Genomic DNA, 144,179 nt, shown 5'->3' with positions numbered 1-144,179 from the left:
ATAATAACAATAACAATAATAATAGAAAATCATAACTATTAATAGACAAAATAAAAATTTAAAATTTATAAATATACTATGAAATTCGCACACTCATAGTGGAGTTACACTCAATGTACCATATAACATGCTAATGCAGGGTCCCATAATATCAAGCGTCGTAGGTACATTGCTACCAATACGGTCTGGAATGGTTACTTATAATGGTCGTCCGATCCATTGGCCTCATAGGTAGCAGAGTTACAAGACAAAGCTATTCGTAAGCCGAATCAGATTGTTATCCCCACTAATACACACAGACATAACATAATAATAATAATAATAATAATAATACATGTATACATGAAAAATACACTTGATGCACCATACGATATACCAGTAGTGTCAGATAGTACCTGGCATCCCGAGCACTACTTGATGGGGAGGTTAAAGAGAGAAACTTACGACCGGTCACCTTGGCATCCTGCGGCGCCGATTGCTAATAATTTGTCATGGCTTAAACAATCATCCTTCAATCAAAGGGAGGGTGGTTGATGCTCATTGTGCACTATACTTTGCAATCCTTAAGCCCATAATTTCTACAGGATGGCCATACATACGTGTGCACTAATCCATAATAACCAATCATCCTGCAGCCAAAGGGGGATGGCTGGTGCTCATTCTGCATTATACTTACCTACCATTTCTCACTATAGCTCATAAAGGACGACCATGAATATAACTTGCATACTAATTTATAACATAATAACCAGATATCATGCGGCCAAAGAAGGGAGCCGTTGATGCTCACTGTACAAATATATTTGCCAACTCTCTACCCCATGACTCCTACAAGATGACCATAATATAATAACGAACCATCCTATGGCCAAGGAGGTGGCGGCTAATACTCACTGTGCAAATATACTTGTCAACCCTCAGATTCATGGCTCTCATAGGATGGCCATACATTTTACGCGCTAATCAACAATATGATACAGAACACCAAAACTGTATGGTGCATCTAAACACTATAAAACTTTACAATATCAAAAATACTGAAATTTGATAAAATACAACTAGGTTTGTACACTTTTACTAAATTCATAAATATCCATATTTCCTTTTAAACAATCTCATAAATCCAACAATTTTATCAAATTAATTATTACCAAAATAATTAAACTCCACAATTATCCAAATACACAAATATATTTTATACACTAAAAAAAATTATTATTCTTCTTAAATCCTTAAAATTTATTTATACAAAAATTATATTAAATCACAAGAATTTACATAAAACTTAATTTCACACAATACATTTTATTATGCAAATTAAATATAATAGTAAAATTTTACAATAATTTCAACAATAAATAATAACATAAATAATTTCTCCAAAACTATATAATAAATTTTATATAACAAATATATTTAAATCACATAAAATTGCACAATAAAATCAAATAACAACTTTCTTAAAATTCAAAACATATACAATATTTTTCAAAATTTTAAATAACGCAAGTATATTTATTCGTCTATCTACATAACAAAATCCTTTTAACAAGTATACAGAGTCCGTTTATAGTGAGGATGTCTGTACGTTTTTATCATGTGGATTTCAGTATTGATTATGGTTTTTGAAGAAAAAGTAGTTAATACTATCACATAGAGACGAGTGTTGACGATGGTTCTTCAAAAATTGTTATCAATATTGAGGTTCGCACCAAAACACGGTGCGGACTGTCTGCATCGTAAAATTTTCTTATATATATATATTCATATATACTCATATATATATATATAATTACATATGTTCACACACATAGGCATATTCATATACATACCATTCTTTTAACAAGCACATACATATATATATATATATATATATATATATGTTTATTCATGTACTTGATATACATACATACAGTCCGTCTATGGTGCGGACGGTCCTCATGCGGACCACAGTATTGGTGATGGTTTTTCATAGTATTGGTGACGATTTTCTAAGAAATCGTCGTTAATACTATGAAAAACTATCATTAATACTACGGTTCTCATGCGGACCGTCCTCATCCTAAAATTTCCGTATATACATATATATGTGCATTTATACACATGCCAAACAAGTACACACACACATATATATATATATATATATATATATCAAAAATATGCATTTGCAAACATACATGTACATATCTATACATTAACATATCCATATGCACAATTTACCACAATTATCACACCAAATACAGAATTTACTCAAAAATGGCAACTTTTCAAATATACCACAATAATTCACAAACAGGGCACTAATGGAAAGCTAGAGGTATGAGGAACACGGTACCAACCTCCATTGAGCTGGATATCAACAATGGAAACTGTTGCCAACTCACCCCCTTTGTACACCATAAACGAGCTCAAATTAGAGCAAATGAAGGCCACTATCAGCTTTGGGAGGCTCGAATTATGATGGGGGGACTAGGAAGATGGCCCAGATGGCCAGAATCTGATGGTCGGATGATGTGCCTGCCGCCTGTTTCCATGGCCATTTTCTGGCGTGTTGACGGCTTCCCCGGCAATTGGTGCAAATGCGACGAAGCTGACATGATGGGCTATCAGATGGTGGAGGCGCTATAGCTTGGGCATGCTTCCACTGTCATATCTGGGTGCATTGTCGGTTGAATTTGGCAGCTGAGCTTGTCGGCGGCCCACGCTTGTCACTTGTGGGTGGCTGGAGATTCATCAATTTTAGCCAACCTGAGGGGGGAGGGAGAGGGAGGAGAGAGAAAGTGTTTTAGGCATGGGGAGAGAGAAAGGGAAAAGGAAGAAGAAGAGGAGGGGAGAGTCCATGTGGCACCCATAGATTGGTGACACATGGCACTTTTTGGGGCATTTTTTAAAATTCCTCCACATGCTTATAATAACTGTATGGTAATGTTAGTCTTAACTTTATAGACTTATATCTTTTCAACCATAAATCAAAATTAAGCGTGCTACCAGTCTACGAACTCATATGATGAGCACTTCGCCATGGTAACTTTGTCAATACAAAATTTCTCTCGCAGTAAAAAGTCAACCGTAAAACCCACTTAGTCAACCCTAATCAACCTCGGTCAAACTTGTTCAAAAATTCAAATTCAAGACATTTTCTCGGATCAGAGTGTTATAGGTTAGATCATTAAAAACCTTGATATTTTTCTATCTTTCATCTATCAAGATCCTCAACATTAACCATATTGCATGTGGGTGAAACTTTGAAAATTACATATAATGGTGAAGCCCAACTTATCCTACACAACATATATATATATACTTCCAGTTCCAACTATTCTAACTGTACCACTTTTAGTAGTTAAAAAACAAAAACATCACATAGAAACAAATCACATAAAAGCCTAACCACAATGATTTCATTTTGTGCTATGATGATCAAATCTATTCTATACTTTCTTCAGAAAAACATCAGTAAGAATAAAAAATATCAGTTAGAACAGTCTTTGTTGTTAAAAATGCCTTCAACAATCTAAAGCCCTGTATACTAAGAAGAAAAAAAAAAAAAAAAAAAGCACTTCGCACAACAAAAGTGGTAGGGGTAGAATTGGAAAATGCAACAAGAAAAGAAATTATGTTTTTAAATAAAAATAAATTTCCATATATATATAAATATTGTATGTGTTGGAACACATATAATTGAAGAGAGAATTTCTATAGGTGCAGAGACCTCATCTTGAATAGGAAACTAATAATTTACATTATCCATTACATATGCAACAAATCCTAAATGAAGTTTATTTGATTTGCTTTAATTTAATAATAATCTACTCTTAACTAAAGAACTATAAATATTCTTTAGCTAGTGTCAAGCACCTTCATGCGCCTCATAAATCAAATCTTTAAGCCTTTCATTGGTCAGTTTGTGCTAATGCATTTTGATGATATCCTCATTTACAACCGCATGGATCAAGATCAGTTGCTTAAACTACGGAAAGTTTTCCAAACATTGTGAGGCAACAAGCTATTTCTTAGTATACAAACATGTGAATTCTATTTTTAGGTTTCATTGTAAGTAAAGAAGGCATACACACCGATTTAAAGAAGCTCCAAGCCATTCTTGATTGGCTGCAACCTCAAAATGTCATCGAACTTTGTAGTTTCCATGGCCTTGCCACTTTATATAGATACTGTATATGAAATTTTAGTGAAATACCAGCCCCTTTAAGGGTTAGTCTCAAGAAGAATGAGTTTAGATGGGAATAGCCCCAGCAAGACAGCTTCAACTTACTGAAAATGAAGCTCACCAATATTTTCTATTTTGGCACTCCTGAACTTTAATAAGTTTTTAAGGTTGAGATGAAACTTCTTAAGTGGGCATTGGAGTTGTTTTAAACTCAAGAGGGTGTCTAATTGAATTCTTTAGTGAGAAGCTCTGTCCTACCAAGCAAAAATGGTCCACTTATAAGCAAGAATTGTATGCTGTCACTAGAGCTTTTGATCATTTGGAACATACCTGATTCAAAAAGACTTTATTTTATATAGTGATCATAGTCCTCTAAAGTATCTCAACTTTCAAAAGAAACTCAATGATTTACATGCTTGTTGGCTTGAGTTTCATTAAAAATTCCATTATGCTTTCCACCATAAAGCAAGCCATCGAAACATAGTCGTTGATGCTCTCAGTTGCAAGTGCAAATTACTCACTGTCCTCAAGTTCAACTTGGAAGATTTTTCACATCATAAAGACTTGTATGCAGAAGATGAAGACTTCTCTTTCATTTGGGAACAGTGTAAAAAAAAAAATTGCAATGGAGGATTACCACATTACCGAGGGGTTTCTCTTTAAGGGAGACCAGCTTTGCATTCCCAAAACTACTCTTCATGAATTCAACATACACAACCTTCATTCTGGTGGTTTAGCTGCCCATGCCAGCTGTTACAAAACAACTTTAGCTGTCATTCAACATTTTTTTTAACCTAAGATGAAAGCTAAAATTGATTCCTTTGTTGCATAATGCCCTGTGTGTCAAAATGCCAAAGGATGATCTCAAAATGTAGGTCTATACACTATTTTGCCAGCTCCTGCCACCATCTAGGAAGACCTCTCCAAGGATTTTATCCTTGGCCATCCCATAATTGTCCTCTATGTTGATTCCATCTTTTCTGTGGACGACCATTTCTCCAAAATGGCTCACTTTCTTCCTTATAACAAAGCATCTAATGCAAGTTACATCACCCACTTCTTCTTTTGTGAAGTAGTCTAGCTTCATGGCATTCCAAAAACAATCACCTTTGACCGTAATGTTAAATTTGTCAGCCATTTTTTGATGGTTCTATGGAAGAAATTTGACACCAAGCTTCAATATGGTAGTTCCTATCACCCCAAACTAATGCCCAAAGTGAGGTTATTAACCGCACTCTAGGCAATATGCTTCACAGTTTGGCATTGGAAAAACTAAAACAATGGGATTCCATGTTACCGTAAGTAGAATTTTCTAGTAACAGTATGGTCAACTGTTCCACTAGCCTTTAATATTTTGCCATTGTCTACATAGAGGTGCCCAATAACATCATTGATCTTATCTCTCTACCATTTCCCCAACATTAAAGAGCTGCTACTTTTGTAGAAAACTGTACTGAATTTCAGAAAGATGTTCAAAACCGAATTGAACAAGCCAACCTTAAGTACAAAGCTGCTACAGATTCCCATTGTTGACATAAAACTTATAAAGAGGGCGATCTTGTTATGGTTTACTTGAGAAAATAATGTTTCCTAGTTGGTATTGTAGCAAGTTACAACCTTGTAAGCTAGGTCCTTTTGCTATTACCAAAAGTGTGGGAAAAAATGCCTACCATGTTGAATTGCCAGATGACTTTCACATCTCTCCCGTGTTCAATGTTTCTAACCTTAGTCCGTAACTTCCACCAGATAATTCACCAACTCTCTCTTTACATCTCAAAGGTGAGTTTCCTGACACCGGGGAGGAGTTGATGGAGGAACAGAATAGCAACTGCAATAGAAACAACAGCAACAACAACAAAAACAGCAATAGCAATAGATCAGCAGCAACAGCAACAGAAGCAGAAGTAGCAGCACCAAAAACAGAGTGAAACAAAGTGTTATAGTAATAAAGAATTGAACCCAATTCAAATTATTGTGACCGTTGGAGAAGCACGTCCAAGGAGTCACATGTACCAACTTTAAACTAGTTTCAAACTAGATCATTTTAGTTCTTCAATGATTAGTTTCAAATGTAACATTTTGGTAGAAATACATGTATTAAATTGCCAACTTGTTTACTGTAGATTCACCACCTTTTCTTTCCTTTTGTAAACCATATAAGCTTGAGCAACAAGTTTTGGGAATTCTAGTCTTTTTTTAACTGAATGGCTTGTTAGATAGAGCATTATCATCGTTTATTTACAGGTTCTATGTCACTTTACAATGTTACCATACTTCCTTTTGACTCTCAGTGAAATATTATGAGTAATAAATGGATTTTCAAGACCAAGTATAAACCCGATGGTTGGGTGCTTCCTCTCAAAGCTCGCTTAATGGGTAAAGTTTTGAACCAACATCTGGGTATTGACTATTTCAAAACCATTAGCCTGGTTCTTAAACCAACCACAATCTAAACGCTTCACTCTATTATAGTGGCCAAATGATGGCCTATCCAATGGCTGGATATGAACAATGCCTTCGTAATTGGTTTTTTTCATGAAACTGTATTCATGTCTTAGCCCGAAGGCTTAATTGATCTGTCCAAACCCACCCATGTTTGTTGGTTACATAAGGCCATCTATGGTCTTAAACAAAAACATTGGGCATGGTATGATCGACTCGATCCACTTTACTTGCCAAGGGCTTCACCAATGACAAATCTGATGCATCTCTATTTATGCGGATGATATTTTGTTAAATAGGAATGATCCCACATTTATTCAATAGCAAATTAGTGAACGAACTTCCTTTTTTCCCTGAAAAACCTTGCATTGATGGGGATATTTTATCCCGGTCAAAATACATTCTTGATCTGCTAGCTAGAACTAACATCTCTAATTGTAAAATGTTTGATACTCCGGGATGTACTAGCAGCTGTTTGTCTACAACATCTAGGGAACTTTTCTCAAATCCTTCTCTCTCTAGAAGCACCATTGTGCCATTTAATACCTTAGTCTTCGTTAGCCATAGATAGCTTTTATAGTCAATCAATTCAGTCAATTTTTGAAAAAGCCACGTCTTCCTCGTTAGTAGATGCTAGCATGTTCTTAGACACTTGAAAGCACCCTCAATTTGGTCTTCACATTGGACCAGCTCTTCATCTTGTGTTAATTGCATATACAGATTTTCGTCTTCACAAAACCTTTATCTCTTTTCCGTTTTACTCAACTTCGATCTAAGCTCACCATTGCACGTCACCTGGTTTCAATTGTGGGGGGATGATAAGGATAAAGCTCTAAAGACCTTGTCTTGTATCACTCACATGTCAAATATTAAGTCTTGCATAGGTGTGTTATGTAATATAAAGTCTTATATAGGTGTCCAATGTAAATGTTTTGCTTTAAAGAATATTCCCTTGTAATATCCATAGATGGGTCTAGAATAGTTGCTAAAGTTTCATGGTTTACCCTTGGGTCCATATGGTGGAACCCTTTTTACTAATGTATATTAATAAATATATCTTGCTATGAAAAACATTGGGATGCATGCAACTACTAATCAAAAGCCTATTACTACTGAATATTATTTATGAACGTGTTTCTTATCTAGCTTGTGAGAATCGGCAACAAAGTGGGATATGGATTCCTCCAATACCTAGTAAATTGAAGATTAATGTGGATGGAGGTATCTTGAAAAGTTGCGACAATGCTAGTGTCCGAATAGTGATACAAAATGAGCAAGGGCGGTTGATGGCAACAACAACTTTTCCTTTTTTGAAATGCAGTGAACTGATTCTAGAATTACTGGCTCTATGAAAGGGTTTGAAATTTATTGTTCAATTTGGTTTTTGTGATGCTGAATTGGTAAGTGATTCCAAAGCTACCATTCAAGCTATCACATCTACATATTGTTATATGGGTATTGATTGTTTTCTTGTTGTAGACACTAAAGTATAGTTGATTTTGCATGGGAACTTTTCTTGTCCTTTTTCGCATCGAGAGTCAAATAATGTAGCTCATGTTCTGGCTCAAGATGTTGTGAAAGCGAGCCATTTTGAACCTTAGAATGGAAATTGGTATTGATTGGTTGGATCAAGCGGTCCAAATTGACATGTGTATCTCTAAAAGTTCTCTTTGTAAAATATTTATTTTCGAAAAAAACAAATTCACATAGTGGTAAGGAATTTCACCATTTGCAGAGTAAGTACTATTCATGCGTTCTTCCCTAAACGCTGCTATATATATTCACACATTAATTGCTATAATTTTATTTTAGGTTTTTGAAAATTCTAAAATCAAACACTAGTTTTTTTTTTAATTTTACTTTTTTTTTTGGTAAAAAAAATCAAACACTAGTTGTACCTACTATTTTCAAGAAAAAAAATAAGAAAAGTATTTTTCCCTCCCAAAAAAGAAAAAAGAAAAATAAGCTATATTTTTTTAAAAAAAAAACAAAAGGACAATACTTTAGTAATATTTTGAATTGTCACTATAATTTTTAGTTACACAATTCATGATATTTATAATGATTGTCACTAATTAATTAAATGACAGTAAAACTTTAATAACATTTTAAAATATCATAAATTTATCTTTTCGTCAGTGTGATATAGCATTTTGGAATATTATAAAATTTATTTAAAATAGCACTTTCAAATGCTATAAAATATATTTAATATAGCTTATCAAATGCTATGATATGACATTTATAATTATTTTGAAACATATAATAACATAAGAAAAATACTATTAAATGGTTATTTATACCATTTAACATCATATTTAAAAAATACTATAAAAAATAGGATTTTTTATAGCATAAGCTTTCATGGCATCTATAAAAATGCAATCATATATGTTTTATAGTATTTTGGACATGCTATAAAAAATAATTTATGTTGTTGTGTTTCTTAAATGGTAATTACTTTTAGAATTCGTGGAGAAAACAACTTGAGTCGATCATATATATATATATATATATATATTTTTTTTTTCCACATTGAAACTAATTATATATTTTAACATATATATATATATATATATATATTTCTCCATAACTGAGTCTGTTACTTAAATTTAAACTACTCACATAAAATTCATTGATTCTGATGAGAAAATAAAAACTCTTTAAAATCCATATATATAGCATTGCAAAAGGTAAAAACTAATAAATCAACTAACGAAATTTTTATGGTTTATCAAAACGAAGGCATTTTCAATAAAACATCTTGATCAAATTTTACATTCTTCCCCGCTCAAGTAGTAACAATCAAATATTTGCAGAATCAAGAATTATAGCTTATAAAACTTTTCTTTAATATCCACCACCTGGAATGGAATAAATAATACTAATACATGGAAGCATTGAGTAATCGATATCAAATAAATCTTGGTAGTTGCTTAATTCGCCAGGAACACATCGGTGAGAACAGTTTTTGACTGCAAAGTTGTTTTCAATAATTTCAACCTCTATATACCAATAACAACATAGTCTTCGTAGAGGCTTCCATTTTTGTTCCGCGGCGCTGTATCAATATGGTAATTTTGTGATTTTTGTGCATGTATGAGTCAAGTAGCTAGATATAGGGATATTTTGAAAGCGAACTGTAATTATATAATTTAGGGGATGGAGTTAACTTTCAACTAAGATACCATTTGGATTTTGAGGGAAAGCGGTCAAAGAAGAAACGATAAAAGTTCTAAAAGGCAAAGAGAGGACAACCTGGAAAGATTGGATGGTACATAAAGATCAAATATAAAAGGAAGTGAAACGTTAAAATTTAGCCACTTTTTGCGTTTTTCGTACAATAATTGAAGGAAACGTTAAAATTTAGCCATTTTTTACTTTTTTCGTACAATAATTGAAGTGAGAGGGAGGAAAGTAAAAAAGGTTTTGGTTCTTTATTTCTATGGCTATATAATTGCCCACTATCATGATGCATCCATGTGATGCTGCTTCCAGGTTAAGTAGTTTTAGGATCCATTTTGGAGTGATTTCCAAAGCTTCAAAAGTACTACAAAGAAGTTAAAATCTACTCCTTTGTGGTGTTTTTTTAAAAAAAAAAATCTTAAAATATTTTTAGTAATTTTATTTCAGAGAAATCATCTTTTTAGTCCCAAACATGCCCTTAGTTTCCCGTTAAGGGTGGGCTCGGTATAGAATGATTCGGTTTTTGAACCCTTTTTGTAAAGTGGAAACGTCGGCCTCAAAGCCCAAAGAAGAACTCAATTAGATGATTGAAAGATAAATATAAATATAATAATATTGTGCTACAAATATACATTTGTTGGCATTGATAGTTTTTGCGTCGATTACTAGATAAGCTATATATGCCATATGTCAAGGTTATAGTTGGTAATCATGTGAAGGTTAACTGATTACTTATTGGTATAATAAATTAATAATGCTGCCTCCAAGTGCCTGGCCATAATACAAATTGCATTTTTATTTTTTTCTTTTTTTTTACAAATTCCAGATTGAATAATTTTTTTATTATTATTCTTTTTTTTTTTTTTTACAATTCTTCGTATTTTATCTCTTGTTTCTTTTCTTTTCTTGTATATGTTCATCTTACATATCAAACTTAGTTTTTTATTTATTTATTTTTTGTTTTGGTTTTTTACTGTTTATTAAATATTTTAAATTCAGGATCACAATATGGATGTTGTGGCTTGCAAAGGAAGGAAATGATCCAAATTATGCAGCATGTTTTGTTGGATAAAAATTGGTGGGCCGAAAGGGAAAATACATATATTTTCCTATAATGAATAATATAATGGTTTTAGTTACCGTGTCTTTACCTCTTTCACAAAGGGTGTTTGTTGTTGAGTTCTTCCTTCTCTTTTTATTTTTCTTTTTTCTTTTTATTTTTTTTTTCTGGACAAAAGTCAGTCCTTTTTTCGTTTCCCTTTAATTTATAAATCTTCACTGTATATAAGTATATATATACATGTATACATTATATCATAGTGCATTTCAATCTTATATCATAAGAAACATATCACTAATCTCTTATCAACAACAGATTTCAATATCTAATTTTTATTAATGAAACACTAGTGACACATATTTTATATGGATTTTTTTAAAAAATTATATATATATATATATACACACTAATAGGGTGCGTTTGGTACGCAGGGTATGTTCGGATCGGACAGGATCGGATAGGATCAGACAGGACAGGTTCGGATCGGACATGATAGAATAGTGTAGTCCTGTGTTTAGTATAGTTTCGGACTGAACGATGGACTAGCTGTTCCATGTTTGGTACAGGATTAGACTGGATTGGACTATTTTAAAATTTTTTAATTTTTTTAAAAGAAAAATTATAAAATTCTATTTATAATTACAATAAAAAATAATGTACTTAATTAATATTGGAAATTGATATAAAGTTTATTTACATATTTCATTTACCATTTTTATTACATCCACAAACTATATTAATTTGAAATTTTAAAATTAAATGAAAATTAAATTATAACATAATATTTTATAAATAAAAATTAATGAGAAATAAAGTTAAGTAATGAAATTTTGTAATTGTAATTTTTTTTTACATTGTAATTAAATTGTAATTTTTTTTACACCCACAAATTATGTTAATATATGGTTTTCAAAACAAATTAAAATGATATTATAATATGTCAAATCATATGTACAAATAAATAAAGTTAACATCATATTTGATTAAAAACTTGTTGATAAGTACGATTTCACATACTTGTCTCCATACAAATGTATATATTTGATTTTACACCAATAATCTACTTATATGCCAAATAAGTAAATACACCCATTGATAGTAATCCAAACAAACAGCCGATTATAAAACCATTATGCCACTCATTATTCAAGTTGGCACGTGTATGTGCGGTGATATGTTGTATTGGATTTGTCTCATTTAGATTCCTCATCATTCGTTCTACATACTCAGCATATGCTATTTCAGCTTCTTCAGTTGTATTATAGGCTTGATATAAATTATCCTTAAATCCTTGCACCTGTTGATGATATTCAGGCCAATAATTATATATTCCTGGTTGTCTACCTTCAAACACAACATAAACTCTTCTCCTTGCCATTTAATGTTCCTGCATATTATAATAAATTATAACATAATATGATAAGATAATAATAAAATTAGACAAAATAACAATTAACTAAATCAATCAGGTGCATATTAATACACTAAAACATAACACATGCTTCATATAAGTGTCTTTACATACATAATTAAATACTAACATCCATTACCATACCACATGTCCATAAACGACCATACAACATATGTCCATAAAGTTCACATCCAAGTGTTCATAGTTATTATCCCCTCATACATAGTCTTAAATATATGATACACAGCAACACTTAGTAATTTAAAATTTTTCTAGCAAATTTAATCTTGCCCGTATCCGTTCTAATAATCTTAAAAACCTCAACGTTCGATGGATCCAATTTCATTGCCTTAGAGATTTCAAGATTGTCATCAACAGAGAAGCCTAACCTGTCTAGCTCCATAGCTAAGTATTGTGGATAATTGGCTTCAGATTTATCTAACTTTGCAGCCAATTTATCAAACAATTTCTTTGCTACATTGCCAAACCCGCTCACAATGTCATCATCCTTCAATCCAGATTTTCTCTTACCTCTTGATTTAGGTTGGGTAGACGGTTCTATCAGGACCCGTCCAAAATTTCTCACCGGAACTCTAGACAAGCCCTGATCCCAGGGAAACCCTACCGGACCCTGCAATGGAAAATCCGACAGAACCTCCCCTAAGGGATGGACTTACCATAATTTCATGCACTGAAAACACACTTCTATATTCATCTCCTTATTCCTCCCACAATACTACAAGTTGATTCCACAAATTTACAGCACTCCAAAAGAATAACAGTAACACAGTGCATAAATAGTACATAAATGTCCGAGACAGTATACAGAGCTTCATGAAGTACTACTAAATATAGAATACAACGTGGATGAAAGAAATATTATAATTTCAATAAATGAAGAACAGGGTACTTCTCAAACTAAGACAGTGATGAAGATCAAGTCCGCTCCAGATGAATACCGACAAACCTGGTACCTAAAGGAACGGAATTTAAAAATATGAGATGCTAATCATCTCAGTGAGTGACCCTATCTACTGTACAATTATAATACCACGATAATTAGGTAGATAAATAATAATTAATTGGAAATAATATTTTCTCTCAAAACCCTTACGATTCTCTCGGTTGGAAAAGTTCCCCTTTTAAAACATTTTCACAAAACCCTTTATTCATAATCCCCGAAAACCAAAACATCAATTTATCCAACTAAATATCAAATAAAATATAATAAGTCAAGCATCCAAAATTTATAATTGAAAGAAATTAATTTATTGAATAATTAAGTAAAGGGAAAATTAAACCAATTTAAAATCCCCATTCAAATAAATACCAAAAACAGTATTAATTATATTCTTAATTCTAATACAATTTCAAAATATTTATTTTAAAATCCCAGTTCTGAAAATCACTTGATGCACCTACTATATACCAGTGGCGTCAACAGGACCCAACGTCCCAAGGTACCGCCAGACAGGAGATTATAGAGAGAAACCGGCATACGGTCGCGTGGTGTCCCACCGCGCCGCTGCAAATAGGTGTCCCGGCCATGGAGGGGCGGCCTACCCTCATCCGATGGCAAACACAGGACAACCCCACAAAATCACCTGCGCGCTACTCACACCCACCTGCGCGCTAATCACATCCGTGTGCACACTAACCATATCACATATAAACAGAACACCAGTAAGTGTATGGTGCATCTAAAAATCATAAAATCCACATATTTATTTTATATCTCAAAATCTCAAATTTTCCATAACATACCGGGTTTATTCCATCCAATTAAACCCATAAATTTCCCACAATTCCATTTTAATCATCGTCATAAATTCATCGCATAAATACTATAATTTTCAAATCCACCAGCTCTCAATTCCACCAATTTAAATATTCAAATTTTTCCAATGGCATAAATATTTCTGAAATATAATAAATTAAATCACATAATATTCCACGGGCATAATTATAAAAATTGAAGCCACCAACTTAAACAAATATTTTCCTTGAAATATTTAAAATCAAATCATGCCCAAAAATAATATTAAAACGACAAGAATTTCATATATAATTGAATTCCACAATCCTCAATACCATAGAATAATTTCCCCATTGCATAAATTTATATAATGCATATTTTCTTTAATCAAAATAAATCCACCAATAATTTCCACAATAAATCAATTAATATCAAAATCACAATGCCTATATATATCAAATTTCCATAAAAATCCAAATTTCCATAATTTGTCAAAAATCAAAATATGATTTAATTTACACAAATATGGGCATCAAAATTTCCACATATAAATCCACTAAATATTTGACACATAGAATATAAATTTCAAATATTCAATTCACACAAAATATTCACAAATTTAAAACCCGAAATTAATTTGAAGGTGGGTCACTCACCTCGAGCACGCAATTAAACCACGATTCACCATAGGATCGATTCCACAATTCACACGTGCTCCTAAATTAACAATTTTACACAGTCAAATAAAATAATATTTTATTCGGGTAAATAATACCCGGTACCCCGGGGGAGGTTAAACACAAACGTTAACCAAAGTTGACGAGTAATATACCGAATCGAAGCTTGAGCGACGAGGATTACAAATCCGGTCTTACTTCCCGGAGATCGGACCGGTGGTGGCCGGAATCTCGCCGGAAAGCTTTCGGGATTCAACCCTTCAATCCTCTCAATCCATCGTGAATTGGCGAAAAAGGACCCCGGATTTGGATTCGGGGGTCGGAATCAGTGGAGAGGGACCGGCGGTGCAACTGGGTACTCGCCGGAACAGTGATTTCCGGCGAGCCGCCGCGGTCACCGGCAACCGTGGCCGGCGGTGGCGCGTGCGATGGCCGATGGCTGAGATTTTTGGGGGTTTTGTAGATCGAGGGGAGAGGATTCGAATGAGACCGGCGGTGAGGTAAACGGAGGCCAGACGGTGAAGAGATCGGGGTTTGAAGGTTTTCGGCGCCTGGCGCATCGAAGGTCCAGTGGCCGTGAAATTTGGTGGGCTGGCCGGAAATGAGGTAGTGGTGAGGGGTGGCTGGCGCGTGTGGCCTGAAAATGGCCAGAAAGGGGTCAAACGGCGGTGGCCAGTGGTGGAGGGGAAAAATCGCCGTCGAGCTTCGCCGGCTCGATCTGGGCGCGTCGGGCGACCGCGGTCGTGAGATTTTGGGGTTTGGCCGGAAATGGGGAGGCGCTCCCGTCTGGCTGGTGCGTGTAGCAAGGGTCGGTCGGAAAATTTGTCGATTCCGGTGGCCCGTCGTTTTTGCCAAATAAAAGCCATCGTGGGTGACACTGTTCACCCACGTAGACCAATCAGGTGACGACATGTGGCATTACTGTGCACTTAAGCGAGATATAATAAAATATTACGGTATCCGGCAAACTTCTCACGTCTATAACTTTTTAACCAGATGTCTAATTTAAGCATGCCGCTAGTCTATGAACTCGTATCGACAAGTACTTTACAACCATACAAAAGTCAAACCAAAATTATACAACGATAAAAAGTCAACTCTCGGTACCTTTTGGACAGTTTGCACCACGACTTGTTTTGCCCATAACTTTCAAACCGTAGCTCCGTTTCCAACGTGCTACTAGTCTACGAACTAGTGCCAACGTGTACTTCGTAACGGTACCTCACTCAACCTAGAACACACATCGGTCAACATCAAAGTCAATGGTCAACCTCGGTCAACATGCAAAAATTCCAACATGGTTCGGGACGGGGTGTTACAGTTCACTATGGATTTCATTCACAGACATTGGAGAACACACATCAGTAAATTGTTCATTTCCACTCTCCAAATTCAAATCATTAACCATATCAATTGGAGTTTGTGCTCCATGTCCCATTGCCCGATCCTTTCCAAAAATACTAGCAAGCCTCCATATAGCAGAAACGGTTTACTTCTCCATGCCTTTGCACTTGGGTTACTCTAAAAAAAAAAAAAAAAACAAACTTTTAATTGTAAACAATAGAAAAACATAACTTCATATATCAAGTGAAAAAATTCAATGAAAACTCATGTCCAAAGTTTTAAAACCTGCACATATGCTTTCCAAACTTCGTCACTATCAACTTCCACACATTTAAGAGAGTCATTCCATCCGAAGCCACTTTTGTTTAGCATATCATATATTATACCGTATTGTTTCTTCCACTTTTTCAGCTTTGACTCAATGTGTGGATTTGCTCTCAAGCCCGAATTAGGACATATCTCAGCCAATCGCCTCTCAATCATAGTAATTGTGCCAGGCTTGAATGATCCGGTGTCACACCGCTACCCACTAGCTACAACCTCATCTAAAATAAGCAGCAAAGCATCTTTCTCCCCTTTACTCCATGTACGTCTAGATTCAATCCCTTGGATATCGTGACTGCTACCTCCAACTTCCATTTCTATTAAAATACAAATTTTTATGATTTCAACAATACAATAACAGCAAGCAAATAACAGCAAGAAAATAAGAAAAAATCATTCACATATGACAACAATGGCATATAATATAAATTGATTTTCATACAAATGATCCAAGATGTTTAACAAACAGTATAAAATAAAACAATTACAAGAGCATTAAGACACTCGACCACTAATGTCCATGACATCTCCTCTCAGTAAACATTTGCTTAGCTAAATCATCTCTCTAGTTAGTCCATTGGTCCGAGGAAGAAATCGATCCTATAATGTCATCATCGGTACTAATGGCAACATCTTCACTCCTATCAAACTCAACTTCCCCAGGATCAATTATCATTTCTCTTCTAATAAGATTATGTATAAGGCAACATGCGGTAATGATCTTGATTTGTGTTGCAATAGGATAGAAAGATGGACTTCTTAAAATTGTCCACCGCTTTTTAAGAACCCCAAAGCATCTTTCTATGACATTCCTAGCAGATGCATGCTTCATGTTGAAATACTCTTCGTGATTTATGGGTGCACAACCATCTCTCCACTCAGAAAGATGATATCTTGTTCCTCTATATGGTGCAAGAAATCCTTCACCATTAGTATAACCAGCATCCACTAAGTAATAACAACCTAAAAAGCAAAAACATATCTCCTATTAGTGTATGCAATGTTGGTTACTACAATTTAAATTTTGAGAATTAGCCTTACCGGTTGGTACTCTTAACCCATTTGGCCTGCTTAATGCATCACGGAGTACTCTTGAATCTGAAGCGGAACCTTCCCAACCAGGTAATACAAATATAAATTCCATATTTGGATTACATACACCTAAAACATTTGTGGCTATCTCACCCTTTCTTGTGCGATATCTTGGCTTATCGATTTCTGGTACATTCACCTTAATGTAAGTTCCATCTAAAGCTCCCAAACAATTCTACGCCATTAACAAAGTTACTAACATCAGATAATGTTCCAACTAATTGAACTATAATATTAATAACAAAGCTATTCCACAAACGTACCTTAAATACTTTCCATCTATCATCCAAACAATTATCTGATACAGGTTTTGGTGGGCGCAACAGAATATTATGTAAGCGCAGTACTCCATGCAACACAGAATTGAAATATCGACTTATTGTCTCTCCCGATCTAAAAAATCTAGTGATAATTGTACGGTTCTTGGTATGGTGAGCAATTATGTGCAGAAATATACACACTTGCTCTTGCAATGTAACAATGCCATCACTTTTAACATATCCATCATCATCTAATAACTGACATAAAGTATCAAATGTTCTCCTATCCATCCTAAGCTGACTAATACAATTAACATCATTGTCTAGCAGACTATTTAGAAAAGACATACGCAATTCTGCATTCCTAGGTAATTGATTTCTATAACCTCTAACATTTCGCCTTATATATGCCCAGTACATATACATAAGCAAAAGTAACATAAAAGCCGTACAAAAAGACTCTAATTGTGAATCATTTGGAAGTAAAAGGAATGCAGTGACTTTTCTTCGATCCATATGTACTACAAAAAAATAAAAAAATAAAATAAAAAACAAAAAAATGCTTCAAGAAAAATAAATAAATAAATAAATAGCATATTAAAATTGAGATACATAAACTACTTTGGACTAAACAATGCAAATCAATTCCAAGATACATCTATTTGTATGAAACAACGCAAATCAATTCCTTCCGTTTGCCATAAGATGAGTATGACTAACCAAAATTTAATTCCACTTGTCATATATCAACTATGTAGCAAACCAGGATTTTCATTTACCATTTTTCAAGTATGAGCAAGCATATTCTTAATAACATATGTCGTTTAACAAGCTGACTAATCCAATAAATCATGTTCGTGTCAAGCATTTTTCAACTTACAAAGCATTTCTTATTCCATTTGTCATCAACCAAAGCCCATACCGTGTTTAAGAAATTGTAACTTAATATATTTTATGTCTAAAACACTAAAACAAATGTAGGGTTAACACACATATTTTATAACTAGGATATCACATGTAATAATGCTCCAAAATTGATCCAATATTTATGGTCGAAAGACCAAAATGCTTATAATTTTTTAAAACCCAAATCATCTAATAGAAAATAACCTGATTGCCCTTAAAACCTGTGTCTTAAATGTTTCCATCTCACAAGGTAAAAAAAAAAAAAAAATTATAAAAACAACAAATTATCTATTTTTGATTTAGTTTGGAGGCCATGTAAATTTAGTTGATTAGTCAGGTTGCACTAATTTGTAATGACATTCACAAATAATCCTTATAAATTAAATCTGTTAATTTTTCAATCTTAAGGAAAAACTTATATTCAATAATGTAATTTAAAAGCCTTTATTGTTAAAAAAACAAAATTAGCTGAATAAATCTCAACATAAAGTTTGAAAGCTTGTTCACATATATTAAGTGCGTACTTAATATAATATAAAGTTGATTTTCTTTTTGGTTTTTGAACAGATGGTTATTGGCATGCCAATGGAAAACACCAAATGAGCAAACATGATAGATTTTCCAAACATCATTCCCAAATTTCAACTGTTGCCACACATCATCAATAAAATGCTTCAAGATGGATTTTAAGATTTTCTTCAATGAAATACAAAGATAAATACTTAGCAGGGAAACCAACAAACAATATCTAAAACATTTTATCAACACCACTATTAAGAAGCACTGTTCATCTAACCAAGCTTTTTTGGCTGTCAGGGATCGAAGTTTCTCAATCACAAATTGCACTGCCTCTTTGTCTGACCGATCCAAATCACAAGATAATCTCTGAACTGCACAATAAGAAAGACATTATGAATAAAAGATAAGATACAAACTACACAAAAAGAAAGATAATTCCATAACAGATAAGCATATGCAGAATAGATGTTCCAATAGCACACGTTAATATTGAAATTGAACAGTTTAAGTACATGAATATAATGCATTTTCAGGAGCTGCTCCTCCTGTTTCAAACTTCGCACTGCATTATTTTTCCAATCTTTGGTCATTCCCAGATTAGCTGAGGCAATAAATATACCAGTTTAATGGGAGAACTGTTAAAATGACTTATATTGTCCTATTCATCACAACTAAGGATATAGAATGAATGTTCTTTAACAAGTGACTATAGCACATTAAGAACCTGCCCTAGATGCAAGTTGTGGTATCTAGTTGAGGAGTAATGACCTGATATTATCTTATCACAGGAATCAAGACACTACAAGAGCATTTCAGTTTGATGTCTTTCTCATAAAAGTTGGGGATGGTTCAATGAGATCAGACAGTTTTTGTCTTGTTTTTTTTATTGCATGTGTGCGCGCACGTTTTATTTTTTTAATTTTTAATTTTTTACTTAAACCAATAAATAGGCATGGCTTACTAGAGAACTTGTAACAAAAGGAGTTTCGAAAAGTCCAGTTTCTTTGGGATGTTGGATTGTACTAAGATAACGTAAACTGGACTTTTGAAAATGTTTTTTGGACCAAATTGAATATAGTTCGGTCCAAGCCAGTAAATCTACCTCTGCGGGTTTCCATGGGCCTCACTAGATAAATTCAAATTATTTAGTTTCTCCAACCATATGGCTTTTATTCATATCACATAGCTTATATACTGGTTCTCGAAACAAGCAGACATGGTAAACAATTGTTTCCAAAATCTGTAATATATTATTATTTTTCTTTGCTAAGAAAATTCATTTATAAAAAAGCCTTTCCCCTAACATAAAAAATTACAGCCCATTTACAAAGATTATGAGATACCTTGTTATAACTTTTACTTATCCAATCAGAACATTTAGAGAGAGACTTTATCAAGAGATGAAAAGACATAACATTATAAGCCTTTCAAGTAGAAACATTAATATCTTAATACTGCCAATAACCAATCCAAACCTGAAAAACTCATATCCAAATTTGGAAGAAAAAGCAAGCAATAACGCAACCCTACGACCCAAATGCAAAATAAAAGAAACAATAATCATGATCATATCCAGAGACATTAACAAAACCACACATTGTTTTACGTTAGAAGTAATAATCATGATCATATCCAGAGACATCAACAAAACCACACATTGTTTTACACTATATCAGATCTAGGAGTGAGAGTAATAAAAGCCTAGACCGTCAAAATCGAAATACGTGTCTAAAACCAAGATCTGAAAAGCTTTACAACAGATTTATCATGCTAGAAATAAAAGAAAACGAAAGTGTAGCTTACAATCTTAGTCTGCAGATCTAGCAATTTGTGCCAACCATTAGTCAATAAGCTTTACACCAGCAAGCATTCCAGTGCCAGTGATTTAACCATCATCTGTGACAAAGAAGGCTAGAGAAAGGATGCAAGAGGATTAAAGAGTTTGGGAACAAGAGAGGCAATTAGTCTATCGCATCACCAGAAAGAAGAAAGGAAAAACTAAATTTTTTGGTTTTAAAAAATGAACCAAAAAATGCAAGTATTTTTTAGAACAAAAATGGAAATGGTTAGAAAACTTGGTTATGTTTTTAGTTTTCAAAACATCTGCATGGAGATATCTCGGTGAGAGATCAAAAGTGGGTTTCAAATCCACACCGACGACAACATAAAACAGAGAGGAGATGGAAGCCCTTTCCCAACCCTAAAGAAAACACAAATTGAGGGAAAAAAAATTTCCCAAACGCAGAGAAAAAACTAACGATTTTTTTGTAAAATTTTTAAGGAAATTTTTATTTTTTTTAAAGATATATCGACGAGATCCCACGACAACAAAATAGAGAGGAGAGAAAGATGACACTTGCCTGGGTTCTTTGGAGTTTGGGGTTTTGCTTGCAAATGGAAGCCCTTTCCAGATAGAGTATAAGATGGCCTATACGAAGAAATGTCACAATACAGGAAGAAGAAAACAGATAGAGATGCAGAGAAGAAAATAGATAGAGATGCAGATAGAGATACTCACCAACCGAGCTGTGATTTTTCCTTCGATCTTCCACACGAGGCAACGATACGCGAGAGAACAAGGGCTTTTTTGAGTTTGGGACAAAAATGACCTAGGGGGAGAGACGAGTCAGCTGTGTCCCGATCATTTGGGATTAATTTACTGTTTAGGTTAAACCTGTCCCGAGCTCAAAATGATCAACCAAACAGCAGACTGGGACTGTGTCCCATCCAATCCTGGCCAATCCAACAAACCAAACACACCCATAATTTACGAATAATTTTCTAATAAAAGATTCTTTGATAGAATCGTTAATGTATTGTCCTGCATACTCAGCAAATGATATATAAAAGATTGTAAACTTGGGCTTTTTAGATACACATAATCAAAAGGGGAATTTGGCCCAATACCCTTGTTTTAAAGGCTTTAATGAAAATTACCCACACGTTTCCAACCCTTTTTGTTTTACCCTTCTATTTTCAAATATCCCCACATTACCTTTTTCAAATGTGAAAAGGAAGAATGAAGATGTAAGGTTACACCATTTTTCCCCTAAACAGAGCACGGAAAAGAAGAGGAAGAGAAAGTGAGAGAGAATGGCGAAGCGTTTTGGGACAATTGGAGTTCTTCAGGAGGAGGAGCGAGTGGAGGAAGCATCCAAGGCTTAGCAATCAGCTCTGCCATGCCCTTCTTGGTCTTGGCCTCGAAGTCGGCGAGTAGGTCTACAACAAACTCCTCCTTTCTCTTCTTCTTCTGCTTCTTCTTCTTCTCACCACTCTTCCCATTCCTCTGCTTCTCACTAACTCACTGAGACAACTAAAACAATAACCTCATCAGGTGACGATGATCATTCAACCCCCTTAAATCTTCTTTTACTTTTTGTTCCATTCAGTTTTTTGGGTCTGCTTTTATTTTTGTTTTTATTAGTTGTTCTAGAAATTTTGTTGATTATTACAATTGAAAATATTAAGTTAATGGATCTTATAGATGGGATATAGTAATTATTAATTACTGAACTTGTTTTTAGAATGCTATTATTTTTGGGTTTTATTATTTGGGGCCAAAATCATATGCATTTTAACTGTTTATTGATATGTTTTATTGGGTTACGTGTGTGTGGTGGAAATTATATAATGCTTTTGCTTATACAAATGAAGAGAAAATTTTAGTAGTGAAGATATTCCATAACCTGTTCTGTTAAAGTCTTGGATGTGTCTATATGCTCAGATCTTCCTAAGATCTTATTATTGGCTATTTCCTATACGTCAATTATGAATTTCAATCTTCAGTTTCTCTAATCTAAGAAAATTTTATCATATATAGATACATGATATGTTGATATACTTTTAATTGGTATTTTAGGATGATGGATCTGTTGTATGTATATTTTCTCTTTCTGGAAGTAATGCCCAAGATGGACATTTAGCTGCTGGTCGTAATGGTGTAAAGCGCCTCAGAACAATAAGTTCTCATCTGTTTTACTCTTTGTTGTGGTTAGTATTTTTCTTGAGAAAGTTCTTATTCTCTTTGGTTTCTTGGATTGGTTTAAATATTCTTCTCTTTGCAATTTTCAATATTTTGGTTGCTACTTTTTTGAATTTAGATATTAGCGGATTGATGCATTATGGATTTTCTTGTCACATACACCTATCAAAATCAAAGAGGAAATTGATATGAAAGATTCTCACATCCCTGAAATTTGAAATCCAATAATCTGATAAAATTTAAGTGTAATATTTTTGTAACAAAATGTTTAAATTTTTAGTTTTATCAAGCATTAACTCAACATGGTTGTTTTTTAAGAGTCCATCGATTTTTTTTGATAGTATGCCTATTTTTCTAAGCTTTAATACATGTTTTGTTTCCCTGTCTAGCTACTTTATCCTTCTGTTACTAGCCTTCTGTAAAGGAATTTTTCTACGATACCTACTAGTATAAAAAAGTCACGTTTGTTCTTTTTAGGTCAAACATCCAAATATTTTATCATTCCTTTATAGTATGGAGACTAAAACTTTTTGTGGTAATACGACAAGGTTGCTATCTATATTGTCATGGAGCCTGTTGTTCCACTATTAGAAAATATCAAGGAACTAAATTTGGAAGGTACATAAAGGTATAAACAATCTGGTCTTCCTGGTTGATATTGGTTGCTTAATTGGATTAATCTGACTGCATGATACATGTAATTCTTCTTATGCTAAAAAATGTTTAAGGTACTTGCATTAAGGGTGATAGCATATGAAGAATCTTGGAGAATTTAAAACTACTCTTTGACTTTTTCTTTTGAAAATGGGAAATCTAAATCAATATTAGCCACCCATTTAGTAGGTTATTGGAAACTCTTCCTGGCCAACTTGGTTTCTTTGATTCATTTAGTGAATATGTTCTATCAGTGTGATGTTAACTTTTGTTTTAGTGCTTCTCTTTATTTAAAAATTGAAATTTCCATCTAAATGTAAACAGTAACACGTAATATCTTTTGGTTTCTTTGTTTGATTGTGCATACATAGGACGTGTGCCAATCCTGTTTATCACCGTCTTGAACAATTTTGTAATGATCCTATTCAAAATGGTTTTCAATGGTTTGGCTAGGAATATAGATTGAAGAAAATGGAGAGGAAAGTGAAGAAAATGAAAAGATTTGTCACTGCTACAACACAACTATTACAAGAGCAGGAAGTGCTGATGAAGCTTGAGCAAAATCTGAGAAGAATGCAAATCAATGCTCAGTTAGATCGTGTGAACTTGCTTGAGTTCTAGCAGATGGTGATGTGCCAACATCAAGAAATGAGAAATTTAAAAGATTTGTGTCCATGGAATAGAACTTTCATGCGGATGAGTCATGTTGCACCTTTTAAAGGATGCATGGTGGGTGGAATTGATTCTTCCATTGAAGAGATATGCAAGCCAACCATTGGTGGTTCAATGCAGTTGAGAAATGTTAGTATTGAATTGGTTGTGAGTCAAGTCTTCCACAAGGCTATTTATTGTTCACAAAAGAGAATTAAAGCCATAAATTTCCACTTCATTCCATGAAAGCTGTTTTGAGCATCTAGTTTGACATTTTTTTTTCTTTTTTTCAAAGGCAAAGCTTCCAATGGTATTGAGTTACTTTCATGGATTTTGAAAAATTCTTTTATTTGTTGATATGGTGGATGAATTCAGGTTCAATAGCCGTTTTCTTATGAAGCATATACTTTGTCTTGTACCATGCAATTATTTTTTAGTCCATATATATATGGATATATATATATATATCCATATTTCCATATACATACACAAACATATACATATTCCTCATCCATTATGCATCAATGGACCCCAAGATTATCATAGTTACATGGTTACATTATATAAAAAAATTTAACATCCTTCATGCATTAATATTATGTTCAATAGTTACATGAAAAAAAATTAACATAAAAAATCACCAACAGAATTATTGAAAATGCAGAAGTATACTGTAGGTATTTTTCAGCAACTATGTTAATCTTTGAAAAAATTACCGACATGGGCCATATGGATTGCACACATGCAATGATCAAATAGATGTATGCATTTTTAGGGAAAGGCAGTTGGCCTAGTTCCAAATGATTTAAAACCAGGGGATATGCAAGAAGGGAACAAGGATTTTGTTGGAGAGTTATCAGTAACAATTGTGGACGCTCGAAAGCTTTGTTATTTCTTCTATGGTAACAACTATATGCTTTTTTCTAGATGTATTCCACAAGATAATTCCATATGTTTATGTATTAGTGAAATTTAGCTGCTTTTAGTCATTGATATGCTTTGTTAATTCCATTATGCTTTATGTATTAGTCAATGGCATGAAGAAATTGCTTAAATATTTGCTAGGATATGAAAATTGACATAATTTTTTGTAACATTTTCTCTTTTTTATTGTGTTATTTTGTTCTTCTAATAATGCTCTGAATTGTCAGACCACTTGAATATTTTATATTTTATGTTTTACATTTTAATTTAAAGCATTTTTTTTTTTTTATGAAATTTATGATTTTCAATAGAATACTTCATACATGAAACAGGTAAAACTGAGTCTTTAGATCCAAAAACAACTATTCTTGTACCTGAAGACAGATATGGACTTCATGCATTTGATACATTGGACCCTGACATGGTAAGGCCTAAATTATTCTTCTTTAAGTTTATTAAAGTTCTTATATTATGAAGCTAATTTTTGCTTCTATTTTGCTACTTGTATGAATATTTGTTAAGGAGAAACTTCTAGATTTCCTTTGCAGATATTTCTTACAGTCCTAGTTTTGGAAGATTACCTGCATCCTTCTAGAATCCCAAACCTATTGTTGATATCCTCAACAATTCCTTGCTTCTATCGTGCCAGTTTTGGTATTTTTGTTGTTCAAAGTGTAATCTGAAATATTTATTCCAGTTCAAACAAAGCTCAAATAACCAATTCTAATGGCATCTTATGGAGTATATATAGGCAACACCAGGATTTTTTATATTACAATGAGCGGCCATCCTATTAAGTGGCATCTTTAACAATGTATTTATTTGCATGCTTTTACTAGTTGGTTTATGCAAACAAGTTTCACTTTGAACTATATGTCTCTCACAATAACTTCATGTAAGATTCTCTAATAAAAATTTTCAATCTTTCACACTTAACATGTTAATGTTGCCAACCTGTTAACCTCACTAGTATATGTAGGAAATTGATAATAAAACTCTGCCTCCTAGAGTTGATTACTTTACATTTTGAAAGGCAGAGGATGTGGTTAGCTCTTAGCAGCATGCTAGAAAAGGGTTTTGTCTTAGGCAAAATTGCAATCAACAAAGCAAACAACTTTGATGACAGACACCTATTATCTTCAACATGTTGCCTTCTTTTGATTAAAATAGGGGGAAAAAAAGTTCACTGACAAAATAAGTGATCGTGATTGGAGTGGATCAGAAATTTCAGGTTTTCAGAGAAGAAAAAGAAATTGAAAAATTGAACAGCCTTTGCAACTGCAGAGCATAAAAGTTACTAGCGCAAGTTTTGCCTTAATGAAGAATGTTTTATTTTCTAAAGCTTCTTGCGTTGTAGGTGCTTAAATAAAATTATGAAACCAGCCAAACAATTTAGGAGAAAGTAGGAAAGTGATTGAATAGGAACAAAAAGAAGAAAAATGGCATAAAATTGTGCTTAAGTTTATCCATCCGAATCTACACCAAGCAAGGATCATCCATCTAAGGATGAACCTACTCAAAGTTTGATGCTGAGATATGGTCTGGCAAAATAAATACTTTTTAGCATTTGTATTCAGTTCTATTTAGATGTGGCCCTTTTCTAGGCCATTGGGTGATTGATGAGAGTTCATCTATGGCTTTGAATGTGACAATTTCCTATAATTTACTGATGTTTATTTCTCATCTAGCAGAAACTAGTCGAGCTCCATTTGATCTCCTAGAAGTGGAAGCTGAATCAACTGCAATTTTTCCTAAGTCTTTCATATGCTTATAAGAGGAGAGGTGAGAGATGCTTTTTCATAGAGGAAAGGAAAGCAGAGGTGGAGCAGGGATTTTTTTTTTTTTTTTCAATGGAGTTGTAGCAATGTAATTAGTAGCCCAATTGTTGGATGTGTGATTTGGTAAAAAAGTCAATAGTATTGTGGTATTGTTTTGTTAAAAAAGTCATTTGTGGTATTATTTTGGTAAAATGGTATTGTGTTTTAAGTATTTTGTATGTTATTTAGAGATGACATTTGATAATCATGATAATACGATATTAATATGTTTATGAAATTGTGGTGGGAAGTTTATTTTTGTTGCAAATACACATTATTAATGATAACTGTTGACAAAGTAAGAGAAAAAATGACATTAACAAGTGAAAACATTCAATTTCTAGTTGCTGGAAAAATTACCGTAGGTTTCATCGATAATTACCAAAACTCCTATGGTAATCATATTTTACGAATTTTTTGGCCTTTACAAGTCCCCTAATGTGTGTTAAATGCAACAACATACAAAATATATATTCTTCAATGATCCTAAAGAGAAAAAACTCCAAAAGTTATGAAAAAGTTCTCAAATTAGCACAAAAATTTGATTACCGTAAGGTCTACGATAATTACCGATGAAACCTACAGTAATCAATTTGTCTTTGCTTGAAAAATTACCGTAGGTATCATCGGTAATTATTGAAACCCCTATGGCTATCACATTTTACCAATTTTTTTGCCCCCATAAGTTCCCTAATGTGTGTTAAATACATCAACATGCAAAATATACATTTTTCAATGATCCTAAGGAGAAAAAACCCTAAAAGTTCTGAAAAAATTCTCAAATTGGCACAAAAATTTGATCACCGTAGGGCCTTCGGGAATTACCTTGGAAACCTATGGTAATCAATTTGTAGTTGCTGGGAAAATTAGCGTAGGTTTCATCGGTAATTACCGAAATTCCTATGGTTATCACATTTTACCAATTTTTTGGCCCCCACAAGTCCCCTAATATGTGTTAAATGCAAAAATATGCCAAATATATATTCTTCAATAATCCTAAAGAGAAAAAACCCCAAAAGTTCTGAAAAAGTTCTCAAATTGGCACAAAAATTTGATTACCGTAGGGCCTTCGGTAATTACCGATGAAACCTAAGGTAATCAATTTGTCCTTGCTTGAAAAATTACGTAGGTTGCATCGGTAATTACCGAAACTCCTATGGTAATCATATTTTACCAATTTTTTAGCCCCCACAAGTTCCCTAATATGTGTTAAATGCAACAATATGAAAAATATACATTCTTCAATGATCTTAAAGAAAAAAAGCCCCAAAAGTTCTGAAAAAGTTCTTAAATTGGCACAAAATTTGATTGTCGTAGGGCCTTCGGTAATTACCGATGAAACCTATGGTAATCAATTTGTAGTTGTTGGAAAAATTACCGTAGGTTTCATCGGTAATTACCAAAACCTCTATGGTTATCATATTTTACCAATTTTTTGGCCCCCACAATCCCCTAATGTGTGTTAAATGCAACAACATGCAAAATATACATTCTTCAATAATTCTAAGGAGAAAAAACCCCAAAATTTTTGCAAAAGTTCTCAAATTGGCACAAAAATTTGATTACCATAGGGCCTTTGTTAATTACAGATGAAACCTACGGTAATCAATTTGTAGTTGTTGGAAAAATTACCGTAGGTTTCATCGGTAATTACCAAAACCTCTATGGTTATCATATTTTACCAATTGTTTGGCCCCCACAATCCCCTAATGTGTGTTAAATGCAACGACATGCAAAATATACATTCTTCAATAATTCTAAGGAGAAAAAACCCCAAAATTTTTGCAAAAGTTCTCAAATTGGCACAAAACTTTGATTACCATAGGGCCTTTGTTAATTACAGATGAAACCTACGGTAATCAATTTGTAGTTGTTGGAAAAATTACCGTAGGTTTCATTGGTAATTACCAAAACCTCTATGGTTATCATATTTTACCAATTTTTTGGCCCCCACAATCCCCTAATGTGTGTTAAATGCAACAACATGCAAAATATACATTCTTCAATAATTCTAAGGAGAAAAAACCCCAAAATTTTTTGCAAAAGTTCTCAAATTGGCACAAAAATTTGATTACCATAGGGCCTTCGTTAATTACAGATGAAACCTACGGTAATCAATTTGTAGTTGTTGGAAAAATTACCGTAGCTTTCATCGGTAATTACCGAAACCCCTATGGTTATCAAAACTGGGGGTTCAAGAAACTGCAAAACTATGAGACATAAGAAATGATTGTGAAGGAAAACTTTTGCCCTGCTAAATTCCAAATTAGGGACTTTGCTAGCATGCAACCTCTGGTACCAAGACAAAAGAGCTTTATTCCAGTACATTTGCAAGTTCGGTCGCAAAGCAACAAGTTACAAGAAACCCAAAAGCAATAAGCACCAAATCCTAAATTTAGCAAAATTGGAAGGCAAAATTCCTACACTTCCAAGCAATCTCTCTAAATGTCCAACTTTGTTGACCAAATGTGTTAAAGTGTGGCAATTTTGCCATTTGATGGTGCATGTCACCGACTAGCATGCACACCTTGGTATCAAATCCTTTCCTTTTATGACTTTATATTTTTTTTGTATGTTTTAATTTATGCAAGGTATATTTTGATAATGTTTTGTGCCTAAGTTATGTATGCAAAAGTATAGGCAAAATTATGCACAAAAGAGTAGGAATGTTATGCTTGAAATGCCTATGGTGCTGGATTCATAATTTCCAGCAACATAGTTCTACTATTCATCTTATATCTCAGGTTGCAAATGGATTTTTGGGCTGAAATTTTGAGGGATGTCTACAGACATATATAGAAGACTATGGTTCAAATTTCAGGTCCAAATGACATGGGAAAGTCCATTTTCTATTCCAAACAGATTGCTGTATCTGATGGGCCCAGTATGCAGAGTATGGGTCAGTTTTGGAGCTGTTTGGCCCATGATCCGGTTCCAGAACATTCCTAGCTCTTGGAACAATATTTATTGATGACCAAGGATGCTTCAAACCAAGTTTCATAGGCAGATACAAAGGGAAACTAAGTAGGTGAAGCTAGTTTGGTTGTTTACCCAAACTAGTTAAACAATAGGAACTTAGTTCAAACCATGTGCCACTTTTTACTATATTTGGAATAGACATGTTGCAGCTGGTTTTTGACTCTTTTGTGTATGAAAAGTTAGGTGTTGACCATTTTACTTTTTAAATTTCAAATACTTTACTCATTTTGTAAGCTCACATGCTTGGCATGTGTGAACTAGTTGTAATTTCAAGCTTATATTGTAAAATGAATGAAATGGCTACACATCTAAGCCTTATTTTCAAAAGCCAACATGTTCCTCTTCTTCTTATCTCTTCTTCAACACCTTAGAACACTTTAGGAACCCTAAAAACCAGAAAACACCATAACCAAAACCTAAAAACACAACTCACACACAACCATTCCCAAGAGCATCACCAAAAGCTTGCTTGTTGCTAACACTTCAAGCTAGCTTGCTCTTGGTCATAACCTTCTCACCCCAACAAAGTTGTATCAGAGCAAGGCACATTTTTGTGAGATTTGTGAGGTTTTTGGGCTGGTTCGTTCCTTGAGAGTGAAGAGATACTTGAAAGCACAAATATATTTTCATATTCCTTCATACTAGAAAGCAACATTCACATGGCTTCTTCAAGTTTTTCAACTCCTTCTCCTCCTATCTTCAATGGGGAGAACTACAACATTTGGAGTATCAAGATGCAAGCCTACTTGAAGGCTTATGGTCTTTGGGAGGTCACCATAAATCCCCAAGAACCCGAGCCTTTGAGACAAGGGGCAATGGTCAACCAAATCAAGCACCATAAGGAGGAATTGGCTAAAGGTTTCAAGGCTCTCACCGCCATTCATTCTTGTATTAGTGATACCATTTTCACAAGGATAATGGCATGTGAGAGTGCCAAAGAAGCTTGGGACAAACTTCAAGATGAGTTCCAAGGGAGTGCAAGGACAAGGCAAATGCAAATCCTTAACCTAAGGAGGGAGTTTGAGACTATCAAGATGAAAGACAAAGAAACGGTTAAGGAGTTCACCACAAGGCTTCTTAATGTGGTGAATCAAATTAGGGTGCTAGGTGAAAGATTAAGTGACCAAAGGATTGTGGAGAAGGTGTTGGTCTCCTTGCCCGAGAGGTTTGAAGCTAAGATATCTTCATTGGAGGAGTCAAGGAACCTAAATGAAATTTCCTTGACCGAGTTGGTGAATGCCTTGCAAGCTACGGAGCAAAGGAGGAGGATTAGACATGAAGAATCAATGGAGGCTGCATTTGTGTCTAAACAACATCAAAAGACACAAAATCAAAAGAAGAACAAGCTTAAGGTCATAAAGGAGAAAGGTGAAACTAGCAAACCCGAGAGGAAGTCCTATGAACCTTGTCACCATTGCAAGAAGAAAGGTCATCATCCAAGAAGGTGTTGGTGGAGGCCGGATGCATTTTGCCATAAATGCCAACAAAAAGGTCATGTGGAGAGAGTATGCAAGGCAAACAAGAAAGATAAGCAACAAGCAAATGTTGCTAAAGATAATGCAAGTGATAGTGAATCCGAAGAGTTGTTTGTTGCTACTTGTTTTAGTAGCATCAAGAATGATGAAGGATGGATCATTGATAGTGGAGCAACACACCATATGTCTCACAAGCATGAGTGGTTCACAAACTTGGATAGGAGCAGCCACAACAAAGTCAAAATTGGAAATGGAGCCTTGATGGAAGTGAAAGGCAAAGGAGATGTGGTGATACACACCACCAAAGGTATCAAAACTATCCATGATGTTCTCTATGTACCTTCTTTATGTGAGAACTTACTTAGTGTAGGTCAAATGCTTGAGAACAAATATGCATTACACTTCTCAAACATGACATGCACTATAGTTGATCCACATGGAAATGAATTAATGTGTGTTGGAATGAAGAACAAGAATTTTAGGTTGAATATGGATGAAAATGGTGCATCAGTTGCATTGAACACCAAAGTTGAGAACACCTCTCAACTTTGGCATAAACGACTAGGCCATGCTAGCTTTAAGTCATTGGTAGGCACACATGAACTTGTTAGAGACATGCCATTGGTGGAGAAGCAAGAACATGTGTGTGAAGTGTGTCAAAAAGGAAAGCATACTAGGCTAGCATTTCAATCTTGTTCTTGGAGATCAAAGGAGAAGTTAGGACTTATACATTCGGATATTTGTGGTCCTATGAGTATTCCATCCTTAAATGGCAGCAAGTATTTCATAACTTTCATTGATGATTACTCAAGAATGTGTTGGGTGTATTTCCTTGAAAGAAAATCACAAGCTTTGGAGAAGTTTGTAGAATTTATGAAGTTAGTGCAAAATCAATCCGGTTGCACTATAAAGGTGTTAAGGACGGACAATGGTGGGGAATACACAAGTGAGGCTTTCAAACAACTTTGTAAGGATCATGGTATAGTTCATCAATTCACTACACCATACACACCACAACAAAATGGTGTATGTGAAAGGAAGAACCGTACCATCATGGAGATGGCTAGATGTTTGTTGTTTGAAAGTGGCTTGCCAAAGAAGTTTTGGGCCGAAGGAGTTAATACATCCATCTACATCCAAAATAGGCTTTACTCCAAGTCTTTGAGGAGTAAAACCCCATTTGAGCTTTGGTTTGGATATAAGCCTTCTCTTGATCATCTAAGGGTATTTGGAAGCATTTGTTACATCCTAGTACCACAAGAGAATAGAGGAAAGCTTGATGAAAGGTCACAAGTTGGTGTCTTGATTGGCTATAGTGATGTGACCAAGGGATATAGAGTGTATAACTTGGAAACCAAGAAACTTGTGATAAGTAGAGATGTGAAAGTTGATGAGGAAGCTAAATGGGTTTGTGGTAAGGAGGAGTTGGCTAGTATGGATGAAGACAATTGGCTTGAAGCTCATGATAACGATGAGGAACAAGGAAATGATGAAGGTGCTGCCCATGATGATGAATATAATGAGAATGAGCTAGAAATCTCCATAGGGGCTGATTTGGAGATTGGTGATGGTGTGAGAGGCACAAGACCTCTTAATGAGATTTATGAAAGGTGTAATGTGGCATTGAGTGATCCAATCAATGTCTATGAGGCTATGGCAAGAAAAGAGTGGAGACAAGCCATGCAAGATGAAATCGATGTGATAAACAAGAATGACACTTGGAGCTTGGTAACAAAACCGAAGGGAAAGAATGCTATTGGGGTGAAGTGGATCTTTAGGACCAAGTACAATCCGAATGGGTCCATAAATAAGCACAAGGCAAGGCTTGTTGTCAAAGGATATGCACAACAATCCGGTGTGGATTATGGAGAGACTTTTGCACCGGTTGCAAGGATGGAAACCATAAGACTTCTTCTTGCAATTTCGGCACAAAAGTCTTGGAAAGTATATCACCTTGATGTGAAGTCAGCCTTCTTGAATGGAATATTGAAGGAGGAGGTCTATGTTGTGCAACCCGAAGGTTTTGTGAAGAAAGGAAGTGAAGAGAAGGTATACAAGCTACACAAGGCCTTGTATGGCCTTAAACAAGCTCCTAGGGCATGGTATGCCAAGATAGATGGTTTTTTGACAAAGCATGGATTTAGGAGGAGTCCTAATGAGCCTACATTATATATTAGGACTCATGGTTGCATGGTGTTGGTGTCTCTTTATGTTGATGACCTCCTAGTGACCGGTGGTAATGAGAAAGAAGTGAGCAACTTCAAAGGTGAGCTAGAATTGAACTTTGAGATGTCTAGCCTTGGAGAGATGAAATACTTTCTTGGAATTGAAGTTGTCCAATCATCCAAGGGCATCTTCATATCTCAAGAAAGCTATGTGAAGGAGCTGCTCAAGAAGTTTGACATGGAAGATTGTAATAGCGTTGCCACACCTATGAATGAAGGCACCAAATTGGTGAAGGATGATGATTCTCCAAAGGTAAATCCTTCCATCTATAGAAGTTTAATTGGTAGCTTTTTATATGTATGCTCTACTAGACCGGATATCATGTTTAGTGTGGTTGTTTTGTCAAGATTTATGCATAGTCCATCACAAAATCATCTTAGTTGTGCAAAAAGAATCCTAAGGTATTTGAAAGGTACTAGTGATTTTGGTATATGGTACAAGGATGGCATGAATGAAGCTTTGCTTGGTTATAGTGATAGTGATTGGGCTGGTTCTTTGGATGATAGCAAGAGCACATCGGGCTACATTTACACTCTTGGAAATGGTCCTTTCTCATGGAATTCCAAGAAGCAACAAACCGTTGCACAAAGCACTGCGGAAGCCGAGTATATTGCTTGCTCAAGTTGTGCTAATCAAGGTGTTTGGCTTAGGAAATTATTGGAGGACTTGAGCTTGAAGCAAGAGGAATCCACGGTAATATTGTGTGACAATACTTCAGCAATAGCAATTGCACAAAATCCAGTCCAACATGGGAGGACCAAGCATATACCGGTCAAGTATCATTCCTTAAGGGAATTTGAAGCACGTGGTGAAGTGAAGTTGGAGTATGTGACTTCCGAGGAGAACTTGGCGGATATCTTCACCAAGCCATTGGGAAAGAAAAGATTTGAGATGTTGAGAGGACTTCTCAATGTCTCATACAAAATTGCCAAGGAGGAGTGTTAAAGTGTGGCAATTTTGCCATTTGATGGTGCATGTCACCGACTAGCATGCACACCTTGGTATCAAATCCTTTCCTTTTATCAGTTTATATTTTTTTTTGTATGTTTTAATTTATGCAAGGTATATTTTGATAATGTTTTGTGCCTAAGTTATGTGTGCAAAAGTATAGGCAAAATTATGCACAAAAGAGTAGGAATGTTATGCTTGAAATGCCTATGGTGCTGGATTCATAATTTCCAGCAACATAGTTCTACTATTCATCTTATATCTCAGGTTTCAAATGGATTTTTGGGCTGAAATTTTGAGGGATGTCTACAGACATATATAGAAGACTATGGTTCAAATTTCAGGTCCAAATGACATGGGAAAGTCCATTTTCTATTCCAAACAGATTGCTGTATCTGATGGGCCCAGTATGCAGAGTATGGGTCAGTTTTGGAGCTGTTTGGCCCATGATCCGGTTCCAGAACATTCCTAGCTCTTGGAACAATATTTATTGATGACCAAGGATGCTTCAAACCAAGTTTCATAGGCAGATACAAAGGGAAACTAAGTAGGTGAAGCTAGTTTGGTTGTTTACCCAAACTAGTTAAACAATAGGAACTTAGTTCAAACCATGTGCCACTTTTTACTATATTTGGAATAGACATGTTGCAGCTGGTTTTTGACTCTTTTGTGTATGAAAAGTTAGGTGTTGACCATTTTACTTTTTAAATTTCAAATACTTTACTCATTTTGTAAGCTCACATGCTTGGCATGTGTGAACTAGTTGTAATTTCAAGCTTATATTGTAAAATGAATGAAATGGCTACACATCTAAGCCTTATTTTCAAAAGCCAACGTGTTCCTCTTCTTCTTATCTCTTCTTCAACACCTTAGAACACTTTAGGAACCCTAAAAACCAGAAAACACCATAACCAAAACCTAAAAACACAACTCACACACAACCATTCCCAAGAGCATCACCAAAAGCTTGCTTGTTGCTAACACTTCAAGCTAGCTTGCTCTTGGTCATAACCTTCTCACCCCAACAAAATGCACATCTTTACCATCACCAATGTTCTTGTTGACCAACATTTCTGATAAAGGTTTAATCCATAGAATTGATGTGAATAGAATCACCAAATAATTTAGAATTAGTCTAGCAAACCATCCGCATGAAATCATTGCCAAATTAGACCTGGACTGATCAATTCCAAGCCAAAACGCTCTGGCACTCTTCGTTGCAGGCATAAATAGAAAACCAACTACGAAACCCATTAAAACAGTAATTGAAGATCTACAAAAACCATCAACTGGACCAAAATTGAAATCCAGAACCGAAGGACTAATTAGGAAGCAAACCATATTTCTAGCTATGGCTCCCAAAGCCCCAAAGAGAACACTCTATGCTTCTCCGACCTCCTCGACGCAAATTTTTCAAAAGCAACCTTGGCGAGCAACGTTAAAAACTTAAAAACACTCGCAAATCCTAGTAGAACCAGAACAAAACCGCCATTTGCTAAAGACCCAGATTCTTCCGATCCACCATTCAAGTATTTCTGAAACACCAAAGAAGAAATAAGCATAAGTGAGAAGGTAAAAACATTCCGATACTTGTAGAAATAAAGGCGGGATTGAATATGGGCATCGTCAAGCATTAGCCAGAAGATCTGAGCATTGCTTTTATTGAACTCAAACTTATTGTCCTTGAATTTGATCCTCTTTCTAATCTCAGCATTGGTTTTGAATGAGAATTCAGAAGTTTAATCGGAGGAGCCACAAAATGTTTCCTTATATTAAATCTAAAATAAAGAACATCTAGATCTTTTAAAATTTTTTTAAAGATGTAATGAATATTAAAAGATAAAACAAAAATGATTCAATCAAGGTAGGTATATTTTGTTAACACCATTCAAATAAGGGCATTGGATCAAATTTCCCTGGTCAAAATTATTCTTCATGACATAGACGTGGACCAGGCAACATTTCCTTCCTCAAGCCCAAAGACTTGTTTTTCTTGCCATTTAATCATTTTCTGCACTTTATTTTAATTGACTTGCATTTTTCATTTTTGTTAGAGTCTGTGTCGTTGTAATGACGACGTAACGTATCAATTTCGTTTGATATTGAGAAGTACGGACAAAAGAGTTCTTCCAAACTCTCTCTGAATTTTCTGACCTTAAAATGGGGAACTATGTGTTGAAGCTGATTATTTTTATTTGTTTTCATTCGGACAGGGAGGAAGAGGATTAAAAATGCCTAAGTAGGATAGGTGACTGTGAAAGTCAATGGTCATGGAAGCTAGGGGCCGGCTGTTCTAACTCTACCACTTTTAGTAGTTAAAAAACAAAAACATCACATAGAAACAAATAAAGAGATCACATAAAAGCCTAACCACAATGATTTCATTTTGTGCTATGATGATCAAATCTACTGTATACTTTCTTTAGAGAAACACCAGTAAGAACAAAAAACATCAGTTAGAGCAGTCCTTGTCGTCAAAAATGCCTTTAGCAATCTGAAGCCCTATATATTAAGAAAAAAAAAAAAAAAAATACACTTCACACAACAAAGTGGCAGTGGTAGAATCGGAAAATGCAATAAGAAAATAAATTGGGTATTTTAATAAAAATAAATTTCCATATATATATATATATATATGTATGTGTTGGAACATATATAATAGAAGAGAGAATTTCTATAGATGCAGAGACCTCACCTCGAGTAGGAAACTAGTAATTTACATTATCAATTACATATGCAACAGATCCTAAATGAAGTTTATTTGATTTGCTCTAATTTATACGAATATACTCTTAATTAAAGGACTATAATTATTCTTTAGCCAATGCATCTTGCCAACTTGAATTTGGTGAGCAAAATATTGAAAAGTCCTAATGAATATTGGATTTCAGTAAATATGTCTTAACAAGTTGATCTGAAGACCCAACTGGAAGAAGTTCTAAGGTTCTCTTTATGCAAGTCATGGTGTCCAAAATGATAGTCAATCTCAATTGAGTTTGCTAATGAAAAAATATGCTTGCGATTAACTTGGATATTGAATGGCACAGCGGTTGATTGGTTATTTTTTGCTAGCAATGGTAGATTTTTTTTGAATAGAGGAAGGCACATGGATAGGAATGCGATACAAGATAAGTGGAATATAAATGGCAGTGAAATGTTCTATAGAACCAAAAACAGAAGTGGAATTGTAGAATGCATAGCAATAGGAAAAAGAAACTGAGATTGAAAATGAAAATACTAATGTCTGTAAAGAATATTTATACTTCTTTAATTAAGAGCTCACTAGACAGAGGACAAGAAGTAGCACCTTTCACATACCCTTCCTCACCAGAGGCAGAGGACAAGGCAAAGGAGGACAAACCTTTGTCCGTAGCAAAAAAAGTAAGCTCACTAGACATTTTGTTTTTGCTCCTAGGACACCAAGCTTTTGGGTGAATAGCCACATACTTATGGGAATCAGGTATTTCATGGCTTCCATAATCCAATCTCAGACAAAGATACAGTTTTTGAGCTGTGGGTTTTGATGGGAAATTGGAACAAAACAGAGGGATAGTTGAGGATATGCCCTTTAGCAAATACTTGGGGTTCAAGAAGGTTTCTTTGTTGATATTGGATTGAAGGTAATTGGAATTGAACTTTCCAATGCTTTGGTAAAGATTACCTAGAGAACCCACCATGTCATTGCTTAGGAGAAGCTTGATTACGGTGGCTATTGGCAATGAGATAAGTGTGAATAAGAAATCAACGAAGTCCTTGTTGGCTACCACGAATAGAAGACTCTATTGCTTTGTGTATCTATTAGAAACTTCAATCGCCAACCATCCTCCTTGTTGTCTTTAGGGTTAGGGTTAGAGGCTGCCATTGGCATCACTCTGAAACTATGGAAGATTTCGTAGTGGAGAATTTGGCCCAATACCCCTGTTTGAAAGGCCTTAATGTAAACTACCCCTCCCGTCTCAATCTTTTTGTTTTATCCTCCTATTTTCAAATATTCCCAAATTACCTTTTTTCAAAAATCAAAAAGAAAAATCAAGACGAAAATCTATTCCATTTTTCCCCTGAATGGAGCACGAAGAAGAAGAGGAAGAGAAACTGAGGGAGAATGGCGAAGTGGCTTGGGACAACTGGAGAGTTCTTCAGGAGGATGGACGAGTGGAGGAAGCATCCGAAACTTAGTAATCAGCTCCGCCATGCCTTCCCTATCTTGGCCTCGAAGTCGCCACCTTCGGTGTCTACTTAGTCGGTAAACAGGCCTACAAAAAAACTCCTTGCTCCTTCCTCCTCCTCCTCCTCCTCTTCTTCTTCGTCTCACCACTCTTCCCATTCTCTGCTTCTCATTGACTCACTAAGACAACTAAAACAACAACCTCATCAGGTGACGATGATCATTCAGCCTCTCAAATCTTCTTTTACTTTTTGTTCTATTCGGTCTTCTAGGTCTGCTTTTATTTTTGTTTTTATTAGCTGTATGAGAAATTTTATTGATTAGTACATTGAAAATATTAAGTTAATGGATCTTACAGATGGGATATAGTAATTATTGATTACTGATCGAATTTTTAGAACCCTATTATTTTTCTGGTTTTATTATTTGGGGCCAAAATCATATGCATTTGAACTGTTTGTTGACATGTTTTATTGGGTTGCATGTGTGTGGTGGAAATTATATAATGGTTTTGCTTATACAAATGAAGAGAAAATTACTTGACTTTCACCCATGGCAGTATGAGTGGATTGGTTCTTTGTCGTCCCTTCGACAAGATAACTTACAGTTTTTGGAAATGAAACGAAAATGGTCTTTTACTACACCGTTACTTTGGAAATCATGCTTAAAGGTTTCAAATAATACCATGAGCGAGAAACTATCATACTATGATATTCAATCATTTCAAAAACGTCACAATGTTTTAACTCTTTTAAAGAAATATCAGAGAAATATAAAATTATTTTTGCTCTGTTTGCTTTGGGTAATTTTTTTCTTGTATTTTTTAAACTAATCCAAATTAATTATCTACAAAAATGATTAAGCCTTTTTAATCTGCAAATAAATGATTAATTGACACAAATATAGAGTTCATAGAGCTGGTTGCTGCAATTGAAATCTTAAGGTCAATTGATACTACGCAAAAGTATGATGCTAATCCATAAACCATGAACTACATAAAGATCTAAAACAATCAGACTATGATCTTGGATTTTTAACTGATGCTTTTATGTTACTTGTGCTATTTGCATCTATAAGTATCAATCTGAATTGGCTTAATTCTTTGAATACACCAAGACTACATTTAGGTATCAAGCTTTCTGCCAAAAGTGAAGCACGACAAACAAATCATTGCAAACTATGATTTAACTCTCTATCATATGGTTCTTTCGTCAAACCATATTTGACATAAAATTAGGTTCTGCAATTGCTCATATACATATTAACATTCATATATTCTATTTGTAATATTGCTCCACATTAGTGCAATTGTTAGATCTACGTAAGGTTTAGGTAAAACTGTGGTTTGCTGTTTACCATTGACCATTAACATTTAAAGCATGTGGTGTTTGAGGTTCTCTAATTGCTGCCAGTTCTCTAATATGATGATGGGAGAAAGAGATTGCAACAATGTAGAGAATGCATGAATCAGATCCTTAAGGCTACCATGGCGATCAATAGTAGCGTTCTGGCTGAGATGGAAATCCCAAATGCTTACTTACAGAGCTTGCCTAAGGTATGTGAACCAACTTTATTATATATTCTATGTATGACTAGAGAATCAAATCAAATTGCTATTGCAACTTTTTATTCTCTTCAATTTTCTGGTCATTCTACTCTTCATTATCCTAATATATGTTGGCATTGCCTGCCAATCTTTCTCAGAGTGGAAAAGATTGTTTAGGTGAGATCATATATCGTTACATGACAGCAGATATGTTCTCCCCAGAGTGTTTTCTTGATTATTTAGACTTCTTATCAGAATACACCACCCTAGAAATACTAAACAGGATTGAGGCTTCTGTGCACATTTGAAGGCAAAAGAACCTGAAACGGCGTTTCAGTTGATGAAAAGTCTCGAAACTCATCCTGAATTGGAAAGGTCAAAGGTTTTGCCGGTAACATGCATAGAAATAAGCTTCTTGCATATCGGCTGGAGACCCTCTTACAAAATTTAAAGATGTGGTTCCCTGGCCTCCCACGAACTACTCTGGATATGAGCAAGATTCAGTATAACAAGGTATATTTATGCCTTTGAAAATTTTCAGTCATTTATACATAATGGGAAAATATTCAAGCATTAGTTTTCCTAAACCCCTCTTCATTCAACAATATTTATTCTCATTGCATTTCAACTTTCAAGAAACATGGAAGCTGGAACTATGAATAATTTGATGATATTAACAAAGGGTAAAACTGGAAAGCAAAACTAAAATTCACTAATTTCCTTTTTGCTGTAGGATGTGGGACAGTCAATCTTTGAAAGCTATTCTAACGTGATGGAAAGCTTAGCCTTCAATATAATGGCAAGGATTGATGATCTCCTGTATATAGATGATGCCACAAAACAACACTCTGCTTCAGAATCTATATCTTTATATGACCAGGGAAGATTTGGCGGTACTCTTCCTAGACGAAAGCAGAGATCACCAAGCCCTTTCTCAATTCAACACACTTCTTGTGCCTCTCCAATTACATTACCAGCATCCTATCCTCGCAACTAAATAGTTAAAAGCCGTGGTGAAAGATTGAAACGTTCCATAAGGAAGCGCAACATAGCAGATACACTGGATGAGGAGTTTGGAAAACTAACTTTCTAATTATGGGGAAATAATTGGGTTCATTTCCAGAATAATTAGTACCTCAAGATTTGGGTAAAATTCAGAATTAATGGTGGCCAATTTCTCAGTCTGTATGTAGCAAAAAGATGATATTGTTTGCCTGTTGAAAAGTAATTAAGGTTCCGATTTAAGATTTTTTTTTTTTTTTTCCCTGCTCTATAATAACATTCAGTAGGTTCCGATTATGTTGGTTATTGTGCCCATTCGAACAAAATCTACTGACTGTTGAGACTTCCAAGACGACACGAAAAGCCAAGCTGTTGTTCAAAGAAATGCAGGTGTCAACTGCTTTTGTATGTATAGAGGGAATAAATAGGAGTTAGGTCTAAGGTTTTTGCCTTGTCTTCATCCCGACCCCGACTTATGTATAAGGTTTTTGCCCTGTTCCCACCCCGATACCCCGATTCCCCATTTAATTAGAGATTCATTACAAGGATGTGGAATGCAAGGAAAATTGCCATTTTTATTGGGATTATAGACAGGTCATTGGTAATTTTGATTACATAATATTTTTTGGTTAATGGGTTAATTTGTTTTTTTTTTCTTATGATTTTTATCATAATTTAAGTTGCATTAAATAATGTACTAGTACAATATCTATGGTATCATACATAATATAAAAATAATTGTAATAATATATGAAGTATTAACATAAAAAAATTACCGAAAAGCTTATTGGGAATACCAATGGCCATCAACAATTTTTCCGGCAAGCATATTAATCTCTGAAAAAATTACCGACATGTGCCATCGGTATGACCGACGAGTCATTGGTAATTTTGGTAACACAAATTTGTTTTGTTTGTTAATGGGTTAGTTTGTTTTCTTTTTCTCTTATGCTTTTTTTTATTACTTAAGTTGCATTCAATGGTGTATTAGTACAATTTATATGGTATCATACATAATATAAAAAATAATTGTAATAAAATATGGATTGTTATATATATATATATAAATAAAAAACTAACATAAAAATTTACCAAAAGGACTGTCAGTAATACCGATGGGTGCTGTCGGTAAGTTTTCCAGCAAGCATGTTAATCTCTGGAAAAATTACTTATAGGTGCCATAGGTATTACTGATGAGCCATTGGTAGTTTTGGTAGTACAATTTTTTTTTTTTTGTTTATTAATGGATTAATTTGTTTTTTTTTTTTAATCATTACTTAAGCTGCATTCAATAATATATTAGCATAATTTTATATGGTGTCATGCATAATATAAAAATAATTGTAATAAAATATGAAGTGTTATATTAAAAAACTTAACATAAAAAATTACCAAAGAGATTGTCGGTAATACCAATGGGTATCGTCAGTAATTTTTCCAACAAGCATATTAATCTCTAAAAAAATTACCGACAGACGCCATCAGTATTATCAATGGGCCATTCGTAATTTTGAAAATACAAATTTTCTTTTTTGTTTGTTAATGGGTTAATTTGTTTTTTCTTTCTTATGTTTTTTATCATTCGTTAAGTTGATTTGAATAAATATATAATCACAAATTCTATGATTTCATTCATAATATAATCTTTATGTAACTCTTTGGAAAAATTGCCAATGGAATCTATCTTGATTACTGATTGATCGTTGGTAATTTTGGTTGTACATTTTTTTGGTTAATGACTTAATTTTTGTTTCTTTTGTTTTTTAATCAATCCTTAAATTGCATTGAGCAAATGGATAAGTATAATTCTATGGTGTCATACATGATGTGTAAAATAACATAAAATACCACAAATTGATTATAAAATTAAAAAAAATAGAGTGCCATAATGTATTTGGATGCCAAAGTCAAAACCATCATATCTAAATTGAAAATCTATTAAAATACAACTCCACAGCATATATTTTTTTTAAACCATATATTTCTTTCTAAACCAATTAGTATCATTCTTCTTGAATAAATGATCTTCATCGCTACTTCTATATTTAATATACTTCAAAGCAAAGATCCCACAATCACTGTAGTAGTTTTTAAAACACATATAGGGTCAAGAAAGTTGAAAATTTTGTGTATAAAAAATGCAAAATGAATGCAATATATAAGAGGACCAACAACATATAGTATTATATTATATTATTATAAAATTTTATAAAAACCATTATTTTAATAATACTATAAAATTTAGCGTTTTTCTTGATACACCATACAAGTACCGGTGTTCTGTATATATGGATACGATAAGCGCGCATGAGAATATGATTGGCGTGCAAGTGGGTGTGATTAGCATGCAGGTGATTTATGAGTTTGTCCTATGATTGCTATCAGACCAAGGGTAGGCCAGTTGATATCGGCCATAGCCACCCCCCTCCATGGCCAGGACGCCTATTAGCAGCGGCGTGGTGAGATGCCACACGACCGTATGCTGCTTTCTCTCTTTAACTTCCTTGTCTAGTGGTACTTGGGACACTGGGTACTGTCGGCGCCACTGGTATATAGTATGTGCATCAAATATCTTTATATATATAGATATATGTATTACACCGTATGGGGTGACGATTCGATATGGTCCGTGAAGAGCTAACCTCATAACTATTTTGCTTACGAGTCTAGGGAATCGGACGGCCAATTTAGGCAACCATCCCGGACTGTATTGGTAGCAAAGTACCTGTGACAGCTAGAATCATGGATCACGCAGCATACTAGAGTATCTTTCGTACCTCCGATGCCGGTGTATATTTTATAATCTGATTTTAGTTTTAAAATATTATTTTACCTTGTATTATCTTATTTATTCATATCCTGATTTTCTAATATTATGCTTAATTGCTTTTAATAACATTATTATTTCTATTATGATGATTAATATTATTATTTTTTTATTGTTATTAATATTTCTATTATTATTGTTGTTACTATAATAATTATTATTATTTATTATGATTATTTTTAGTATTAATATCATTATTTATTATTATTATTATTGCCATTAATTATCATGGTTGCTACTATTTTATTATTGGTATTTTGTGATAATTATTGTTATTAATATTGTTATTATGATTATTAATTCTTTATTCCTTATTATTATTATTTTTATTATCATTATTATTATTATTATTATTATTTTTATTTTTATTGGTATTGTTATCATTTATTGTTATTATTATTATTATTATTACTATTATTATTATTGGTATTATACAGAAACTTTCCGGCAATTATGTAAGCCTTCGGACAAGTGGATAAGCTTATGAGCAAGTGTGGAAGGCTACGGGCAAGTTATGGTGTTATTGTGATTAATATTACAATTATAAATATTGTCCTATTTTCCCCTGTTTACATTATGTATTGGAATGCTGTAAAACGATAGTAACATGTAGTATGGTATTAAGTGGTTGTTGTGGCCGAACATGAACCTTTAAAGGCATATTTTTGTTCTTATTAGTTCACTTCTGTCGTGTATATGTTTTTATACAGTTTGATATCGAAATGCTGCAACTTATGGATATTTTCATGTAGGTAAATTTTGTGATAAGCTCTACCCTTAAGGGAGATGCTGCCGGATTTTCCATTGGAAGATCTGGTGGTGTTTTCCTAGGATCAGGATTTGTCTATGGTTCCGGTGAGGGATCTTAGACGGATTCTGATAGGTTGGTATTAGAGCTCTAGGTTCTGTTATCCCTTGGAGCTCTTGGGAAGTGTGGGGTGGTGTATCTCAAAAGGTTAGTCATCACCATATGGTTATAGCCAATCAAGGGATAATGTGACCAAATAGTGCAAATCGGGGGTATAAGCCCTTGTTAACTCTGCTCTTGGCTATATCCTTTTAATTTCGAGGATGAAATTTTTTTTGAGGGGGGTAGATTGTGATACCCCATTCCACACACCGAAAATTTTTACGTTGATCGAGTTTGAGCCTCATTGACCAAGCGGGGTTAAATTTTGACTTTTTGCTCTGGATAGGATTTTGTGTTGACCGAGTTACCATGAAAATGTACTCGTTGACACGAGTTCATAAACTAGTAATACGCTAAAATAGGAGTTGAAATTAGAAAGTTATTGTCAAAAGAATTTTAAGGGCATTTTGATTATTTAACGATTGGATCCACATATTTAAGTGTTGTACAATTTGGGTTATTAAAATATTATTTCTTTGGGGTTAATTAAAACCCACAAACCCATTAACTACCTTTATATTTATATATATATATACACATTATATTATTTTTACTATATTATATTATGTTATTATTTTATTATTTTTTCTTAATTTTTATTAGGGTATATTATACTGCACACCTTCGAGGTTTTCTTTTATTACAACCGGATACCCTCGTGCTTATATTTTTATAACTTCATGAAGGTATCTAGTTGTAATTAAGAAAAACTTCGAGGGTGTCCAGTGTAATATACCCATTATTATTATTTCTTTTACTGGAGATATTTTGACTTTTCCCCTCTTCTATTCATCATCTCCTCCTGATTACTAAAAAAATACAAGGAAAACAAAAAGAACCCAACCCACCCCTCGTTCGTTCAAGACAACCATTTCTATCACCAATTTCGTTTGAATTTTCGACACCCACTAAGAAATGTTTATACCAACTTGAAACCCATCCTCCCAGGAAACCATAACCAAGTTTATCACGCCACGAAATAGTCTAGACTCGTTGGAAAGCCATGAAAACTGGTGAGGGGTGCATTTTCTGATCACCATCTTCAAATGAGCATGGCATAGAATGGGTGGTCATTTCCCACAAATTCGGACCCTCTAAGTCCATTTACAAGCTTGGATTGGCTTAAAACTCGCTTGTTTAGGAGGTATGACAAAACCCAATTCGACAATAAGGCCCGGTGGGATTCCGACCACCTCCGGCGTTGGTTGAACCAATTGAAGGTATATTCTTGATGCTCTCTTCATAAGCTTCAAATTGGTAGCTAGAATGTGAATTATAGTCAAGTATTTAGGAAGTTGCCATTGTTGAAGCTAAGTTATGTTTATGTTGAAATTGGACAGAAATTAAACAAGTCTTTAGTCAATTGTCATTACACCTAAGTTTCTAATGATTGTTAGAGGCCAAAGAAATGATTAAATTAAATTAATCCTCAAGATATTGAAAAACCCCAACTTTTAAGTTAAAGCCAATTGGGTTTTGTGTATATATGTTTATGTATACATATGTAGGTGTATGTTTGTAAATATATATGTGTTTCATTCATGTATACATATGCGGGTGTTTAAGTGTTGGTGCATCCCATGGTATGTGCTAGTTGATATATATATATATATATATATATCTCTATATGCACATATATTTTGTGGGTATATGAGCAAGTGCTTACATTTATTTAATTGCTGAAAGAATGTGTATGTGTATATGAACAAGTATGAATGAATATATATCTATATATACATTGAAGATATTTATATGTGCATGTACATATATGCTTTTGTATACATATGTATGTGTATATATATATATTGTGTTATGGGAATTCATGTGCTTAATTCGTAAATAAAATTGTTATTTAACATTATGGTGCCAAAGTTATGTATAGCATTTAATTTATATCTTCGAAATTAAGAAAATTGTAGTTTTCAATTGTTGTTAAATTACTGTTAATGTTACTGTTGAGGTTATGACGTATAACAAAAGTATTTTCATTTGTTTACTTATATATAACATTTTATGTGGTTCTAATGATATTTGGTATGAATTGATTTGAAAGTTCGAGAAATTAATTTTATTAAATTACTGTGATAAAGAAAATATGTTTATGTGCTTATTTATTTATGGAACTGAATTATTGTGTAAGAGATTAATTTTATGAAATTATGGTTTAATATTTATTAAATTTATTGTTGATTTAAATGTTGAAATTTTGATGCATAAATAATGCAATTATGTGATTTTAGTTATGTATGAATTTTTATGAATTTTTTTTATATTGTTTGGAGAAAAATATTTATTTAAAATTTAGTATTTCGAAAAGGATATATTTATGCATTAATTAATTAATTTATTCATAAATTTGATTTCTGGTGGGGAGATGGATTATGTAAATTGATGAATTTGTGATGATGGATTAAAGAGAGAATATGAAATTTTATGCATTTGATAAAAGTTCATAAATTTAAATGTATTTTATTAAAATTCAAATTTTATAGTATTATATTATATTATTATAAAATTTTATCAAAACCATTATTAATAATGCTATAAAATTTAGTGCTTTTCTTGAGGCACCATACACGTACCGGTGTTCTGTATATATGGATATGATAAGCGTGCATGTGGATATGATTAGCGCGCAGGTGGGTATGATTAGCACGCATGTGATTTATAGGTTTGTCTTATGGTTGCTATCGAAACGAGGGTAGGCAAGTTGATATTGGCTGCAGCCACCCCTCTCCATGGCCAGGACGCTTGTTAGCAGTGGCACGGTGGGATGCTATGCGACCGTATGCAGGTTTCTCTCTTTAACCTCCATTTCTGGCAGTGCTTGTTTTTATATTGGTTCACTTCTGTTGTGTATATGTTTTTATATAGTTCGATATCGAAGTGCTGCAACTTGTGGAAATTATTGTAGTAAGGTTCACTTCTGTCGTGTATATGTTTTTATATAGTTCGATATCGAAGTGCTGCAACTTGTGGAAATTATTGTAGTAAGGTGGGAGGAATAAGGTGGTGCATATAGAAATGCATTTTGATGCAGGTAAATTTTGTGATAGGCTCCACCTTTAGGGGAGATGCTGTCGAATTTTCCATTGGAAGATCCGGTGGTGTTTCCTTGGGATCAGGACTTATCTATGGTTCTGGTGAGGGATCTTCGACTGGTCCTGACAGATTGGTATCAGAGCTCTTGGTTCCATTATCCCTGGGAGCTCTTAGGAAGTGTGGGGTGGTGTATCTCAAAAGGTTAGTCATCACCATATGGTTATAGTCGATCAAGGGATAATGTGACCAAATAGTGCAAATCGGGGGGTATAAGCCCTTGTTAACTCTGCTCTTGGCTGTACCTTTTTAATTTCGAGGACGAAATTTTTTTTTTGAGGGGGGTAGATTGTGATACCCCATTCCGCACACCGAAAATTTTTACATTGACCGAATTTGACCCTCATTGACCAAGCGGGATTAAATTTTGACTTTTTGCTCTAGATAGGATTTTGTGTTGATTGAGTTACCAAAAAAATATACTCGTTGACACGAGTTCATAAACTAGTAGTACGCTAAAATCGGAGTTGAAATTAGAAAGTTATTGTCAAAAGAATTTTAAGGGCATTTTGATCATTTAACCATTGGATCTACATATTTAATGATGCCTTTTTGAATAATCATCGGTTATTTATTTACATTTAGCGACATTTTTTTTTTTAAAAAAGCATCGGTTATTCTTGTACATTTAGTGACATTTTTTCAAAAAAGCGTACGTTATTTCAAAACATTTAACGATGCTTTTTTATAATAAAAGTGTCGACTTTTCTTAAAAAATGTTTCGGCTTTTCTTTAAAAAAAGTCATTAGATATCAAAGTAGGCAACACTTTTTAAAGCGTCGGGCTTTTTGTTGGTTATTTTAGCGATACCATATCAAGTGATACTTTATGAAGCATTGGCTTTTATTTTACCCGACGCATTAATTGTGTCTCCTGTCATTGCTTTTCTTGTAATGATAGAATAAAACTACTTATACATTTATTAATCGTGTCTGATTCCCTTTATCGAAAAATGACCTGTTTAATAGATATGTAATATGATATGATCCATATAACTTGTTTATTGAGCACATTATTAAAATGGTCCATTTATGTTAAGATAAGAAATTAATTCGGTTATATAAATTGACTTATTTAAACTAGTTATTTCAAATATGTTAAAACAATTTAATTATTAATTAATAATACGTCAAAATATATATTAAAACCATATAATTATAATTACAATAATATATGATTGCATTACATTCTCATATGATAATTAAATAAAAATAATAACTACTTACACATAAAATAAAATAGAATAAAACTAATAATCATGTTTTATATTTTCCACATTTCCATACGCTTAAATATATTAATTTTTTTAGTTCTATTGTAAAGATAAGTGTTCCTTACAAACCCGTGGGAATCATCTTCGGCTAGATTAGTTTATATTATTAGGGTATACATTATCTTTTGCTTCTTGATGTTTCACTTAACTTTTAACAAATCTGATGTAATCTTCTATGTACGACCATTTATTTATTTAACGTCAAGTGTAAATACAATTCACTGAGCTTTGCACAATTATTATATTATAATATCAAATCTTTACATGGTATTGAGCTATATCTGATAAAAGTTATTGATATGAACTTAAGCCAACTCGCTCATAAACCTGTATCAAATAAAGTATATACCGTTCTAAAACAGGTTTTAATTGAAACCTCAACCCTTAATCAATCTGTGACTAAGAATTTTGGTATAGTAATGATGGCACAATAGGGGATGGGAAACCTATTGATAAGTCTAGAGTTTGAAAACTACAAGCAAAGTTTGATAAGTTCAATAGTTCTTAGAGAACCAAGAGAATAACTCTCATAATTATGCTGAAAATTCTTGAACTGTTTTATTCAACTAAAAGGAGTGCCTATTTATAGGCAAAGTATAAATAAAAGTAAAGAAAAATAAAGCCTAATTTTTTGCCACTAAGCATAAATTATGGCTGGCTGAATTTTCTAGTTTTCTAAAATAAGAATTGACATTAAACCCAGTTTCCTAATCTTAATTTGACTTATCAACCTTCCTCTAATTGAAATTAGGAAATGTGATTTAATTACATGATTAAGGCAAATTAGGAAACTGATTTGACACTTTTCTCATTATAGAATAAACACAAAAATAATTAAGATTCCTAATTACAACCTATAAACTAATTAATAACTTGGACACCAAGAAAAGTCAATTTGGTCTTGAAGTTTATCATATCTGCATAAATGTCACGTAAGATGCCGTATGACATTGCCACATCATCCTATGGTTGCCACATTACTATGCCACTTATACAAGATACCACATCATTGTGCCAAGTCAACAAAGGCTTTTTTTCATGGATTTGACTGTGTAATCCTATACATTGGACCATCCTTGATTCACCTTCAGCAGTGAATTTCCCCTGAGAGCTAAACACCTTCTAGATTAAACCATTTAGTGCTTCTCTGAATCTTTTAGCTTAAGCTCGCACTATTGGTCCTGTCTTGAATTGCATAGGATATTGGCTATAGCTTATTATACTCCTAGGCATGTCCTCATCATTCCCTTCCCCTTGCAAAGGATTTGTCCTCAAATCAAAGTCAAAAACATTAAAGGTAACATTAAAATTATACTCTCCTGACAGATCGAAACGATATGCATTATCATTTAGTCTCTTCAACACTTAGAAAGGTTCATATTCTCTTAGCATAAGCTTAGACTTCCGTTGGACTAGAAATCTTTCTTTCCTTATATGCAGCCAAACCCAATCTCCAAGTTCAAACACCATAGGCGTTCGGCCTTTATTAGCTACATGTGCATATGTTCCATTTTTCTTACAATGTTTGCACATGCCTTCTCATATATCTGCTTCACAAATTTTGCCTGTTTCTTTCCATCAAGATTAGTATGTTCACTCATAGGCAAAGGTGTTGTGTCTAATGGAGTTAAAGGATTCGTACCATATACAATTTCAAAAGGAGAATATTTTGTAGCAGAATGCATAGTCTTATTATATGCAAATTCTACATGAGGCAAAAAATCTTCCCAAATTTTAATATTTCTACCAATTAAAGCATGCAACAATATAGACAAAGTCCTATTCACTACTTCAGTTTGACCATTTGTTTGTGGATGACAAGTAGTAGAGAATAATAATTTAGTACATAACTTTGCCCACAATATTTTCCAAAAATAACATAGGAACTTAGCATCTCTATTGGATACAATTGTTTTAGGCATACCATGCAATCTAACAACTTCTTTAAAGAACAAATCAGCAGCATAAGATGCATCATCAGTTTTGTTACATACAATGAAGTGTGTGATTTTAGAAAATCTATCCACGACAACAAAAATAGAGTCCTTTTTACATTTTGTCCTAGGAAAACCTAATACAAAGTCCATAGAAATATCTATCCATAGATAAGATGGAATAGGCAAAGGCATATACAACCGATGGGGTTGTAAACGTGATTTTGGCTTCTTAAACTTAATGCATCTCTCACAAACCTTCTCAACATCTCTTTTTATGTGTGGCCAATAAAAATGCTTTTATAGAATAGCCAAAATTTTAGCTGCTATAATGTGTCCCTAAGACCACCCCCATGTGATTCCTTCACTAACAGCTCAAATGAACTATATGATGGAATACAAAGTTTATTCTCCCTAAATAAGTATCCCTCAAATCTATAAAATTTTCCATCACAATGCTTTTCACAAAATTTGTAAATTTCACCAAAATCATTATCACATGCATACAAACTTTTAATTTGTTCAAACCTAAGCAACTAGCACTTAAAGTGGAAAGTAATACATACATGTGGGATAATGCATCAGCCATAATATTTTCCTTACCTTGCTTGTGGCGAATGATATAGGGAAAAGTTTCAATGAATTCTATCCATTTACTATGTCTTCTATTAGGCTTACCTTGTTCTTTTATGTACTTCAAAGATTCATGATCAATATGGATCACAAATTCGTTTGGCCATAAATAGTGCTACCATGTTTCCAAAGCTCAAATCAACACATATAACTCTTCATCAAAAGTATGATAGTTTAAGATTGTCCCACTTAGCTTCTCACTAAAATATGCGATGACTCTTCGTTCTTGCATCAAAATAGCACCTATACCTATTCCTGAGGCATCACATTCAATCTCAAAGTTTTTGAATAGTTAGGTAAAACTAATAAAGGAGCATTAGTAAGTTTTTCCTTCAACAAATTAAAGGACTTTTCTTATTTTTCTTCCCAGTGGAAACCTACACTCTTCTTGATAACTTCTATCAAAGGTGCAGTACTGGTACTAAAATATTTAATAAACCTTCTATAAAAGCTAGTTAACTCGTGAAAGCTCCTAACATTTGTGATTGAAGTTGGCATGGGCCACTCTTGAATGGCCTTAACCTTCTCTTAACCAACTTTAGTACCTACAACACTTATTATAAAAGCTAAAAAGACAACCACAGATTGACAAAAATTATACTTTTTAAGATTAACAAGCAACCGTTTTTTCCTAAGAACTTTTAAAACTAGTCTAGAATGTTCTACATGTTCTTCTAAACTCCTACCATATACAAGAATGTCATCAAAATACACAACCACAAACTTACTAATAAAAGCACACAAAACATGGTTCACTGATATCATAAAAATGCTACGACATTAGTTAATCCAAATGACATAACCAACCACTTATATAATCCGTGTTTTGTTTTAAAGGTAGTTTTCCACTCACCATCTTTTTTCATGTGTATTGATTATAACCACTCAATCTTAGAAAGCATGTATATATCATATAACTCATCAAACATATCATTTAACCTAGGGATAGAATGCCTAAACTTAACAATTATATTGTTAATAGCCCTATAATCAATACACATTCTCCATGTTCTATCTTTTTTAGGGGCTGATAATACTGGAACAACACATGGACTCATGCTTTCTCTAATATAACCTTTTTTTTAACAATTCACTTACCTAACATTGAAGCTCCTTCTTTCCTCAGGATTACTTCTATATGCTAGTCAATTAGGAATTGTTACACCTCGAAAAAAGTTAATTTGATGCTCGATCCTCTAATTGATGGAAGTCCACTTGGTATGTCTTCAGGAAAGATATCATAAAACTTTTACAAAAGAGAAGCTACAGAACTAAGAAGTACAAGATCATCAAGGCAAGCTAAATGATTCAAATAAGCTTCCTTATACATCATTAAAAACATAGACTTTTTATATAAGAAAGCTCTCTTGATCTCACTTGTTTTTGCAAAAAACCTTTTTTTTCTTTTTTCTTTCTTTTTCTTTTCTTTTTCTATCATCTTTATGGACTTACCTAACTTACCCTTGAAATGTCATTCGGCCACATGGTGAAAATTATCTATAGGGTCTGTGTGATCTCTCTTGGCCATGGGAATGGTGGATTCGACCTTTTATTGTTGCTCAACCTCTCTCCTTCGTTGCATTTCAGCTGGTTTTCAAAAACCTCTTTAAGAGTTAATGGTATCAGCACAATCTTATCACCTTTGTAAGAAAACACAATTTTATTTGCTCAACCATGGTGTTTAGTATCCTTATCAAATTGCCAAGGTCTACCCAACAATATGTGTCTCGCATGCATAGGTACAACATCACAAAGCACTTTATCCTCATAATCATCAATGCTAAATTTTACGTTTACTTGTTTATTAACTCTTAACTTTCCTATTATCATTTAATCATTGTAATTTTATAAGGATCAGCATACTTAATAGTTGTTAAACCTAATTTTTCAACCATAACAGTGCAAGCTACATTAGCACAAATTCCTCTATCAATTATCATACTAAATATTTTATCTTTGATTATACATTTTATATGGAAGATGTTCGTTCGTTGTACTTGATTTTCATCTTTATAAATTGTTGGGCTTTTCTCGTAACTAAACCTAAATCTCCCTTCATCGGGTACTTGCATTGTGATTCCTCTTCATTTTCATCAATGTTGTCCTCCAGTGCTGGCATTAACTCATCATCTAACTTATCCTCTTTATCCTAAGTCTCAATATCCCAATTATCTTTAAGTACCATGATTCTTCTATTTGGATATTGGCTTATAATGTACCCTCTACCTTGACATTTAAAGCATAAAATATCTCGATTTCTAGATAAGATAGGTTTTACTAACTTATTTGGCTAAAGTAGGAGTTTCGGTTTTCAGACCAGAATTAGGCTTATTTAGTGCTTTTTCCTCTTGTTTCGACTTAGATGCTTTCTCATAGGTGGGATTTGATCTTCAACTTGCTGGACTAGACCTAGCCATGTGGTGATAGTACCCCTTCTCTTTAACTGTTGCTCAATTTTGATTGCGATATGCAATATATCATTCATCTCTACATAATGTTGCAATTCAAATTGGTTGGCAATCTCTTGTTCAAGCTAGCTAAAAATCTTGCCATGGTAGTCGTCAGAATCATCCACAATGTCAGCCTTCATCATGATAACCTCCATCTCTTTATAATAATCTTCCGCACTTTTACTACCCTATAACAATGATTGAAGCTTTTGATAGAGCATTCTATAGTAGTGACTAAGGACAAACAGTTTTCCTTATGACTTGTTTTATCTCCTTCCAAGTTTCCACTTGACGTTAACATGCTCTTCTTCAGGCTATAGACTCTATTAGGACACGCAGGATCCCTTCCCGGAACCCTAGGCAAGTTCTAGTCCCAAGGAAAATACTACCATACCGTTCTAAGGAAAATCCGACAGCATCTACCCTAAGGGTAGAGCATGTCCCAAAAATTACCTGCACGAAAATGCACTCCTATATCATACCAATTTATCCCTCCCACCTTACTATAATAAATTCCACAATTGGCAGCATTTCGATAACAAAAATAAATATCAATGCATATATTAAAAATAATTTAATAAACATGAAATACAACAATTCGTGAATTCATTGAATATCACTAAGAGGTCATGGAATCAAGCCAAGGAAGAATCAAAGGCAACCAAAATGGGCTCGTGTGCATAGGAGGAGTTTTGGCCGAAAATTGCTGGATTTGTTGCTGGCTTTATTGTATTTTCCTGAGTTGGCATTTTTTCTTTGTTCCAATCAAGGGCAACATGTGGGACTCAATAATAATCTTATTTGGCATCCTAAATGGCATAGAGAAGTTGATTTAGCGCTTAAATTGGCCAAAGATTGGTAAAGATAGCTTAGTTAGAAAAATAGTCAATTAGTTTCCTAATTTGATTTTGACTTTTTATTTTAGGAAATTAGTCTCTTATTTGGTTTCTATTTATTTATTTGCTGGACAAATCAACTTAGGAAATTTATTATTGTATTATTTTCATTGTAAATTAATTAATTCCTAATTCAAAATAAAAGAATTAATTAATCTAAATTAGTTTAGGAAAGTATCAATTTCGGCCACACAATACTTCTTTCCTTATGGCCGAATTTTACATGTCTGTTTTAGGGTTTTTGTTTTGTGCTCTTAGCCTATTTAAGGGTTTATTTTCAATAAGAAATCAACTATCAGGACTCATCCAAAATTCCTCCCCGGAATCCTAGATAAGCCCTGATCCCAGGGAAATACCACCGAACCTTCCAACGGAAAATCCAGCAGCACCTCCCCTAAGGGTAGGACTAACCAAAAATTTCCTGCACTGAAAACACACTTCTATAATCATCCCCTTATTCCTCCCACAATACTACAAATTGATTCCACAAATTTACAGCACTTCAAAGAATAACAGTAACTCAGTGCATAAATAATAACTACTTGTCCAATACAGTATACAGAGCATTATACAATTACATGTGGAATTAATAAAATGACAGATAAGGAAACAATACAAGATGGAGAGGAAAAAGGGAAGAAATACTTCTTGGACTTTCGGCAATGAACTGAGACGTTGGGCTCGCCCCGGACAATCAACGTCTCCCAACCTGGACCTAGGGGAACAGAATTTAAAAACGTGAGATGCTAATCATCTCAGTGAGTGACCCTATCTACTATACAATTATAATACCACGGTAATAAAGTAGATAAATAATAATTAATTGGAAATAATAATTTCTCTCAAAACCCTTACAATTCTCTCGGTTGGAAAACTTCCCCTTTTAAAACATTTTCACAAAACCCTTTATTCATATTTCCCGGAAACCATGACATCAATTTATTCAACTAAATATCAAATAAAATATAATAAGTCAAGCATCCAAAATTTATAATTAAAAGAAATTAATTTATTGAATAATTAAGTAAAGGGAAAAAATTAAACCAATTTAAAATCCCCACTCAAATAAATACCAAAAACAGTATTAATTATATTCTTAATTCCAATACAGTTTCAAAATATTTATTTTAAAATCTCAGTTCTGAAAATCACTTGATGCACCCACTATATACCAGTGGCGCCAACAGTACCCAGCGTCCCAAGGTACCGCCAGACAGGAGGTTATAGAGAGAAACCGGCATACGGTCGCGTGGCGTCCCACCGCGCCGCTGCAAACAGGTGTCCCGGCCATGGAGGGGCGGCCTACCCTCATCCGATGGCAACCACAGGACAACCCCATGAAATCACCTGCGCGCTACTCACACCCACCCGCGCGCTAATCACATCCGTGTGCACACTAACCATATCACATATAAACAGAACACCAATACGTGTATGGTGCATCTAAAAATCATAAATCAATACATCTCAAAATTTCAAATTTTCCATAAACATACCGGGTTTATTCCATCCAATTAAACCCAGAAATTCTCCACAATTTCTTTATAATCAACGTCATAAATTCCATTAATTTCAAATCCACCAACTCCCAAATCCACCAATTTAAATATTCCAATTTTTCCAATAGCATAAAATATTTTTTTGAAATATAATAAATTGAATCACATAATATTCCATGGCATACTTATAAAAATTGAAGTCACCAATATAAACAAATATTTTCCTTGAAATATTTGAAAATCAAATCATGCCCAGAATAATGTATAAACCACAAAAATTTCACAATCCTCAATACCATAAAATAATTTTCACATTTGCATAAATTTATATAATGCATATTTTCTTTAATCAAAATAAATCCACCAATAATTTCCACAATAATCAATTAAATATTTGACACATAGAATATAATTTTCAAATATTCAAATCATACCAAATATTCACAAATTTAATTCCCGAAATTAATTTGAAGGTGGGCCACTCACCTTAAGCACGTATCTCAATCAAGATCCTCCGCAGGATCGACTCCACTACTCGCACGTGCACCTAAAACATCCACAATACACAAAACCAAAAATATTAATATTTTAATCGGGTAACTCCCAAATGGGTACCCGGAGAGCAAACACAAACGACAACCAAAGTTGACGAGTAATATACCGAATCGAAGCTTGAGCGACGAGGATTACAAATCCGGTCTTACTTTTCGGAGATCGAACCGGTGGTGGCCGGAATCTCGTCGGAAAGCTTTCAGGATTCAACTCTTCGATCCTCTCAATCCATCGCGAATTGGCTGAAAAGGACCCCCGATTTGGGTTCAGGGGGTCGGAATCAGTGGACAGGGACCGGCGGTGCAACTGGGTACTCGCTGGAACAGTGACTTCCGGCGAGCCGCCGTGGTCACCGGCAACCGTCGCCGGCGGCTGCGTATGCGGTGGCCGTTGGTTGAGATTTTTGGGGGTTTTGTAGATCAAAGGGAGAGGATTCCAACTGGACCGGCAGTGAGGCAAACGGAGGCCGGACGGCGAAGAAATCGGGGTTTGAAGGTTTTCGGCACCTCACCGGAAAACGCTCCGATCCCGCCGCGCCGGAGGTCCCGTGGCCGTGAAATTTGGTGGGCTGGCTGGAAATGAGGAGGTGGTGAGGGGTGGCTGGCGCGTGTAGCCTGAAAATGGCCGGAAAGGGGTCAAACGGCGGTGGCCGGCGGGTGGAGGGGAAAATTACCGCCCAGCTTCACCGGCTCGATCTGGGCGCGTCCGGCGGCCGGCGGTCGTGAAATTTTGGGGTTTGGCCCGAAATAGGGAGCCGCTTCCGTCTGGCCGATGCGTGTAGCAAGGGTCGGCCGGAAAATTTATCGATTCCAGTGGCCGGTCGTTTCTCTCTCTCCTCTCTCTCTTTCTCTCTCCTCCCCGAGATTTTTGCCAAATAAAAGCCACAGTGGTGACACTGTTCATCCACGTGGACCATTCAGGTGACGACATGTGGCGTTACTGTGCACTTAAGCCAAATATAATAAAATATTACGGTATCCGGCAAACTTCACACGTCTATAACTTTTTAACCAGATGTCCGATTTAAGCGTGCCGCTAGTCTATGGACTCGTATCGACGAGTACTTTACAACCATACAAAAGTCAAATAAAAATTATACAACGATAAAAAGTCAACTTCCGACACCTTTTGGACAGTTTGCAGGTTGACTTGTTTTGCCCATAACTTTCAAACCGTAGCTCCGTTTTCGACGTGCTACTAGTCTACGAACTCGGGGCATCATGCACTTCGCTACGGTACCCTGGTCAACTCAAAATTTCAACTGGAACAAAAAGTCAACTTTTGACTCACTCGGTCAACGGTCAACCTCGGTCAACGTGCACGAATTCCGATGTGGTTTGGGACGGGGTGTTACAACCTTCCCCCCTTATAAGAATTTCATCCTCGAAATTCCGCACGTCACTGGAACAAATAAGGGTACTGATAACGCATCTACGCTTCGAGCTCCCACGTTGCTTCCTCGATTAAATGGTTCCGCCATAAAACTTTAACTAGAGGAATAGTCTTGTTGCGTAGCACCCGTTCCTCGCGATCCAAAACCTGCACTGGTTGCTCCACATACGAAAGATCTTCCTTTAATTCTATGTCCAGACTCTCGAGTACGTGTGAGGGGTCTGCAATGTATTTCCGTAGCATCGAAACATCAAACACATTGTGCACTCAGGCTAGCTCTTCCGGTAATGCCAATCTATAAGCCACAGGGCCAATCCTCTCCGTAATTTCGTAAGGCCCAATATAACAAGGACCCAACTTACCTCGTCGACCAAAGCGTACTACTCCTTTCCATGGAGTTAACTTTAGGAATACCCAATCTCCTACTTCGAATTCCAAATCCCCTCTACGGACATCGGCCTAACTCTTCTGTCGATCTTGGGCAACCTTCAACCGATCCCTAATGATCTTCACCTTGTCCAAGGTCATCCGTAAATACTCAGATCCGACCGCATTATTCGTTGCAAGGAGTCTCTCTTCTCCTACCTCACTCCAGCACAAAGGTGTCCGACACTGCCTCCCATATAAAGCTTCATACGGGGACATCCCAATACTCGCTTGATAACTGTTATTGTAGACAAATTCTATCAATGGCAATTGTTCATCCCAACTACCGCGAAATTGCATAACACAAGACCTTAGCATGTCTTCTAATGTCTGAATTGTGCGCTCAGCTTGTCCATCAGATTGCGAGTGAAAGGCGGTGCTGTAGTTAAGTCTTGCTCCTAATGCATCAACCAACTTTCGCCATAGTCGCGAAGTAAAACGTGGATCTCGATCGGATACGATGGCTAGTGGTACTCCATGAAGACTTACAATACGTTGCATGAACAATTGGGCCAATTTCTCGGGTGAGAAGCGCTCTCTTACAGGTAGAAAGTGTGCTGACTTGGTAAGATGATCGATGATCACCCAAATGCCGTCGTACCTTCTAGGTGTGGGAGGAAGCTTGAATACGAAGTCCATGTTGAGTTCTTCCCACTTCCACACGGGAATAGGTAAGGGTTGGAGTAGCCCTGAAGGCTTCTGTCTTTCTGCCTTCACCTGTTGACAAATCAAACACTTTGATACGAAATCTGTCACTTCTCTCTTCATGCCAATCCACCAATAATACATTGAATTTATTGTATATTTATTTTGTAAAATAAAATGCATTTATTTGGAATTTTAAAAAATATTATGTGCTTAATATTTAATAACATTGCTATTTAAATTTATGATGTCAATTTATATTGATTTAAATATATGTGTTGCATCAAATTTATATCTTTTGTTTTAAAGAAATTATGGTTTTAAATTATTTTTAAATTATTATTAAATTTTATTGTTGAATTTATTGTGCATAATAAAAAGGTATTTATGCAAATTTAAGTATATGTAAATTTTTATGTGATTTTAATGTAATTTTTGTATAAATTAATTTTAAGGATTTAAGAAAAATATTTGTATTAAATTATTGTGCTCAAAATTTGTATTTATGATTTTAAATATTTATGGATTTAGTTTTATTGTGTTAAAATTGGTGTATTTAATCTAAACAATTTATGACGATGGTTTAAAAGGAAATGAGAAATTTTATGGGTCTAAAATGATATACTAAACCCATTGCATTTTATGAGATTTATAATTTTATAGTTTTCGATGCACCATACCGTACTGATGTTCTATGCTGTATCTGTTGATTAGCACACAAGTATATATGGTTTTCCTATAGGAGTCATGGATCTGAGGGTTGGCAAGTATAATATACAGTGAGCATCAGTCATCCCTCTCTATGGCCAGGAGGATTGTTATTAGCATCGATGCCAATGGGATGCCAAGGTGACTGTTTGTAAGTTTTTCTTTTTAACCTTCATGTCAGAATGGTACTTAGGATACTAGGTACTGTCTGGCACTAATTATTATATAGTGGCGAATTGTTTTCTCAACATGATTTAAAAAAAAAATGTTTTAAAATTTATTTAATCATGTTTTTATCATTTATTTAAAATTGATATTTTAAAATGTATTTTATCATATTTTTATCATTTATATTAAATTGATGTTTTAAAATGTATTTTATCATGTTTTTATTATTTAATTTAATTTGATGTTTTAAAATAAATTTTATTATATTTTTACCATTTATTTCAAATGAATGTTTTAAATTAATTAAAATATTTCTTTTATTATTTAATTGATTTATTTAATCAAAATTTTATAAATTATTGAGGTTAATTTTGCTTTTACACTAATTTTTTTAATACAAATTTTATTTATTTATGATTTTATTTTATCTTATGATAACTTATTCTAAATTTAATTATTTGTTATTAAATTATTTCCAATGTCAATTTTAATTTTAAATTGTTTGTATTTTATTTATTTATTATTTCATTGATTTTTGGGGTATAAAAGTAATGAATTTTCTGAAAATAATTTTCAAAAAGGAAACTTTTCCAATTGAGCGAAATTGTGATGGTTTTGAGAGAAAATCTCCTATTTTCATTTATTCGTTATTTTTAACCACTTAGTGATTTATTTATTTATTTATTATAAATTGTCTTTATTTATATATATATATATATATATATATATATATATTATTTTTATTATTATAGTATATGTAGTAGTTGGGTTATTCGCTTGGATGATTAGCATTTCATTATTTTTCCGTTTTTAAATCCGTTCCCCCAAGCCTAGGTTAGTAGGTGTTGACCATTCAGAGTGAGCTCTATGTCTTTGTTCGTTGCTGAATTCCAAGAAGCCTTTTTCCTTTTTTCTTTCAATCTTGTAATATTCATTCCCATCTTTGTATTGTATTAAAATTTATACTTAATAGTAAACTTTATGATACTCTGTATACTATATTAGACTATTATTTATTCAATATTCTGCATGTTCTTTATTTTGTTTTATTATGAAGTGCTGCAAATTATGGAATCTCTTCTAGTAAGATGGGAGGACTAAGATAGTGTCTTTTAGAAGTGTGGTTTCTAGGTAAAGAATTTTGTAATATGTCCAACCTTTAGGAAAAATGCTGTCGGATTTTTCGTAAAAAGGTTCAGTAAGGTTTTCCTAGGATTAGGATTTATCTAGGTTCCGATAAAGGATCCAGATTAGGTCCTGACACTACCATTTTTGCACTATGCGGATGATTTAGTGATTATCATATATATATGCATTTAGAAGCAAACTGTATATATACATATATATATATATATATACTAAGAGTAGATAGAGTTACTTCTGAACTTGGATACCCATTTGAATTTTGAAGGAAAAGGATGAGAAAAGAAATTATAAAAGTGTTGAATGGGAAAGAGAAGATAACCTGGAAAGAATTGGAGGGTACATAATTAAAGGTACAAATATAAAAAGAAGTGAAATGTTAAAATTTAGCCACTTTTGGCTTTTTTCGAACAATTATTGAGGTGAAGGTGGAGGAAAAGTAAAAAGATTTTGGTCCTCTGTTTCAATTGCTTTAACATGAAGCACTAGCATGTGGTGCTCTACTTTGAGGGTGGTAAGATTAGTCACTAGCTGAACGAAACAGTGGCTTACTGATATTACGAACGTCCCTGCTCGATATGCCTAAATTAAAATTAGAAAAAACTCAAGATCTCATAAAATACCAACCTGGCTACACTATAATATGGCGGTGAACTTTCTACAGGAATACTGTTATGCAAAAAATTGAGAAAAATGGTCAAACAAGGAGTTTATTGAAGTTCAGCTAAATACAAACTTACAGACACAAAAGGATACCCAAGAGTACTTTTCTTTTAAAGGCTAGAGCCATTATCATTATGGAACACATGTACTATTCATACTAATATAGAAAGATTAAATGCTGCTTCAGAGTCACATGCCATGTGTAAGAGTCGCACTCACCTCTGCATTTTGATTGTAAATACCAAGCCAAGTTCATCTAGGGTCATTAGTCAAGCTCATGGTCACTTGCTTGGATTTCTAGCTTTTGTTATTTGAAATAGTGCCGTTATGATTCCTCGCATATTTTGATATGTATTCCTGTCGGAATGAAAATAGCCCGATAAGCTCTTTGGAGGGGGGTGGCTAGTTGGCGAGTTGTTGGGCTAGACCACTAGTATAGGTGAGAACTTTTAATAGCGTGCTTGTAAACCTCTCTGCTGTTCTCTCCATCGAGAACGAATAAAACGAACGCATTTCCAATTCATCGTATTGTTGCCTTATTTACTGACCCTTTTCTAACGATTGTGTGATTACATGCTTTATTTTATTGCTTGCTTGGTGCATGCACAATACTAATATCGTGTGGGTTATTTGCTTGCGAGGGACATTAATGGTTGGCTTACTACCAGCAAGGGGCAAGTAAGCACCGCACGGCCCCGTTGTACGCTTAGAACGGTGGGACCGTGACACCATGCTACTTGGTCGCTATTTAATATAATCATATATGTGATTCAAACATCATTTTGTTTTCCCTTTTTTGTAAGTAAAAAGCATCGTATAGTTGATAATCATGTGAAGGTTAACTAATTTCTTATTAGTTTCCTCTTCATTGTGGTTATTCTGATTTTGATATAGATATGTTAGCCATTGGTTTTTTTTTTTTTCCTTTTTTGTTTATTAAATATTTTTTTAAGGATCACAACTGGGTGGTGAGTAGCAAATGAGGAATTGGCCAAAATTATGCAGTTTGTTGTGTCGGATAAAAATTGGTGCGGTTATGGAAGATTTTCGGATTCTGTGTAGGAGGGAGTTGGCTGTCTTGCTCCTAGAGACATGAATGTATAATACATTTGGATGTGGACTTTGGGCCCCTTTCTCGCAAAAAGACGAGAAGGTTGAGGTTTTCCGGGAATCTAATAATTTTTATTTTATTTTTAATTTCTGAAAATTTTGTCCCAAAAAAGAAGTCCACCGCCAAAAAAAGACAAAAAATAATAATATCACTTTTGTCTGCACTTTGTTTATCAAATTATAGGATTTTTTTTGCTAATAAAAAGATTATAGGATTAATTTCCCTAATAGAGAAATTGTTGGAAAAAAAATCCAGCATTGGGCGTCTCTGATTGTAGGATCGTGTCACTTTCTAATTGAAAAAAAAATAATAATAGTAATTGCAAAAATAAAATCAGACCATTGTATTTAATTGCATAGAACAAACAATTAAGAAAATTCTAATGCCTTAATGATTCAAGGATTTTAATCAACTAAGAAAAAAAAAATAAAAACAATGCCAATAATAATAATAATAAAGCCAATAAAATAGACAGTTTAAGGATTAGCACAAAATTAGATAGCTAAAACTAAATAATAGGTAATGTAATGTCCAACACGAAATAAAAACTAAATAATAAACGGCCAGAAAATCTACTCTATGTTGAAAACTAGAATTAAAAATGAAAGAAAAGTTTAGTGTAAAGAGGTATAGTAGAAATTGAGGTTTGTCCTTCAATGAGCAAATAATGCTTCAATATATAATAAAAAATATCATCCACAAATCTCTTACTTTTTCGATGTGGGATAATTGAAAAACTTATAGTTTTAAAACCCAATTGGTTTTCTTTCTCCTAATCCATGTGGGATATTTTTCTTTATGCTTCCTTATTATCTTAGACCAAAAAGATTAGTACAAACATTGCCCTCCCATGTTTCATTAAATTAGAATAATTTGATGAAACATGTAATACTTTAATTTTTCAGTCTCAGCTCTTTGTATTAGTGTCCTACGATAGCCATCGGTAAAATCATGTTGGTGTTCAATTGTCTTTGTCTACGACATTTGGTCTTCTGTCCGAACCAAAATCTTTTTGGATCATGCTTCATCGTTGCATCACTAGTCATCTTTAAAATGAATTTTTCAGCAGCTCCTAGATCCATGTTGAAGCCTATATTCATATTGTTCTTGATCTTTGGCTGTCCAAAATCTCGGTTGGTTTCAAGGTTATAATGCCCATTCCTCCACCTAAAATTGTTGGGACTGGCCTGATATGGTTGAGGGATTCCATATCAACAATACTTCTGGTTACAGTCTTGGTGTATAAACGGTTGCTCCCCAAGCTGAATTCCATTTTTGGCCAATGTAAAAACATATGGCTGAATCTTTTGTCCCATGCCTTCAAACTATTTCATCATTATTGGTGCGACCATAAAGGCCTGCACTCTAGTAGATGTTGTCCATGGAATCACTATCATTTTGGATATAGTCCGAGGGACTAGCATTGTGGTAGATGCACCTGAAGGTGCTACTGGGATGGATGTGGCCCTAAAGGCCAGCATTCCAATAGGTGTTAATAAGACTTAAATGGCCTGGATCGAAATGGACCTAGCCTAGGGAGCCAGCATCAAGGCAGAGGTGGCCTTGGAGGCTAGCATTCCTGCAAGTGTCAGTGCGGTTTGAGGTTCTTGCAACTCGATGTGTGCAACCTGGGGGCTAGCATCGGGGCTGATACGGCCTGTGGTGCCAATGTCGAGGTAGAGGCGGCCTGGGAAGCCAACACTTAATGCTCATTCTAATCATAAATTGGTAACATGCCTTTCAGTGCGGCTTGAAAAGCCTGCAACTGTTGGTACATGAATTCGAATGATGCTGCCATCTTTCTGTTGTGCTTTTTTACATCGTTACTTATCGAACATAAAATATCTCTAATGACTTTATCATCATTTGAAATTATCTCAGCTTCTTAGTTGATGGGTCCCATTTAGCATGCAAAAAAATCTAACACCTGGCGTCTCTGATTGTACAAGCATGCCACCTTGTAGATTGAAGGAAATAAAGAAAATAATAATAATAATAATTGCAAAAATAAAATCAGAAGATTGTATTTAATTCAGAGAACAAATAATTAAGAATGTTCTAATGCTTTAATGATTAAAAGAGTTTAATCAACTAAGAAAAAATAAATAAGAATAATGCCAATAATAATAATAACAATAAAGCCAATAAAATAGGCGGCCTAAGGATCAGCACAAAATTAAATAGCTAAAACTAAATAATAGGTGATGTAAGGGCCAATACTAAATAAAAACTAAATAATAAGCTGCTAGAAAGCCTGCTTTATATTGAAAACTAGAATTAAAATTGAGAGAAAAGTTTCAATGTAAAAAGATGTAGTAGAAGTTGAGGTTTGTCCTTCAATAAGCAAATGATGCTTCAACATATAATAAGAAAAACCACCCACAAATTTCTTATTTTTTTTTATGTGCGATAATTAAAAAATTTATGGCTCTAAAATACAATTGATTTTCTTTCTGCTAATCCGTATGGGATATTTTTCCTTATGCTTCCTTGTTATCTTAGACTAAAAATATTGTTACAAACAGAAATAAATATAAAAAGGTCAATACAAGTGACCATCACGTGTGAGATATAGCATGTCATACGCAATTCAGTTTTAATTATGAGAAATTCTTTTTAAAAGTCTAAAAAAATTTATATAGTCTTGTTCTTATACATTACCTTTAAATATATAAAAATATAAAATATAAAATATTTTTATATAATATTTTTACTATCTAAAATTTCCATAATTCATATGATCCCCAAATAAAAGCTAAATCACGTCTTTTTCACAAATCAAATATTAGAATCAGAGACAAAATCTAATTAAATAAAAGCTCGACTCTGACTACAATTTCGGTAACTCATTCCATCAAGTTGGGACCTCTACTCCGGCATCCTGGTAGTCTTTCTATCCCATCTCATATGCTTTTTCCCATATATTTGTCCTCGCATATTCTTGGTCCTTGTAAATCTTCTCACATGATGGTTAGTAAGTCTTTTGGGTGAACGAAACCGATAGTCAAATATCATTCTAAGAGTTGCCGTTAGAGGATCCTGTTCCAAAAATGGAGAAGAGTGGATGCCAAACAAGCTTTCTCCTCGTGGCGGCAACTTTTTTGCATAAATGTGAACAAATAAACTCTAGGTAATTTTATCATTTTGTTTTTGTTAAAATGTTTTGTATTGAAATCATAAGTATATTCACCTGATTGGTCAAACATACAAAACATATTGAGTGCCCAATCAAACATCAATGAGGCATTCATCAGAGCATTTGATCTCAAACTTATAAATATCTTTGAAAAATTTTGATTGTATATTTTTAAACATATTTAAATGATTAAATTGTATATTTTTGAACACAAAAAAGTTTGATTATTAAATGTTTTTAGTAGCAATTTTAAATGAGTGTAAAAATATAAATTTATAATAGAATTGTATATAGTTCGTTTGCTAGTACAATTAAAGTTCTCTGCAATTATTCACATTCTCATATTAGATTCTTAGTTTAAAAAATAAAAATAAAATTAAATACATTGCAAATTAACAATTATCATGTCAGCAATCAATTTGACTGATAACTATCACAAGAGCAAATTGCTTTTATTTTGGATCATCACATTATGGATAATGTCATGGGGCTTTCAAAACCATGCATGATTTAAACAGTTGAAAGAATGGATCTAATCATTTACTTGCTTTGAAATTTGACATGGGCAAAGCATATGATCGGGTGAAATACAATTTTATTAGATAAATTATTTTTGCAATGGGTTTTGCTTAGAGCTGGTTTGATACTTTTATGAAATGTATTTCATCATTTACTTATTCTATACTCATTAATGGTAAAGTCTATGGTTTAATTCATTCGAATTGTGGTTTGAGATAAGGAGATCCATTTGTGCTAAAAGTCTTTCATCATTATTAAAAGAGGCTAAGTTGGAGAGGAAGTTGTGTGGGATTAAGGTTGCAAGAAATAGTCCATGTGTTTCCTATTTGTTTTTTGTGAATGGTATCATTTTTGGAAAAGCTATGATGGAAGAGTGCAAAAATATTTTGCAGCTATTGAGGACATATGAGCAAGCATTGGTTCAATCTATCAATATGCAGAAGACGATTGCATCTTTCAATCCTAGTAGGTTTTGGAAATAAGAAATATGGTTAAATCTGTTTTTCATATTCAAAAACTGATATTGGATATGGAAAATATTTGGGGCTTCCAATTTGATTTGGAGAAATTAAATAAAACATTTCTAAATATTGAAGGAATGGGTTTGGGAAAAGTTAACGGGGTATAGGGAAAAGCTTTTGTTGAAAGCACACAAGGAAATTCTAATAAAATCTATTGTTTAGTCGATTCTTGGTTATACTATAGGATGTTTTAGACTTCCAAAATGAGGCTAAGGAGGTTGATATTTTAAACAGTTTTGGTGGGGACATGTAGGTGATAACAGAGGTATTTATTGGAAAAATTGGGAAACATTGTTTCAGCCTAAAGCTATGGGTGGTATGAGTGTTTGGATCACTTGGGGATTTTAATCGTGCTTTACTAGCCAAACAATAGTGGCGTTTGCTTTTGAAACCCAATTAATTTGTCTAGTCGCATTTTAAAGGTTTATGCTGCCCAATTAGCTTGTGTAGCTTATCAACTTGCAGATATTTTCACAAAGCCTTTATCTCTTATTTGTTTTACTCAACTTCGATCCAAGCTCACCGTTGCAGATCATTGGGTTTTACTTGTGGAGGGATGATAAGGATAAAAGCCCTTTGGAGACCTATTTTGTATCGCTCACGTGTCAAACATTAAGTCTAGCATAGGTGTCTTATGTAATATGAAGTCTCGTGTAGGTGTCCAATGTAAATGTCTTTTTTTTTTTTTTTTTTTGGTGAATGTCCAATGTAAATGTTTCGTTTTAGAGAATATTCCCTTGGAATATCCATAGATGAGTCTGGAATAGTTACTAAAGTTTCGGGATTTACCTTGGGTTTCCACACCATCACTATTCAAAAAGCCTATTGCTATTGAATATTATCTTGGTATCCGAGCTTGAAAAGATAAACATCTATTATGTCTCTTTCAATTGCTCCTGGGGATTCACCTTGTGTTCCTTCGACCACCCAAGCATTTGTTCCCCATCTGCTACACCTTTTTCCTAATATTTTTAGCTACAATCTTTCTATAAAACTTGATCAAAAGAACTTCTTCTTGTGGAACAGGTGCTGCTAAATCTTCGTTAAAATAAGTTAGAAGTCTTCATCAATGGCGTTAAGTTGTGCCCTTCGGAGTATGTTTCCCTCACTAATGGTTAAACTAATAATAGTGGCTCTACTTCAGTTACACCGTCAACTCAGATTTCACACATTTGGTCTAGCTTAACCAATATGGATGCATTTGTCCTGAGTCAAGTTCTCAATTATACTGCCACTTTTTATCCTTGGCGAGCTCTTGAGCTCCTTTGCACTTCTCAATCTAGAGCTCACATCCTCATATTTAAAATACAACTGCAATTCATAAAGAAGGGGTTATCTAGCACCAATGACTACATAGTGCGCATTAAGAATGCTGAAAATACTCTAGCAACTGCTAGGGACCTATTTGATGAACAAGACCTTATTCTTTATATACTAATAGGTTTTGGGTTTGAATATGACCCAAACGGTGCAAGCTTTACTTCTTAACCATGTGACAAGGTTAGAATAGCTCAACTCAGTTGTGGCTCCTGTTAACTTTGCTGCTGCAAATTTGATTGTGCACAGCAATGGTCAAAATAGCGGAAACAACAACAACAACAATTATTTAGAAAGAGGCAACCACTCTTTCAATGGTAGAGGTGGAACTCATGGAGGTGCACCACAAAGGGGTCATGGTTGTAGAAGGGGTGACGCTAGAAGGAATACTGGACCTATATGTCAAATATGCTGAAAGCCAAGACACATTGTCACTTCATGTTATCTCTATTTTGATCATTCCATTCATGGTCCTGGAGTAAACCAAATGACCACTTACGCTACTCCTGAAATTGTAGCAGTTACTTCCTAGTTTGTTGACAGTGGCGCCACTCATCACATGGCATGAATCTAGCCAATCTTGAACAACACAGCTCCTATCGTGGCCATGAGAGACTGACCACTGGTAATGGTAAAGGTTTGTATATCAAACACCAATGTATCTCTTCCCTGCCTTTTGAACTTAAGCCCATTTCATTACGAAAAGTTCATATCCCAAATATTACCAAGAATTTGTTTAGTGTTTCTCAGCTAACGACTGATAACAATGTTGTTATTGAATTTCATTCCAATTTTTGTGTTGAGAAAGACAAGATTGTTAGGAAGAGTACTTTTAAGAGGGAAGCTTAGTAACAGGCGCTATTAATTGCTGGCCCCTGAATCTGCAAAGTCACCCACTACTACACCTACTATGTTTTTGTTGTCTGCTTTTAATGTTTTCCCTAAACTCTTAATGAGTAGTGCTATGTGTTTGGAAATGTTAATCCAGATGTTTGGCACTAATGTTTGGCCCATCAATCAAGGAAAGTTTTGTCTACAGCATTATAAACACAATTTAAATGAAAATGAACAAGTTTCATTTTGTTAATCCTACCAGTATGGCAAAATGCATTGACTTCCTTTTAAACTTTCTGATACCAAAAATAAAGCCCCTTCGAACTTATTCATTCTAATATTTGGGGATCGTCTCCAAAAAATTCAACTGAGGGTTTTCAATATTATGTCATTTCATTGATGATTTTTCTCGTTTTATGTGGGTTTATCCTTTAAAAAAACAAATATGAGGTTTGCTCTGTGTTTATAAAATTCAAATAGATGGTTTGAAATCAACTAGAAAGAAACATAAAATGTATTCAAACTTGCTGAGAAGGTGAGCATAAAACAATAGTTCTTTTTCTTCAACAAAATGGCATTCTTTTCGGACATCCCTGTCCTCATGGAAACCAACAAAATGGTAGAGGTGAGAAAAAACATTGCCATATAATAGAGATTGGTCTAACTCTTCTTGCTCAAGCTACTATGCCTTTTATATTTTGGTGAAAGCATTTTCATCAGCAGTGTTCCTCATAAATCAACTTCTAACCTCCGTTATTAGCAATGTTTCCCCTTTTAAATGCTTATGTGAAAGAGACCTTGTCTATTCCTTTTTAAAGATTTTTTGGGCGTGAATGCTTCCTCTGCCTTAGACCCTGTAACTCACATAAATTGATTTTCATTCATCTCAATGTGTCTTTATAGGCTATAGCATAGAACACAAGGTTATCATGGCTTACTTTCTAGTGGACCAGTCTACATCTCCCGGTATGTTAATTTAATGAAACTTCCTTTCCTTTTAAATCTACTTTTAAAGTTCTTTTTCTCCACTCACACTCTGATATATTTTTGTTTGATGGGTCTATAGTTGTCTCACCTACCACTGCGGGTGTTACACTAAGCACCTCTGGAACGAATCCCTTAATAGATAACTATTTACTAAGCTTTCCTCACTCAGTCTCAACCTGTGATTCCTTTACACAATAGTCCACTCAAAATGATAGCACCACCAAATACAAATTCTGCTCCCACTATTGCCTGTGAGCCTCATTGACCTCTTTCCCACAACCTAGCCTTTCAGACTAAGCAACTTGATAATCCTACACCTATTCTTTCTCATGGGCATATTTCTCCATTGATTATGTCCCCCTCTACTATCACACATGCATTTATACCCTTATCAAACCTTCACTTTCTCATACAGTCTCTCATAATTCTATACCTTTTGCTATTTACTTGACTTTTCCCTCTCAATCTTCTTTGCCTTTGCACCCTATGCTCACCTGATAAAAAATGGGGTCACTTAAACCAAGACTCTTTCTCTCCAATCAAACTTCCTTTGCTCATGAATCCTATACTGTCTCTGAAGCCTTTAAATGTTTCTTACAAGGAAACAAGCTATGCAATCTAAGTTCCAAGCTTTACAATTTTACCATACTTGGACATTAGTTCCCTTTGACTATCGGTACAGTATTATGGGTAATAAATGGGTTTTCAATACCAAGAATAATTCTGATGGTTCGGTGTTTTGTCTTAAAGCTTGCTTGGTGGCTAAAGGTTTGCACCAACATCTGAGTATGGACTATCTGGAAACCTTTAGCCCGATTGTTAAACCAACTACAATCTAAACCATTCACTCTATTGCAGTGACCAAATGATGATCTATCCAATGGCTAGACGTGAACAATGCCTTCTTAAATGGTTTTCTTCATGATACTGTGTTCATGTCTCAGCTTGAAGGCTTCATTGATCCCTCCAAACCCACCCATGTTCGTTGATTACATAAGGCCATCTATGGTTTTAAGCAAGCACCGCGAGCATGGTTTGATAGACTTTGATCCACTTTAGTTGCCATAGGCTTCACCAATGCCAAATCTGATGCATCTCTGTTTATGTATAATTTTTGTCCACGGTTGATCCGTTTTCTTGCCTATGTGGATGATATTTTGGTAACTAGGAATGATACCACCTTTATTCAACAGCTAATTAGTGAGTGAACTCTCTTTCAAGGCTCCCTTTCAAGGCTCCCTTTTTGCCTTGAAAGACTTTGCATTGATGGCCTTATTTTGTCTCAGTCAAAATACATTCTTGATCTGCTAAATAGAACTAACATGTGTGATTGTAAACTTTCTGATACTCCGACATGTACTAGCAGCTGTTTGTCTACAACATTTGGGGAACTTTTCTCAAATCCTTCTCTCTTTAGAAGCACCATTGGGGCCCTTCAATAACTTACTTTTACTTGGCCATAGATAGCTTTTATAGTCAATCAACTAAGTCAATTTTTGAAAGAGCCTCATCTTCCTCGTTAGTAGATGCAAGCATGTTCTCAGACACTTGAAAAGGATATCTCAATTTGGTCTTCACATCGGACCAGCTTTTCATCATGTGTTAATTGCATATGCAACTTTTCATCTTCACAAAAACTTTATCTCTTTTTTGTTTTACTAAACTTTGATCTGAGCTCACCATTGCATGTCACCAGGTTTCACTTGCGGGGGGATGATAAGGATAAAGCTCTATAGAGACCTTGTCTTGTATCACTCACGTGTCAAATATTAAGTCTTGTGTAGGTGTGTTATGTAATATAAAGTCTTGTATAAGTGGCCAATGTAAATGTTTTGCTTTAGAGAATATTCTCTCGGAATATCCATATATAAGTCTATGGAATAGTTGCTAAAGTTTCATAGTGTTCCCTTGGGTCCCAGTATAACATATATATATATATATATATACATCTTGCCATGGAAACATTGGGATACATGCAAACAACTATTTAAAAAGCCTATTACTACTGAATATTATTTATGAAGCTATTTCTTATCTAGCTTGTGAGAATCGGCAACAAAGTGGAATTTGATTCCTCCAAAACCTGGTAAATTGAAGATTAATGTGGATGGAGGTATCTTGAAAAGTTGCAATAATGCTGGTGTCGGAACAGTGATACAAAATGAGCATGGTCAGTTGATGGCAACAGCAACTATTTCTTTTTTGAAATGCATTGCACTTATTCTAGAATTATTGGCTCTACGAAAGGCTCCGAAATTTATTGTTCAATGTGGTTTTTGTGATGCTGAATTCATAAGTGATTTAAAAGCTACCATTCAAGCTATCACATCTACATATTGTTATATGGGTTTTGATTGCTTTCTTGTTGAAGACATTAAGGTATGGTTGATTTTGCATGGGAATCTTTCTTGCTCTTTTGAGCATCGAGAGTCAAATAATGTAGCTCGTGTTTTGGCTCAAGATGTTGTGAAATTGAGCTATTTTGAATCTTAGGATGGAAATTGGTACCGATTGGTTGGATCAAGCTATCCAAGTTGATATGTGTATCTCTGGAAGTTCCTTTTGTAAAATATTTCTTTTCGAAGTAGAAAAAGAAAAATCTATCACATAGTTGTAAGAATTTTGCCATTTGTGGAGTAAGTACTAGTCATGCGTTGTTCCCTTCATGAAGCTAACACTACAAGAAAATTATCAATTACCGAGGAATGCAAATTGTCGGCGAAGCTGAAAAATTCATCGGTAAAGGATTTACCGAGGAAACTACATTTGTTGGCACTGTCGTTGCGTATGTGTCCTCGAGGATTGTATTAATCGATGAATATCTTACGTTTCTTGGTGAATCACTTTATCGACGAATACTAAACTTTCTCACCAAATAATATTTCCATCGACCCAAGAATTGTCGGTAAAGGGTTTTGCAGACAAAAAAAGAAGCACTTGACAATACAATGCTGACAATTTTTAAAACTATTAGCGATGACAAGATGTTGTCCGGCAAGGCACCTTTAGCGACGAATTGATTGTTTGTCGGCAACGAGTTCTCTAGCGACGACACTATAATTTGTTGGCATAGGCTCCATTAAAGATGAAGTTATAGTTGTCAGAAAATGTGTCATTGCCGACGAAATTTATATTTGTCGCCAAATAGCTATTTAGTGAGGAAACTGGTCTTCGACAATGGTTTTTTTGGACAAATATACCATTGTCGATAAAATATTTTAGCGGCAAAACTTTTTCTATTGGTAAATATTCAATCATTTGCCGATGAAAGTGAGTTTTTCGGCAAAAGAATTTCCAATTTTTATAAAATTTTTTTGCAAAATATGATGGACGAAAGTTTTTATTAACCTGAATATGTTTTATCAACACAAATATGATACAAATTTTCATATTGTACAAAAGTAAGTGAACAAAAGCTACCACAATAAAATCCAAAAGTGAATAAAAATCCAAAAGCTACCACAATAAAATGAAAATATTCATCTTTATCAACAAGCAGCTGATGGAGGGGGTGGAGGGGGTGGAGGAAAACAAACAGATGTACCATCACCAGAGCAAGAGTGTTGTACCATAATTTGTCGTATAAACTCTTTATTTGGCTCATATCTTCTTCATATTTTGACATTCGTTCTTCATTTTGTTGCCTATATGAGTCATATTTTTCTTTTAAAATTGTCATCCGTTCTTCACTTTGTTGCCTGTATGAGTCATATTCATCTTTCAAACTTGACAATCACTCATGCAAAGCAATTGTACCTGGTGATGGTTGTCTTTTACGAGAATATGAGGCTGGTTTCGGACCATATCCCATGCCGGGTATATATCCTGCTCTAGTTCCCAATACTTCATCAGCAATCACATTCTCATCCACCAATTCAAATCCTTCCTCACATAGTTGTGAACGTCTTTGATGCATGTCCTCCTACAAAAAACAAAAATTCATATGAATGTATTATTCACTTAGAAAAGTGAGAATTACAAGGTGTTTCTTAGTTTGGGAGGAGAAATGTAGAAAACTATTTACATACATATCTTTGTCGAGCTATCTTATTGATCCAACCTTTTTTATGATGATAATGCATATTATGAAAAAAGTCCACCCTTCCTAGTGTTTGTCCTGCAAGAAAATTCTGCTTGTTCATAAAAATGTTATCTATAGAAAATTAACAAACAAGTAAATTGCCAATTTTAAATGTTATACAGAGAATTTTGGACAAAAATATACATGTATATATATACCTTTGATTTTTCCTGAAGATCATATACAAAGGGTTTCGATCCTCCATAATGACTATAAGGCACATTTTCATGATTTTTTTTGTTTACTTGTGAACGATGTTGCACATGGTACCTTTAATCAATTTGAAAGTATAATGTAATAACCATAAATATAATAAAAATTAATCACGTATACCAGATATTTTGCATTGGTGCCAAAAAAATCACATAGTCGATGCCAATCCACTTACTTTAAGCCTAAGGGAGGAGTAGATTGTTTAGCTTCTTCGATAGTCTCAAACTCCAAAAGCGAATATGAAGTCTATGACAAAAATCACTATATGCTTTGCCCATTAAAGTATTGACATAGTTAACATATCTCTCATCTTCTAGGTCAATATCAAACTTAAACTGCAAAAAGAATAATAGAAGTATAGATGCTTAGAAATTTCCAATAACACTTAGCACCAGCAACAACCTTAGATGCTTAGAAAATCTAATAGCACTTAGAACCACCAACAATCTTGGAAAATCCAATAGCACTTAGAACCATTAGCACTTATCTATATGTAGACATTTTAGTGTATATATATATATAATATATATACACATACACTTCCAACAGAACCAATATAAATTAGTTAGCATTTAATATTGGCATAAAGATGAAGTATATTTGAGAAGATTTGCAAGCTAGTAATGCAAGAAGAGAAGATTTGAAAATGCATACAGAAGAATAATTAATGAAATAGGCATTAGCAGCACTAGCATAGGACCTCATAGATGAGCAGCCTTAATAGTTAGAAAACATAGAGGAAAATCCAGAATGGTTATGAACCTGTAAAAGATCTCTGATTCATTTTCTTTCATTCTCATTGATCTTCATCCATGCTTCAACGTGTAGAGGAGCATGCTTTCTTGTCAGGACCCGTCCAGAATTTCTCCCTGGAACCCTAGACAAGCCCTGATCCCAGGGAAATACCACCGAACCTTCCAACGGAAAATCCGACAGCACCTCTCCTAAAGGTAGGACTAACCAAAATTTACCTGCACTGAAAACACACTTCTAAAAACATCCCCTTATTCCTCCCACAATACTACAAATTGATTCCACAAATTTCAGCACTTCAAATAATAACAGCAGCAACCCAGTGCATAAGAACAACTACACGTCCAATATAGTATACAGAGCATTATACAGATACATGTGAAATTTATACAATGATAGATAAGAAGTAATACAGGATGGAGAGGAAAAAGGGAAGAAATACTTCTTGAACCTTCGGCAACGAATTGAGACGTTGGGCTCGTCTCGGACAATCAACGTCTCCAACCTGGACCTAGAGGAACGGAATTTAAGAGTGTGAGATGCTAATCATCTCAGTGAGTGACCCTATCTACTATACAATATAATATCACGGTAATAGCGTAGGTAAATAATAATTACTTGGAAATAATAATTTCTCTTAAAACCCTTACAATTCTCTCGGTTGGAAAAGTTCCCCTTTTAAAACCTTTTCACAAAACCCTTTGTTCGTACTTCCCGAAAACCAAGGGACCAAATAATTTAATAAACAACAAATAAATAAATAAACACCCCAAATATAAATAAACTGCAATAAATTATAATAAATAATTTTGTACTCTTTGGGGTTTGAAATTTCTATCCGAAAAATTTGTACTTGTGCACCACACCATATACCAATGATGCCCTCCGATACCCAGCGTCCTGAGCACCGACTGGTGGGGGGGATTAAAGAGAGAAACTTGCAAACGGCACTTCGGCGTCCTGACAATACCGCTGCTGAACCATCATCCCGGCCAAGGAGGGGGGTGGTTGTGGCCAATAACATACTTGCCTGCCCATGGTCCAATGGCAACTACGGGAGAAATAATACTTGCGCGTTAAACCACATAATTCTTGCGCGCTAAACCACGTGTCCATACACCAGAACACCAATACTGTATGAGTGCGTCTAAAATAATTATTACACCAACCGTACCGTTTTTCCAAAATTACCGTGGAAAATATACCAAAATTTCTCAATTACCATCCCACATATTTTTATTCAACAAACCGGTACGAAAACATCGATAACAAACAAAACCATAATTTTCTCGTAGTACGAGGTTCAACGATTAAAATACAGCGGGCATAATTTATAAAATTAAACCACCAATTTGAACAAATAATTTTCTTAAATATTCAAACCAATTATGCCTAAAAAGTAATACTTAAAACCACGTACGATTATTACCGAAATATACTTTGCTCATGCATAATAAATACCATTTAATCACCATAAAATAAGAATCGAGAATTTCTTAATGACCCCAAAATTCCATTTAGCACCAATGGGTAATTATATATAAAACAATATTTTTTTTCCTACTATATTTAAATTCCACCACATGAGCATAATTTCAGATACCAATTTAACAGCAATTAAATATAATTAATTATCCCAAAATATTTATTAAAGGTGGGTCACTCACCTGGAGCACACAATTAAACCATGATCCACCATGGGATCAATTCCATGACTCACCGGTGCTCCTAGAACACAATTCACACACAGTCAAATAAATTAATATTTTATTCGGATAAATAATACCCGGTACCCGGGGGGTCAAACACAAACGTTATCCAAAATAGTCGAATAATATACCGAATCGAAGCTTGAGCGACGAGGATTACAAACCCGGTCTCCATCAACCCCAACTCCGTCGGAGGTGGCCGGAATTTGGCCGAAAAGCTTCGGCCGGTTTTCAATTCCTCGTATCTCGCAAACCGCTTCGAATTTTTGAGATTGGAGGCCATTTTTGAACTCAGAGGACCCAAAATAGGGGGAGAGGAGGTTGAATTTGGACTGGGTTGGCCGGAAAACACAAGAAAAGAGGAGAGATAAATTTTTCCGGCCGGCGGCTTCTCCGGCCCGATCGGGGCGCGTCCGGCCGCCGGTGACCGTGAAAATTGGCGGCCGAGCTCGCCTCCTCCCTCCGCTCATCACTGGCCAACGCGTGTGGACTATGGGTGGCCGAAATTTAAAAACACGGTGAGGCCGAGAGGGAGAAAGGAAAGGAAAGGAAGAAGAAAAGAAGAAGAAGGAAGAAGAAGAAGAAGAAGAAGAAGAACGGGGCTGGGTCCCCTTTTTTCCCACGTGGGGGAAAAGAAAAGAAAAATAAAATAAAATAAAAATAATTAATTAATTAAATAATAATATTATTATTTTAAATAATAATATAAAAAATATGATATTACACATGGTTGACATGTGGCTTCTCAACATGGTGACACATAGTCACCTTCGTTAAGTCACACGTGGCACATCGTTACGCGTTTAAAAATAATATTAAAATAATACGATGTTTGAAAAACTCTGCAGGTCCATAACTTTCAAACCACATGTCCAAATCGGACGTGCCGCTAGTCTACGGACTCGTATCGACGAGCACTTCACAACTATGCATGAGCCAAAGCTCAATCTTGCATGAATAAAAAGTCAACTCCGGCACCCCTTGGACAGTTTGGACCTCAACTTGTTTTGCTCATAACTTTTCAAACCGTAGCTCCGTTTTCAACGTGCTACTAGTCAACGAACTCGTGCCAACGTGTACATCGTAACGGTACCTCAGTCAACCTAGAATTCCAATTGGATCAAAAAGTCAACTTTTGACCCCTTGGTCAACGGTCAACAGTCAACCTCGGTCAACGTGCAAAAATTCTAACATGGTTCGGGACGGGGTGTTACATTTCTTACTAGATAACTGCACTCACTTGTTAATTTACTTGAAATCTCGTTGTTCGTGGGTCTCCCAATGTCATAATCAAGTTCCACCGTTAACCTCGTCATAGTTGCAACCATAGCTGCAGTTCCTTTACCAATAGTCCTTCCTCTAACATTTTTGCTTTGCAAATGGGATGTTGAAAATATGCAACAAAAAAACAAGGCATTTATGTACATAATATAGACTTATTAATACTAGTTTAAGCAAGTATTTATAGTCACTAATATTGAACTACTACTGTAGGAAACGGTAAGGCTTGATCCTTCCTGTCTAAGTTAGTAACTCTGGAACTTCTAAGGTGGCGGCAGGGGTGGTGGGGGAAGAGGTGGCAGAGGAGATGGTAAGGCTTGGTCATTCCTGTCTAAGTTAGTAACTCTAGAACTTTTAAAGCCATACTTTCTGCTTATAACTATGTATATATATATATATCTATATATTTCTTTATTTATTTTGTGCTTTGGAATAAAATATATCTATATATATATATATATATATATATATATATATATTTTAGTTTGCATCTATCTATGTGGGTATTGCAATGGGAGTTGTGCATCAGTTGTATTTTGCAAGTATAATTATAAGATGCCTCCTTTTCACGATAATATGGCCATGAAAGAGCACCTCAAGTCCTGGCTTATGCAATGGCATGCACTGTTAGATAAACAACTAATTAATTAGGCTCTGCTTCAAGAAGATGCAGAAACCAGCTAGCTAGGCTCTCTAACTTCTTAATTACGAACTCAACCTTGCAGAAATTGTCTCAAACTAGCTCAATTAAGCTAGCTGGCTGCTTATTTCTATCTTTATCTCTCTATGTTTGTCTGATCTGGGAATTTACTGACAGTTATTAGTTTTATATAAATTTGACAAGGTGTCAGAGACCAAATGGTATAATTAAATTCAAAGCTTGTTTGAGTAAAGTAAAAAATTAAAAAAAAAATGCGTATATGGAAGTTTCCTGTTAATTTCAATCATATGACTCTATAAATAATTACTATCAATTTTATGTTTGACAAAGTTGTTGCATGAACAGTATCCTGGAAAATTGATAATGCTTCTGAACAATTCTAACAAGCTTACAATTCTAGTTGTGTTCTGCTAGTTTACAATTCTCTCAAGTCCATTTATGTAGATTCTATCAAAGAATAAGAAAAACGAATTTAATCGTCCAAACTCCGGTAGATTCACATGAAGCAAAATAAAATAAAACCCGTAGCTTCTGGTCTATATCTACTTACTGGTTGCTACAATACATAGTAATTATCATTCAAGTAGAAAGACCAATGGTTATACTGGTCCCACAATGCTAGATGCCAAACACTCGGTCTATTTATCAGAGAAGCATCATTGGGGAAACTTCATCCAACACTTTTAAGGAAAAGTTGAACAAAGTTATCAATTTTTGCTGGTTCTAGATTCAGTTAGCATGCTAGCATACCAAATGAAAAATACCAAAACCACTTGACATGCGTGTTATGTTCAATGAAAAACACAGACTCGAAGTTTTTTGGTTTTCTATATCATGAAACTGTATGTAGTGACTATTCATGACTGGCAGCTTGGCAGCAAAAAGATGACACATTTTCATTTATATATATATGTATATAGTCTCAATTCAGAACATGGTGATGATATAGAAGATAAACTTACTTGCTTGCTAAGTAAACATGAAAGATAACTTGCATGCTTGCTAAGTAAACATGAAAGATGCACATATACTAAATTTTAGGTGTACCTGTGCTACTATGAAGACTAGGACATGTGCCGGATGAAACAGATGGAGCGAATGGAGCAGCTAAAGCAGGAGGAGTAGATGGAGGGGATGGAATTGATGAGCTCGGTTCTGGTATGCTAGGTGTCGGAATGATCAGAGTCAAAGGAACTGCATTAATATCCCCTGATTCGCCACGATCACATCCACGGCCACGGCCATGCTCATGGGCACCAACTTGAGAATGACCACGCCGTAACTTATGCATCTAATTTAATATATGATGTTCTGCTTACACATAAGGGATACATGTTAAGGAAGCAAGGTATAACACATAAAAGTAAAGTAAAAGTATGTACTCAACTGTTAAATACTTTTTTTTTTATTAGCAAAATCCACTTAGTTTGTGGTTGGAAGCAACAAACATACTGATCGGTCAAACACAGGACATTTAATGTGCTTTTACAACTTGGACAACTGATTTAACAATCATATAATATCCCACAATCCAAAAAACAAAAACAAAAACAAATATAGAAACAAAGACAGAAACAACAACCAAAAACAGAAAGGAACAAATGAAGACAACAGCAGCACCACAGATCAGGTGATCAATCACTATCGTCTTCTTCTATTAAGACATGATCTTCACTGTCTGATGCAAGATTATCACCACTCATTGAATTATCACTTCCATCATCTATAAAATCAACATCACATAAGACTGTAACATGTCAACATATGCAACGACGTCTGGTTCAACATCAACTCGTTGCAGCTGCAGGTCATTTAACTCATCATTAACCATCCACTCAATAGCTGATGACTCATCCTCTTGATATGCATCTAGTGATGATATTTCAACTTCATCATGCTCCTCTAACTTTTCAGGAATATCCCACAAATTTCTTTGGTGTGCCTTTTGAACAACTTTCCAATGGATCCTTAATTTAGGATCATGGATGTAGAAAATCTGTTGAGGTTGACTTGCCAAAATGTAAGGATCACTAGTATACCACTGATGACAAATATTGATGCTTGTTCAGTGAAAATTCCTTTGCACCCTTTTTTTTTTAGGATTTGTATCGAACCATGTACATTTGAACACAAATACAAATTTATCCCACTTATAATGCACTTTAACCACTGATTCTAAAATGCCATAGAAGTCTATCTCAGCCCCTTCATGTACTCCCCATACCATAACACCACTATTTTGAGTTGTTAGTTGATCATCCCGTGATTTAACAATAAATCGTACTCCATTGACAATGCAAGCAGGATAAATGTGCACTCAATGATCGAGCATACTTGCTAGTGACAAAAAATCATCCGTTGCTGCTATTGCTCCTTGAAACCGTAAAGTTTCCATCTAAATCACAAAATTCCAGAGTTTGGCAAACTACCAATGCCTTCAAAAAATGATATAATTACTCTCATATGACTTGAAATGATACAAAATACTTACACGACTTTGGAACCATGCTGGAAACGTTTCTTGTTGCCTTTGGAACAGGTTATCACTACTTTCTTTTTCCAATTCCAATAGATACTCACTAAAATATAGAAATAACTATGTGAAATTCATACCACCAACATTATCATAAATTGGAATATGAAGAATATATTCCAAATCTAAAGATGATATGTGCTTATTCTAACTAATAAGATATTTCCTCACAATTATTAAGAATATACCAATGTATTTTCTTAATTTCCTCTTCCTCCAATAGTTTTAGCTGAGAAGCACCATAAGGTTTTGCTGGCTGGTTGAAACAAGAATTATGTGAGATCCCACATTGGTGGGAAAGGGGAACAAAGCATGCCTTATAAGGTGGTGTGGATACCTTTCCCTTGAGAGGTGTTTTGACAAAACCATGCGGGCTGAGCCCAAAGCTGATAATATCTCATGCGGGTGGTCTGGGTTGTTACAAAATACCTCCAGCTTCATGTGGAACATCAACATTTCGTTCCGGCCTATGCAATTTAGTCTCAATGTCCCAAAAATACATTGCACAAAACGTCAACGCCTCATTCGCATTGTATGCCTCTGCTATGGAACCTTCTGGCTTAGCTTTATTTTTTACATAACCTTTGTAGGTTCCTAAAACCCTACACCAGAAATCATGGTTTAAAGCCACTTAAGTTCAAAACATTATTATTGAAAAATATAAAATAGTCATTGAAAAGCATCAATTTACCTTTCTATTGAATGCATCCATCAAAAACCAACCGGTCCGGCAAGTCATGCTTCATGTGGTAAATGAATAGCTAAGGGAACCATAATATCAAAAAATGCTGGTGGCAATATTCTTTCTAATTTGCACAATATAAGTGCAATTCCATCTTCCAACTTCATCAAATCATTAATGGAAATTGTCTTTGCACATACTTGTTGGAAAAAACTTGATAACTCAACCAAAGGAATGCAAATATCCTGTGGCAAAAATTTTCGAATGCCAATAGGAAGAAGACGTTGAAGTAAGACAAGACAATCATGACTTTTGAGGCCCGTTATCTTACCATCTTTAACATTAACACATTTAGAGATGTTTGCTGCATATCCATTGGGATATTGTATGGTGGATAGAAAACAACAAAATTCGACTCTCTCTAGTCATGTTAATGTGTATTTTGCATGTGGCTTTACGTACCTTTGGTCACCACATTTTACTAAATGCAGTTCTTTCCTTATTCTCATGTCTTCCAAATCTTTTCGAGCTTTATCAGTATCCTTTGTCTTAGTATCAATGTCCAACAGAATTCCAACTATATTATCATATATATTTTTCTCAATGTGCATAACATCAAGAGTATGTCTTATTTTCAACTAGGACCAATATTCTAACTCAAAAAATATACTCATTTTGGTCCAATTCAACTCTGCTGGTGTACGCTTATGTTTCAGACTTGGATACTTTCCCAATTTCATCATTTCGACACATTGCAACTACCGCACTATATCCTCACCAGATAATTCCTTTGGTGCAGGTCGAGTTTCATATTGACAATCATGTAGATGACTTTGTCTCCAGTGATGGTCAGAAGGTAAATACCGACGATGACCCATGTAACATATTTTACTTCTCAACTTTAATGATGATGTGTCTTTGTTGCACATGGGACAAGCCATATAACCTTTTGTGCTCCAACCTGAGAGAAGTCCATATGCTGGAAAATCATTAATAGTCCATAACACTACAGCATGCATTTGAAAGATTTTACCAGTTAAGTACTCATATGTTGCCACCCCATTCCACAACTCTTTAAGTTCTTCAACTAAAAGTCATAAATACACATCAATTTCTCTACCAGGAGATTTTAGGCCAAGTATCAATAAGACATGAACATATATGGTTGTTTCATACATTTCCATGGTGGTAGATTATAAGGTGTAAGAATAACTGGCCACATGCTATATGAACTACTGATATTTCCGAAGGGATTAAACCCATCGTATGCAAGACCAAGATATACATTATGTGCATCATCTGAAAATGACGGATACATTTTGTTAAATTCTTTCCAAGCTTTACCATCAGCTGGATGTCGAAGCACACAATCATCAACTTGCTTCTCACTAGGCCACCTCAAATCTCTTGACGTATGTCTCGACATATATAATCTTTGCAATCTCGGCTTTAGTGGAAAATATCTAAGTACTTTGTGTGGAATTTTTTTAACTTTATAACGACTCTCATCACATACTAGACATCTTCCTAAATCAGCACTCTCTTTCCAAAACAAAACACAATCATTTCGACATGCATGAATCTTCTCATGCCCTAATCCAAGTGCACGTAACATCTTCTTCATGGAATATGTAACTTTGGGGATATTTACACCTTCTGGAAAGGCATCACCTAATAATTGAAGCAACATGTCAAGTAATATATTACTCCAATGGTTTAGAACCTTGAGATGCATTAACTTAACCACAAAAATTAATGTCGAGAGCTTACAACCTGGATATAGTTTTCTTCCACCTTCAACAAAAAGATTGTCAAATCCATTATTATCATTTCTGATTTCCTCATTGGAAGTATTTGGCTCGACATTTTCCATATCATCCACTTCATAAGATTGATACACATCATTCAAAATGTCCAACATATCATCATCATAATATTCATCCATATCTCCTGTTTGTTGCTCTCCAACACTCGAATTGCTCGTGGATGCCACATGTTCTTCTCCATGGAACACCCAATTTACGTATAATTTAGAGAACCCATACCTATGAATATGTTTATGTACAACCTCAATAGATTTCCAATAGGCATTAAGACAATTACGGCACGGGCAACGTGTCTTCCCCTCATCATTCAAATGTCGTTTAGCAACTTCAATAAAAGATGCTACCCCATTAACATATTCTCTAGAAAGTCAATTCAGATGACCAATCCAACTTTCATCCATCTATTTCATACATCAACATATAATAAACAATCCATCCAATTTGGACATAGACATAACCATATCTAGCTAATTCATACATATACATATAGGTATGCTCACCATTATCAACATCCTATGGCTCACTAGCAACTTGGTTTTTTGATCCAAAGCTAGCTAGAAATATAATAGTGATAATAAAGAATTGAGGATAATGATGACAAGACAAAACCATTTGAAGCTTGTCTATGCCTTTTGATTACCTATATAGAAAAAGCAATTAATAGGCTTAAGTGCTTTGATCTAAACCAATATAGAAAAAGCAATTATGGAAGGGGCCTAAGAGTTTAAACGTGGCATATTCCTAGTCACTGTAAAAGTATATACCAATCATCCAACATTTCCACCAATCACAATGTGTTATTTCACATGAAAATAAAATAAAATGGAATAAAAAGGTGTGTTATTTATTCCGCACGCAAAAAATAGAAAATAGTTTAACTTATAATTTACCTAATTCAATAAATCAACAAATAGTTGTTTAATTTTTTTTTCCTAAAAACATAAATAGTCGGATTTTAGCAGTAAATTTTTTATTTTTTTGTCAACAGTAAAAAAGTAAAAAAGTAAAAAATTATGACTCAAGAACGACTTTTCTGCTATTAAGAAATATTTTCATCCATTCATTTTCCAGATTCAAGACTTTTCCACGTGATTTTGTCAAACAAATTAGTCACGTTTCATTCTATGAGTCATCATTTGATAAAGTGTAGTCTAGTCTAGCAGTTAATTTGTAGGATGTATATATATTATATTATATAATATAAGCTAGCCAACAAAGTTTATGCATGACAATAAGGACGACGTTTGACCATCTCATTTTCAATAACTTTATGTGCACATCTTGGTTAACCAAATCTGCAGCTACCATATAATAATATCTTATCAATAAGTAGACATACATAAATAAGAAAAAAAAAATTACCTCTATATGTTTATGAACTAAACATATATATATATTTTCTTTAAAAAATAAAAATAGAACAATTGCAGATTATGTTATCTCAGAGTTGAGAAAGAATGATTTACATTTGAATAGAGAGAACGATACACAACTTAATCCTTTTCTAAGTATTTTATATCAGTGTGTGTCTGTTTACATATATTTCATCAATCTATAGAGAAGGATCTTCGGGACTTTCTGGTTTTGTGTGTGAACCAGATGAATGCCATATGAATCATTTAGCTTGACTCGCTTGATTTCCATAATCACGTCTAGCTAATTCATATATATACATATAGATATGCTCACCATTATCAACATCCTATGGCTTACTAGCAACTTTCTTAAGATTTAGTAAACTTAAGATTTACTAAAACAAATCTCATTAACTTCATAACACTTCTTATTGACTACTATCTTTGATTTATCTATGTTATGTTAAAACCTAACACAATACACAGCTAAACTTTCTTATCACAGTCAGTGTGTTGTAGTTATATAGGTAATTCATCCTTTCATTTGTTTTAGTAAGTCTAATACTATCACTCTCCATCTAATCCGATCCAAACTCCTAAGACTAACATTCACATAGTCATTTCAATAAACAGTTCATGGTCATGAAATGTAACAGCATCAACACCACGACAACTCATAGCAAAGACAGAAAAAACAAAGAAAAAAATAGAGCGGAACCAATTCAAAGATAGACAGAGAGAGAATAACAAAAGGGCCAAAAAATAAAAAAGAAGGCACAACATTAAACCAACCTCCAGAATGGCAAAAACCAGATCGGTGACCAGAACGGAACAAACGTCCAGACGATTGGCTACCTGCAGACAAAGGAAAGGAAATTGAAGATAAATTCGAAGAGAAATGCTAAGACGAAATTCAAAGAGAGATATGAGTTGCTTCAACCTTCGGAGATGCAGAGAGCTGCTGTTTTGACTTGCTGTTGAAGCAAATGCAAACCCAGAAATATTCAGCCACCGAGAAAGTCAAAAACCACAATCTATTGCAAAGGAATAATAAATAGATCAAATGGAGGAGAAAAATGAACAGAAAGGAGAAACTATTGTATTTTCATTTATTTTCCCATTTGAATGGCGGGATCATCTGGCGGGATTGGGGGCGCCTAAACTAATTTTTTACCAAGGAATAAACCCATTTGTCGGTATGGGATATTTACTAAGGAATGCAGTTTGTCGCCAATGAACGTTTTTCCGAGAACAACCATATTTCGTCGGCGAACACAGTCCTTTTATTATTATTTTTTTTTTCTGAATTTATGTGCTTACGTCAGTAAACAAAAATCATTTTCCACACAATTAACAATACATATCAGTTTTTTATTTTGTAAACAATACATGTCAATTTTAACTAAATACAAAAATAAAAAAGCAATACCCTTTACCAAGTAAATAAAATATAAACTTCATCAACAAATGTTTACTATGTTTTAAAAAATGATATAAATATATAATGAAACAAATATAGCTGCTCCACCACTAGCATTAACATCAATATAACTTACTTGTAAAATTAAGGGTAAGCTAAGATAAAAAGTAACTTGTAAATAGGTTGACTCAATTTAATTTTATAGCTTACGGGCCAAAATAATAGTACTCTTATTAATACTAATGATAATAATACTAATAATATAACTTCTATATTATTATGATACCAACTAATAAGCATATGTCATAAAAGTGTTACAAACATTAAAAAAAAAAAGTGTACGCATATACCATAAAAATAGACAGTGGTCAAATTAAATATTTGGGATTTTTTCAAACAATACATTTTTTGGGAAATAAAAATTCCAACACCTTTTGCCAACATTTTCAAACATAGTATATATTAATTACAAACAAATAAAATACATAAATTACCTAAGTAATAATAATACAAAATTTTATATATTGGGATATTACCTTTTATCGACAAAAGTATGCCATTTATAGGTAAATGTAAATGTTTTGCTGAGATAATTTCACATTGTCAGTAAAAGATGCTACTTTTGCCGACGAAGTTAACATTTCGTCGTAATTACCACTTTTCCTCGACAACATCAAAACTCGTCGGTAAAAGCTATTACAATAGCGGCAAAATTGTGTTTTCATTGTTACAAAGATATCATTTGCCCATGACTTTTATGTTTTGTCTCCAAAAGTCTCAATGTTACCGAGAAAATGTATTTTCGTCGGTAAATGTCTCTTTAGTGACAATATTATGTGTTGTCGGTAAAAGTTTCATCAGTAAATGATCGTTTTCTTGTAGTGTAAATATATTCACACATTTATTGCTGTAATTTTATTTTATGATTTTGAAAATTCTAAAATCAAACATTAGTTGTACCTAGTATTTTCAAGAAAAGAAATAAGAAAAGTATTTTTTTCCCCTAAAAAAAAGAAGAAAACTATCTTCTTTTTTTAAAGAATAAAAAAAAGAACAATACTTTCTTAAGTGGTAATTATTTTTAGAGTTAATGGAGAAACCAACTTGAGTTGATCATACAGCTAGATTAGGTCTTAAAGAAAATGATTTAATTAGTAATTGAGCTGAATGCTTTCAGAATAGTTTAGATGGCAATAACCATTTATAATAACTTTCAAATCATGAATTCAAGACACCAATTTAATAGAAAGGTGTTGGGAAAAAGATTCAACACCGGATGTCTCTGATTGTGCGAGCATTCCACCTTTTAGATTGAAAGAAACAGAGAAAATAATAATAATAATAATAATAACAATTGTAAAAATAAAATCAGACGATTGTATTTAATTACAGAGAACAAATAATTAAAAAAGTTCTAATGCCTTAATGATTAAAAGACTTTAATTAACTAAGAAAAAATAAATAACAACAATGACAAAAAAAATAATGATAATAATTAGGCCAATAAAATAGGCATTCTAAGAACCAGCACAAAATTAAATGGCTAAAACTAGATAGTAGTTGGCTTAAAGGCTAACACTAAATAAAAACTAAATAATAAGCGTCCAGAAGGCCTGTTCTATGTTGGAAACTAGAATTAAAAATGAGAGAATTATTTCAGTGTAAAGAGATGCAGTGGAAGTTGAGGTTTGTCCTTCAATGAGCAAATAAGGCTTCAATATATAGTAAAAGAAGCCATCTACAAATCTCTTACTTCTTCGATGTGGGATAATTGAAAAACTTATAGTTCTAAAACCCAATTGGTTTCTTTCTTCTAATACATGTGGGATATTTTTTCTTATGCTTCCTTATTATCTTAGATTGAAAATATTGGTAAAAACATTGCACCCCAAATGTTTCATTGAATTAGAATAATTTGATGAAACATGTAACACTTCATTTTTCAGTCTCAACTCTCCATACTGGTACCCTGCAATAGCCATCAGCATGATCATGTTTGATGAGAATCCGCCCGTACCCGCATAACCGACTATCCGCTAGGGTACAGGTCCTGTACAGATGAAAACCGGGCTAATCACTAGGGCTCAAGTCAAGAGTTTTAAGGACAGCCTGGATGGATTCATAGAAGGTGTTATCAATTCTCAAAAGGGCTTGTCAATACCCAAAAATTCAAAGACTGTTTAAAGCATCCAAGTGGTGGAGGCTGATACGAATCCGGGTAGCTGTTTTAGTATATTTATAGACTCCGGGCAACACGGAATGGGTTCAACACTTCTTGAATTCAATTAATATCACTACAAGGTCATGGAATCAAGAAAAGTAAGAATCAAAAGCAACCAACATGGTGATTTGCACATTGAAGAACTTTTGGGACGAAAATGCTGTATTTGTCGCTAGCTTTACTGTATTTTGTTGATTTGGCATTTTCTGTTTGTTCCGATCAAGGGAAACATGTGAGAATCATAATTAATCCTATTTGGCATCCTACATGGCATATGGGAGCTGATTTGGAGCCTTTACAAGCTGAAAATTTATCAAAGATAGCTTAGTTGTCAAACTAGTCAGCTAGTTTCCTAATTTGAGTTTGACTTTTTGTTTTAGGAAACTAGCTTTTATTTTGGTTTTATTTAATTATTTTGCTGGAAAAATTAACTTAGGAAATTTATTGTTTTATTATTTCAATTGTAAATTAATTAATTCCTAAGTCAAAATAAGGGAATTAATTAATCCAAACTAGTTTAGGAAAGCATGAAAAATTCGGCCACACTTGTTTCCTAATTCCTTTTGGCTGAATTTTACCTAGCACTTTATTATTTTTTTGTGACTTTAACCTATTTAAAGGCTTATTTTTCAATGAGAATAAACCTTTAATATTATATAGAAAATTATTTGTGAGATAGAATTCTCTTGGTTCTCTTTAAACACATAAAACACCATTAGAGAGTGAGTATTTTAGCTTGACTTATCAATAAGACATCCATCACCTATTGTGGCTTCTTCATCATATACCAAGATTTGTAATCACAGGTTAATTAGGGATTGAGGTGATCATAAGAACTTGAACTTATGTTTTCGATCCGGATTAATATAATTTGGGTTTAGGAGCAAGTCCACCTCGGTTCGAAGCATTTGGTATCAAAGCCGAATTTTGTTCAGGTTTGATCTATCTTATTTGCTTTATTTTGATTTGTGTTAATCTACAATTTTAACATTACATTAATATTTTTCTTAGTTTCTACACGTTCTGTAAATTATAAAAACAAAAAACAAAAAAAAAAATTCCTAATCAAATTAGGTTTTCTTGTTTAACCGTAGTTTTACTTCCTAGTTTTTTGGTTGTTTTCCCTTATTGTTCTTGTTGATTTGGTTTATTGTTGATTTTTCTTTGCCGTTTTAATCTTAATTAGTTGCATTCATATATTCAAAAAAAAAAAAAAAGGGTTTGCAACAACAAATATAAATTTACAAAATTTGTAAGTTTGTATTTTGTGAGGTCATGGGTTTAAATTTGTAATTGGTTGAGAATTGCAGTTTGTGTTGTTTTTGGTGCTGCTGGAAATTGTGTTGCATCATCATATTTTTGATTAAAAAAAAAAACGAAAACAGATATTAAAAAAAAAAGCCAAAAAGTCAAGTATTAAAAAAAAAAAAAACTACACAAAAGTCCGGCTTGTTGAATTTGGAGTTTGAGATTTGGTTGCTAGAAAATTGTTGGAGTTGCTAAGATATTGGCTATTTATTCAATATTTGGTTGCTGGAAAATTGAATTTTGAGTGCTAAAATTGTTTGGATTAAAACTGGTAAAGGATTTGATACAAAGACTTAAATTACAAGAACACTAACCAACAACTATTCCATATTTTGTTCAAATTTATTCTTGTTCGGTGTTTGAATCTCTTTTCTATATTTTATCCTTAAATTTTTTATGTCTTTATATTCTGGACCAGTATTTATTGATTCCAAAATTTGATTGAAATTTGACCTTTTTTTTTATTAGTTAGGCCGAGACTAGGTTTTTGTCAATTCACTCGGTATTTGTTCGTTTTACTTGCTGTTTTGTTGATAAGTTTAATCAAGGAAAACTTGTGATCTAGTTGTTGTTTTGTGTGTGTTTTAATTAGAACTTTGAGATAATTCTTTGAGTGGAAAAAGGCAAGAGAGTGTGAGCTTAAAAGAGGGTTAAAAGCTGAACATAGTGTGCAAACGCGAGTATCGAGACCTTATTTGAGTGAACACCTGAGGGAGTGATTTTGCTGAGGATTTATTTTATTTTTGTAATATTTTTACTAACATGGAAAATTCAAGAATGAGGAGAATGGATGGCTCATTAAGAATTAACGAAAAGGAATCCATAGGATTGAAGGGTGATTCCTGAGCTACAGGGAGTGGAGGTGAGCACACGGACATGATGGTGGTCTTGGAACAATTACAGCAGATGAATGCCCGCTTTGATCACCTAGATCAAAGGATGGACAGGTTAGAAACATCACAAGGAGGGTTTAATCCAAGATTTGATGTACATGGAGGCCAAGGGTGACCAAGAAAGGAATTCGGGGAAGGTAATTTTGGAGAAAATTGTGAAGAAGAAATTGATGATATTTTTGCACTCCAAGGAAGACCAGCTCACGGGAGACCAGTAAGAGAAGAAGATTATGATCTTGGAAATATTAAGGTCAACATACCATCTTTTATGGAGTGATCTGGAGGCTTACCTAGAGTGGGAGGAGCGAATGGAAATGATATTCGATTGTCACAACTATTCGGAGGCTAAGAAGGTAAAATTGGCAACTTAGGAGTTTGGCCATTATGCACTCCAATGGTGGACAAATAAGAAAAGTACCAGAAGAAGAGTAGGAGGTGAATTGATTATTACTTGGCAACAAATGAAAAGAGCCATGAGGAAGCGATTTGTACCGACACATTATCATAGGTTGCTACATCAAAGGTTGCAATCTTTATCTCAAAGAAATAGGACTGTGGAAGATTACTACAGGGAGATGGAGATGCTCATGATGAGATTGTGTTTGAATGAGGATCGTGAGACAACCATGGCAAGGTTTTTGGGAGGTTTAAATCAAAAGATAGCCAATCAAGTGGAGTTACAACAATATGTAGAATTGGAGGAGATGCTTCATGTGGCCGTCAAAAATGAAAATTAAATCAAAAAGAAGGGCACAAGCTCACGGTTTAGAGGTGTTTTAAGTAGCGGGAGGTTAAATCCAAGTGTTTGGATAAGCAATCCCACATATGACAATAAGCCAAAATCAAAGCTAGGTGATGAAAGCACCAAATGGCTAAAAAGGGAAGCCAAGGCCGAATCTGTCCAAGCACCAAGGAATGAAGGTAAATCTGATCCTAAGCCTTGTAGAACTCATGACATTGTTTATTTTAAGTTCCAAGAACAAGGACACATTGCCAACCAATGCCCGAGTAGGAGAATCATGGTGTTGAAAGGTAATGGTGAATTAGAATCCAAAAGTGAAGGAAGTGAAGGAGAAGCCGAATTTGATGATAAAGAAGTTGGAGATGAAGAACAAGAGGAATCCAAAACACTTAAGGCTTCAAGGACAAAATTGATTTTGGTGGTAAGAAGAGTTCTAACCATGTACAAAGATGAGGATCAAAATCAAAGAGAGAGCATTTTCCACACCCGATGTGAAATTCATAGTAACATTTGTAGTATGATAGTTGATAGTGGAAGTTGTGCTAATGTAATTAGTAATTTGGTGGTTGATAAATTAGGCTTAGCAACCATTAAACATCCAAAACCATATAGATTACAATGGCTTAATGATAGTAGTGAGATGAAAGTAAACAAACAAGCCAAAGTAAAATTCAGCATTGATAAATATGTGGATGTTGTATTGTGTGATGTGGTTCCCATGCATGCTAGTCAAATTTTATTAGGGAGGCCATGGTAATTTGATAAGGATGCCATACAATATGGGAGAGATAATTCTATTGTATTTAGATTTAAAGGGAAAAAGGTTAAGCTCGAGGGGTTAACTTCAAAGGAGGTATTTAGAGACTAACTTCAAATGTAGCAGAGGAGGGAGGCCGAAAAGCTTAAAGAAAAGGTTAGTATGGCACCCACGGCTTCATCATCTATCCAAGGGGGCAAGACCTAACACGATCAACTAGGTAAGTATTCTAAACTCAATGGTGAGGGGAAAAACAAAGACAAAGCCAAAAGTGAGCAAAATTCAAGAAAAGCTGAGAGTGAGATTAAATTCAAGGAATTCGTGAGAGAAAAAGAAAAAGAGAGGAAAGAGAAGAAAAATAAAAATTTCTATCTTAGTTATGGGGATGTTAATAAAGCAATTTTGAGTAAGAAACCATTGCTGGTCATGATTTATAAAGATGTATATTTAAATGATCAAGTTAATCCCAAAGAACTTGAATTGCCAAGTTCTATCTCTTCTCTTTCATAGGATTTTGAAGATGTCTTTCTATAGGAAATTCCTAATGGATTACCACCTATCCGAGGGATTGAACATCAAATTGATTTTGTACCAAGAGCTACGATTCCTAGTAGGCCTGTATATAGAAGTGATCCAGAGGAGACAAAGGAGCTATAAAGGCAGGTAAGTGAGTTGCTTGATAAATGTATATAGTGAAAGCATGAGTCCATGTGCTGTTTCTGTTTTGTTAGTACCTAAAAAAGATGGTTCATGATGTGTTTGGATTGTAGGACTATAAATAGTATTACCATTAAATATAGGCATCCAATTCCTAGATTGGATGATATGTTAGATGAATTACATGATGCATGCATGTTTACTAAAATTGATTTTAGGAGTGGGTATCATCAAATTAGGATGAAAGAGGATGATGAATGGAAAACTGCATTTAAAACTAAATATGGTTTGTATGAGTGGTTGGTAATGCTTTTTGGTTTAACTAATGCACCTAGCACTTTCATGAGATTAATTAACCATGTTATGCACCCATTCATTGGAAAATTTGTAATAGTTTATTTTGATGATATTCTTGTATATAGTAGGCATTTAGATGAGCATGTAGAACATCTTAGGTTAGTTTTAGGAATACTTAGGAAGGAAAGATTATTTACGAACCTTAAAAAGTGTGATTTTTGTCAAGATGAATTGGTTTTTCTAGGATTTGTTATAACTGCTGCAAGAATTAAAGTTGATCAATCCAAGGTGAAAGCTATACAAGAATGACCAAAACCTACCTCTATTACCCAAGTGAGGCTTTCATGGCTAGTTTCTACCGAAGATTTGTCAAGAATTTAAGCACTAGTGCAGCACCTTTGACCGAAGATATCAAGAAGAATGTGGGATTCCAATGGAGAGAAGCACAAGAGAAGTCTTTTAATTTTTTGGAAGAAAAATTAACTAATGTTCCTTTATTGGTTTTATCAAATTGTTCTAAAACTTTTGAAATTGAATTTGATGCCACAGGTATAGGTATTGGAGCAGTGTTAATGCCAAAGAAATTTGTCATCACCTATAGAATATCTAATCCTTGTGATGATTTTGATTTAAGGACAGATCCTTTTCAAAAGGAGGGGAATGATGAGAATCCACCCGTACCCACACGACCAACTACCCACTGGGGTGCAGATCCTATACAGATGAAGACCGGGCCAATCACTAGGGCTCAGTCTAAGAGATTTAAAGAAAATATGGCTGGATTCATGCAAGGAGTTATCAATTCTCAAAAGGGCTTGTTAATACCCAAAGATTCAAAGCCTATTTTAAGCATCCAATTGGGGGAGGATGATACGGACCCGAGTAGTTGTTTTAGTACATTTATGGACTCCAGGCAGCACGGAATGGGTTAAACACTTCTTGAATTCAATTAATATCACTAAGAGGTCATGGAATCAAGACCAGGAAGAATCAAAAGCAACTAACATGGTGATTTACGCATGGAAGGACTTTTAGGCCAAAAATGCTGTATTTGCTGCTAGCTTTACTGTATCTTGTTGATTTGGCATTTTCTATTTGTTCCAATCAAGCACAATGTGTGGGAATCATAATTAATCCTATTTGGGATCCTACATGGCATGTGAGAGCTGATTTGGAGCTTTTACAAGCTGGAAATTGGTTAAAGATAGCTTAGTTGTTAAACTAGTCAACTAGTTTCCTAATTTGAGTTTAACTTTTTGTTTTAGGAAACTAGCTTTTATTTTGGTTTTATTTAATTATTATCTGGACAAATTAACTTAGGAAAGTTAATATTTTATTATTTAAATTGTAAATTAATTAATTCCTAGTTCAAAATAAGGGAATTAATTAATCCAAACTAGTTTAGGAAAGTATGAAAAATTCGGCCACACTTTTTTCCTAATTCCTTTTGGCTGAATTTTACCTAGCAAGTTAGGGTTTATTGTTTTGTGACTTTAACCTATTTAAGAACTTATTTTAATGAGAAGACACCTTTAATATTATACATAAAATTATTTGTGAGATAAAATTATCTTAGTTCTCTTTGAACACCTAAAACACCATTAGAGAGTGAATGTTTTAGCTTGACTTATTAGTAGGACATCCATCACCTATTATGGTGCCTTTATCATAAACCAAGTTTTCTAGTCACAGATTGATTAGGGGTTGAGGTGATCATAAGAACTTGAACTTAATTTTTTGATCTGGGCTAATATAATATGGGTTTAGGAGCAATTCGACTTAGGTTCGTATCAATGTTGTTCTTCGATTGTCTCTCACTACGGCATTTGATCATCTATCCGGACCAGAATCTTTTTGGATCATCCTTCATGGTTGCACCACCAGTCATCTTTAAAATAACTTTTTTAGTAGCTCTTAATCTACGGTAAAGCCTATATTCATATTGTTCTTGATCTTCAACTGTCCAAAGTTTCAATTGGTTTGAAGGTTATAATGCCCATTCCTCCTCCTAAGATTGTTGGGACTAGCTTAACATGGTTGGGGGATTCCATTTCGATAATACTTCTAGTTATGGCCTTGGTGCATAAACGGTTACCTCCCAGTCTGAATTCAATTTCTGTCCGGTAGAGGAACATATGGTTAGATCTTTTGTCCCATGCCTTTAACCTGTTTCATCATTATTGGTACGACCATAAAGGCCTACACTCTAGAAAATGTAGTCCATAAAGTTACTATTGTTCTTAATATGGCCTGAATGGCTAGCACCATGGTAAATGTAACTAAAGGTGTTACCAGGATAGATGCAGCCGTAAAGGCCAGCATTCCAATAGGTGTTAATACAGCTTGATTAACTTGCATCGGAATGGATCTAGCCTAGGGATCTAGCACTCCTATCGGCATTGATGTAGCTTGAGGGGCCTGCAACTGGGTGGATACAGCTTGGGGGGCCAGTATTAGGGCTGATATGGCCTTGGAAGCTTGTACTCTTGTAGGTGTTAGTGAGGCCTGAGGTTCCCACAACTGGATGAATGCGGCCTAATTGGCCAGCATCAGGGCTAGTATGGCATTGGAGGGCTGTACTTCTATAGTTGTCAGTGAACCCTGGGGTTCTTGCAATTGGATGGATGCGACCTGATTGGCCAACATCAGGGCAGAAGCAGCCTTGGAGGCTTATACTCTTGTGGGTATCAATAAGGCCTAGGGTTCCTGTAGGCCCCTTTACACTAAAAAATAATGTTGGGAAAAAATTCCAACATATCTTTTTAACATGCCCGATAGGATACAAGATTTCAACTAAGGACAATGGTTCAGACTCAGTCAATGTCTCAAGAGTTCGACATCCGTGATAGTAACAAGGAGGAATGAGCTAGCAAAACTCTGGACTTGACAGAGATGTCCACCCAGAAGTCAATTTGTGAGCTATCTTGGGATCTAAAGGAGGGTTAGATGAAGATGGAAGCGTTCCAAGAGGCTCAGAAATGATTCCTGGAGACCCCAACAACATATGATGGAAGGCATTATGGATTTGTTGCATCAACAATTGCAGGTTACTCAAGCCTCGTTGACTAGCGCATCGTTGACTAGCGCATCGTTGACTAGCACAAAGCCACTCATTAGCCAAGAAGGACAGGTGCATGCCTTTTTGGCCGTGCCTAAGGGCAACATCTCAAAGATAGATGCACCAACTATTCCAGCGAGAATGAATGGAAATGAAGGAAGTACAGTTGTGCCAGAATGACAACCTTATATTCCTCCACCAGCTTGGAACCCAATTCATGGTGGAGGAACAATTGAGAACCAAGGTCAGAACCTCAAAATGGCCAAGAAGAGGAAATGGTAAAGGCCCCTCAAGCCATACCCCATGCAGTGCAAGCTTTTTAAGCCGCACCTTATGGTATGTTGACCTCTCAGGCTGTAAATAATGTTCATGGAGGAATGGTAGACTTTCAGCACCATGTTTCCCACCCGTCCGAAAGCAAGATCATGGTGGGGGCATGTTGAACAATAAGGCCAAAACTTTCTGTATGGCCAAAATGAAGACCACTACTATCAGGCCAACTACCATAGTCTAACATGGCGACATGGACATAATATTCAAAACTGGATGAACAACGACCATAGCATGGATATGAAGGCCGTTGAGACCATTATCCAGAAGATGATCGGCTTTCCATTTAGAAGAGTTGGTCGACCATCCTACAGAAGGCCTTACCTTTAGGCCATTGATCGGACAGAATTTCCATGGGGATTCAGGTTTCTTGAATTCACCTTATTTTCAGGTGAAGAGAATTAGTCTTCAGTGGAGCATATAGGCCGCTTCTATATCCAGTGTGGAGAAGCTGCGGTCAATGACTTTTTTAAGCTCGGCTTGTTTGCAAATTCTTTGACAGGTTCTATTTTTTCCTAGTATATCAACTTGCAACCAAATTTGATTCATAATTGGCAAGAGTTCATAAATTTCATGAGCAATTCAACAGAATTGAACTGGAGATCTCCATGGCTGACTTGTCATGTTTGTGTCAAATGGAAGGTTAATCAGTGGAAAACTTCATTGCCCAGTTCAAAAGGGTAAGAATCAAATGCCATATGGACATACCAGAAAGAGAATTTGTCAAGTTAGCTAAAGGTGGACTGAGTTACAAGCTTTAGAAAAACTTTGAAGGGATAGAGTTCCATGATTTGTTCAAGTTAGTCTCTCGAGCATCTGGTACAAAAGTATTTTAAGGGAAGAGTATCAGAGGAAGAAATTATCTTGAGGTACATACTACAAAGACCCTAATACTGAGATATATTCAGTTGAGGCTGAGGACGAAGGAATTGAGGGTGCCATTGCCAAAATTAATGTAGCTGAAGTAATGGCCATTAGGCCATACGTGTAACAGCCCAGACCGCCCGCATGCAATATTGTCCGCTTTGGGCCCAGTCCGGACCATTTCGTCAAAACGCGTTGCAAGGGAAAGGTATCCACACCCTCTTTTAAGGCATGTTTCGTTCCCCTTTCCAACCGATGTGAGATCTCACAATCCTCCCCCCTTGGGGCCCAGCGTCCTCGCTAGCACACCGATCCGGGTACTGGCTCTGATACCATCTGTAACAGCCCAGACCACCCGCATGCAATATTGTCTACTTTGGGCCCAGCTCGCACGGTTTTGTCAAAACGCGTCGCAAGGGAAAGGTATCCACATCCTCTTTTAAGGCATGTTTCGTTCCCCTTTCCAACCGATATGGGATCTTACAATATGCATGCAAAGCTTTAGCCAGACCAACAAGGAATCAAAGGATTCCTTAATTTGCCATGGATACAGAAAAGAATTGGCTCGAGCCACAGAAGGTGTATAGTTTTGACATCATTAAGGCTGACCAAATATTTGACCATTTGTTGGCCGACAAAGTAATTAAATTACTTAAAAGCCATGTTTTGCCAACAGCTGAAGAAGTGAAAAAGAAACAATATTGCAAGTGGCATGGTATGTGGATGCATAAAATTGTTCACTATTTGATGTTTCAAAATGCAATCCAAGCACAAATTGACAAGGGCACCTTGAAGTTCCCAGAAAAGAGGAAGGATGTAATGGAAGTTGATAGCAATGCTTTCCCATCTACCGAAGTGGACATTGTGTCGGCCAACATTTCAGACTTGACCAAACCTAGAGTTAAGATTGAACTAGGATAACCCTCATCTGGTAGAGTCTGGAAAAGGGATAACAAAACTAGAAGAAAGCATTTAGCCAAAAGGATCAAACCACCTGCTAAGATGCTTTGTACCCATTGCAAGCATGAAGTAGAAGCTGGGAAGAAGTAGCCCGTAGAGCTATGTATGTCGAATGTGTTAAAATCACCACCATTTTACTACAGACCTCATAGTCCCAAGTCAGTGTTCCAATGCCTAGGATCAAAAGTATGAGATGGGCATTGGAAGATGAACCGTCAGCACCAGGGGAGCAATTTAACTCCAATCTCCAAGCACCTATTTTAGGGATAATCAGACAAGACTGGTTTCTCAAAAAATAGATAAACCAAGGACATTCCGACCATCAGTTACAGAAATAGGCTAATGATACCATGCAGGATATAAGTCTTATCAACTATTTACTAGGACTGATGACGGAAGCAAAGGCTTCTGGAAAGGTCGCTAAAAAAGGGCTAGTGACAATACTACCCAGGCCTTAAAATAAGAAGAACGATAATATATTGAAAGAATTGAAGTCATATGTCTTCGATACAAAAAGAATACCAGAAAACTTGAAGAAGTTGGCCAAAACCATTACCAAGAAAGTTGTCATCTCATCTAAAGCTAGCACATTTGGAGTGAAGAAATATGGAAAAAGATGGGTAAGAAAGCAAAACGTTGAAGTTTGGTTATGCTTAAATGAGATGGACAACAATCTAGTGGAGAAAAACATGGCTCTTTCTTCAATCGGCAAGTCTTCGATGGTCAAATTTGGAACTATGGAAGAAGTGATGGTCAACATGGTTGTCGTTCGGCCTTTATCATTTGGGTCCCGGCATGATCATGTAGGCATAATAGAAAAAGATGGCCATTCAGTCAGAGTCACGACCTTGAAATATGCTAAAAAAATGTTGCAAGACATCGAATTAGATGTTGGAGCTAGGAGGCACGGCCCTACACATATAACATCCACAAGGTAATAACATCAAGCTGAAAATTACATGGCCATTCATTAGATATAATTTGAGCTGGCCAATTTGGCTGCTTTTCAATGCCGAGTCTGAAAACTCAGGCTTAAGTTGAAATCAAGCTAAACTTTACAGCCTTCATCAGATTAAAAAAAGAAAAAAGGTTGAAGCCATCACTTTCAAGGTTGGTCGGATACAGTTGGATTGTGGTCATGATGTACGAAGTCGGATTAAAGGTGTAGGGTTAGATCCATGCTATTGGCTAGGTTGGCCAAAATAGATATAAGATCTGATAGGATGGATATGTGGTTGGACAGGCAAGATCTGTGTTGTTGAGCAAGTCAAACCCATGTCCTCGAGGAGGTCGGATCTGTAACATTGGAAAAGATGGATTATACCAAGGAACGTGCCTAGTTGATCAAATGTAGAGACCACTAAAGTGAGTCAATCAAGGTTGTAATATCTAGAAGTCTATCTTGAAGATAAGAAGGAGCAAGCCAAATACTAAGGATGTATGATGTAATAAATTTTGCTCAAGGAATAAAGTTTTTGTCACCTGCATGAAAGACATAAAAAGTACACCTGCAAAACCAAAAAAATACAAGATGTTCTCAAACAGGAGTAGTAAATCTTTGCCTTAGGTCTTTGAGAGATTTGGGAGAATACTGCCATGACAAGATTAATCCCCAAATGTCTTTGAAGGCCATCCAAATAGTCCACCCATGAAATTTAATCCTAAAAGTGCCATGTTGATGCCATGATGTTAAACTGACAAGGTCCCATTTTTTGGAAATCCGGCCTTGGAAAATTTGTGTCATCCATGGTGGAGTTAAATACCTACATCAACAAACAAAAAACGAAAAAGAAAAAAATGGCATTGTAGTTTTAGATTGCTTTCCTTCCAAAAAAATTCCAATCCAACGGCTTGAATGAGCATATGATTTGAAACAAAAGTTGGTGGCAATGAGCAAACGGTGGAAGGATGGATGGCGAACTTTATTAGTCTTCAACTTTGGCAAGATTATCTGTGCATGATTAAAATCAAAATTGGAGCTGAATACCTACAAGGAAAATAAATTCGGATTACTATGGAATTATGTCACTTCAAAAAAAAAAAAAAAAAAAATCCAATCCGATGGCTTAAGTGAGAAAGACTGATGGCATGTGAACAAAAAGATAAAGTTCCATCATTGTGTGCATGATCAATTAAGAGGGAGATGTTGCCATATAGCCATTAAGCTACTTGAATGCCTTGTTGCTATATATATATATATATATATATGTATATATGAAATTGTGATCTACTGTGAGTCGTCCATGTTTTACATGTGTATATATATATATATATATTCAAAAAAAAGAAAAAAAAAACCATGAGATGCTTTGATACTATATATATATATATATATATATATGAAACGGATAGCATGCATGAATGGCTAGACTGAAAGCACGTGAATTCTTTGGTGTTATATGAAGCCGTGAGCAAATGTGTAGGTTGGAGCATTACCTTATGCGGAACTCAACAAATAAACAAGACAATATGAATATATATATATATATATATATATTTGTCTGATTAATGAACTGAGGAATCAGCGGCAAACACGAGGCTACATATCTACATGAAAATTAAGTTTGCAAAGCCAAAGTTTTCATACCAAGTCAATGGCTAAGAGAGAGGCCATACATTGAGATGGTCAGACGTCTTTTACATATTAGTGCAAGCAAATTGAGTGCAGTGGTGTGATGCATAGAAATACAATGTTCATTATTATTACGGAAAGGTGGAGCTGAACATGGGTGCAGTAAATAAAGCTGAGAAGCTGAATGTTACAAAAAAAAGAAAAAAAATTAACGATGAATGCAATCGCAAGACAAGCACAAGAAAATACAAATTATTGAGGAAGAATACTGTTTAGAATGAAAGACATACTAGTTTGTGGAGCTATCTGATCAGTACAATGGAAGCTTGACTGCAAGGAAAATAGGGTGCTGTTGGTATATATTTCACAGTGCTAAAAAAGAAAATGAAAAGGAAATAAGATCATGGCTATGAAAAAAAAAGGTGTTGTTATTGGAACTGTAACAGGGAAGGAGAACTCACCAGTGGAAGCTACTGTCAAAAACCGGTGCGGTTTCAATAAAAACCTAGCAGGCAAGCGTGGGATTTCTTATACACGTTAGTATTTGGGAATGAAAGGTCTGCAGTTTAAATCAAGGAAGTAATAATTTGGGATATTTTCTTTCCTACAATATGGATGGCCGACTAAGAAGTTTCGCAAAATTGAAAGTTGAAAAATTGGCAAAAGTTTTTTTTCAATCACAATCTTGAGACATTGCCATATGGAAAGAATACACTACCAAATTTTCATGTATGGATAGTTGTCTTTTGGCAATTTTAATTTGGAGATTTTGACAATTCTTGATCGGCTACACTAATTGGTATTATGGAAGTTGACTTTCCAATTGAAAGTGTAATTATTTGGAAAATATCATGGGTGGGCATCAGATGGGATTATATTTTTATTCTTCAGTATTTATTAGTAGACTTGGAAACTTTTGGAAGATTGTAATTTTTAGCTTTGTACAGCTAAAGTGCAGTTTCAGTCACTCATGATAGGCAAGATTGATTGCCAAAATTGGAAGAGCATGGGTTTGACAATTTTAGAAGCAATGTGGAGTATTCTTGTTGAATGAAATCTTGGGTATGATAATTTAGCACATGACATGAGCAAGGGAATTAGTATAGGGATGCTGCATGGGATACTTGTGCTAGGAAACATGGTCATGCAATTAATTAGCATATAAAATTGTAACAGCCCAGTTCATCCGCATGAGATATTGTCCGTTTTGGGCCCAGTCCACACGGTTTTAAAAGACCTTTTAAGGAAAAGGTATCCACACCCTCTTATAAGGCATGTTTCGTTCTCCTTTCCAACCTATGTGGGATCTCACAATCCACCCCCCTTGGGGCCCTGTGTCCTTACTGGTACACTGATCCCAGTACTAGCTCTTATACTACCTGTAACAGCTTAGTCCACCCGCATGAGATATTATCTGCTTTGGGTCCAGCCCATACGGTTTTAAAAGGCCTCTCAAGGAAAATGTATCCACACCCTCTTATAGGGCATGCTTCATTCTCTTTTCCAACCGATGTGAGATCTCATAAAAATGATATAGATGATTTTTGGCAAGTCAATGTGGTTGACATGCATTAAAGTTATAAGACCAAAGCCAAAGAGCTAGTTCAATATTGCTTTGCAATTTTTACATTCCACTACAAAATTATAAAGTAAGGAGGGCAATGTTTAGGTAAAAATATTAATTTTCCAAATTAATATTTTTAATTTATTGAAATATTATTTTTGGAAGATCAATTAAATAGAATTAGTCCCATATTGATTGGAGATGAAAAAAAACATGACTTGCACATGTATAAATTAAGATTTTGAAGTTGGACTTTTAAATAAGTTCTTACATCGGAAGCACATAAAATAACTCGAAGTCTTCTACATGTATAAATAGGAGCTACATTGGCTTTGTTGAAGACCTCTTGACATACCTCTACGTACAACTACAAAACTATTAAACTATTTAGTTTATTCTTATTAGAATTTACATCAATTAGTCAAACTGTTCGTAGTTGAAATTTTAATTTTTAAAGTTCTTTAATCATTAAAGCAATCGGACCTTATAGATTATTTTTTCTCCAATAATCAATACAATTGTTTTTTTTTTTTTTGAACTGTTACAAGTTTAAAATGGAACACCTGAATATTTAGGAGATGATAGATTGTTAGAAATTTCCCAACTTATTCCAACAAAAAGTAACTAAGCTTAGGAAACATTTTACACAAACTCATGAACTCAATTCATATTAAATTAGCAACAAACTCGAGTTCCACCCATTCCACTCATGATAAATTAGAAAACATTGAAATTAATTATATATTTTAAAATATATATTTACATAACTGAGTCTATTACTTAAATTTAAATTTAAACTACTTACATAAAGTTCATTGATTCAAATGACAAAATAAAAACTCTTTAAAATCCATATACATGGCATGGCAAAAGGTAAAACTAATAAATCAATTAACGATTTTTATGGTTTATCAAACCGAAGGCATTTTCAATAAAACATCTTCATCAAATTTTACATTCTTCCCCCCTCAAATAGTAACAATCAAATATTTGCAGAATCAAGAATTATAGCTTATAAATCTTTTCTTTAATATCCATCACCTGGAATGGATTAAATAATCATAATACATGGAAGCATAGAGTAATTGATATCAACTAAATCTCGGTAGTTGCTTTCTTCCCCAGGAACACATCGGTGAGAACAGTTTTTGACTGCAAAGCTGCTTTCAATAATTTCAACCCCTATGTACCAATAACAACATATTTTTCAATATATGAGCATCAGACCTAATTCAAGCTCAAAAATATTGGAAAAGACAAACACCAAAGATATCAACAATAATAAATGCATACTTTTAAATGCTTCAAAGCAGGAAAGAAACAAAAGATATATTTTTCTATTTTAAGAATTTAAATATAATTATATTAAGAATAATTTAAGTATATATATGTTGTAACTAGTTTTTTTTTTTTTTTTTTTTTTTTTTTGGGATACTGGGGTGGGGTATTTTTTTTTTCTTTTTTCTTTTTTCTTTTTTTGGCAGCATTAAACTCATTAAAACTGAAGGATAAAGGAATTTCGTCAAGATTAAGGTATAAACCGTGAGGTGTACTATTTTTAATAGTTTGACTACTAGATCAAACCTATCAATACTGGGTGGGGGAATTCAAGCATGTTAATTGTCCGAGAAAATAATAAATTTTACTACTTGACTATCCGCCTAGGAGTAAACAAGTTTTTAAATTGAATTCAATAAAACTAAAATAAAATATCAAATCAATATAGAATTTTAAGATATTAACTATCACCTTTTTTATCAAGTAGTTTTTTTTTTTCTTTGACCAATATCTGTAATAAAAATAAATATATTTTAACCAATTACTCAAAATACTTAATTAATTACCAATTAGCTAACCGAGTGTACACATACCTTTTATCAAAAGAAGAAAAAAGTATACACATACCTCATTCATGCCAATGGCAACCATCTTCTCCTGAAGAGCACCAACATCTTTAACATCGAGCTTGTTAAGGATGGCTATGCCTGAAATGGTAGACATTGGAGACACTTCTAAATCATCCATCACCATATAAGTAACCACGCCTTTAACAAACCCTCCTCCACATCCAGTAGATGATGATGATGATGATGACGATGTTGAGTGCAATTCATTCTCCCCAATCTTCTTGCCACCTACAACATAATTCACTGCGACGGACATCCTGTTCTTGCACTGCGGGCATAAGGCAGCGGAATCATCGGCCACATACAGATGGCCACATACAGCGGAATCATCGGCCACATAATAATAGGTGTTGCGGCTGATATTTGAACATACATACATTTTTTTACCTGCATGCTCATGACCAATGTTATTGTTGGGCAACAAAAGAGGGATTGGATTTGCACCATAAAGAGCTGGTGCTTTGGAGTTCAACAAGGTTTCTTTGTCGGCATTTGGCTGCAAATAAGTGTCATCGAGATTCTCAATGCTTTGGTAAAGCTTCCCAAGAGTACCAATCATGGCATTGCTTGACAGCAGATTTATTACCGTACCAACTGGCAAGGACATAAGGATGAATAAAAAATCAACAAAATCCTTCCCTGCTTCGGCGAATAGGACCCTTTGGCCTCTTGAATCGATGAGAAGCTTCAAATTCATACTGGACGTGGTCTTCGTAGAGGCTTCCATTTTTATTCCGTGGCGCGGTATCAATATGGTAATTTTGTGATTTTTGTGTATATATGAGTCAAGTAATTAGATATTTTGACAGCAAACTGTATTATTATAATTTACTGGATGGAGGTACTTTCAACTAAGATACCCATTTGGATTTTGAGGGAAAGAGGTCAAAGAAGAAAGAAGAATGATAAAAGTTTTAAAAGGGAAAGAGAAGACAACCTGGAAAGATTGGATAGTACATAAAGATCAAATATAAAAGGAAGTGAAATGTTAAAATTTAGCCACTTTTTGCTTTTTTCGTACAATAATTGAAGGAAACGTTAAACTTTAGCCACTTTTTGCTTTTTTCGTACAATAATTGAAGTGAGAGGGAGGAAAGTAAAACAGGTTTTGGTTTTTTATTTCTATGGCTATATAATTGCTCTCTATCATCATTATCAGGTGTGAGCAAAACCCAATCAAATTTATTTAAATTGATCAATTTAATTTATTTTTAATGGTTTAAATTAGATTTTTTATATAAATGTATTGGATTGGATTTAAAATATTATAATTTTTATAGATTTGATTGGTTATTGGATTGGAAATACAAATCCAATCCAATCCAAATTATATATTATATAAATAAAAAATTATATATTTTGTATATTTTTTTATTTTTATATATTAATTTTTAATATATATTTTTTAACATATCCCCAAAATCTTCAAATAAAATAAAACCCTAAACAACAGCCTTATTATTATGTTACTTTGCTGCCATCACCACCACCATAACCATTAACCAAGTTTTGACCATCACAGCTATCAAAACTCACAGCCCAACACACTGTTAGTTGCTACTCATTCTTCAATTCTTTGCTTTAATACTCAACCATCAGTTGCTCATTCTTCATTCTCTGCTTCAAGACTTGCGGCAGCTTCACAAGCAATATTCATTTTTTGCTTCAATACTCAGTATCAACTTGCTGTTCTTTCTCAGCTTCAAGACTCATGGCAGCTTCATAAGCAATACTCATTATTTGCTTCAATACTCGACATCAGCTTGCTGTTCCAAACCGATTAACCAATCCAAACCAAACCTATCATAAATGGTTTGAATTGGTTTGGGTTTAAAGCTTCAGTGGTTTGGATTGAATTCTTTTATTAGGTAAACCAAAAGTATGGATTAGGTTGTATTTTGGTTTAGAATCGAATCAATCCAATCCATGCTCACCCTTAATCATGATGCATCCATGTGATGGTTAAGTAGTTTTAGGATCCATTTTGGACTGATTTCCAAAGCTTCAAAAGTACTACGAAGAACTTTCAAGCAAAAAAAGGAAAAGACAAAAAGAGTGCTACGAAGAAGTTAAAATCTACTCTTTTATGGTGTTTAACTAAAAAAAAAATCTTTAAATATTTTTAGTGATTTTATTTTAGAGAAATCATCTTTTTAATCCCAAACATGGCTTTAATTTCTGGTTAAGGGTGGGCTCCGTATAGAATGAATCGGTTTTTGAACCCTTTTTGTAAAGTGGAAACATCGGCCTCAAAGCCCAAAGCAGAACTCAATTAGATGATTTAAAGATAAATATAAACATAATAATATTGTTTTACAAATTTGCATTTGCTGGCATTGAATGTTTTTGTTCGATTACTTGATAAGCTATATATGCCATATGTCAAGCTTATAGTTGGTAATCACGTGAAGGTTAACTTATTTCTTATTGGTATAATAAAGTAATAATGCTACCTCCAAGTGCATGGCCATAATACAAATTGCATTTTTATTTTTTATTTTTTATAAATTCCTGATTGAATAATTATTTTTTTTTTTAACAATTCGTCATATTTTATTTCTCTCTGTTTTCTTTTCTTTTCTTGTTTCTGTTCATCTTACATATCAAACTTAGTTTTTTTTTTTTTTTCTTTTGGATTTTTTACTGTTTATTAAATATTTTCAATTCGGATCACAATATGGATGTTGTGGCTTGCAAAGGAAGGAAATGACCCAAATTATGCAGCTTGTTTTGTTGGTTAAAAGTTGGTGAGCCGAAAGGGAAAATACATATATTTTCCTATAATGAATAATATAATGGTTTCAATTACGGTGTCTTTTCCTTTTTCACAAAGGGTGTTTGTCGTTGAGTTCTGCCTTTTCTTTTTTTTTTTTCTTTTGACAAAAGTCAGTCCTTTTTTCATTTCCCTCTAATTTATAAATATTCACCATATATTACAGTGCATTTCAATCCTATATCAACACATCAACAATAACAACAGACTCCAAGATCTAATTTATTATCAATAAAAGATTAGTGCCGCATATTTTATGCCTTATGATGTAGAAGTGGCGTATTTTTTAACAAAATTATATATAAATATATATATATATATATATTAATAATTTTCTAGTAAGATATTTTTTGATAGAATCCTTAATCTATAACAGTCCTGCCTACCCGGCAAAAGATATATGAAGGATTGTGAACTTAGGCTTTTCGGATATACACAATCATAATTATTCTTTATGACATAGGCGTGGGCAAAACAACATTTCCTTCTTTATTTTAACTAAATTGTATTTGTCATTTTTGTTAGAGTCTTCAAACAGTGTCGTTGTTAGGGTGATGTTACGTATCAATTTCGTTTGCTATTGAGAAAATACAGATCACTACTAGAATTGCATTGATAAATAACGCAATAAATGCGTCGCACAAAATAAATAACGATGTATCGCATAGAGTCATCTAACATCCTGTCGCTAAATCGATAAGACAACAAGCAACGCATTATGAGAGTCGCCTATCTTTTAGTTTTTAGCGACACATATTGACTTTTAGCGACATATTCTATCAATCAACTTATAGCGACTCTTATTTAGCAACGCTTCACAACAATGTCGCTAAAAATATATTAGCGACTGTTTCATATAGAGTCGCTAAATATATTAGTCGCTAATGAGTCACCTATTTAGCGACGCATTAATAGAGTCACCTATTTAGCGATGCATTCGCCTATTTAGTGACGCATTAATAGAATCACCTATTTAGCGATACATCGATACTTTTAGCGACGCATTATCTATTAATGCGTCGCCCCTTCTTTTTTTTCTTTTTTTTTTATTTTGTGAAAAGTGATTAAAATAGTAAAATATAAAAATAAATAAAATACAAAAAAATGAAAACTAGCTTCATCCAAAATAATTAGTATAACAGCCCAGACCACCTGCGTCAGATATTGTCCTCTTTGGGCCTGGGAATCCTTTTACAACCCAGCCCTCAAGGTTTTGTCAAAACGCGTCGTATGGGAAAGGTATTCACACCCACTTATATGGCATGCTTTGTTCTCCTTTCCAACCGATGTGCGACTTCACAATCCTCCCCCCTTGGGGCCCAGCGTCCTAGTTAGCACACCAATCTGGGTACTGGCTCTGATACCATCGCTAACAGCTCAAACCACCCGCATCCGATATTGTCCTCTTTGGGACTGGGGAATCCTCTTACAACTCAGCCCTTAAGATTTTGTCAAAATGCGTCGTACGGGAAAGGTATCCACACCCACTTATATGGCATACTTCGTTTCCCTTTCCAATCGATGTGGGACTTTACACATCCATGAGTGCATAGTGGCACCCACCGGTGTTTTGATTGGCTGAGAAGGGGAGGGAGGAGAGAGAAGGAGAAGGAGGAGAGAGAGAGAGCTAGAGAGAGAAACCCAGCCGGCCAATCGTAGTTCACCCATTTCTGGCCACCAGAACAGTACACCCGCCACCCTAGCTTGAAGCCCACCTGAAAACCGATTGGCTAGCTAAAAATCATGGCCAATCGACCGTCGACGTGCTTGGATCGAGACTTTTTCCAGCGGCGGTGCCAATTGCTTTAACCCCAGATTTCTCTCCATTCTGACCTCCGTTTGCCTCACCGCCAGTCCCGTTGAGTTACCCATCACCAGATCTACCACTTCACCAAGTTTCACGGCCATTGGCCACCAGACGAGCCTCCGGCAGTGGCGGATTCCGGTGACTACGACGGCTTACCAGAAAACCCAATTCCCGTGAGTTTCCGATCACCCCACCTATCCTTCCCCACTAATTCGACTTCCCTAAACCCAAATCTGAGGTCGTTTTCCTCCAATTCGTGACGGATTGAGAGAATCGAGGACTTAAATTACGAGAGCTTTCCAGCGAGATCCCAACTACCACGGGTCCGATCTCCGGGAGGTAAGCATCAATCCACTATCCTCGTTCCATAAGCTTCGTTACAGTATGTTACTCACAAATTTTGGTTAACGTTTGTGTTAACCTTCAAAATTATTTTCGGGTGTTAAATTATATTTATTTTGTGATAATTAAATGTTTGGATTTAATATTTATGTGTTAAATATTTAGCAAAATTATATTTGAAATTTGATGGCACAATTTGAATAAATTGAAATGTATATGTGCATTAAAGCATATTTTGATTTTGATAAATTGAAGGAATATTTATTTTAGATTATTGATAATTTCATTGATGGATTTATTATGTGTTTGAAATGTATATTTATGAGAATTTTGATTATTGTGGATTTTATGAGGTTTAAATGACATATTTGATTCAAATTGGTTTTTGAATATTTGAGAAAGAAATATTGATTTAATTTATTATGTTTCAAAAATATTTATGCCATTGGAAAATTTGGATATTTAAATTGATGGAATTGAGAGTTGATGGATTTAAAATTGATGGAATTTATGCGATGGATTTATGACGATGATTTATAAAGGAATTGTGGAAATTTTACGGGTTTAATTGGATGGAATAAATCCGGTGGTATTTATGAGATTTTGAGATTTGAAAATAAATATACTGATTTTATGATTTTTAGATGCACCATACACGTACTGGTGTTCTTTATACACAGATATGATTAGCGCGCAGGTGGATGTGATGAGTGCACAGGTAGGTGTGAGTAGCGCACAGGTGATTATGGGGTTGTCCTGTGGTTGCCATCGGATAAGGGTAGGCCGCCCCTTCATGGCCAGGACGCCTGTTAGCAGCGGCGCGGTGGAACGCCACGCGACCGTATGCCGGTTTCTCTCTTTAACCTCCTGTCTGGTGGTACCTTGGGACACTGGGTACCGTTGGCGCCACTGGTATATAGTGGGTGCATCAAATGGTTTTCAGAACATAGATTTCAAAATAAATATTTGAAATTGTATTTAAATTAAGAATATATTTAATGTTGTTTTTATTATTTATTTAAATTTAAAGCTTTACACAAAATTTATGAACTTGTTATCATGATTTTATTACCTATTCTCATTAATGTTTAAAAGTTATTTGCCTTGATTTTATCATTTAAATCGATTGGTATTTTAAAATGAATTCTATTATATTTTTATCATTTGTTTTATATAGATGTTTAAATTGATTTAAAATGTTTCTTTGATTATTTCATTGATTTAATTAATAAATTTTATAATTTATATATTGGGTTTATTTTTGTTCTTATGCCAAATTTCTTTAATACAAGTTTATTTATGATTTTATTTATTGTATCGAATAATGTCTTATTCTATATTTCCATTATAAATTTGGATCCTTAAATTCTTGTATTTTATTTGAAGGTTATTTGACTAATTATTTCTTGATTTTTGGGGCATAAAATGTTGGGTTTTGTGAAAATGTTTTAAAAAGGGAACTTTTCCAACTCAATGAATCGTGAGGGTTTTGAGGGAAAATATTATTTTTAACTACCTATTAATTATTTACTTATTTCTTATTAATTAATTAACTAAGTTATTTACCCTCTTATTATTATTATTATTATTATTATTATTATATAGTAGATTGGGTTACTCACTGAGATGATTAGCATCTTATATTTTTAAATTCCGTTCCCTTAGGTCTAGGTTAGTCAACATGGATTGTCCGGGGGCGAACTCAACGTCTCATTTCATTTCTGAAAGTCCAAGAGAAGCTTTTCCTCCCTTTTTCCTCTCCATCTTGTATTGCTTCATCTGTCACTGTATTAATTTCATAATTATTTGTATAATGCTCTGTATACTGATTGAACACATATTTATTGAATCATATATTGATTCCCTGTTGTTATTTTGGAGTGTTGCAAATCTGTGGAAATATATTGTAGTAAGGTGGGAGGAATAAGGGGATGTATCTAGAAGTGTTTTTTTGTGCTGGATAATTTTGTGGTAAGTCCAACCCTTAGGGGAGGTTCTGTCGGATTTTTCTTTGAAGTGTCCAGTATGGTTTCCCTGGGATCAGGGCTTGTTTAGGGTTCCGGTAAGGAATTTTGGATGGGTCCTGACAATTAGAATACAAAAATTTAAAATAAATATTTTGTCATAACAAATTAACTATCAAATAAATTAAATATCATCTCATTGACATATTTTTACATAATTTGTAAGTTATTATACTTTTCATAACAAATTTAATATTAATTAAACTTCCATGAATGCATACTCATTGAGATGGAAGTTGACGTCCTTTTGTTGACAATATTACACCTTCATACTGCATATAGAAAAATTAAAAAGTTATTAACACTTATGCAAAATAAATAAAATATTAATCATTATTAAATTTGTAATTTAGTAAATAAAAATTTAAAGAATATTACCATTGTTCTTAAGATTTGACGAGGCATATTTCTCCCTTCACAGTCATTACAAACATAATCACTCTCACATTCATCCTCATTATCATTTTCATCGATACTTGGCAACTATATGACAAATGAATTGTGAGCCATTGAAGTATTTCCAAGAGCATCTTCTTCAACAAAAGTACGATGTTGTGGTGAAGTTAAAACAATAGACCATCTTGAATCAAGTTGATCTTCAACATAAAATACTTGTTGAACTTAGCAAAACAATGTCAAGCAATATCACAAACAAAATTTCTACTAAAGTAAGACTAATAAAACTCAACGAACCTAATCTGCAGTAAAAATGAAAAAAAAAAAAAAAAACAACCCACCTCATGTCTCCGCCAACCACAAAGAAAAAAGAAACTCACCTAAAAGATGGAGACAAAGAAAGAAGAAACCCAAAAAATCACGAGGGCGACACAGAGAAATCCAGCTTCCCGGCCGACGACAACGTAGGCAAATGAAAAATGAAACCTGAGATATCTCACTCTTCAAGTCTCTATTAGATTGCTTCCAAATGTAATATCTATTAGGTAGTGTACTTGATGCAGTTTTAAAAAAGAAAAAGGGATTCAAAGGAGCGCGTAAAAATTTTAAAACGTGCCAAAAATTTTCAAAAAATGGCAAAAACACGCCTTTTCTTCCAATTGCATTTTTTTTTCTATGATTAATTTTATATTTTTCATCTACAAATAAAAACTGAAAATATTTCTTAAAAATGCGAAGCAAAATATCGAAGATTCCTGTTTATTTTTCTGTTTTCCAAGTACACCTTTATTCTTTATAAAATTTACATGTCTTCCAAAATTTTTGTTTTTTTTTAATTGAGAGAACAGACGACGCATTCTCTTTAAGAAGGGTCGCTTATTCTTGAATTTTGGGATCAAACGACGCATTATGGTCGAAACGCGTCGCCTGTTTCATTTTTTATATTTTCTTTATAATCTTTAAATAATTTTTTAATTGTTCATCTACAAATATATTCATGTAGTAATCCAATGAACATAAATTCCATTGATCTAAAAATAGAAAATAGTTTTGTCAATGCTCTTCTCAGTTATTCACATATATGTGTATGGACAAGACACAAAATATCTCAAGACCAAATTTGAGATAGGGTACCGAATATAGAATTCTAATTCAACAAGCATTTATTGACCAATTTATATACATAAGTATGTTAAATGAGCTTAACTTTCATGTGTTTGTGGTCAATGATAGTTTACTTGTTTTTAAAAATTGAAAGTCTATTAAATTGCTTTTCCTTAGAAAAAAAAATTAATTGAAGGAAAAGGCGATGCAATTCAATTAAAATGCGTCACCTATTCCATGTTTTTTTTTTTTAATCTTTAATTAGTTTTGTTGATTGCTCATCTACAAATTAAAAAAAAAAAAGCATATTTGCAAAATTAAAAAATTTGTAAAAATAACTTTTGAATTGAAAAAAAAGTTAAAAATTGGTTGGGTGAAATGGCGACGCAGTTGTTGACAAATGCGTCGCTTTTTCATCTATTTAGCGACTCTTTCTTAAAAGACTGCGTCGCCTAAAACTATATTAGCTAGTTCTTGTTGTATTATTACATTCAAGTGATTTGATCTGGTGGTGTGGTGATTTCTTGAGAGTGTAGGAGGTCCTAGGTTCAATTCTTGTTATGGCCTTATTTTGATTTTATTTATTTTTATTGCTTTTTAAATGTTTAAACAAAAAAATTGAAAAAAAAAAAGAAAGAAAAAGTGACACATTTGTTGAGGAATGCGTCCCCTGTTCATCTATTTGGTGACGCATTCTTTTGAATAATGCGTCGCCTAACACTATATTAGCTAGTTTTTTGTTGTATTAGTACATACAAGTCATTTATGGCCTTATTTTGATTTTATTTTTATTATTGCTTTTTAAATGTTTAAACAAAAAAATTGAAAAAAAAGAAAAAAAAAGCGACACATTTGTTGAGGAATGCATCCCTTGTTCATCTATTTGGTGACGCATTCTTTAAATAATGTGTCGCCTAACACTATATTAGCTAGTTTTTTGTTGTATTAGTACATACATGTAATTTAGCTTGTTGGTGTGGTGATTTTCTTATGAGTGTAGGAGATCCTGGGTTCAATTCTTGTCATGGCCCTATTTTGATTTTTTTTTTTAATGGGTTTCCAAATGTTTAAACAAAAAAAAAAAAAGAAAAAAGAAACGGTGATGCATTTGTAGAGGAACGCGTCACCTGTTCATTTATGTGGTGACGCATTCTTTAAATACTGCATCGCCTAACACTATATTAGCTAGTTTTTGTTGTATTAATACATATAAGTCATTTGGCCTGGTGGTGTGGTGATTTCTTGAGAGTGTAGGAGGTTCTGGGTTTAATTCTTGTCATGGTCCTATTTTGATTTTATTTATTTTATGGGTTTTTAAATGCTTAAATTAAAAAATTAAAAAAACAAAGAAAGAAAAGGTGACTCTGGGTTTAATTCTTGTCATGGTCCTATTTTGATTTTATTTTTTTTATGGGTTTTTAAATGCTTAAATTAAAAAATTAAAAAAACAAAGAAAGAAAAGGTGACACATTTGTTGAGGAATGCATCCCCTGTTGATCTATTTGGCGACGCATTCTTAAAATAATGCGTCGCCTAACACTATATTAGCTAGTTTTTGTTGTATTAGTATATACAAATTATTTAGCTTGGTGGTGTGATGATTTCTTGAGAGTGTAGGCGATCCTGGGTTCAATTCTTGTCATGGCCCTATTTTGATTTTATTTTTTTTATGGGTTTCTAAATATTTAAACAAAAAATTGAAAAAAAAAAAGGAGAAAAAACGGTGACGCATTTGTTGAGGAATACGTCGCCTGTTCATCTATGTGGCGACGCATTCTTTAAATACTGCATCGCCTAACACTATATTAGCTAGTTTTTGTTGCATTAGTACATATAAGTCATTTGGTCTGGTGGTGTGGTGATTTCTTGAGAGTGTAGAAGGTTCTGGGTTCAATTCTTGTCATGGTCCTATTTTGATTTTATTTTTTTTATGGGTTTTTAAATACTTAAACAAAAAATTTTTTTAAAAAAAAGAAAGCAAGGCGACACATTTGTTGAGGAATGTTCATCTATTTAGCAACGCATTCTTTAAATAATGCGTCGCCTAACACTATATTAGCTAGTTTTTGTTGTATTAGTACATACAAGTCATTTAGCCTGGTGGTGTGGTGATTTCTTGAGAGTGTAAAAGGTCGTGGGTTCAATTCTTATCATCATGCCTGTTCATCTATGTGGCGATGCATTCTTTAAATAATGCGTCACCTAACACTATATTAGCTAGCTTTTGTTGTATTAGTACATATAAGTCATTTGGGCTAGTGGTGTGGTGATTTCTTGAGAGTGTAGGAGGTCCTAGGTTCAATTTTTGTTATGGCCCTATTTTGATTTTCTTTTTTTATGGGTTTCTAAATGTTTAAAAAAAAATATTGAAAAAAAAAAAATGACAACGCATTTGTTGAAAAATGCATCGCCTGTTCATCTATGTGGCGAGGCATTCTTTAAATAATGCATCGCCTAACACTATATTAGCTAGTTTTTGTTCTATTAGTACATAAAAGTCATTTGGCCTAGTAGTGTGGTGATTTCTTGAGAGTGTAGGAGGTCCTGGGTTCAATTTTTGTTATGGTCCTATTTTGATTTTATTTTTTTTATGGGTTTCTAAATGTTTAAACAAAAAAATAGAAAAAAAAAAAGGCAATGCATTTGTTGAAGAATGGTGCGTCGCCTGTTAAATATATGTATATAAAAAAAAAAAAGTCCAGTTTTGGCGCTCTAATATTTTTACTAGTTATTTATTGTTGAAATAATATTATATTTATTAAAAGAACTAAAAAAAAAGGTGAGGAGAGAACAGGAGACGCAAATTCTAAATAGTGCTTCGCCTGTTAACTATATAAAAAAAAGAACTAAAAAAACTTAAAAAAAGAATGGGCAACGCACAATCTAAATAGTGCATCGCCTGTTAACTATATAAAAAAAAAAAAAAGTTCAGTTTTGACACTCTAATATTTTTACTGGTTATTTATTGTTGAAATAAAATTAAATTGATTAAAAGAATTAAAAAAAACAAGGTGAGGAGAGAACAGGCGACACACAATCTAAATAGTGCGTCGCCTGTTAACTATAAAAAATAAAAAATAAAAATAGCTCAGTTTTGACGCACTAATATTTTTACTGGTTATTTATTATTGAAATAAAATTAGATTGATTAAAAAATCTTAAAAAAAAAGAAAGTAAAGAGAGAACAGGCGACGCACAATTTTATTGGTGCGTCGCCTGTTAATTATATAAAAAAAAAGCTCAGTTTTAGTGCAATAATATTTTTATTAGTTATTTATTATTGAAATAAAATTAGATTGATTAAAAGATTTAAAAAAAAAAAAGTGAAGAGAGAACAGGCGACGCACAATCTTATTGGTGCGTCGCCTATTACACATATAACAAATAAAAAAACAAAACAACTCAGTTATGTTGCTCTAATATTTTTATAGGTTATTTGTTACTGAATTAAAATTAGATTAATTAAAAGAACTAAAAAAAAAAGGAGGAGAGAGTAGGCGATGCACAATCTATATAGTGCGTCGCCTGTTAACTATATATTAAAAAAAACAAAACAGCTTGTTTTTGTCAGTCTAATATTTTTACTGGTTATTTATTGTTGAAATAAAATTAGATGTTTAAAAAAACCAAAAAAAAAATTAGAAAGTAAAGGGAAGAGAACAGGCGACGCACAATCTAATTAGTGCGTCGCCTATAACATATATAATAAAAAATAAATAAAAAAACAGCTCGGTTATGTTACTCTAATATTTTTACTCCCGCCTGTTAACTATATATTAAAGAAAAAAAAATCTCAGTTTTATTATTCTAATATTTTTACTAGTTATTTATAGTTGAAATAAAATAATACTATTTAAGAGATTTGCAAAAATAAGCTAGACAAGAAAAATTATATAATTGAACAACAACCTTGTAGAATTAAATTTTGTTATTAAGTAAACATAGATTAGTGGTTGGTATTCATTTTTCATGAGTAGCATTTAAACGTACAGTACAATTCAGATAAAATATACACGCAATATTAATGGCGACTCTGATCAGCCCCACATTCAGCGACCTTTAATGGACGTGTCGCGTGTTTTTTGTTTTAGCGACCTTTTGAGGTCGACAGTTTTTGGATGCGTCATATATTTATTGAATTTTTACTGATGCATTAACCTCAGAGTCGTGTTTTTATTTTTTCAAACGAGTTTGTTTCGTAGCGTCGCTAAGTGAGTATCGCTAGATATCAATTTTCACGTAGTGGATGGAAAAGTGGTCCAGAAATTTTCTTTCCAAACTCTCTCTGAATTTTCTTACCCTGGAATGAGGAACTGTGTGTTGAAGCTGGTTATTTTTCTTTGTTTTCATTTGGATGGGGACGAGGAGGATTAGAAATGCCGAAGTGGGGTGGGTGACTATGGAGGTCAGTGGTCATGGATGATAGGGGCCAGGTCTATCTTTTTACCCAAATCCAAATCCATTGAAAAATTGCTTGCAAAATAGGTTATATCACGGGCAATAAGTGAATACGGGATTACATATAACATATAAATATATAAAATCATATGTGGTTAGATCATAAAAACCCTGATATTTTTCTATATTTCTTCTGTGAAGATCCTCAACGTTAACCATATTGCATGTAGGTGAAACTTTGAAAATTATATATAATGATGAAGCCCAGCTTATCTTGCGCAACATCTATATATATATATATACACTTCAATTTCCAACAATTCTAACTCTACCACAAAAAGTAGTTAAAAAACAAAGACATCACATTGAAACAAATAAAGAGATCACATAAAAGCCTAACTATGATGCCATTTTGTGCTATGATGATCAAATCTATTCTATACTTTTCTCCAGATTGACATCACTAAGAACAAAAAACATCAGCAAGAACAGTCTTTGTCGTCAAAAATGCCTTCAGCAATATGAAGCCCTGTATATTAAGAGAGAGAAAGAGAGAGAGAGGGAAAAAAAACTCCCCATAATAGAAGTGGCAGTGGCAGAATTGGAAAATGCAATAAGAAAAAAATTGAGTTTTTAAATAAAAATAAATTTCCATACATATATATTGTATGTGTTGGAACATACATATAATGTGGATGGAGGTATCTTGAAAAGTTGCGACAATGTTGGTGTCGGAATATTGATACAAAATGTGCATGGTTAGTTGATGCCAACAACAACTATTCCTTTTTTGAAATGCAGTGCACTTATTCCCGAATTATTCGCTCTACGAGTAGGTCCGAAATTTATTGTTCAATTTGGTTTTTGTGATGTTAAATTGGTAAATGATTCAAAAGCTACAATTCAAGCTAGCACATCTACATATTGTTATATGGGTTCTGATTGTTTTCTTGTTGAAGACATTAAGGTATGGTTGGATTTTGCATGGGAACTTTTCTTGCTCTTTTGTGCGTCGAGATTCGAATAATGTAGCTCGTGTTTTGGCTCAAGATGTTGTGAAATTGAGCTATTTTGAATCTTGGGATTAAGCTATCCAAGTTGATATGTGTATCTCTGAAAGTTCTTTTTGTAAAATATTTCTTTTCGAAAAAGAAAAAAAAAATTTATCACATAGTGGTAAGGAATTTTGCCATTTGTGGAGTAGGTACTATTCCCGCATCATTCCCTTCACGAAGCTATATATATTCACACATTAATTGCTATAATTTTATTTTATGTTTTTGAAACTTCTAAAATAAAAAATTAGTTGTACCCAGTATTTTGAAGAAAAGAAATAAGAAAAGTATTCTTTTCAAAAAGAAAATAGAGAAAAAAAATTTTCGAAAAGAAAACAGAGAAAAAAAAAACTTTTTTTTGAAAGAAAAAACAAAAGAACATTACTTTCTTAGCTGGTAATTACTTTTAGAATTCATGGAGAAACCAACTTGAGCTGATCATACAACTAGATTAAGTCTTGAAAAAATGATATAATTAGTAATTGAGCTGAATGTTTTCAGAATAATTTAGATGGAAATAACCACTTATAATCTTTCAAATCATGAATTTAATACATCAATTTATTAGAAAAGTAACTAAACTTAGGAAATATTTTACTCAAACTCATGAACTCAGTTCATATTAAATTAGTAATAAACTCGAGTCTAACCAACTCCACTCATGATAAATTACAAAACATTAAAATTAATTATATATTTTAAAATATATATTCATAACTAAGTCTATTACTTAAATTTAAATTTAAACTATTTACATAAAGTTCATTGATTCAGATGATAAAATAAAAATTCTTTAAAATTCATATATGTCATTGCAAAAGGTAAAAACTAATAAATCAAATAATGATTTTTATGGTTTATCAAAACGAAGGTGTAACACCCCGTCCCGAAGTACACCGGAAATTTCTCAAATTTGACCAAAGTTGACGGATTTGATTGTCGTTGACCGAGAAGGGGTCAAATGTTGACTTTTTGCTTCTAATGGAATCTCACATTAACCGAGATACCGTTACAGAATACACGTTGTCACGAGTCCATAGACTAGTAGCACGTCGAAAACGGAGCTACGATTTGAAAGTTATGAGCAAAACAAGTTGAGGTCCAAACTGTCCAAGGGGTGCCGGAGTTGACTTTTTATTCATGCAAAGTTGAGCTTTGACACATGCATGGTTGTGAAGTACTCGTCAATATGAGTCCGTAGACTAGCGGTACGCTTAAATTGGACATCTGGTCAAAAAGTTATGGACATGCAAAGTTTTTCGAACACCGTAATATTTTAATATATATATTTGGTTTGAGTGAACAGTGTGTGCCACGTGTTGCAATTTCAGCCAATCCTGTGAGTGAACAGTGTCATGTCACCCACGGATGGGCTTTTATTTAGGCTAAAACGCATGAGCCGGCCAGGGAGAGGAGAGAGAAAGAGAGGAGGAGAGAGAGAGAGAGCTCTAGAGAGAGAAACCAACCGGCCACCGCCATTCACCCACTTTCGGCCATCGGAACAGTACACGTGCCACCCTAGCTTAAAGCCCACCTAAAAACCGGCCGGCCAGCCAAAAATCACTACCAACCGATCGCCAATGCGCCCGGATCGAGGCTTTTTTCGGCGGCAGCGTCAATTCTTCAAACCCAGATTTCTCCCTATTCCGGCCACCGTTTGCCTCACCGCCGGTCCCGTTGAGTTACCCATCACCAGATCTACCTTCCCAACAAAAATCACGGCCAGTGGCCACCGGACGCGCCGCCGGCGGTGACGGGTTTCGGTGACCACGGCGGCTCGCCGGGAAATTTACTTTTCGGCTAGTTTCCGGCTACACCGCCCCTTCTTTCCCACTAATTCCAATCGTCTGAACCCAAATCCGAGGTCGTTTTCCTCCAATTCGAGACGAATTGAGAGAATCGAGGACTTGAAATCCGTGAGCTTTTCGGCGAGATTTCGGCCACCACCAGTCCGATCTCCGAGAGGTAAGCCTCAATCTGTGATCCTCATTCCACAAGTTTCGATTCGGTATATTACTCGTCAATTTTGGTTAACGTTTGTGTTAAACCCCCCGGGTACCGGGTATTATTTACCCGAATAAAATATTAATTTATTTGAGATGTGTAATATTGTTGTTCTAGGAGGACGTATGCGTCGTGGAATTGATCCCATGGAGGATCTTGGGTTAATTGCATGCTCGAGGTGAGTGACCCACCTTCGAAATTAATTTTGGGAGTCAAATTAATTATAGTGTGATATTTTAATATTTGAATGTTTTTATTTTATGTTAATTGTTAGATAAATTGTGAATTAAATTTGAATGCCCATATTTGAATAAATTGAAATATATGATTTTTGACAAATTATGGAAATTTAGATTTGATGGAAATTTGATATTTAAAAGAATTGTGATTTTAATATTAATTGATTTATTGTGGAATTTATTGGTGAATTTATTTTAATTAATAAAAAAATGCATTTATATAAATTTATGCATTGTGGAAATTATTTTATGGTATTGAGGATTTGTGGAATTCAATTATATATGAAATTCCTGTGGTTTTAATATTATTTTTGGGCATGATTTTATTTTAAATATTTCACGGAAATATTGGTTTAAGTTTGGTGGTTTCAAATTGTATAATTATGCCTTGGAATATTATTTGATTGATTTTATGATTTGGGAAGAAAATTATTTGTATATTATTATCGGTGGATTTATGCTGGACATGTTAAAGAAAAATGTGGGAGGTTGAGTTTGAAAAATGGTATAATTCCCACGGTGAATTTTGGAAAAATTATGTATCTTTTTATAATAAAATTTGGTTATTTATTTTCGACGCACTCATACAGTACTGGTATTCTGTACTGTATATGTTGATGAGCACGCAAGTTATAATGTCTCCTGTGAGTTGCCATCGGACCGAGGGCAGGCAAGTTTTATATGGTGCACATAAGCCGTCCCCATCCATGGCCGGGATGACGGTTTAAGCAGCGGTGTTGTCGGGACGCCGAAGCGACCGTATACAAGTTTCTCTCTTTAACCTCCCGCCGGACGGTGCTCGGGACGCTGGGTATTGGAGGGCATCACTGGTATATAGTGTGGTGCGTCAAGTATAAATTTTCAGATAGAAATTTCAAACCCTAAAGGTTTTAAAATTGTATTTAAATTAAGTGCATTTAATTTGTTTTATCATCTATTTATAATTATTTAAATTATATTTTTGTTACTGTTTATCTTAATTTATTTAATCAAATTATGTGAATTATATATTGAATTTTTCTTTTATGTTATATTTCTTTCATGCAACTATTCTAAATTTATTTTATTATATTTCATTACATTTTATTGGTATTTGGATTGTTTAATTATTTATTAAATTAATTATTATTGGATTGTGGGGCATAAAATACTGGGTTTTGCGAAAATGTTTTAAAAAGGAAAACCTTCCAACAGAGTGAATGGTGAGGGTTTTGAGAGGAAATATTATTTTCAATTAATTCTTATTTATTAATTATTTAATCGTTTGGTATTGATTAATTAAGTTTCTTTTATTATTATATTATTAATATCATAATTGTACAGTAAATAGGGTCACTCACTGAGATGATTAGCATCTCATATTTTTAAATTCCGTTCCCCTAGGTACAAGGATTTGGAGATGTTGATCGTCCGAGACGAGCCCGACGTCTCAGTTCATTGCCGAAAGTTCAAGAAGCATTTCTTCCCTCTTTCCTCTCCATCTGGTATTGCTTCCTTATCTGACATTTAATAAATTCCATATTTATTTGTATAATGCTCTGTATACTGTATTGGATACATTTTATTAAATACTGCATTAATTCCCTGTTATTATTTTGAAAGAATGCAAATTTATGGAATTATATTGTAGTAATGTGGGAGGAATAAGATAATATTTACAGAAGTGTGTTTTCAGTGCAGGAAATATATGGTAAGTCGAACCCTTAGGGGAGGTTCTGCCGGATTTTCCATTGGATGGTCCGGTAGGGTTTCCCTAGGATCAGGGCTTGTTTAGGGTTCCGGTGAGAAATTTTGGATGGGTCTTGACAAAGGCATTTCCAATAAAACATCTTCATCAAATTTTACATTCTTACCCCCTCAAGTAGTAACAATAAAATATTTGCAGAATCAAGAACTATAGCTTATAAATCTTTTCTTTAATATCCACCACCTGGAATCGATTAAATAGTTATAATACATGGAAGCATAGTGCAACATCCCACATCGGTTGGAAAGGGGCACGAAGCAGTCTTTATAAGGCTGTGGATACCTTTTCCTTCAAGACACGTTTTGACAAAACCTTGAGGCCCGGGGGGAGAGATGGAGTGAACCCTGGGCCAAAGAGGACAATATTTTGATGCGGGTGGACTGGGCCGTTACACATAGAGTAATTAATATCAACTAAATCTTGGTAGTTGCTTCCTTCCCCAGGAACACATCGGTGAGAACAGTTTTTGACTGCAAAGCTGCTTTCAATAATTTCAAGCCCTATGTACAATAACAACATATTTTTCAATATATGTGTATTAGACCTAATTCACACTCCAAAATATTGGAAAAAAAAACCAAATATATCAGTAATAATAAATGCATACTTTTAAATGCTTCAAAAGAGGAAAGAAACAAAAGATATATTTTTCAATTTTAAGAATTTAAATATAATTATATTAAAAATAACATGTTGTAAATAGTTTTTAATTTTTGTTTTTTTTTTTTTTTGACATTGGGGTGGGGAATTTTTTATTTTTTATTTTTTTTGGTGGGGGGGCAGCATTAAACTCATACAACTGGAGAATTGAGGAATTTCGTCAAAATTAAGGTTTAAACTGTGCACCTAAAGATGTACTATTTTTTATGGTTTGACTATCAGACCAAGCCTACCAATAGGGGAATTCGAGCATGTTGGTTGTACGAGAAAATAATAAATTTAACTACTTGCCCATCCGCAAAGGAGCAAACAAGTTTTTAAAATTGAATTCAATAAAACAAAATAAAATATCAAATTAATACAGAATTATTAGATCTTAACTATGACCACTTTAATCCGGTATAAAGTACTTTTTTTTTTCTTTGACCAATATCTGTAATAAAAATAAATGTATTTTAACCAATTACTCAAAATACGTACTTAATTACCAATTAGCTAACAGAGTGTACACATACCTTTTATCAAAAGAAGAAAATAGTATACCCATACCTCATTCATGCCAATGGAAACCATCTTATCCTGAAGAGCACCAACCTCCTTAACATTGAACTTATTAAGGATGGCTATGCTTGAAATGGTAGACATTGGAGACACTTCCAAATCATCCATCACCATATAATTAACCACACCTTTCACAAACCCTCCTTCTCCACATCCACAAGATGATGATGATTTTCTTCCGAATAAGGATGGTGATGATGATAGACTTCCGAAGGATGATGCTAATGATGAACTTCCGAATGGTGATGATGATGGACTTCCGAATAAGGATGGTGATGATAATGAACTTCTGAAGCATGGTGGTGATGATGAACTTCCGAAGGATGGTGCTGATGATGATAATGAACTTCCGAAGCATGGTGGTGATGATGAACTTCCGAAGGATGGTAATGATGATGAACTTCCGAAGCACGGTGATGATGATGATCTTCCGAAGGATGGTGATGATGAACTTCCGAATGCTGATGATGGTGAACTTCCGAATAAGGATGGTGATGATGATAGACTTCCGACTAAGGATGTTGATGATGATGGACTTACGGCGAATCCGAATGTGTTATGGTTGTTGATTTGTGGGAATACATTCATATTTTTACCTTCATGCTCATAACGAATGTTATTGTTGGGCAACAAAAGAGGTATCGGATTTGCACCATTAAGAGCTGGTGGTTTGGGGTTCAACAAGGTTTCTTTGTCAACATTTGGCTGCATAAGTGTGTCATCGAGATTCTCAATGCTCTGGTAAAGCTTCCCAAGACTGCCAACCATGGCATTGCTTGACAGCAGATTTATTACCGTACCAACTGGCAAAGACATAAGGGTGAACAAAAAATCAACAAAATCCTTCCCGGCTTCGGCGAATAGGACTCTCTGACCTCTTGAATCGATGAGAAGCTTCAAATTAATACGGGACTTGGCCTTCATAGAGGCTCCCATTTTTAGTCTGTGGCGCGGCACCATGATGTAATTATGTGATTTTTGTGTATGTATGAATCAATTAGCTAGATATAGGGATATTTTGAAAGCAAACTCTATTTATATAATTTAGGGGATGGAGTTACTTCTCAACTAAGATACCCATTTGGATTTTGTGGGAAAGAGGTCAAAGAAGAAATGATAAAAGTTTTAAAAGGCAAAGAGAAGACGACCAGGAAAGATTGGAGAGTACACGAAGATCAAATATAAAAGGAAGTGAAATGTTAAAATTTAGCCACATTTGGCTTTTTTGGTACAATAATTGAAATGAGACAGAGGAAAGTAAAAAAGGTTTTGGTTCTTTATTTTTATGGCTATATAATTGCTTTCTATCATGATGCACCATGCAAAGCTACTTCAAGGTTAAGTAGTTTAGGATCCATTTTGGAGTGATTTCTAAAGCTCCAAAAGTACTACAAAGAAGTTAAAATCTCCTTTTTATTTTTTATTTTTTATTTTTTTTATGGTGTTTAACTAAAAAAATAAAAAAATCTTAAAATATTTCTAGTAATTTTATTTTAGAAAAATCATCAATTTGGCAATTTTAGAAGATGTCCGATTAGGTGATTCCTCACAAATTATTTCCTAGAGAGGATTTTGTCAGGAAGGGAAAAAAAAAAAAAAAAGTTCCCAGAGAGGAAGGAAGTGGTTCCTCAAGGATTATTCCCACACATGTCCTTAGTTACTGGTTAAGAGTAGGCTCGGATTAGAATGATTCGGTTTTTGAACCCTTTTGTAATTTGGAAACCTCGGCCTCAAAGCCCAAAGCCGAACTCAATTAGATGATTTAAAGATAAATATAAATATAATAATATTGTGTTTTAAATATACATTTGCTAGCATTGAAAGTTTTGGCTTCGGTTACTAGACAAGCTATATATGCCATATGTCAAGCTTATAGTTGGTAGTTTTGTGAAGGTTAACTGATTTCTTATTAGTATAATGAATTAATAATGCCTCCAAGTGCACGGCCATAATACAAATTGCATCATTTTTTTTAAATTTTTTTTAACGAATTCCAGATTGAATAATATTTTTTTTTAACAATTCTTCATATTTTATTTCTCTCTGTTTTCTTTTTCTTTTCTTTTTTCTTGTTTCTGTTCATCTTACATATCAAACTTAGTTTTGTTTTGTTTTGGTTTTTTACTGTTTACTAAATATTTTCAATTCAGGATCACAATATGGATATTGTGGTTTGCAAAGGAGGGAAATGAGCCAAATCATGCAGCTTGTTTTGCTAGATAAAAATTGGCGGGCCGAAAGGGAAAATACATATATCTTCCTATAATGAATAATACAATGGTTTTAATTACGGTGTATTTTCCTTCTTCACAAAGGGTGTTTGTTGTTGAGTTCTGCCTTTTCTTTTCTTTTTTTATTACAAAAATCAGTCTTTTTTCACTTCCTTTTAATTTATAAATTATGTATATATAGTTATATTACTGTGCATTTCAATCCTATATCATAAACAATACATCATCAATCTTTTGTCAACAATTAATTGCAATAGCTAATATATTATTAGTAAGAGACTAGTAGCACATTTTATGATGCAGGATTTATGTATTTTTTGACAAAAATAAATATATATACACACACACTATAATAATTTTTTCAGTATGAGATTCTTTGATGGGTTTTGTTAAAAAATAGCCACTTGTCCAATCAAAAGTTGAAAAATGGAAATTTAAAAAAAAAAAAAAGAAAAAAAGAAGAAGAAAAAACTAGCCGATTTTTAATTCATCTCGACCAAAATATCCTTCATTAAGTTTTTTTCCTTTCCTTTTTTTTTCTCTCTCTATCAAAATGTAGGTTTTTATTCTTTTCTTGTTTTTGTTTTTTCTTTTTTTTTTCTTTTTTCTCTATTTTGATTTCAAAATGTAGCTAGGGTTTCCTTTTCTAATTTCCCTTTCGAAAAGCTCGATCATTGTTGCCACCTAGAGGCAAAGGAGAGACACAACACTGTTGGCCCTACTTCGAGCTCTCATTCATCATCGTTGCACCACTGTTGTCCCACCAAGAGCTACTCGTCGCCGCAGCTGTAGGTTGCATCTGTGCTACTGCCGCTACAACCATCAAGTGATTCTGTGAGGGTTGTGTAAGTCTATTTGGTTAATGGAATTATGAATTTTGTTTCTTTCAAATGTTCAATTTCTGCAGTATCATGGGTTCTATGGGTTTCATGGGGTTTCTGTAGAGGTTTGGAAGTGGGAATAGAAGCTTAATCATTGTGTGTGTACTAGTTGATATAAAATGCAAGTGATTCACATGATAGCTTAATTTTTAGACTGGATTGCTCTAGGAAGCTATCGTAGTGGTGTAGATTTACTAGGAAGGTCCAAAAAGTCTTTCCATCACCTTTCCCTCTCTCTCTCTCTCTCTCTCTCTCTCTCTCTCTCACACACACACACACACACACTCACCTACATATTACAATTAAATAATAGAAAAGGTCTGCTACACCAAAACCAAACGAAAAAGCCCCATTCTCAATTCTATTTCCCCTTTGATTGTTTCTTTTTCCATCAGGAAAAAAAAAAAAAAAACCAACCAAACCAAAATTGAAATCATCCAAAACCATTCAATTATCAATCTCTTTGTCTTTCATTCCCTTTCTTATCTCTTTCGGTAATTTCTCAATTCTAGTTAGTTATTTTATTTTATTTTATTTTTTTTATGTTCTCTCTTACGAAAAAGTAGTTTTCTTATTATTAGCTTTTTTGGTGAATTTTGTTGGATTTGATGACCCAATTTTCATTCTTTTTTTTGTTTTAGATTTTGATCGAAGGGCTTTTTTTTTTTTTTTCCCACTTTTTGTATCTCCCATGGCTGTTTCATCTCATGAAGTCACAAACATATGCGGTCACTAATGATCAGCTTCTAATTATGTTTGATTCCAATGTTTTCGTGTGAATTTAAAATTTGGATACAGTTTAGCTAATTTTTGTATGGGAAATCCATGTGTTTGGTGTGATTGAATGAATGATTGAAATTTTCTTTTTCTTTGGAGTCTTAAGAAATTATGTGATTGTATATATTATACTATACAAGCCTGTACAATGGTTCTCTATAAATTTGTTACTATTCTTTTAATTGAGTTTCTATTGTTATTTCTTGAAATTTAGGACCATGTAAATTTTACTAACGGTCATGCATTTTATGTTTGTTTTGGCTGGTGATTCTACATCCAGTGTCTATGATTGGTTCTTGAAGCATAGTGACTGTTTCATTACATTTTTCATATTTTGATGAGTATATGTTGCTGAAATATTTTATGTAGCTTCTATACACGGTTTAAGACTATAAGTGATATTCTATGCTAAGAGAGATCTCATTTAAAATACCAACATATTTTAGATAATTAGCTAAACATTTTACACTAATTGGCTGGAAATTTTGAAGTTAAGTTGCCTTTTGCCATGAAGATTGTGAATTTTTATTTTATATTGGGAAATTTATGAAAAATATTCATCTTACTTTGTCTTATATTAAAGTTGAATCCCCTTGCATATTGTTTCTTCTCAATGCTTCTTGAATACTGGTATGAACCTAGGTCGATTTGCTCTTAAACCTGTATTAAATAAGCCCGGATCGAAATTAAGTTCAGATTCTAATTGTCACCTTGACCTCTTAACCAACTGGTGATTAGAAACCTTGATATATGATTAAGACACTACAATAGGTTATGGATATTCTATTGATAAGTCAAACCAAAACACTCGATCTATATTTGGTGTTTTAGATGTTCAAAGAGAACAAAGATAAATCTTCTCACAAATAATTTTCTGGATAATAATGTAGTGTGTGCTTCATTGAAAAATAAGCCCTTAAATGGGTTTGAATGACTAAAATAAAACCTTAAAGTAACTAGGACAAATTTGGCCAACATAGAAAAATAATAAGTAATGGCCGAAATTTGCAAGTATTTTCCTAAACAAATTTGGATTAATTAATTGCTTAATTTTGAAAAAGGAATTAATTAATTTACAATCAAATAATAAAATATCAACCTTCATAAATTAATTTGTCCAGCAAATAATTAAATAAAAACCAAATAAAAAATTATTTCCTAAAACAAAAGTCAAATTTAAGATTTGGAAAGTAGTTGACTAGTTTTCCAAATAAGCTGTCTTTGTCCAATCACTAGCTAATTTAGGCTCCAAATCAAATCCGATTAGAACTGGTTCCTATACGTTACCATTGATTGGATTAAGCAAAGCTTGCTTGAAATGCAAGAAAGGTCCTTTCCAGTGCCAAAATAGCAAAATTCGGCCATGTTGAACTTTATGCACATTTGGTCATGCTTGAACACCCTTACTTCTATCTTAGCTTGATTTCTGACCTCTTGGTGAGATTAATCACATTCATAAGCTAACAAACCAATCCCTTGCTACCCAGAGTCCATTAATGCACTAAAACTGCTTCTTGGATCCATTTATGCCTTCATAACTTGGATGCTCAGCACGGGCTTAGACTCTTCAAGTATAATCATACCTTCTTAAGATTTAATCATAGCTTGATGAAGCTAACCAAATTATCCTTAAACCTCTTATCTTGTACCCTAGTAATTGGCCACGTCTTCAGTTGCACAGGATCAGCAGCCGAGCGAGTTGTAGTTTGCACGGGTGTAGGCGAGTTCCCATCAAATATTTTCAACACTCTTGGAAAGGCTATGCTTAGAATTGGCTGAAATTACAATTGTTGACTCAATATCTACATCCCATATGAGATTCTCATGGTGGTTCTATTCTCTTGTGTTAACTTGCACATCTAACTATCAAGTTGATAAACTCTTTTTTATATTTGACAGAACCAGCTTAGAGTTAATATTTAAGTTGCTAAAACATTGAGGAGGCTACTTGGGAACTCTGCGATTTTTATCTTTTTTATTGCAAAAAGTGAAGCTAAGCTTGTTGAGAGGTTGATTGACAGGAAGACATAGACTAAAAAAGCTCTTCTTATGAGGATTGCAATTGCTAGAGAGGAAGCAAAGCATGTTAGAAACTTTGATTATGTTGTTGTAAATGTTGAGGGAAAGTTGGAGAATGTTGTTAGGTTGGTGGAGTCTATTATTGATGCAGAGAAAGCTAAAGTCTGGTGAAGGAGTGTGGTGATATAGTTATTTGGAAGGTAATTGAGAATTTATTTATTTATTTATTTTTGGTTAAGAATTCGTTTGTTCCATTTAGAATTTATTAGAATTTTGATTGTAATTTGGTTTTAGGAAATGTGGGAATATTGATTGTAGTTCTATCATTTGGATAGTATAACATATTTTTTTGATTTAAACATCATGAATATGAAGTAGTGAACATAGAAAGAAACAACTTGGTTTGGAGTTTGTCATCTTGGCTATGCTTTACTTTGGCTATTATGTTGTGGAAGTGGAAAAATCTTTATATTATTTGTTTGCCTATGCAATTCTAATTGCTATGTCTTTTATTTTGTTTGAAGAGAGAACATAAATTCTTGTAATATTTCTTTTCGTTGAAGTTATGTTTCATTATCTTTTAAGAGAGATTTTATAATGGTTTCATATCGTCATGATGGTAAATTGGAACATGACTAAGTGCTGGATGCCTCTTGGTGGTGACAAACAAGTCTCATTCAGAATACCGGTTCCTATGGTTGAAATTTCTAGTTAGTTGAGTGGGTAATTGGGATAGGTTAAGAAAGTGATTGGCTGTTGATAATAAATTACCCCCGTAAGTTTATACTATAATTTATAGAACAAGAGACAAAATTATAATTATGGTGTTAGGAACCATATAGGATTCATTTCCGAAATCCTAGGTGAATCCTGATCCTAAGGAGACCCTATCGGACCGTCCTATGAAAAATCTGACAGCGTCACCTTTAAGGGAAGAACATGTCCTAAAATTTACCTGCAAAAAAACGCACTCCTATATGATATCATCTTATCCCTCCCACCTTACTACAATATTTTCCACAATTTGCCGCACTCTGATATCAGACTATATAAAAACATACGAAAGATAGAAATGAACTAATAGATAAGGAACAAAAATATATCTTTAAATGTTCATGTCCGCCTACACCACCCACTTAGTACTATTTTACATGTTAATATCGTTTTAAAAAATTCCAATACATAACGTAAGCAAGAGAAAACAGGACAATTTATAATAGTAATATTCATAACAATAACACCATAACTTGCCTGTAGGCTTCCACACTTCCTCGTAAGCTTACCCATTTGCCCAAAGACTTATATACTTGCTCGAAGGCTTACATACTTGCCTGAAGGCTTATACACTTGCCCGAAGGCTTATGTATAATACCAAAAATAATAATAATGATAAAGATAACAATAAATGATAATAATACCAATAAAAAAATAATAATAATAATAATGATAATGATAACAATAATAATAATAATAATAATAATAATGATAATAAAGAATAATTGATAACCATAATAACAATATTAATATTAATAATACTAATCACAAAATACCAATAATAAAAATAGTAGCAACAATGTTAATTAATGGTAATACTAATGATAACAAATAATGAATTTAATACTAAAAATAATCATAATGAATAATAATGACAATTACAGTAACAATAATAATAATAGCAATATTAATAACAATAAAAATAATATTAATCATAATAATAATAATAATAATAAAAGCAATGAAGCATAATATTAGAAAATCCGATTATGAATATATAAGATAATATAAGATAAAATAATATTTTAAAACTAAAATCATATTATAAAATATACACCTGCATCGGAGGTACGAACAATAATCCCCAATATGCTGCGCGATCCATAATTCAAGCTATTGCCGGTACCTTGCTACCAATATAGTATAAGATGATTGCCTAAATCGGCCATCCGATTCTCTGGACTCATAGGCAACATAGTTATGAGGCTAGCTCTTTATTAACCACATCGGATCGTCGCCCCGTGTGGTGTAATACAAACATAACATACACATATACATATATATACATCTCACGACCTTCAATGTCAGGACCCGTCCAAAATTTCTTCCCCGGAATCCTAGACAAGCCCTGATCCCAGGGAAATACCACCGGACCCTCCAACGGAAAATCCGGCAGCACCTCTCCTAAGGGATTTACTTACCACAAATTACCTGCACTGAAAACACACTTCTAAAAATATCCCCTTATTCCTCCCACATTACTACAGATTGGTTCCACAAATTGCAGCACTTAAAAAAAAACAACGGCAGCAACCCAGTGCATAAAGAACAACTACACGTCCAATACAGTATACAGAGCATTATACAACAAATGTGGAATTTATAAAATGACAGATAAAGAAACAATACAAGTTCGAGAGGAAAAAGGGAAGAAAAACTTCTTGAACCTTCGACAACGAACTGAGATGTTGGGCTCGCCCCGGACAATCAACGTCTCCAACCTGGACCTAGAGGAACGAAATTTAAGAGTGTGAGATGCTAATCATCTCAGTGAGTGACCCTAACTATCGAACACCTTTAATATTAATAATATAAAAATAAAAGAATTTAATTAACCAGTACCGAACAATTAAATAAATAAATAAATAAACAATTGAAGTAATACTTTCTCTCAAAACCCTCACTATTCACTCCGTTGAAAATGGTCCCCTTTTAAAAACATTTTCACAAAACCCGATGTACATACTCCCCGAAAACCAAGAGACCAAATAATTTAATAAACAACAAATAAATAAATAAATACCCCAAATATAAATAAACTGCAATAAATTATAATAAATAATTTTAGAACACCTTTGGGGTTTAAAACATTATTTGCAATTTACACCGACGCACCACACCATATACCGGTGATGCCCTCCGATACCCAGCGTCCTGAGCACCGACTGACGGGGGGTTAAAGAGAGAAACCTGCAACGGTCACTTCGGCGTCCCGACAGTACCGCTGCTAAAACCATCAACCCGGCCAAGGAGGGGGGCGGCTGCGCACAACAATAACCTTGCCTGCCCACGGTCCAATGGCAACTCATGGGTGAAGTAATAACCGCACGCTAAACCACATAATAACCGCGTGCTACCACGTGTCCATACACCATACACCAGAACACCAATACTGTATGAGTGCGTCTAAAAATAAACATTTATAACCAACCGTACCGTTTTCCAAAATTACCGTGGGAAGTACATTAAATTCTCACACTTACCATCCCACATATTTTAATTTAATAACCCGGTACGAAACATTGATAACCAACAAACCACAATTTCCTCGAAGTACGAGATGCAACCATAAAAATACCGCGGGCATAATTTATAAAATATAACCAAATATTTTCGTAAAATATTTAACCCAATTATACCCGAAAAATAAATTTTAAAAACCACGTACAAATACTACCAAAATACACCTTCCTCATGCATAATAAATAAATTAAACCACAGTAAAACCATAATTAAACCACACCACATGAGCATAATTTAAATACCAATTGAAATATCAATTAAACATAATTAATTGCCCAAAATAATTTTTGAAGGTGGGTCACTCACCTGGAGCACGCAATTAACCCATGATCCACCACGGGATCAATTCCACGACTCACCGGTGCTCCTAGAACAAAATTCACAGACAGTCAAATAAATTAATATTTTAATCAGGTAAATAATACCCGGTACCCGGGGGGTCAAACACAAACGTTAACCAAAATAGGCGAATGATATACCAAATCGAAGCTCGTGGGACGAGGATCACAAATCCGGTCTCCATCGACCCCAATTCCACCGGAGGTCGCCGGAATTTGGCCGGAAAGGTTCGGCCGGTTTTAATCCCTTCGTATCTTGCAAATCGACGGGAGTTGAGTTAATTGGAGCTCAGAATCGGACTCAAAGGGTCCAAATTAGTGGGAAAGGACTGGTTGCACGACCGGTGGCTGCCGGAAAATGGCCGAACCAGCGGCACACCGGCCGCCGGCTATGGAGGCCGATCCCGGCGCGTCAGCTGGCCATTAGGTTGGAAACTTGGCTGCCGGTGTCGCCCAGCTGTGGGCTTCCTCGTCGGCCGGCGCGTGCGTGGTCCCGGTGGCCGGAAAAAGTGCAGCAAGGAGAGAGAGAGACGGTCGGTGGGAGGGAAGAAAGAAAGAAAGAAGAAGAAGAAGAAGAGAAGCAATCGGGCCCCCTGGCCCTTTTTTCCCACGTGGGGAAAAGAAAAGAAAAAGAAAAAGAAAAAGAAAAGAAAAAGGAAAAGAAAAAGAAAAAGAAATAAAATAAAAATAATTAAATAATTAAATAAAAATATTATTATTTAAAATAATAATAAAAATAATTTGATTTTACACATGGTTGACATGTGGCATTTCACCATGGTGACACATGGTCACCTTCATTAAGTCACACGTGGCACATCGTTACGCGTTTTAAAAAAATAATATTAAAATAATACGGTATTTGAAAAACTCTACAGGTCCATAACTTTCAAACCACATGTCCAAATCGGACGTGCCACTAGTCTACGGACTCGTATCGACGAGCACTTTACAACCATGCATGAGTCAAAGCTCAACCTTGCATGAATAAAAAGTCAACTCTGGTACCCCTTGGACAGTTTGGACCCCAACTTGTTTTGCTCAAAACTTTCAAACCGTAGCTCCGTTTTCAACGTGCTACCAGTCTACGAACTCGTGCCAATGTGTACTCCGTAACGGTACCTCAGTCAACCTAGAATTCCAACCGGATCAAAAAGTCAACTTTTGACCCCTTCGGTCAACGGTCAACCTCGGTCAACGTGCAAAAATTCCGACATGCTTCGGGATGGGGTGTTACATTCAATATATGAAACGTGCCATGGAAATAATAAATCGTCGGGACGTACCAAACCTTATGGCCGTGGCAATAATAAACCGTTGGATGAAACCAATCTCATAGCATCGTGGCAATAATAAACCGTTGGATAAACCTGACCTCATTGTTCATGGCAACAATAAACTGTTGGATGAAACCAATCTCACAACACTGTGGCAATAATAAACCATCAGATAAACCCGACATCATGGTCTATGGCAATGATAAACCATTGAATGAAATCAACCTCACAATACCGTGGCAAATTGCGTGCTATAATAATAATAATATAATACTGATCTGAGACACTGGTTTTATATGGTACATCAATTAAAAATAACCAATACAGTGTCCTTAAAACAATCTTGTAAATCATAAATCATAATTTAATATTATTAATCTCTCTCACAATAATTCAATTCCATAAATAAGTAAATAATCAAATGCATAACATATATTTGTTATCACAGCAATTTAATACAATTAACTCCTCAACCTTCAAATCAATTCACAACAAATATCATTAAATCCACATAAAACTTTACGTATAAATAAGTATACAAAAATATATTCTAATAGGTACCATAACCTCACAGTAAAATTAACAGTAATTTAATAATAATTTAATAGCGGTTCAAACTACAGTTTTCAAAACTTTTGAAAATATTATCCCACAGCCATACTTATTCAGTTCAACATAAATTTAACATCCCCAATATAAACAATAATTATTTAAATATTAAACAGATATATTTTTCATATTATCACATTAAAATAATAATATTTTATTCAAAAATGACATCTTTTAAAATACTTTCACAAATGAGGTACCTATAGAAAGCTAATGAGACAAAAAACAGATTTCTAAAAGGAAATTGTGCTGCCGTCGGCTTCACCAGCCAGTTTGGGTGCATCGTCGATCAGCCAGCCACCAAACTTGGCAGCATACCTCAACGGCGATTGGGCTTCGCCAGTGGCCGCCCGATGACCAAAGATGGAGAAATCGGGCAAGACCCGAGAGGAGAAAAAGAGAAGGAAAAAGAATGAAGAAGAAAGAAGAAAAAGAAGAGGGGGTCGTGGGGTATTTCCCCTATGTGGGGAAAGAAAAGAACGAAAAAGAAAAAGAAAAATAAATAAAATAATATTAAAATATCAAAATAATAAAATAAGGTAATATTTAATTGTGGCTGACATGTGGCATTTTCTTGTCGTGACACATGGCATTGTGTATAATGTTACACGTGGCATCATTATTCACGCACACTCATAGCTGTATCGAAAAATTTTTACAGATCTGTAACTTTCAAACTGCATGTCCGAATCAAGTGTGCCGCTATTCTGTGAACTCATATCGACAAGTACTTCATAACCATATATGAGTCAAAGCTAAATTTTATAAGAATAAAAAGTTAACTCCAACACCCTCAGATAGTTTGGACCTCAAGTTGTTTTGCTTATAGCTTTCAAATCGTAACATTGTTTTTTACGTGCTACTAGTCTACGGACTCGGATTGATGTGTACTTCGCAATGGTGCCTTGGTCAACCTTGAAGGGATGGGGTGTTACATGTGGAGTAAGAGAAAAAAAGAAAACCATAAACTCTTTATATGTTTGATAGAAACTTTTTTCTTTTTTTTATTTTTTTGAAAATTTTAATTGATTCAAAATGCATATACTAATTTGGACTTTTCTATCAATCCAATCTGTAAAAGCTTTGCTCTTGTTTTTGTTTTTGTCATGACCCCTTACATTTTTCTTTGAAACGTTTAATTTCATTAGAGAGATTAAAATTACTAAATTTAGGTAGAAGGTAGAATCTAATATTTCCTTGCCAAGCATATACCTTAATTTAATCTGTTTTGTTTTTCTTGCAATCAAACAAAATATTTGGACTGAAGATTGAATCAAGTGTCTTTGGGTACTTCTTTCCTTTCTTTCATAATTCTTTTTTTTTTCTTTTTTTTAGGTAAAAGGTTATTTGCTTAAGTTTATCTCTTGGAGGATGCAAAGGAAGCAGTGTAAGGCCTATAAGAATAATCTAACTTGATGAGCTATATGTCCAAATTCTATGGTTCTATGTTAAGCTGTAGGTAAAACATATACAAACTAATCTCTTTAATTTGGTATTTGGACACATGGACTAGTAGAGTTTAAGTAAGTTGTTCATTTGATTCTTGGTTTTGATTACATATCTTGATTAATCTGACGAAATATGAATATTAATGATATTTTTTTGAGAAATCTTCATGCTAGTCACATTTCCTAGAAAATTAGTAAAAGTGTCAAAGCCTTCATATTATTAAGTATGCTTTTGATTGACTGTAACCTTCTAATGATATATTTGGAAAATTGTTTGTTATTTTCTCATTATTGTCTTTTCTAGGGATTAATATATATATATATATATATATACATGTAAACTCTTGAGTTTCACTAACAGAGGGCTCTTGTAAACTAGAGTTTAAAAACGACTAAGAACTTTGTGAAATTTATTTGTTCTGTATAATATATGACATGTTTTGCTATGAAGTATTCTTATGTGTTGCCGCTAGTGTTTTCTCCTCATGTAGGTGACAATAGCTACAACACTATAAATACTTAAATTTTGTTAATAATGTTAAATTTTTTTTTCCAGCATTGGAGGAGCAAGTGAAGGACTGAGCAAAAAATTTAAGTTCGTAGAGTTACAAGTGAGTACAAAGAAAATTGCAGAAACAAGCACACACACACACACACACACACACACACACACATAGAGATAGAGAGAGAGAGAGATAGAGAAGCATTGGTGGTGGTTTGTTCCCCATTAATATAAGTTGCTTCTTTGAACAAAATATCTAATATCATGCAAGTTGATCTGCATTAATGTAAAGAATTTATTGTTGAACCTTTGTTCGTGCTACATTGTTTGGATTATGAGTTTGTTGATAATTTTCATAATGGATTATTTTAGAATGTGACTCGTTTCTTTATAAATTACTCAATTTTGAACCTTTATCATTATGAGCCATGCTTATGATATTGTGTTATTCAGTGTGATGGCAATGTTTGTCTTGTATGGTTAGAATGTGAAATTATATCTTGTAGCAAGCTCTGCTCTTTTTGTTGAATTGAATGGGAGATTTGAATGTGAAACCATAACATTTAAGGACTGTTGAAATCATATGTTATCTTTGGGAAGCAATGTCACATATAACTTTTTTATATGTGATCTAACCGCATATGATTTTATATATTTATATGTTATATGGAATCCTATATAACATATAAATATATAAAATCATATGCGGTTAGATCATAAAAACCCTAATATTTTTCTTTCTTCTGTGAACATCCTTAACATTAACCATATTGAATGTAGGTGAAACTTTGAAAATTATATATAACGATCAATGTAACACTTCATCTCGAAGTATATCAAAATTTTTCTCGCGTTAACCGGGTTTGCCCGTCGTTGACCAAATGGGTCTTGTTTTTACTTTTTGACCCAGATGGAATTCTATGTTGATTGAGGCACCATTGTGAAGTACGTGTCAACATAAGTTCATAGACTAGTAGCATGTCGAAAATGAAGTAGCGGCTTGAAAGTTATGGGCAAAACAAGATGTGGTCCGAACTGTCTAAGAGCACTCGATTTGACTTTTTATTTTTATAAAATTTAGCTTTGACTCATGTATTGTAACACCTTGTGCCAAAGTACATCGGAATTTTTGCACGTTGACCATTCATCAACAGGGTCAAAATTTTGACTTTTTGTCCTAGATGGAATTTTTCGTTGATCGAGGCATCATTTCAAAGTACGTATCGTCCCGAGTTTGTAGACCAGTAGCATGTCGAAATCGGAGCTACCATTTGAAAGTTATGCGCAAGGCAAGTTGTGGTCCAAGCTGTCCAAGGATGCCAAGTTTAACTTTTTATTTATGTGGAATTTTGATTTGACTCTTGTATGGTTGTAAAGTACTCGTCGATACAAGTCTATAGACTATTGGCACGCCTAATTTGGACACCAGGTTAAAAAGTTATCGACTCGCAAAGTTTTTCAAATACAGCATTATTTTATACTATTTTTAATTAAATGGTGTTATTGTGAAAAATGTGCGCCACATGTCAAGCCCTCAGCCTGTCCTGTGAGTGCACAGTGGCACCCATGGGATGGCCTCTTATTGGCTCAAACCCGTGTGACCGGAGAGAGAGAGAGACAGAGAAGCCACCACCCACGGCCACCCTCCGTTCACCATCCTCTGCCCCTTTCACCCATACACACACCCGACCACCACCTTACTCCTTCCATTTCCAGCCAGCCCACCAAATCTCGCAACCACCGGACCACCGACGAGCCCAGATCGGGACACCGAAGGGACCGTATGCAAGTTTCTCTCTTTAACTTCCCGCCGGACGGTGCTTGGGACGCTGGGTATCGTAGGGTATCACTGGTATATAGTGTGGTGCGTCAAGTATTATTTTTCAGATATGAATTTCAAATCTTAAAGTTTTAAAGCCGTATTTAAATTAAATGTATTTAATTTGTTTTATCACCTATTTCCAATTAGTATTTTTTAAAATGTATTTATTCATATTTTAAGTCACTTATTTTAAATTAATGTTTTTAAAATGCATCTTGCTATAAAAATATTATATAGATTGGTTGAATATTTCAAAATGAATATTATAATATTTTACCACTTACTTTACATGATTGTTTGTAATTATTTAAATTATATTTTCGATACTGTTTATTTTGATTTATTAAATCAAATTTTACGGATTATTTTGAATTCCACTTTTATGTTACATTTCTCTAATGCAAGTATTTTAAATTATTTTATTGTATTTTATTCGTATTTGGATTATTAAATTAATTATTCCTTTATTTCTTTTTTTTTGGGCATAAAAGGTTGGGTTTTGCGAAAATGTTTTAAAAGGGGAGCTTTTCCAATGGAGTGAATGGTGAGGGTTTTGAGATAAAATATTATTTTTAATTAATTATTATTTATTTACTTATTTATTCTTAATTAATCAAGTGTACTATGATTATCGTTACTATTATAATTGTATAGTAAATAGGGTCACTCACTGAGATGATTAGCATCATATATTTCTTAAATCCATTCCCCTAGGTACTAGAGCTGGCTTGACCTTCTTTGTTGTCGTATTTCGAGGAGTTCTCTTTCTTTTCATTTATTTCTATTGTAATATTTCTTTCCATCCTTTGTTGTATAACTTTCATACTTAATTGTACCCTATGATGCTCTGTATACTGTATTGGATATATTTTATTAAATACTGCATTAGTTCCCTATTTAATTTATGGAAGTACTGATTATTGTGGAATTAAATTGTAGTAAGGTGGAGGAATAAGGCGTTATTTATATATAGAAGTGTGTTTTCAGTGCAGGGAATTTGTGGTAAGTCCAACCCTTAGGGGAGGTTCTGCCGGATTTTCCATTGGAAGGTCCAGTAGGGTTTTCTTGGGATCAGGGCTTGTCTAGGGTTACGCTGAGGGATCTTGATGGGTCCTGACAGATTGGTATCAGAGCATAGGTTCTTGTAATCTTAAGGGACTGTGCATTGTTGTACATCCCATCCGTAAATTTCTCCTTTTTGTAATCATGCTTAAGTGTTTTTATCTCTAAACTCTTGTTTGTTTCTTCAGAATTTGCTACGATGTGTAGGCAGGGTGCACGTAGTACTCGAGAAGGCTCGACTGAGAGTTCCGGAAGCAGATCGAGCCTTAGAAATCTTGTCTCTCAACTAACTCGAGCCTTAGGGAGTTCAAGCTCTAGTAATCATTCCGTGGACCAGGCTCAACGATTGGTAGCCGTGAGTTTTGATGGGACCCACGGTCCAGCTGCAGCTATGAATTGTCTATCTAATATGGAAAAGATCCTAGAAGAAGGGATGCAGTGCCCTAATGATGATATGGTTAGGATCTCCGGCTTTATGTTAGAAGGTGAAGGCAGTGTTGAATTGGGAGCGCCCTACTACTGTGAGGGAAGTACGAAGTTTTCTTAGATTAGCGGGATACTACCGTTGTTTTATAGAATGGTTTTCGAGAATTGCAGGACCACTTCCCAACTTAACCCGAAAGAAAGTTGAATTTAGATGGACGGACAGGTGTGAGCAGAGTTTTCAGGAATTGAAGCAAAGGTTGACATCTGCACCTGTCTTAACTTTACCTAATGGGAATGAAGGTTTTGAAGTCCATTGTGATGCATCCCATCAAGGTTTGGGTTGCGTGCTAATGCAGAATCAAAGGGTGGTGGTATATGCCTTACAGCAATTGAAGCAGCACGAGCAAAACTACCTGACACATGACTTAGAATTGCCGATGGTAGTCTTTGCTCTAAAGAAATGGAGACACTACTTGTATGGGGCCACATGCCAAATTTATACCGACCACAAAAGCCTCAAGTAAATTTTCACTCAGAAGGAATTAAATATGAGGCAAAGGAGATGGATGGAGTTATTGAAGGATTATGACTGTATGATTGATTATCACCCAGACAAGGCGAATGTAGTAGTAGATGCTTTGAGTAGGAAGGCTACCGAATCTCTTGCCCATATTCAAGCCATCCAACTACTTCTTATGCTGGAGTTGAAGAAAATGGGGGTGTTAATGCATATGCATCCTTCCGGAGTCCTTATGGCTAGTTTTCAGGTGCGACTAGTGTTAGTGGATCATATATTGGAGACTCAAATGGAAGATCCTAAATTGAGAACAATTAAGAGCAAGGTACAAGAAGGTCTTGACCCAGAGTTTTCCATAAAGAGGGATGGAGCCCTCCTGTATAAAGGAAGACTTTGCGTTCCTGATATTCCAGAACTCAAGAAGGAGATCTTAGAGGAGGCGCATAGCTCGATGTATGCAATGCACCCTGGAAGTACCAAAATGTACTGAACGCTTGTTAAGTATTATTGGTGAATTGGGGTGAAGAGGGAAGTGGAATATTTTGTATCAAAATGCTTAATTTGCCAACAAGTAAAGGCAAAAAGACAGAAGCCTTCAGGGTTACTCCAATCCATACCTACTCCTGTATAGAAGTGGGAAGAACTCAATATGAATTTTATGTTCAAGCTTCCCCCTACACCTAGGAGATACGATGGCATTTGGGTGATCATTGATTGTCTTACCAAGTCGGCACACTTCTTACCGGTGTGAAAGCGTTTCTCACCCGAGAAATTGGCCTAGTTGTTTGTACAATGTATTGTGAGTCTTCATGGAGTACCGATTGCCATCGTATCTGATCAAGATCCAAGTTTTACTTCACGATTATGGCGGAAGTTAGCTGATGCGTTAGGAGCAAAACTCAACTACAGTACCCCCTTTCATCCGCAATCTGATGGACAAGCTGAGCGCACAATTCAGACATTAGAGGATATGCTAAGATCTTGTGTTATGCAATTTCACGGAAGCTGGGACGAGTAATAGCCACTCATAGAATTTGTTTATAATAATAGCTACCAAGCGAGTATCGAGATGTCCCCGTACGAGGCCTTATATGGGAGGCAATGTCGGACACCATTGTGCTGGAGTGAAATAGGATAAGAGAGACTCCTTGCGGCGAATAATGCGGTTGGATCTGAGTATTTACAGATGACCTTGGACAAGGTAAGGATCATCGGGGATCGGTTGAAGGCTGCCTAAGATCGACAGAAGAGTTACGCCGATGCGCGTAGGAAGGATTTGGAATTTGAAGTAGGAGATTGGGTATTCTTAAAGTTATCTCCTTGGAAGGAAGTAGTACGCTTTGGTCGATGATGTAAGTTGAGTCCTCGTTATATTTTGGGCCTTACGAGATTACGGAGAGGATTGGCCCCGTGGCATATAGATTAGCATTACCAGAAGAGCTAGCCTGAGTGCACAACGTATTTCATGTTTCGATGTTACGGAAATATATCGCAGACCCATCAAACATACTCGAGACTCCTAACATCGAGTCAAGGGAAGATTTATCGTATGTGGAGCAGCCAGTGTAGAATTTGGATCGCGAGGAGTGAGTGTTCCGTAACAAGACCATTCCTTTAGTCAAAGTCTTGTGGCTGAATCATTTTGTCAAGGAAGCAACATGGGAGACCGAGGCGCAGATGCGCGACCAGTACCCCTATTTGTTCCAATGATATCCGAAATTTTGAAGATGAAATTTTTGTAAGGGGGGAAGATTGTAACACCCTGCCCCAAGTACATCTAAATTTTTGCATGTTGATCGAGGTTGACCGTTGACCGAGAGGGTCAAAATTTTGACTTTTTGTCCTGGATGGAATTTTTCATTGATCGAGGCATCATTTCAAAGTACGTATTGTTCCAAGTTCACAGACTAGTAGCATGTCGAAATCGGAGCTACCGTTTGAAAGTTATGCGCAAGGTAAGTTGCGGTCCAAGCTGTCCAAGGGTGCCAAGTTTGACTTTTTATTTATGTGGAATTCTGATTTGACTCTTGTATGGTTGTAAAGTATTTGTCGATACGAGTCT

The 144,179-nt window shown here is 34.3% G+C and overlaps 3 protein-coding genes, 3 long non-coding RNA genes and 1 pseudogene across 13 annotated transcripts; 2 read left to right on the top strand and 5 right to left on the bottom strand.

Moving 5' to 3' along the window:
• Positions 1-11,958: 11,958 nt before the first annotated feature.
• Positions 11,959-62,959, bottom strand: LOC132805066 (uncharacterized). Its single transcript, XM_060819826.1, has 5 exons — positions 62,952-62,959; positions 62,697-62,738; positions 56,182-56,216; positions 19,423-19,516; positions 11,959-12,243 (listed from the first exon to the last, which is right to left on the bottom strand). The coding sequence occupies exons 1-5, from the start codon at positions 62,957-62,959 to the stop codon at positions 12,093-12,095; spliced, it is 330 nt and encodes a 109-aa protein (XP_060675809.1). The 3' UTR covers positions 11,959-12,092.
• Positions 22,195-36,540, bottom strand: LOC125421549 (uncharacterized; annotated as a pseudogene).
• Positions 37,778-42,142, top strand: LOC125421266 (uncharacterized). The gene is made up of 3 exons (XR_007239516.2): positions 37,778-40,521; positions 40,671-41,025; positions 41,246-42,142. It is a non-coding gene; the product is annotated as an uncharacterized LOC125421266 (long non-coding RNA).
• A 5,862-nt stretch (positions 62,960-68,821) lies between the features above and the next one.
• Positions 68,822-73,119, top strand: LOC125421416 (uncharacterized). Of its 3 annotated transcripts, none has more exons than XR_007239761.2 (3): positions 68,837-69,973; positions 71,074-71,136; positions 72,016-72,847. It is a non-coding gene; the product is annotated as an uncharacterized LOC125421416 (long non-coding RNA). The 3 variants fall into 3 exon arrangements; XR_007239759.2 differs by lacking the exon at positions 72,016-72,847 and adding an exon at positions 72,854-73,119 and having other exon boundaries at positions 68,838-69,973; XR_007239760.2 differs by lacking the exons at positions 71,074-71,136; positions 72,016-72,847 and adding an exon at positions 72,854-73,119 and having other exon boundaries at positions 68,822-69,973.
• A 1,400-nt stretch (positions 73,120-74,519) lies between these two features.
• LOC125422827 (uncharacterized) lies at positions 74,520-78,416 on the bottom strand. 2 transcript variants are annotated; one of them, XR_009640495.1, is made up of 4 exons: positions 76,214-78,416; positions 75,397-75,786; positions 75,186-75,274; positions 74,520-75,079 (listed from the first exon to the last, which is right to left on the bottom strand). It is a non-coding gene; the product is annotated as an uncharacterized LOC125422827 (long non-coding RNA). The 2 variants fall into 2 exon arrangements; XR_009640496.1 differs by lacking the exon at positions 75,186-75,274.
• A 26,358-nt stretch (positions 78,417-104,774) lies between these two features.
• On the bottom strand, positions 104,775-106,676 carry LOC107413599 (uncharacterized). Its single transcript, XM_048470376.2, has 2 exons — positions 105,800-106,676; positions 104,775-105,076 (listed from the first exon to the last, which is right to left on the bottom strand). Exons 1-2 carry the CDS (start codon positions 106,526-106,528, stop codon positions 104,990-104,992), a joined length of 816 nt encoding a protein of 271 aa, XP_048326333.2. The 5' UTR covers positions 106,529-106,676; the 3' UTR covers positions 104,775-104,989.
• Positions 106,677-123,663: 16,987 nt separating this feature from the next.
• LOC107413548 (uncharacterized) lies at positions 123,664-125,942 on the bottom strand. 5 transcript variants are annotated; one of them, XM_060819427.1, is made up of 3 exons: positions 125,371-125,942; positions 124,866-125,319; positions 123,664-124,190 (listed from the first exon to the last, which is right to left on the bottom strand). In XM_060819427.1, the coding sequence occupies exons 1-3, from the start codon at positions 125,869-125,871 to the stop codon at positions 123,955-123,957; spliced, it is 1,191 nt and encodes a 396-aa protein (XP_060675410.1). In that variant the 5' UTR covers positions 125,872-125,942; the 3' UTR covers positions 123,664-123,954. The 5 variants fall into 5 exon arrangements, with proteins under 5 accessions (XP_060675410.1, XP_060675409.1, XP_060675411.1 ...); XM_060819426.1 differs by having other exon boundaries at positions 123,668-124,190; positions 124,866-125,941; XM_060819428.1 differs by having other exon boundaries at positions 123,688-124,190; positions 124,900-125,936.
• Positions 125,943-144,179: the final 18,237 nt, after the last annotated feature.

Source organism: Ziziphus jujuba, chromosome 8 (assembly GCF_031755915.1).
Source record: "Ziziphus jujuba cultivar Dongzao chromosome 8, ASM3175591v1".
Lineage (NCBI taxonomy): Eukaryota > Viridiplantae > Streptophyta > Magnoliopsida > Rosales > Rhamnaceae > Ziziphus > Ziziphus jujuba.
Note: the sequence above shows the minus strand (reverse complement) of the source record. Positions and strands in the feature narration are given on the sequence as shown.

Coding starts and splice junctions, on each gene's coding strand:
- LOC107413599 (XM_048470376.2), bottom strand. CDS start 106,528: ATGGAAGCCTCTACGAAGACCACGTCCAGTATGAATTTGAAGCTTCTC. Junction 105,077..105,799: donor TTGCCATTGGCATGAATGAG/GTATGTGTATAC, acceptor ATTGGTACATAG/GGGTTGAAATTATTGAAAGC.
- LOC107413548 (XM_060819426.1), bottom strand. CDS start 125,871: ATGGTGCCGCGCCACAGACTAAAAATGGGAGCCTCTATGAAGGCCAAG. Junction 124,191..124,865: donor TTTTCTTCTTTTGATAAAAG/GTATGTGTACAC, acceptor TATTGTACATAG/GGCTTGAAATTATTGAAAGC.
- LOC132805066 (XM_060819826.1), bottom strand. Junction 56,217..62,696: donor CCATATTATAGTGTAGCCAG/GTTGGTATTTTA, acceptor GTCCGGGGCGAG/CCCAACGTCTCAGTTCATTG. Junction 19,517..56,181: donor CATTGCCGAAAGTCCAAGAA/GTATTTCTTCCC, acceptor CTTATTGTGCAG/TTCAGAGATTATCTTGTGAT.